This window comes from Acipenser ruthenus, chromosome 19 (assembly GCF_902713425.1).
Source record: "Acipenser ruthenus chromosome 19, fAciRut3.2 maternal haplotype, whole genome shotgun sequence".
NCBI classification, from domain to species: domain Eukaryota; kingdom Metazoa; phylum Chordata; class Actinopteri; order Acipenseriformes; family Acipenseridae; genus Acipenser; species Acipenser ruthenus.
This window is the reverse complement of record NC_081207.1, coordinates 19,314,249-19,444,097: the sequence shown is the minus strand read 5'-3', so window position 1 is coordinate 19,444,097 and position 129,849 is coordinate 19,314,249. Positions and strand designations below refer to the sequence as shown.

The following is a 129,849-nucleotide window of genomic DNA, read 5'->3' as shown; positions in this document are numbered from 1 at the left end:
ATTTAAATAGATACTGTACTGTTACATATGTATTTATCAATGATCATGCATACAGGGTATATGTTTATGTACATAAATGATATTGCACCATTTCATAATTCTAACTTTAATGTAGCAATCATAAACAGGCTTTCTATATATATATGGAGAGAGTTCAAAAACAGCAGACAGCTCAGTATTCAAGGAAATCAGGATCCAACAGGATACTGATCAAACGCTAGAAACTCTTAATGAAGAAGAGATGTAATTGATAAACTGATAGCTCACTATTTTAATAATTTGCTTCAAAAGCCAAAACATTGTAGTTAATTATAAAACTAGTGAGTTATCAGTTTATCAAATATTTTTTTCTTATATATATATATATATATATATATATATATATATATATATATATATATATATATATATATATATATATATATATATATATATACACACATGAAGAATGTGGCTGTGACTTTGATTGCTTAGCTGGAACTGAACTGATTTTTTTTTTCTCTCCATTTCTGGTCTGCAGCTTGACATCTTCTGCTGATGACAAATGAATCTGTCAAAAAAGAGACAAGTTTATAGACTGTTTGAGGTTTGAGGATAAACAGGATTTCTGTCTTGACCTGGGTAACGCACATGGAGGCGTGAGTCTGCATGCATGCGTGCTGTATATCTGTGTGTGTGTGACGCTGTCCTGCACTTCACTAATACAGGGAAGGACTGGAATGTCATCAATAACTGCAAACACTCAAAAATTAAAGGAAACCAATTCTAGCAGGCCAGTGTATCAGTTTAATGCCTTCCTCGGTGTGCATATTACGCTCTTCCAGAATAGGAAGGTAAGATATAGACTGGAATGCCAGTTTGTTAATTATCCTGACTGAACAGCGATAATTCAAATGAATATTGTTTAGTAATTTTAAATCTGTAGTTGTTATATGGTTCACACAACCCCAAAACTGATGTAATTTGAAAGAAAACCACTGTAGTAATGTATGTTTGTTTTTTTTTTGGGGGGGGGGGGGGGGTTACCACAAAATTGACTATTTTTCATGTACTTGCTTCATGTTTTGTACAATGAGGTAAAAAGTCATCAAAATGGGCATTTGCCCTCCTTCAGACACGTTCTCAGCATGTGGGGCTGCATGAGTTACTCAGCTTATCCTCTGCATGCGCACAACACATTCCCTGGCACCACTTTCTCAATCACATGTGGTTTTTGTACTGAAGTGTCAATCACAAAAGGAGGACCTACCTCCTCAGAAACTGGTCCCCTAGAGCTAGAATGACCTGTCTTCATATCCTTTTGTACGCACCAAAATGTTTTGGTCCAAAGGATTACATTATTGCATCATAAATTAATGTAAAAACAAAAAGCAAATATTGTATTATGGGACCACGTAGAAAGAGAATGGATTTTAAAGACTTGGTATTCATTCTTTTCAATGGATTTTCCATGTGTTCTGTTTCCCGGATGAGCTTTGCCAGGTATTCTGAGGCGGTTCAGACAGTTCCCTTTTCCCGTATCAGCAGCTGCCAGAGACCCTAGAACATCTTTCTATGGAGTCCTGAAAACCAAACCCCACTGCTCCCCTCACACACTGCGACTGGTCCCTTAGGAAAGTTTACCATAGTAAAAGCATAGCAAAGTGTACTAAAACATAGAGAAGTAAAGCACAGGTAATAGTAAAGAATGTAAGAAGGCATAGAAAATCGTCATAAACTATGGTACATGCGTAGTATAACCAAGGGAAATCTACAACATTTGCTAAATTATCATGGTAAATGTTTATAAGGGATAAGTGGATTATGCTTAATGGTTCCTAATTCTTTCTAAGATGGGTCCACCTCAGTGTACAAAGACGTTCTTGCATACACTGCAGTAATGTTAAGACTATTAAACAGATACAAAGATACAGCAGGATTTTCTGTTTTGCTAAATTACTTTAGGATTTGTGGGTCCTGCTCTCAAGTGAAAACCAGAATTGCACAAGTCCAATTTCAGTTTGTCTGCCGCTTCTCCGTCAGGCTTTTTATGACTTTTAATATTGTCTGTCTTTTTGGATTTTGTATTTGAAATATTAATTTTATTTATTTTTGTTTTATTATTGTATTCAATTTTACCTGCCCTGTTGCTGCATTGTTTATTGCTGCTACCTGCCTTTGCTGCTGCTTGTCCGCTGCTGCTCACCACTGTTACCTGCCCTGGCTGCTGGTCACACTGTTACCTGCTCTGGCTGCTGCTCACCACTGTTACCTGCCCTGGCTGCTGCTCACCACTGTTACCTGCCCTGGCTGCTGCTCACCACTGTTACCTGCCCTGGCTGCTGCTCACCACTGTTACCTGCCCTGGCTGCTGCTCACCACTGTTACCTGCCCTGGTTGCTGCTCGTCCGTGGCCGCCTGCTTTGCTGCTTCGCTCACAGCTACTACCTGCTTCGGACCCTGCTACCTGCTTCGGACCCTGCTACCTGCCTTGTTGTGGCTGGTTCGGATACTCACTGTTCTCCAACCATGGATTGTTTCTCCTTCACTACTACTGCATTATAAACAAAACTTGTTTCTCGCTAAATGTGTCTACTATATCTGTCATGAGGTTGGGATTTTGTGCAGACCCAGATATACACACCACAGCCATGGACGCCGTCTCATTTCTACTTCACTGAGTTCAGTTTATCTGCCCTGTTTTTAGGGCGGACTGCCTCGACTCGGACTGGAATTCATTTTAAACACTTACGTTGCCTCTCAAGTCTTGAACATTCTTTGCTTTGGTTAATACTCGTTCTATGAATAATAAGGCTTTACTCTTAAATTACTTTATCATAAACAAGGATCTGGACTTTTTGTGCTTGACCGAAACCTGGCACAAACAACATGACATTTTTTTGTTTAATCAAATTGTACCTTCTGGCTTTGGGTTGTTTGAAAAATGCCGCTCTGTCAGCCGTAGCGGTGGGCTTATTTTAGTGTATAAGCTAGAATTTAGCCTGAACCCTATTCCTATCCCTAAATACACCTCATTTGAATGTCTGGTTTTAAAAGTCTCTACTCCTCAGCCTTTGGTTGTTATCAGCCTTTGGTTGTTGTCTGTAGACCCCCTAAACACAATGCTGCCTTTTTAGGTGAATTATCTGATCTGTTACCTCTGTTGTGTTTTAAGTTTGACAAGATCTTAATCTTAGTTGACTTTAATATTCACATTGATTCCGATCTTTGCAATCTAGCAGGGGATTTTCTAGCTCTCTTTGGCCTCCTGCAGACTGTCCATGATCCGACTCACGACAAAGGTCACTTATTGGATTTAGTGATTACTAACTGTCCTTGTGTTTCTCATCTGACTAATATAGATTTAGGTATATCGGACCATATGGCCATTGGAAATTTCTGTCTCTTATTCCACCCCTAAGCATACAATTAATTTTCGTAACTGGCTCTCTGTCGATCATATGAAGTTCTCTGATTCTATTCTTCTTTAGTCTCAGTTTTTTCTACTTCTAATACACTGGAGGAGAAGATGCAGCTTTTCAATAGCTCTTTAGTTAATACCCTCAACACCCTGGCCCCAGTCAAGTCTAGGTCTGTCTCCTATACTCTCCGTGCTCCATGGAACACTGTCCAACTGAGCTCTCTTAAAGCTTGTTGCTGTAAAATTGAGCATAGATGGCGGGACTCTGGTCGTACTGTCCATCTTCATGCCTGGAAGGAGTAACTGGTTGAATATAGGGCTGCTATGGCAACTGCCAGATTGAGCGATTATTCAAATATTGTGAATAATCAAGACAATGCTAGACACCTGTTCTCCACTATTGATTGGTTGTTAAAGCCTAACTGCCCCTCAACACTACCGGCTTCATGTCAGCTATGCAACAGTTTTTTAGAATTTTTTAAGTCTAAGATTGACAGCATCCGAATTTACATCAGCATTTCTTCCTATGCTGCTCTCGCACAGTATCTCAGTTTGCCTGGCTTTGTTGGGTCCTCTCTCTCTTGCTTTACTTGCTCTTGCAGATCTTGTCCTTCAAATGAAATCCACCTCCTGTTTTTTGGATCCTATTCCCTCTTCTCTTTTTCAGTCCTGTTTTGTGATGCTTTGCCCCTTGGTGTTAAATATCATACATGATTCCCTGAGTTCTGGTGTGGTACCAGTAGCTTTGCAGCAGTCATGCCCGTGACTAAAAAACCACATATAGCCTTGGATCATTTTAATAATTTTTGGCTTATTTCAAATCTGCCCTTTCTTGCTAAACTACTAAAACGAGCTGTCACTCTGCAAATAAATTGTCACCTCACTGCTAACAAACTTTATTAACCTTTTCAATCTGGTTTTCGACATCTTCACAGCACTGAGACTGCCCTTGTCAAAGTTACTAATGCTCTATTAATGGTAGCAGACTCAGGTGCTTTATCAGTATTAATTCTTTTGGATCTTAGTGCTGCATTTGACACTGTAAATCATGAGATTCTTCTTGACAGATTAGAGTGTTTATTTGGTATCTCTGGCACGGCTCTTAAATGGTTTAACTCTTATCTAACAGGACGACAACAATTCATCTCCCTGGGCGGGTTTAGTTCTGAGGTTGGGTCAGTAACATCTGGTGTCCCACAAGGCTCTATCCTGGTACCCCTCTTATTCAGTATTTATATGTTTCCCCTCGGCCGCATATTAAGATCACATGGCCTGAATTATCATTTTTACGCAGATGACACTTAAACCTATATTCATTCTAAACCTGATATTGATGCTGCTGCCTCTGTTCTTACTGCCTGTATCTCAGATATAAAAAGTTGGATGTCGCAAAATCTAAATTGTAGTAAGACTGAGGTTATGCTGTTAGGTACTTTCCATTAGTTACGTAAAACCAATGCTATGCCTGTTAGGTTTCGAGTGGATTTTAAAATCCTTCTCCTGATCTACAAGGCTCTCCATGGGCTGGATCCGCTTTCTTTGTCAGATCTTTTAACCTTTTACACACCCACTCGCAACCTCGGCTCTGCTGATCTCAGACTGTTGTGTGTCCCTTCTGCTCGCCTGCGCTCTATGGGCAACAGAGCCTTCTGTTGCTATGCCCCAAAACTGTGGACCTCTATTCCGTTAGAGATCAGGGATTTGTTTTTAAATCTTACTTTTTTAGAAAGGCATTTTTATGATTCCATTATTATTATTATTATACAGTCTACTGTACTACACTTGTAAAATACACTGTAGCAGTTACAGCACACATCGCAGTGTTCTGAAAGCTCTTTGCTACACTATTTTTGAACATTGGGATACTAACTTGCAGGTAAACCACCTTATCTTATGCTTGAATTTCCCAAAGTGCTATTAAGCAGTGTGGAAATCAGTTGTATGACTAATAAATGTGAGTGATATTAACCAAAGTGATCTTATCTGGAGCTTGTCCCCCTTGACTGTCATTATAATAAACAGGTTTGAATGTGCTGTTTTAATTTTGTATACATTGCACCATTAACCAGTTTTTTTATTTTTTTTATTTTGTTCTTAATTGGCAAACCATTTCTTTATAACACAGTTTTCAAAAATATTGCTTTTAATTTGATCATTTAGTTGAAATAAAAAACATTTATTTAATTGGCTACATTTTGTTGATGAAATAAATGCTCAAAGCTTTTTCATTCTGCCTTCCCTAGGATAGCTAAAATGATTTCAGTGCCTAAAAATTGGCATGCAGTTTTAAGTGGATATTACTGAAAGTCAGCAGTGTTGAGTGGAGTTCTCCTTCCTGTACTACTAGAACAGTCTGCAGTGTTGAGTGGAGTTATCTTTCCTATACTGCTAGAGCAGTCTGCAGTGTTGAGTGGAGTTATCATTCCTATACTTCTAGAGCAGTCTGCAGTTTTGAGTGGAGTTATCTTTCCTAAACCTGTACAGGTCTGCAGTGTTTAAAGAGTTAAGTACCGGTAGTTCTGTTTTAAACAAAATTTACAACAACAACAAAAAAAAAGATTGTGACCTGCTATTCAGGTAACCAAAATGTTGGTCTACTTGACATGGTTTCTAATAGTTTTATCACAGTCTTTTAAGCTGAGCAGTAGCTCCATCCATAAAGTAGGAAGATGGATTTTCTTATATTTTCATGTACAGTAATTAGTATGTTTGTAAAACCCCAGTTTTACAAACGCGACTTTGTGCATCAGTCTTGTGATAAAGGCTAGGCTATCTTAATCTGGGAAAGAATGCACAGGCCCCCTGGCCAGGTTTTTATCAGTGCTGAAAAAATGCTCCGATCTGGGAGAGTGGCGCAGAGATGAGTTTTATCAGCACATTTTTTTAGACAGGATACTGTACATTCTCACAGAGCTCTGGGCTGGAATGTTTGTGTTTCACTTCCTGACCGGATTCCGAATGAGCCACCCCTCACCTCAGCTTGACCTTTCAGCAGAGGTCAAAATAGTTTCTGTGGTCTGTTTCATAGCTGAGCAGCTCACTTACTGCAGCCAGCGTAACCTCTTAAAAGGGAGAATTCATACCAGCTACATGTTCAGAATATTTAATTCCTTACCTGTTTCATTTCCATGTGTTACTGCACTTTATTAATTGTGCACAAAGCCTTCGAGTTTTTCTTTAACTAATTAGTTAGAGAGCAACTTGGTATGGGTATGACATTTTACAGTCACGGATATGACAAGTGATTCAAAACAACAACAATACATTGGTTAAGGTAACGGTGAAATTTGTGATTGCAGAACATTAGCTGAGCTTTTTTTTATTAGTTTTTAAAGTGGTAACTAACCATTCAGAAATAAAAAAAACATTTAACAGGTTAGTAAACTAGATGTTAGCTGGCAATAAACACATAAAGAAAAGAGCATCTGGTAGATTGCCTGTTAAAGCTAACACAAAGAAAAAGAAGGCTCTGGAACCTTTACCTATAGCTTTTTTTTTTATCAAAAGACGTGCTTGTCTCAAAGTTTCGCATGTGGAAATGTACTGTAATTACTGGGTCCTCCATGGCACTGATGAAACATTAGTTAGCTAGGAGAAATACTTTAAGTGCTCCACCTAATACACAGAGCAGCAGCCAGGGTAGAAGAGTATCATTAATACAATTTTTAACACTACAGATAGTTCCATTTAAAAACAAGCCTCTGTGTAGCTCATTATTAGGATCATCAACTCAGCAGACAGTTAATCAGATTTTATTTCATAACCCTATGAAGTAGTTAATCTGATGCAATTTCTATAAGAAGAAAAGTCAATACAGCCTAAAGTCTTTTTCCGTAGAAAGCAATGGACCTACCTTGAAGGCTACTTGTATTTGGTCTAAACTGTCCCAAATTTGTATTTTTTTTTTAAAAAACATTGTTGGCAGCAAGATCCCAACATATCTCCTGGGATCTGGTAGAATTGACCAGAAAAGCTTCAGCAACACTGCAAGCTTTACTAATTTTATAATTATGCAGGGGTGCAAATCGATTAGAAAATTGGTGCTAAACTGTTTTTAAAGTTTAGCACCAGAGAGCCTACTGGTGCTAAATGATCAAACCCCGCCCTAATCAGCGACCCCCGCCCCCCCCAAACCAACTTCCCACATGACACAAATCTTTTCTCCTGTGTATGGGTGGGTCATGTGGTAATGCAGAACCTAATTCTAGCAAAGTCTAGAAAATGCTGGATTGTAGGTGAATCTTCTTAGAGAGTATAAAAGGGCTAGGTATAGGATGATTGCTGTCATTACTAATAAGTCAATATGGGAAAAAGTAAAGAGCTATCTGAATATCTTAGGCAGAAAATTATTTATTATCATAAAGTTGGAGTAGGATACAAGAAGATTTCCAAGCATTTGAGTATCCCAATTTCAACTAGTGTTTCAATTAACAAGAAGTACAAGACTCATGACACTGTCACAACGCTCCCTCGGTTTGGAAGAAAGACGGTTCTTTGACCAAGAACAAGTAGAAGAATTGTGAGGAAGGCTAATAACAATCCGATATTGGCTGCCAAAGATATTCAAAGTGAATTGGCTGCAAGTGGGACTGGGGTTTCCATTTCAGCCAAAGGTCGAGTATTGCATGGTAAAGGTCTCAATGGTCACAGGCCAAGGAAAAAGCCACTCTCAGGAAAACAAGTCGGACAAAAAAGACAATTGCTTAAAGTTTGCAAAACGGCATTTGAATGATGGATATGAGTTCTGGTCAAAGGTTTTGTGGAGTGATGAAACAAAAATGGAGCTATTTGGTCACGCTGATAGTTGTTACGTTTGGAGAAAGTCTGGTGAGGCGTACAAAGAAAAGAACACCATACCTACTGTCAAGCATGGATGTGGTAATATCCTTCTATGGGGATGTTTTTCCTCTAATGGCACAGAAAATGTAGTTCCAATACATGGTAAAATGGATTCCATAGCATACCAATAGATATTGGCCAATCATCTGAAACCCTCCACTACAAAACTTGGTTTAAAAGCACAACTGGACGTTCCAACACAACAACGATCCAAAGCACACACCAAAATCTACTTTAGAATGGTTAAAGAATAAAATCAAGGTTCTGGAATGGCCTAGTCAAACACCCGATCTAAATCAGATTGAGGATCTTTGGTATGAGTTGAAGAAGGCTGCGCACAAGAGAAGTCCTCAGAATTTGAATGAACTGGAACAACTTTGCATTGAAGAATGGTAAAAAAAATCACTAAAGAATCATGCCAAAAGCTCATTGACAAATATCCTAATCGTTTAAAAGAGATTATTATTATTGCTAAAGGTGCCTCAACTAGCTATTAATTTAATTGTCCTTGTCAGGGTATGAATACTTTTGAATTGGCATTTTTAGAGTTTTGTTCCTAAAATTCTTTGTTTTTGAGAAATTTCTAGAAATTATAAATTTCATTTGGGGTATGTAAACTTTTGACTACAACTGTGTGTGTCTATATTATATATATATATATATATATATATATATATATATATATATATATATATATATATATATATACACACTGTATATATTATTATTATTATTATTATTATTATTATTATTATTATTAACACTAGCATTTACCCTGGTATTTACCTCATAGACCTACTGTGTAATAGGTTTGGGTTAGATAATCCCTCCTCTCTTCAGTGGTATGAAACTCTGCAATTGTGCAACAAGATCCACGATTCTCAACTCCACGTGTGTGCACTCTTTAAAAATAGAACTTAATATCATATACAACGTCAGACTGCTAGACTGTCACAAGGAGACAGGTGGATCAGTGGGCTAGTTCACAAGCATGCTGTGTTGGTCTTTCTTGTAGGACTCGGTTTGAATCCAGAAGCGTTCCTTCCTTTATTTTCAAATACTTTGTTAATTTATCTTACAGTCAATGAAAAAGCAAGTTCTTCCATGGAAGTAAGATGGCACAGTGGACTAATTCACTAAAATGCCATGCTGTTCTCCATGGGGGCAACAGGTTAAAATCCAGCTGATTCTCCCCTTTGTTCTCAAAGAATTTGATCATTTCCTACATAGGCTTTTTCACAAAAGTGAGATGACTCAGTTAGCTAATTCCTTAGCATGCTGTTCATCCTGGGAGAACTGGGTTTGAATCCAGTTCCTTTATTTGAAGATTTGATTAATTTCAGACAATAAAGACAATGATAAAGCAAGTTTTTCCATGCAAAGGAGATGGCACAGTGGGCTAATTCCCCAATATGAGTACTGGGTCCAAATCCTGCTGATTCCGTCCTTTATTTTCAAAGAAGTGGATCATTTCCTGTGTAGACAATGAAAAAAGAGTTTTACTATGGAAGTGTGATGGCACAGTGTGCTGTGCTGTTCTCCTTGGAGGACTGAGTTCAAATCCACCTGATTCCTCCCTTTATTTTCAAAGAATGTGTTAATTTACCTTATATTCAATGAAAAAGTAAAACTCCATGGAAGTGAGATGATACAGTTCCTGTGGGAGCTGGTGGTGCAGTGGTCAAATCTCATAGCTTTTGCTCCCTGAAAACAGCAGTTTAAAGGAGGTCATGGCATTTATTTTGGCATCATGGGCAGGGTCCTGTGGGAGGTGCATCCTTTTTTGGACAAGAATGTTTTTCTCCCATCAAAAAATGGTGTCCTTCCAATGCAATGATTTTTAGAAGGGGCCCCTGTCTGTGAGTGGCACCCCTATAGAGGAGCGGGTAATGAATACAGTGGAAGATACAAGTCATCAGAATGCATCAAGAAAAACAATTACAAGTTACAAAAAAATCAAGACAGCAAATTACAATAAAATTAGTTAGAACATTAGTAAGTTAGAAACTTAGAAAGAAATTAAGTAACTTTGACAGTTAGTTAAAGTTCATTCTTCACAATTCATAAATAAAGAAGAAGATATTTCCTAAAGCACTAACGGCAGTTTTACAAGAGATGTTATTGTAGTTTTTAATAAAGAAGAGGATATTAGATAATTTAAAGAATGTAAATACCTGCAAAAGAAAATGTAACATATGTACACATATTTAAGTTATATGTAAAAATACAGAAAGAAATACTTAAAGTGTCATGCAAGAGTAGAGTTTTGACCAAAATGTAATGAAATAAAACATAGGAGAGACCGGTACAACATTTTATAAAATAATACAAAATTACCTATTGAATATAAGAGATATTAAAATAAAAAATACATACCATGAATTACTTGTAGTTTTAGAACAGATCAAATTAAAAAATACATTTAAAAAAGAACAAATGTGTACACAGGACAAGGAAAGTGAGAAAAAGCACCGTCCCTGCTCCTTCTACATTCCTGTAAATGCATAGCAATAAAAATAATAACAGAAATAGTGTAATTTATGTGCAATGGCAGTGATTGATACATGTGTTTGTTAGTAAATACATATCATATTTGGAATGATGAAAATTGATTAAAAATCATTATTTTACTTTTAATAAATGTATCAAGCAAAGCACCAGTTAATAATAAACTGAACTGACTCAGTAAACAACATTGTCAGAGCAAACCTAAATTCACAAATGCTTTACATTAAAAGAGCAAAAATAAAGATCGTAATTTGTAACAGATTGAGATGAATGTAGACAGGACGCATGGGGATCAGAAACTGCTTTTAAAAATCACAGAAAAAAAAACCAAACAAAACCGAAAGAGTTAAAAAAAATATTACTCACTGAAAAAATTACAATTTGTTCTTTTTATATTCCAGCAACTGCTTCTTATCAAAAACAGGCACATTTAAAAGGACATCAATATTTTTTATTCAATCAACTATATGACATTTTTAAATGATATGAATATATTGTCTTCTAGACATCTGAAATATAATCAAATGTTTCATACACTTTGCTTCATGAAGCCATATATTACAAATATACTGTATATAAATATATTTCTTTCTCCGATTGTGTCAATGCATTCATTTCAATATATATTTCTGTATGTTTAACTTGGCATATGTGAAGAGAAAAATGTCTTCCTTATATGAATAAGCTATATGTGTGCTTACAAGTACGGTGCCTAAAAAACCTATGCAGTGTTTTTACATTTTTTGATATGTTGTGGGTTCTTAGTCTTTCCATTTTACTTTTTAGAAATAGTTTATGCATAATTATATACTTAAACATAAGTAGCATTTTAAAGTATTATAAAACTATTAAAACTCTGAAGAATCATCAATTAACAAAATATATTTTAATTATTAAGTAACTATTTCAGAGATATATTTTATATCCTTGCCTATGTTAGTTGTTTTTACTTATATAGCCTCTCTGTTCATTTTTGAAGTGGACACCTTTTGATATTTGAACCAATAGATTAATGTACAGGTATATAAACTGTATTTCTAAGTAAAAGGAGTCCAGTATGTATATAAAACTAGTGTATTTGGGGGTGGTGGCAATTGCTCAGAGGGCAATCGCTCAGCGGGCAATCAGTCAGACGGCAATCACTCAGCGGGCAATCAGTCCGGATACCTAATGGTTGTGCTTGGTGCTCACTTTGTTTAAGTTGTTGGTTTGGTCTTGCTGGTCATTACTAGGTAATACATAGACCCTGGGGTAAAGTTGTTTTATTTACAGTAAATGCCCAATCTTCACACAGGGTTGGGTAGCAATATTAAGTCTCAGAGGGACAACAATTAAGGAAAGTCTACATGCGTGCCTGCATCTTGTTACAGTAAATAATAATACCAGCATTGATGTGGGCCTGATTGCATTCTTGAGAAAGTTTACTGATCTGTTGATGAGACCATGAAAGGAATGGGGGAAAATACCTACTAGTTAAAGAAGATTTTTAGAGTATCTTTTTCTGTTCAGCTATCACAGGGATTTCAATAATAAGTTTATAAAACATTGTAAAGCACACAGTATACACATATGTATAGGGAAAAACTGTCCGACAGTGGATTAGGGCAAATGGTGAGGGTAATATTGACCTCTGATTTTCCACTGTCCGAAATGAATCCTTCAAAAGACAGCTTTATCCCATTCAGTTTCCAGAAAGCAGTGTGGAACTCTTGCACAAGGCATTTCAGGTCTTGAGGCTTGTATTTCTCCACAGGCTATATTTTATAGTCACTATATCCTATAAGTCTATATTTTTGGAATGGAGATATTTCTGAAAGATGTTGCTGTCTATTACAGCTTTTGTCTCTCTTTCGTTCCAAATATTTTTACATACCGTTGCTATATTGTTTCTATGAATATGCACTGCTGTCAAGGACTTCTGAGGTCCACAAATCCTTCATAATCTGTCACATCACGGTGTTTCATCTAATTACAAAACAGATTTTAAAACCAAGGTTTAATAAAGGGCTATAATGCCACCATTGGCAGATAGGATGGCACTATTACAATGTGCCAACCAAGCACATATTATCAGTTCTCTATCAAAATCAACCAAGATGTTGATTTGATCAACCTATACCCCATTGGGAGTAGCAACAGATTTCATAAGCCACCTATTTTAAAACACGAAGTACACCTTTTAAGTTAACTACAAAACCTGTTTATTGAAAAAAGCAGATTATATCATCTAAGGTTAAATGACACTTCTTCTGACTTTTAACACATTAAATAACTTTACATTTTTCATCTTTAGATAAATAAATCTACATTTCCCCCCCCCCCTCCCCCATCATCATGAACAATCTAGGAATGAAGCACTGAAAACACATAACCATCGTCACACATGCTGTTCTCAAACTACACACAGGGCACAAAGCACAGATACAATTATTATTATTATTATTATTATTATTATTATTATTATTATTATTATTATTATTATTTAAACAATTCAGACAATAGTTACAAAACTAACATATTTTTGTACAGGAAAAATAGTTACATGATATAAAAATGGGCATACAAAAAAAAATTATATATATATAGTACTCTATCTTGGAATGCATATGGAATTTGTACTTAATGGACAACTCTTGAATGCTTTTTTTTCAGTCCTTCCTTTTGACTGTACACAGGAATTGTGTGTATTTAATTCAGTGTAAATATTGGCCTTTCATGATGAAACCCCATTCCTCCTGAAAACATTAAAAACTATATATATATATAAAAAAAAAAAAAAAACTCCTGTTAACAGAACAACAATTGAAGCCTTTTTAAAATAATTTTCACAATACAGTAAAACCTCTGAACTAATGGAGACCAGGGTGGGTTTGTAAAATCATGTATAGAGAATACAATTACTTTACAATTGTTAATGTGATATTCCCAATCAATGGCAAATAATTACAAGGCCCCTGTGCATTGAAATACACTGGGTATCCTACAGATCAGGCATCATAAGAACAGTCGCTAATATTGTTCTCTTACTATTTCTCTCAGGTGTGAAATGTCTATTTGAAACTATTTTGATGTGTGGTGCATATCTTATGGGAAAACCTGTACAACCTACAGTAATGTTCTGAGACACTAGGCTGGTTAGCGTATTTTCTCTTGGTAACTGGACAGTGAAACATTGGACAATATGTCTGGATAATCGGGGTTTTACTTTACGGTAAAAAGGGACGATCCATGATTTGAAGCTCTTTTAAAATGTCTCTTACACGCTGCGAATCTCTTTGTGTCTCCTAAATCTTGGAGCCATCCTTGTGAAAAGATGAAATCTCAGGCACCCATCAAACCCAAAGTTCAGGGACTGTGTGTACGCAAATATCTCTGTGCAAAGGCAGAAATATTTGTTAAGAATGCACAACCTGTACTGCACTAGTTTTGGTAAACTGTTTATTAATAGAAAAGTACAGACTAGCAAAACTTTTTTGTGTAAAAGCTTAGAATAATGGTTTTCAAACTTTACGTTATTGGCATCAAAGATTCACCATAGCCATTTTGCAAACTGCTGCCTACAGTCCATATAGTGCCAGTTGTACTAACAAGATCAAAAAACAGGATCGGATCCGGGCTCACTGGAGCCGGATCTTGAGAAGGCGTTGTACTAAATGGATCATGAGCAGGCTCCACTGATCTGATTCTGACGCTACGCATGCCGTAACTCAGGAAACTGACCAATGAGAAGCGAATTTTCGTGGCGCAGCGTTTAAAGATTCTGAATGTCAGAATATCAAAGTACTTCTAATTTAAAACATAAATCCCTATCCATACTTTTTTTTTTTTTTAATCCTGTCCATACTGGAACCTATTAGAAGCAGCTATTACATTTATAATTAAGAAATCCAATGCTTCTATAAACAGATTGAGTACATAAATATCTGGTGTTATTTTTTTTTTTTAAACTTCTAAAAAGTTTATAATAAATGTTACCGTTCACGGTCGTGTCTATTTTATGATGGATTCACTCACAATGCTGTATTCTTTACAGTAGTAAGTTAGCCACCAAACACGCAAACAGCTAGCTGCAGCATTGGTTCAGGGCAAATTATCAACACATTCTGAGCAAATTGAATCAAGGGCTGATGATAGTTGCCACTAGAAAAATGTTGTGGACAGGGGGAGATCCAGGCTGTCAGGAGAAGGTAAGCTCATTAAGAAAAAAAGGGAATTGACCAAAACATTTAAAAAAACAGTGTTCAATCTGATTAAACCAATTATTTAATTGTAATCGATAGAATAACGGCAGTATGTAATTGTAATCGATAGAATGATAACTTTGACAACACACAAAACGTGTGTAATAATATTTAGTTATGAGACTTCGTCACTCAGTCAGGTCTACTGTATTAGGCCATGATATATTATAGACCTGACAGTGTTTTCTACAGCGATATTTTCTTAATATAGTATTTATGGTTATTTTTAAATGCACCGTTACTTAGATAACATTAATGTTTTCTAAAACATTAAAGTATTTCTGTTTTCATATAATAATCAGAGAGAAATTTTTGTGAAATCCCGCAAATATTTGAAAAGTTTATAAAGTTACCATTATGTCGATCAATTATCTACCACAGCGTGCTTATTTAAAGATTACTTTAGCAATTGTAAAAAGAGTTTCCTTTACGTATTATGATGGTGTATGTCAAACACCTTCATTGTTTAATATATATTACAGTTTCATTTGTTTAATTCGCAACCATCAACCGTAGAGCAGCATCAGATTGGGATCAGATCAGAGTGTTTTTTTTTTTGTTTGTTTTTTAATCTTTAGTCGTTGCCAATTTTTTTATTATTTTCTCCCAATTTGATATGTCCAATTATTTTTTTTTTTTAGGCTCAGCGCACCGCTATCACCCCTGCGCTGACTCGGGAGGGCGAAAACGAACACATGCTGGTCCTCCGAAGCGTGTGCCGTCAGCCGACTGCTTTTTCTCACACTGCAGACTCACCATGCAGCCACCCAAGAGCTACAGCGTCAGAGGCAAGAGAGTTTTAAATGGAGGAATAACATTACTTTGTTTATTCCTTTGTTCAAAACTAAAAACATTTAATTTCTCCATTTATAAAACGTTCAATGAAGCTCTGAAAAAAAGTGGTCGGCTGACAGCACACGCTTCGGGGCACAGTGTGTGTTTGTCTTCGCCCTCCCGAGTCAGCGCAGGGGTGGTTGCGGTGAGCTGAGCTTAAAAAATAAATTGGCCATTTCAAATTGGGGAGAAAATAATAAAAAATAATTGGCAACGACTAAATTAAAAAAAAAAAAATACACTTCAGTGCTACACTTTGACCACCTTGCGGTATTCTACTTCAAGAGATCACTTGAAGGATCACAGAAATCGTGAGGTTCTGTCAAAACTCCAAGAAGCAACAGGGAAGTAACCAATCACTGTTTTTCAATGATTTCAACGCTTCTACGTTCCTTTGTGTGACTTGTAGAATGCGGGGACACAGCTGTGCAGCACTCCAATATCTAGAAGGAGTAATCAGTAATGTGTGCAGTTTTTATACAAGAAAACTATAGTAATATTGGGAGAGATTTACTGGAGTTACTTTGTTAGCTCTATGTACAAGGCTTGAATGAACCCTTAAGACTTGAAGACACACTGGGCTGGCCTCTTACCGAAGGTAACATGAAGATCAGAACCCAGATCAGAGGGTATCGATGAAAGCAGACACATTTGTTTAGCTGTTAACTGGCTGTCACTAGAAGATGCCGATAAAGAGGAAGGGGGTAACAATGTGCCTTTGAAACAGCAGTGCATTTGATTTCACTGAACGATTACGGAGTTGGTACAGCATACACTCTCAGAACACACAATAACTCTTTGAAAACAGCAGAGAGAGTCTAAAGACCAAACACGTTTAACCCTGTAATGCCCCCCAATGAGACAGTGATGGGATCTGGTGAGCACAAATTGCAAGTTCTGTTACAAGTTGCAGCACAAAGGACTACATCTCTATATCCCCTACACCCTCATCATGCAGTAGTTTTAAGATAACGAATAGCAACAACATAAAATAACTATGTTTCTAGCTATGTAAGATCTATATATTCCTCCCCCCTCTGCCCAAAAAAATTATAAAATTAAGGTCTCCGGTGAAAGTTCTGCCCAATATAAAAACAACTGTACGTACACGCTATGTATATCTAATACTTGTTATATCATGAAGACATTGCCAGTAAATCTTGTAGGTCACAAATGCTATTGTTTGCTGAAGACATGGCAAATGCAATTAATACAAAAGAGTGTTCTAACAATGTATAGGCAACTGCAAATCACAGAAAAAATCATGGCCCCTTTTCACACGTAATGGATTAAAAACAAAAAAAAACACATTGGGTTAACAGTGAAATAATGCAAAATTGCATACAAGAGTTTCCTTGCATAGCCAATATGATGTTGCAGTCTTACAGTGTTTTTGCAGAGGCCGGGAATGATGAGCAGTTTTTATAAGTGCAGTGATTCTGGAACAGCGGCTACTTTGAATTGTCAGCGGTCGCTCCAGCAGCTCTCTGTGTGGCTTTCCGAAGTTGTGCATCCGTTTTTGGTTGCACACAAGTGCAGCCTTGCCTCTTGGCTCTCAGGCCTTCGGTGATAAGAAGTAAAGTCCCTTTCTTCCCGTGGAAGTGTGTCCCTTCGAGGCAGGCCTTGCTGCTCATGTGTGTCGACGGCTGTAACCTCACACAGTTCAGTCATTTGTGTACTGCAACTACGAAAAGAAAAGGTTTCTGAAGAATGAGACCTTCCCCCAAATGCTGTTCATAAATGAGTGACTGCCGAACAGACAGCTGCCGAGTAGTAGCCTAACCAGGGCCACTATACTCAACATGTGGCTCCTCACACTATTACAAAGTACTCCAGCCTACAGCAGATACAGAAACAGAATCACAGGTTCACCGCTTGCATTCATTCCTCTACAAGAATCCTGCCAGGAGGATGTTCTACATTACACTCCTCTCTCTCCATCGCCCTTCTGCCATCTCCTCTGGGTCTCTGTGGTCTCACAGTTCGGTGACGTGCATGGGGTAGCCGGGGGGAGGGTGGGGCGGCACCTGGATCTTGAGGCGGCGGATGTGACAGCCATGGCAGAGGAGGTGCCCGTCCAGGGGGTAGCAGCGGTGACCCTCCTCATCGTTCAGCTGGAGCCCACAGTCCTGGAGAGCAAAGGAGGAAGAACAAGAGCAGAGGGGGGTTTCAACTGCTGTTATTGGGTACCGATTCACAGTTAAACTAAAGTTTCAAATATTTCATAAAGGAAATCCTTTTTTCCTTCTTTCATTGAAATACATTGCTCTGCGTTTCTGATTCTAGTCCCAAACAAACTCATTCTCAGCCTGCCCTAGAGACACTATTTCCTAACTATTAACCAACCAGCTTCAATGATCATGTCATGCTGTACCTCAAGATCGATGATATGATGCAGCTAAATAGATGAAAGGTTTCTTACAAGGTTTACATCATGTGTTTTGAAGTTCTAGATGGATGATGCAATTGACCTCAGGTACAATAGGTTGTGCTCTGTACACTGCTTTTCCTGGGATATTATTAAAAAGATGTTCCACCTATATGAAATCAATATCTCATTAAAAGAAAAAAGATTGAAGGGTAACGTTAAGATTTTTTTCCTGGGGGAGAATCCATAACATTGAAAAAATAAAGTAGGCATCAAATGGTACATGAGATATTAGAGGCTGGAGTAGCTGAAATATAAAAACACATCAGCTATGTTTACCTCAGTCTAGAGGTCACTGCACACTGACTGACAGGGATTTGTTTAAAGACAATGACCCCCCCCCCCCCCCATTATAAATAGCTCCAATGTACCTCCTTCTGCTTGTAGAAGTAAACAAGGAGCCCAGTGTGCTCTGAGCTTCAATCCTAATTAGCAGAGTGATGGGAGGCCGCATTGGAGGCACTGAACAGTGAGCAACATGGCCAGCAGGACAGAGGGGTCAGAGACTGAAATTAGCCTTGAACTAGACACAAGTGTTAGTCAGGGCCAGTTAATTACAGACTGAGGCAAACAGGCTACAGCTAGCTCTTTCTACTGAAGCTCTTTTTCTTAGAAATTGCTGCACCTTTATTTTCTAGAAACCTGAGCCGATAATCTTTTCTTTTTTTTTATTCTTTACCTGTTGCGTTTGTGTTTTGACTGAGAGCTCTGCTTTATGCCAGCACAAGCCTGTCAGATGCATTCGGACATGCTCTGGCATCATCAGTCTCATTCAAGAACTGCGCCGGGTCTGGTGACGACATTGGTTTAAACCTCTTCCTCTTGGCTTGCGTGCGTGTGATTGTAATTAATTGTCTTAACCTGCCTTGGTACAGCTCTGCAGTGTATTTTCTATTGCTGGCATGCATTGTTTGCAGATGAATCTCTTAAGAGAACACCACAAATCAACAGCCAAAGGCCTAACACACAGAGCTCAAACGACGGCAGACACTCATTGACACATTCCAGTGTTCAAGGGTAATAACCAAGGCTTTAAAAAATGTGTGTTCGTAAATCTGTACTTCCCTTTGTTTAGTTTAAAAGCTAAATCCATAAACCATAATCTTGCATTGAACAGCTGATGCATCTTATCATTTATCTCCTGTTTGTTTTTGTACAGCATTGGAATCGCATACAGACTTTTTTTTTTTTTTTTGAATTTGGAAAAATCGGCAATTTGTCTTATTTTCCCCCCCAATTTGAAATTATTTTTATTTCAACTTGGCTCACCGCTGCCACCCCCGCGCTGAAGACGAAAGAGAATTGGCAGATACAGTAAAATCATGTCCCCTATTAGAATGATTCCATTAGGCTGCAAGAACCCTGAGGTCAAACATGTGTTGTCTTTTCGTAGACAAGTGTTTGTATTGCCGCATAACCCGGGGCAGGATCTGAATGTAGCCTGGAGGTTTATTGTCGAAGGGAAAGAGTGTGTTATTTTTGCAACCTTGGACACATTGAACTGCTTTCACTGTGGCGAGGAGGGGCACATGAAGCAAGCCTGCCCTAAAACTCAGATCTGCGGCTGCGGCGGAGGGCAGCGCCAAAAGGCAGAGGGCTGGTCAGGCTGAGGGTGTTCGGGGAGCACAGGTGGAGAAGAAGTCCGAGTTAAGAAGAGGATTGCTGCCAATCCGGAGGGGAGCTTTACTGCTGTCATAAAAAAAAAGAAAATGCAGAAATCAGTTGAAGCAGTGGTCGTGGGGGAGTCTATCTGGGGCTGTGGCAGCTCACAAAGGTAGCGGGGGGTCTCAATTCGCTGCTCCGGGGGAGCCGAGCAGCGGCTCGCTGGTTAGTGGTGATGCGGGCTCTCAGCCCAGCGCTGCCGCCGTTGGAGAGTCGGGGCCAGGGGAGAGAGCTGGCCAAGGCGGTGATCATGCCGTGGCTGAGGAGCTTGATGAGTCGGGAGCCAGAGAGGAGTATTTGGAGGGAGAGCTCCGACACGTCTATGCTCTCCGACATCCAGGTCAGTCAGCTACCCCCCCCCCCCCAAAAAAAACACAACTGTATTCGCTGAACAGTTTATTAATTTTATGGATAGCACAATTTTATGGATAGTCTCTGCTAATGTACTGTTAAGAAAAGCAAGTTTAGAGGAGTTTGACAGGAAAAAGAGGTTTAGTTTGACAAAGTTTGTAAGCAATCAAAGGGTTTTTAATGGATCAATTCAATTTTAAAGCTTTTACCCTTGTTTTTGTATTTATTTATTGCCGTGATGATTTTAGAGAGCCCAATTATTTAATTTTATTGAGTTTAAAAATGTTATTCTATTGCAGGAAACCCACTCTGACAGCAGCAATGAAGCGCACTGGCTGTCAGAGTGGAAGGGGAAGGCGATTTTAAGTCACGGCTCTAATGTTAGTGCGGGGCTGGCAGTTTTATTCTCTCCGGGGCTGGAAGTAGACATGGTGTCTGTAGAGGAGGTTGTACAAGGGAGGCTTTTAAAAATTGAATTAAAATTAAATGGTGTTTTTATTGATCTTTTTAATATCTATGCTCCTAATTTGTGCAAAGAAAGGATTTTATTTAAAAAAAACTCAACCAGGTTTTAGAGTGTGATCCAGAGCATTTTATTTTGGTGGGAGGGGATTTTAACTGTACGCTGGATTTTAATTATTACAGAAATCATGATGAACCCAATCCCCAGTCTGCGAGAGAGCTGACTGGTGTATTGACAAAATTTGATTTAGTGGACGTCTGGAGAAACTTACACAATCAATCTAAACAATATACTTGGATCAAAATAAATAATGGTCAATTGTCTGGAGCACAGTTAGATAGATTTTATACCCAAAAGCACCATCTTAATAGAATTATTAGTAGCAGTATTCATCCCACATCTCTATCTGATCATCACCTCATCACAGCTGTTTTGTGTTTCCCCACTACACCAAAATCCTATTGGCACTTTAACATTAAATTATTACAAGACACACCGTTTACAGTTTACGTGGCCAGGACACGGTCATCACACTGGAGGAGCTCACAACCGCCATCACACAGCTCTCCAATGGAACAGCACCTGGGCTGGATGGGCTGGCAGCTGAATTCTATAAACATTTCTGGAGTTGCATTGGAAATATTCAAAACTATTCTGGAATAAAACTGGAGAAAAGAAAAGAGATGTTTTTCTAATTTGAGACAGTGGTGGGATGTGGGGAAAATCCAAATTAAAAATGTTCTGCCAGCAATTCACCCAGAACGTCACTAGTGAGTTGAATGCAGTGGCCAGCCAGCTAGAGAATGAGATTTTACAGATTGAGAAAGAGCTGGGCGGTCAGAGCACAGAGGGGGCTTATTGCAGCTTGAAGGAGAGGAAACAGTGCCTGGGCAGCCTGCTGGAGGGGAAGGTCAAGGGGTCCCTGGTAAGAGCAAGATTTGTGGAATTAAGAGACATGGACGCCCCCACGACCTTCTTCTTCAGCTTGGAGAAGAAAGAAGCTGAAAGAAAACAAATGCTTACACTGAGGCTGCCTGGGGGGAGAGAGGTCTCCAGCCCTGTGGAGCTTCATCAGACCACGGTGAAATTTTATTCAGATCTGTACCAGGCTAAGGGCTGCGACCAGCAGGGGACGGAGCGGCTGTTGGAAGGTCTCCCTCGCCTGGGTGAGGAGGAAAGCCACGACCTGGACACGGTCCTCACACTGGAGGAGCTCACAACCGCCGTCACACAGCTCTCCAATGGAACAGCACCTGGGCTGGATGGGCTGCCTTCTGAATTCTATAAACATTTCTGAAGTTGCATTGGAAATTATCTGTACCAGGTGCTGAATGAATGAATGTGTGGCTGAAGGAGAGCTGCCTCTGAGCTGCCGCAGGGCAGCACTGACTTTACTACCCAAAAAAGGAGACCTCTGCACATCCTGTGTCGTTGCTGTGCTGCGATTATAAGGTCTTCTTCAAAGCTCTGGCCGGCCGTCTTAGGGAGTGTATGGGTACTGTGGTGCACAGTGACCAGACATACTGGGTACCAAAACGCTCCATTGTTGATAATTTGTTTTTAATCAGAGATCTTTTTAATGTATCTAAACTTTTTAACTTAGATTTCGGGCTGGTGTCGCTTGACCAGGTGAAGGCTTTTGACAGGGTAGACCATGGCTTTTTATTGAAGTATTAAGTATTCTTTTAAATATCGTCATCGGTGTGCCTTGATTACTTTTCTCCTGGGTCAAGCAAAGCTCGCGATTTTTAAAATCCCATAACAGACTATCTAGCACTGGTATAGCTGATGCCCTGTGTGTTTTTAGCGTTCTGGTTGTAACCAGGGTAAAAGTTGATTTTTCTTATTACAGCATGATGAATGACATGGATAATTTTATGATGAGATGGTGTATTGAGGATGGCCTGTGTGCAGTGGGTGAAGATGGCAAGCTAATATTACATTTTTAAAAATGTTTGTGTGTTTTTAGGTTTACTATTTTTAGAATGTTTTGGTTTCGGTTATTTATCTGTGTTTTCTTCTTGTTAATTATGACCAGTGCTGGAATTTACTAGTTTTATTTAAGTTACTTTAATGTCTTCTTGTTCTTTGTGTTGTTCAAAAAAGAGATTTTAAAATTCAAAATTCTCTCTCTCCCTCAAAACACTGCTAAAGAGAGGTAAGAAAGTGTTATTCAAAGCCTTGGCATTGCCTCTTTTAAGTGATTACAGTAACAGTTGAGTTGAAAAGAGGTACTGGTGCATATTCTTTGCCCTTCACCTTGGCAACCGGCAGAGGTTACCTAGCACCACGACAACAACAACAAACCCTCAACCTCGATACTAAAATGAGAATCAACAGGGTGCTGGTTACCTCACAGTGATAGCATTCCACGTGGTAGTCTCTGTCCATTGACACCACCCGGATCGTTTCCTCAGAACCCTGCAGTAAAAAATTATAAAGCATTAGAGCCCTCAGAACCTTCATGCACCAATTAGGAAGCCCCAGTGCAGGGCACTACCACACAGTCCTCAACTAGTGAAGGACCTGGGATAGAATTAAGACTTTGCTATATGAAGTCTATTGAAACCTGCTGAATAATGTTACGTTAACATATTTAATTACATACCGCTTTGTAGTTTTCCATATACTGAATGAAAAACTGACAAAAAAAATCTTAGATGAAATACTGTACTACTATTACTGTTATCAGATCTAAATTATGTTCATAGTTATTGTTTTTATTTTTTTTAATTAATGTTTCAATCCTAAAATCCTAGGTGATGCAAAACTTTTGGCCATAGCTGTACAAGTCAAACTTGTGTATTTTCAAACTGTGACATAACAAGGAACACTATATGTTAGTGTATGTTCTTGTTGACGTGCATGAACTCGCTACATGTTAATACGTTGTGTGTTAATACACCACCTATTGTAAAAAAGTTTAACCTTGTGCAGTTTGGGCAGTATATAACCGCACAATAACAGACAACCGATAACCAGGGGTATGTTTAAGAACCAGTAAGACTGCTATGGGCAGAGAATGTACATATGATGTAACCAGTAGATAAGTAAACCCCCTACATATGTTTTCCATATTAAAAGGACGTGTATCAATACGTTTGGGTTTTTTTTTGGTCCATGGCTGGCACGAAACTTTAAAACGTATGTGTCAATAATTTGGTTCATGTCTACAGCTCTTTTCTGTATCATTGTACTTGAAACTTTGCAAGAGAACCTGACTAACATTACATCTACTGGGAAAATTGCAAAAACTTTGTTTTCTCCATGGATAAACAAGATGATTTTTTTTTCCCCAATCAGTTTGTCCTGCTCAAATATAAACTCATACACAGAAATCAGTGTTAATGACGCATCTTAATCTCAGCTCACTGTTGTGCTGTTTTTTCCCCATTACATGTTACACCCAGGTTGCCTAGCAAAGTTTAATGCTATGTTTATATCAATCATGTCCCTGCTGCCAAAAATAATAAACACCTTCCATTATTTTTATTAAAAAACATTTTCTTATGGTTTAAGTCAACTTAAAAAAAATATTAATTAGAAATAATCAATTACTGGTAAATAAAGCAATTACTGGTAAATCAATAATTGCGACCACTGATGCAACCCCAAGTACGCAGGCATAAACAGTGTGTTGCCTAATATAGCCTGTCTGACAATCCATGGCGATTTGCCTCAGCTTGGTTTACTCTCTGGGGTTGCCAGGGGGCCATGGTTTACTGACAGCCTCTTATCAGGGAATCAGATTCCTCCCGTCCTTCATTAGAGCCATTGATCCAGGGCAGCGCAGGCTAGAGAAGCCAAAGGAGAGAGCCCCCTCATGTTAACAACATTCCCTGCATTTCCAATGGCACTTACAATATGGAGATAAGGATTGGCTGCCAGACCCTGCTAGAACTCAAACACCTCAAGACAGAAGCAGCTCCAACATGTAGCACACACTTTAAACAAGCCGTCCCTCCTGTAACCGTTTAATAGCATCCTGACATTCTGTAATGTATAAAAAGCGCATCCATAACTTCAGAGCGCTCAATCAGAACAGGCGAGTTGAGAAGGCAAATGTTTGGGGGTAGGGCCTTACAGACTTCCACCTCTAACTAAAAGGAGTTCAATAATCATTGAGGAACAGTCGCACCTCTCTGCAGGACAATTTAAGAGACTCTGCAGATTGGAGTCACTAAAAAAAAAAAAAAAAGACAAAAACAACAGGAAGACAGTGGGTACAGTACCTGTGCAGGCAGGATGGGCTGGTTACAAGATGCGCACTTGGGTGCGAAAACTCTGGAAAGACAAATAACAGAGAATCACAACCATGCTTTAATGTGTAGCTTACAAAATTATTCCATAAATCTGACCTGTCTTGCACTTCTGTTCGCTATGTAGGTTCTGAATGTGCCTTTGGTAGAAACACGATACAGCAAACATTTTATGCATTAAATATTGAAAATAGATTAACAAACTGTAATTCCCATTGCTTTATATGGGGGGGTGGCATCCTCATGAGGTCATCATGCATTTGCATCTTCCATTTGTCCCCATATTAAGACTAGAATTTTTTTTTGTATCCGTCCCCACATGAGGTTGCCATCATGAAAGGTTTAAATCTATTAGGAACTAAATGGCAATAAACCTTTTCAGCTTTCCACTATGTCTTATTACCAGATCCATCTCAGTCACTGGCAAATTGCATCACAAACTGCATAACCCCAGCTTGAGAAGGGTGTATAATACAAACTCCCATGAGAAAAAAAAAACCTGTGCTGCCTTACGTGTGATAGTCCTTGACGCAGTAGATGTTATTCTCCATGTCGACCGTGAAAGGGACCCCGTCTAAGCCCTCGTTACAGACCACACAGCGGAAACAGCCAGGGTGGTAGGCCTTCCCTAGGGCCTGCAGAATCTGAAGAGAGCGCGCGCACCTCATTAGCACAGCAACACTCACACACTTTCATATCCAGCCGCCACACTTAACAACACAAGAACGAGAGGAGTTCCTTCGACCCATCTCGAAACTTTGGCGTGTTGGTTTCTAAAGGATCCCTTAACTTAGTCACATCCTTTCAAGATTTTAAAGACTTCAAATCAAGTCCTCCTCTAAATCTTGTAAGCTAAATAAATTCAGTTTCCTCAACGATCTTTATAGCTCATTTCTTTAAGCCCTGGGATTAGTCCGGTTGCTTTTCGTTGGGCTCTCTCCAAGGTCCTTTTGTTAATGTAGTGACCAGAATGGTCTCACCAGTGCATTATACAACCTTAACATAACCTCTCTTGATTATAACTAAACACTGTTAGCCTTTTTAATTAGATCCAATTAAAAAAGGATTACAACACCAAGGTCTGTCTCTGGGCCAGTTCAAGTTCTACACCCCCCATTTGGTATTTGAATCGTACATTTTGTAACACTTGCATGAGAGGCTGCCAATTCAGGAGGGTTGTGTTTGCAAATATGGGGATTTGACTCAGTACCAAGGGCTAGCAAACATCTGTGCGAGACAAACATGAAATTTGTCCACATGCCAGGATTATCCTTGAACTATTTATTGCTTTAAAACATGCTTTAACCCATTGAGTGCCATTCTCCTAATTTGAGGACAGGTTATTTTTTAATTGCTGGAGCACTTTTACCTGACAAAAGAAGTCTAAATGTAATGTATCAAATTACATAAATACAACTTGTGTTGTGGGTTAATGCCTTATTTAATAAAAAAAAAATAATAATTAAAAGTACTTACTAATTTGCGACAAGAATTAGGCCACCCCCCTAATAGCAAAGTCTATTGAAATGTTCTGTATTATTGCAAGTCATTCTGGGGGGTAATAAACACAGATGGTCTCATTTTGCATTTGCCTTTAGACACTCACTAACTTCAGACTCATTGTGTATAGAACTTTGCTAGGTTTGACCATTTTTTTATTTTGTAAAATGAAAACCAAACTACTGTTTATTACAAAACTAGCAAGAAACAACGATGGTGCAAGTGGAAGCACCGAAATGAACCTATGTTTAAAAATTGAAGTTATTAAACATCACGGTTTTCTTTCCGCGCTGTGGTAGTTGCTTTATGAACATGGCTCTATGCATGTGAATTCCAGTGAACCTGCTAAATAGTAGGCTGCCCTCCTATCTGTCCTGCTACAGTGTGGAATGGGTGATATTTATCAAATTCTTTAAGAGAATCGCTCCCTTACCGTCTCCATTATGAGGTGGCCACACACAAAGCACTTGTCTGCAGTTTGCTGGAACCCAGAATACTGGAGGGGAACAAACAGAAAAAAAACACAATTAATGGACTGTGGAAGAAGTCAGAGCCACCGTCACTAGCTTTTATTACTAGGTATTTATTAACACATGATGGTTCCCTTATAAAAGTTTAGCTTAGTATGTTTGCAGTTTTCCCATGCATTTACCATAGTTTACACTGGATTTGCTGTTTATTAATAGGGTTTACCATACCTCACTATTCTTTACAATGCTTCCCGTGCTTTGACAGTGGTTTATTACACTTTGCTATGCTTTTATATTGGAGTATGTGAATTTAGTGCTCATGAAAGGTTAGGGGCAATAGCGATAAATAGAGTAGACCTCAATCCTGGGCCTCTCTCAAGCATGTCATGTGCTTTGCTCAAAGATAGCCTGAAAGCCTGCTTTTTATTTTGAACCAGGTTCTGCATTTGTGGGGTTTGGAGTTTATTACCATGTTTCAATACACCCTCTCTTACTATAGAGAGATTTCAAAGATTGCTTCTATGCCTTGCCTACACAATTCTAAACACACGTTGGCATTGGAGCAGTTTTTTGGAAGTATTTTTTCAAATAAATACACTCCATACAAAGGTCCATACAATTGATCTAAACCGATGGTGGACCTGAATACTGACATTGTTTAAAACATTAGATAAATGGGGGACTTTGAGAAAACCACCATCTCTAACACCGAATCTGAGTATTTTTGTCTTTAAAAAGCAGGTAAAAGGGCAGGATTGGTGAAATTTAAATGGTGAGGTTTGTTTCATGCACACTATAACAAATACATTTTACACTGTTCAGTAACCTTAAATAAAAAAAGCATTTAAGAATGACACTTGGGCTACTGTAGTAGCCTACCATTTGCCGATCCCTTCCACTGTTATTCTATGTCTAACGATGGTTATATTTTGTTTTTAATATTATAATATTTCTGATCGAACTGGCTAGGACACACAGGCAGACATATATATGTATTTTGTTAAAAGCAAAAATCAAATATATTCCGAATTCACCATTCAAGAACCATTTTTTCACCTCCTAAACATCTAAAAAAACAAAAAAAACCTAAGGAATTTGTGCAACACAAGCCGCAGTCCCTGAGTGGGTCGCGCTGCATGAACCATCTGGACAGTCCATTTCCTGAGGTCGTGCCCTTCGATGTATCAAGAAGCAGGTGGATGTCCTGTTTGAGTGGGCAACAGCGGCAGATTAAACAATAGCTCCCAGACAGCTAATTCTGCAATCCTGTTACAAAAGGCACTGCAGACATACCATCTGGCTGCCATTTGATAAGTGGTGGAGCCCCAGCACTCACTTAGTTACTGATTAGAATGAGGGGAGGGGGGGTGGATAGCTGCTTATGGCACAACAGCCTCTGCACAAGATAACAGTGTTTATTTTAGGCCTAATTGATTGCAGGAAATACTCCCACTCTGCCCATTATAAAATTTGACCATGCTAAATTTGCAATTGGCAGTTTTCGCTGTGTTTTTTTAAAAAGTTACTAGGATGTGAGGATATATTTATTAATTTATAAATGTAAATCAGCCATCAGCAAGTTTGAGTTCAGTGCTCTATTGTGGGATCAAACAGTGCTATGGCTTTATTGTAGAAACATTTTTAGATCCATTCTATCTGATAAAGATGCTGAGATGCTGGTTCATACTTTTGTTATTTCTCGGTTAGATTATTGGAATGCTTTGTTTGCTACCTTCCTGATTCTAAACTGGTTCAAAAGGCTGTAGCCAGAGTGCTGACTAACACATGTTGTTCACAACACATCACTTCAATGGCTTCCTGTTAAATTCAGGTTTGATTTTAAAATGCTGCTTACTACTTATAAGGCCATCCATGGCTTTGGGCCTTTATATTTACAGGAACTGTTGGCACCTTATGCTCTTAGTCGTACCTTGAGATCAGTGAATGCTGAACTTTTGGTAGTTCTTAAAAGCCATCTAAAATCAGGAAGGTCAAGGGCCTTTAGTTGTTATGCTCCTTGCCTTTGGAACCTCCCAAGTCATATCAGGAATGCTGGCACAGTTTAATCTTTTAAATCAAATTGAAAAACATATTTGTTTGAGTTATCTCATTTTTGAGCTGGATTGATTTGCCATTTGTCTTTTTTTTAGTTTATACAGCGCATGAAGAGCGATACATAAATGCTAACTGTAAACTGATTTAAGCTAAACGTGGTTAGGTTATGTTGAAAATGTAATTATTGTCCATACCTATTATGGGCTACAGGTTATTTCTCAATTTAGGAACATAAATTGCATTTTAAAATGACTCAACCCTGTCTAAATGCCTGCAATAGTCCTTGATTTACGGTTTTGTGAGAAAAATAAACTGCTTAAAAAAAAAAAAAAAAGTGTCCAGAAGCAAATCTCAAAAGAGAAGCCAGTATTTAAATCTAAATGACTTTTTAAATGCTAAATTGTGTGGACGTCTCTCCTGGTATAAATAGACAGCCTGGGAAATATACAGTACTGTCAAATTCAAAAGGAAGATGAAGATGGTGCCAAAATAAGTATGTCAGTAACAGCCATCCCCCGCCATGGCTGCAAACTCAAAATAAGCGCTGTTAGTATGAAAAAAAGGTTGGTGACCAGGAAATATATCAACTGTATGTACAGAATAGTATACAATAAGAAATATCAAACACAAAATGTGTCAATTGGATAACGGTTCTCCAAATACATGCAACACATGTGAAGTGTGACATACATACGTATGACAGCCTCCTCTATATTCCCTGCGCAGGGGATTTCATCATCAGTGGGGGACAATTAGAACCATCAGCACCACAGAGAAGTTGATGACCGGGCCATGCGGAAAAGCGTTTGACATACACTGCCTGGCCACTTTATTAGGACCTGTCTACCCAATTTGAATTGGCATCGCACGGACGTGACAAATGTTTTAATGGAATACCTTGGGTCCCTTGATTACTCTGGAAAGCCGAACAAATGCTTAAGTCTAACAACTCAGCCCTGCTGCACTTATACCTTGGAGGAGATGACTTTTTTCAAGACAATAATGCACCCAAAGTCGCTAGGCAGTGTATGTACAAACTGACAGGGGCCTCCAGTTATCCACCGATTCTAATGTTCAACAACTTGTGTCTCTGTAGTGTCTATGAGCTGAACTATTAAAAGTGAACCTTGTGGAGCGATGGAGATCCAATATTAAAGTTTAACAAGCGATAATAACAAAAAAAGTAACATTCACTGTTCATAAAACTGTGTCTTGCCTTGGAAAAACAGATACACAAGATTAACAGGCTTTCATCTGTTCGGATGGCTCTGGTCACACTTTGGTCTAAAATGACAAGTTGGACGAGTCCGGGACAAACAGAAGATGCACTCAATTCCGACAGCAGCCACTAAAACTCTGTGCCCTATTCACAAAGCGCTGGCCCTCACACTGCTGGTCTATTAGCACACAGGTCTACGAGTGGTCAGCCTGGACTGGGAACTGCACAGAGTGGAAATGCTGCTTCAAAGCACAATGTTCCACAGACAGAGGGGCTCAACTGCAGATTGGGATTGACAGAGAACAAAAGAAACATACCTACCGTACCACTGACAAATATCTACGTGTGTTCATAAAACTTTCCAGGGGAAAACTGTGAAAGAGTAGGATTCTTATAAAGGACAGTACAATGTATGACAATTTACTGCCCCTACTGGGAATTTAATGAATTTGTAAAAAGATTGAGCACTGCTGTTTTGAGCATTTCTTTGGTTTGGGTTGCTATGCACTTTTCTATAACCTGCTCATGAAACTCACATAGGAATACAGCTCTCAGTAACTTGTACCTTGGAAATTGCTTTCTTTAAAAAGTAGGTGAATAATATCGTGGCAATTGTGTTGTAGCAGATAGGTCCTAAGATTTGATGGATTTAAAATTGTGGATATTCATAAAACTGTTCTGAACTTCTACTGGATCTTTAAAAACAAAAAAATGTTTTAATTCTTTAAATAGCTCATGAATATAGTCTGGTTGTTCAAAAGGTATTTTATTTCAATGGATGTCTTTCAAGAGAAGGATTACTGTATTTATATGGCGTTGACAAGGGAGGGGGTGGCTATGGTTAATTCCAATAATAAAACTACTTCTGTAAAGATTCCATTGTTCCTTTTCATGAGCACTAACTTCACAAAAAAAAATACTCCATGAATCCTACTATTACTACGAATAATAATATAACTTACCAAGAAATCTTCTTCACAGTAAACTTTACCATTGACGTTGTAGAATGCCTTTCCTCTTAACCTTCGCCCTGTAAAGAGAATTGAAAGGCTGAGTTAAAACAAAAAAACCAAAGACACTTTTTTGATTGAAGAGACAGATGGTACGGTTGGCATCATGGGGGGGCTAGTGAGTGTTATATTCACTATGAACACTTGTACAGTACAGCTTGTTTCACAGACCTGATTAGCACTCATGTCTGATCACAGTATCTAAAGCAACATTGGATAGTCCAAGATTAGTGCTAATAGGGTCTGTGAAACCAGCTGGTAGACATGCAATGTCTTTCAATCGTGTTATAATATTCTTACAAAATTCAAAACAACAATTAAGAAATTAACCTGGTATTCCCATCATATTAGAACAAGGGAAACCCTTGTTTAGCTACTGTAGGCATTAATAAGATAGACCCATTGGCCTCTGAATATATTGATGTGTCCAAACACATCAAAATACTCCTTTTTAACCCAATTTTGTATCAAATGTGATCATGTAATATAGAAAGAAAGCCCATTTCAGGTGTTAAAGGGTTAAGTCTGTACACCAATGCCAGCAGTGGAATCCATTTCAGCAAAGCAAGATCCAGATAGTGCCTACCCACCGCCTTTTAACAACTTCAACACCATGACGTACGCATGTACGTCAAATGAAAACCCACTTACAGTACCATGCCGTACCTGCGTACGTCAAGTTTCCCATTCTATTCTATGAGCGGTTTCTCAGTCTAGCGTTTCAGGTTTCATTCTCTAAGGCAGTGCTAGTACTGTGGAATGTGCAATGAAAGATGGAGGAGGGTCAGGTGACATTTGTATCCAATTGCATGTCATGTAGCGATTCCAATCTACCTGTGGGCATTTAGAAGACCGAGATATATTGCGAGAAGCCATTCAACTTTTACAAGTATATATATATATATATATAGTGTTTTAAATTATTATTTTTTGTTTTATTATTAGTTTTACTTGTTTAGTTGTAGTTTATATAGTTTTTAGCGAAAGCTAAACGTAGCAACGTACATGGAGAGCGACCATGGGAGTGATGAAGATTTCGAAGTTGGTTCGGAGGATACCAGCGACAGTGATGCTGACTTATCACTCAGCAATGATGATGAAGAGGATGTGGAGCCAAGAACAGCATGGGACTGGGTGTTTATTACTGATCCCTACCATGATGCCAGTCCTCCATCATTTGATTTTGCACCTGTTTACACAGATGTGCGCCCCATCGTGGAACTTGAGAGTTTGTGTTCTCCAAGCTAATCACTTACCTTTGTGACTGTACAAACAAGAGAGCCTGCAGCTACCTTACAGGTAAGCCAGCTGCAAACGGGAAGGTGTTTGGTTTGAAATGGCAGTGCTGTGACGAAATACTATCAAAACACAGTACTGGGTACAAGGCAGTGAAGCAGGCATCTGTGGCAGCCAGATCCATCACAATGCCTGCGCAAAGTAGCCCTGTACACGCATTTGTGACTATCCCTCCAACACAAGGGAAGCAAAGACTGCTATGAAAGCAAAGACTGCTATGAAAATGAAAACAAAAGAAAGGACACAAGAAAAATGTGCAGTGGTTGTGAAGGCAACCCTGGGTCCTGTTGTATTGAACATTTCAATAAATGGCACAGAGCAAGTCAATAATGGCACAAGTTTTGATACAACATCTTTGCATTTAGCATTTAGGATTATCCAGACAAGCTCAAAAGGTAAACAGATTAAATAGAAAACTGGTACTAGATCAATATCGGAGGAAAAGAACCAAGAACCACTTTGAACGATGGCAAACACCATAAAGTAGATTTATGGTGCAATTAAAATGACATTTGAAACTAATTTGGGGCCCTACTACGACACAGGAAGTGTTTACAGTTTACAGTGTTGGCATTTATTAATTTACCGCGTAAATGCAGACGTATTTCCTTATGACTCAGTTAAACTTGTTTCACTGGTGACTAAGACAGAAGTATAAATCACAACACAATCTGGTACGATTTAGGACAACTTGTTTGGTCCTTCACATCAGGATTATAATGCATCAGTAGAGAACTTGCACCTTAGTTAAAACTAACTGTATTTAGCCAGTGCTTTTAGTCCTTTACTGTGGACTAAATTTGTAAAAAAAAAAATAAAAAAATAAAAAAGAAAGTAAAAAAAAACACCACTACAAAAAACACAGCATATTTCTACTTCTATAAACTATTAATTGAAATGAAACTTCATTAAGCTTCATCTGTCAAGGTCTGAGGCCCTCCAGGAACACTGCACAGGTCTGAGTTTTGATCCAGAGAACCGGCCCCCCGTGGCAGGCAGGTACAATAGCAGCATTGTTTCCCACAGGACTGTTCTTCCCTTGTCAGCCAAGCAGAGGCAAGGCCTTCGCCAGCTCTCCTGCGCGATTAGCCAGGGATGAATGTGTGTGGCTTAACTCAAGATTCAGCTGTGTAAGAAAGCACACACCACTAACGTGTAAAGGTAAAAAAAATAAAAAAGGTATAGTTTATTGTAGTAATAGAGCACAAACAGAGCATCTAACTCCGGTCTCAGTAGGCTGTACCTGAGCCCCAGACGCTGGGTTGCGTTCAGCATTTATACCTGAGAGTTTCATGCGCTCAAACACAACACATGTGCAGCATTTGACGTACAAACAATTTCCATATGGCTATTAAGTACAGTAGTTTAATTTCTACATACATGGCTCATTAGATGTTATTATCAAACAGATAATATACAGACAATATACAATGAGAATGGAAGACAGGACGACATGGCTCCAGTTGTTTTAGTCCCTGCACGATACGTTTTCGTTGGTGTTATGTCGGATTCTGTGAAATTCTGCAGCTCAACTAAACGAAATCGATTTGTCCACTAAATCCACTTCCTTCTTTCTCATCCCATTTAGAGTGCCAGATTATCTTATCCCTGACTTTGTTTATTGGTTTTTACAATTTTCTTCTCCATGATTTTCACCCAAATTTAGAATGTCCATTTTATATTCCCATCACCGCAGCAATTCCCCACACAGCTCAAGGGAACTGAAGGTTCCGTTGGCCTCCGATCCCACGACCGAGCCAGCTTCCTCTTCTATACCCAGGAACTAAAGAGCAGAAGTCAGCGAGCCACCAGCCTCTGGAGGATAAAGACCAGCTCTGCTGGTGTCCGCCTGAGTTCACTGGGTGTCTGGACAGTAGGGTCTGTTGTGGCACAATGAGGAGAAACAATCCTTGCCGGTTCTGCCTCCTTGACCCGCGGGAGCGCCAAAGCCAATGTGATGTTCCCTCCTGAATCCCCAGCGAAGACTGGTAACTTCACACAGCCAAGATGTGAACCTGCGCTCACCTGACAGTATGACTCACCCTGCACACCACGCAGCTGTGCTTTTACTGGAGTGATATAGAAAGTCAGCCACAATATTGCTGCTTTAATTTTGATATGATCTACACCATTGCTGTTCAGGATAAGAGAACTTATTGATGATTTTGAAAGTTCTACAAGTTTGTTCTTTGTGTAGTAAAGCCCCATATTAAAATCAGTATCTCATAAGGGGGGCTGTGTGGCTTAGCTTGCCAGCACTGGAGCCACTTCCCCCTCACCTTTCATAGGGACTAAAGTCACAAGGAACAAATTGTAGTAAAGGAATGACAACAGCTCCTATCTTATGTCATAAATCTAGCCTTCAGTGTGACCTCAGTGGAACAGAGGAACAAGAATCTGCAATGCTGTGTCTCAGGTCAACCAGGGAGATAGCTGTCTGGCTGTGACCTACCACCCCACCTCTTCTTTTCAAGTGCATTCAAGCAACATACTGTGCAGAGTCATGGGAGGGGAACTCTGCAACACCGCAATAACTTAAAAACTCAGCAGAAGTAGCAGAAAGTTTGCATTTGATTGATCCAACTGGTGAACTTTTTTCAAATAGATACCACCTGAAGCGTCATCACCTTACATCTTTGAAATGATAAACCAAACTAATGGTAAACACAATAAATAAAATAAATAAAAAGTTCAACCCAGTAGCTGCATTTGTTAAAAATGATTACTTTTGCACTGCAATATTGCAGTTTTCCTGTTATTTTTTCCCACCAAGGTTTTACTATAAAATGGCCATAGTTTGCCATGTTTATCAATATGCTTTACCATCTTTTACATCTCTGGTTTTTACAATTCTTACCAATGTTTTACAATACTTTATTATGCACTTACTATGGGGAACTTTCATAAGGGGTTCCTACTAAGAGGACTCTTTGCTACTGTGGCAGGTGCCTTCGGGATGAAAAAAATAAATAACTAGATTCAAGCCCTGGTCTATTATATGTATATATATATATATATATATATATATTTTTTTTTTTTTTACTTATTTTCGGTAGCACAGTAAGATTTAAAAAAAAAAAAAAAAAAAAATCCCAATCCCAGAATGTGCAATTAAAACATTTGGCCACGGCACTGGTGGCAGTGTGCGCTATGCTGAAATCCCATAAGATGTAAAATAGGGAAATAAAAATAAGCTAGTGTTTCTAATTGTAAAGAAGTGCCTGCCTTTACTGGGGAAGGGCCAGTAAATACTACTTGGCCAGGCTTTCACAGACAGACCCCTGTATCCTTTAACTGAACCCCTTGCCAGGACCCAGCCAGCGCCAAGAGGACACAGAGAAGTCTCCCTTGTCAGACACTCCCCATCTCTGAACTAACAAAGCCTGTTTATTACCTGCAGACGCCTCGGATGGAAACAATGCCCTGAACCCCTGTTATTAAGAGATGCCAAGGAGAATGTATTCATTAAGCTGTGGATTTCTAACAAGAGTGGGGAGGGTTCAATATCACCGGCTCACTGTAAAGCAAGTGCAGGCACTGCTTTTTTCAAAACCACTGTTACAGATTTATTTTCTTTCCCCTTTTCAAATTATACTCACAAACATCTAATCTGTGTATTTAACTAGATAAGGGAAGGTAGGCCAACAGGATCCATTTACAATCCTAAGGTCACTCGTGGTAAGCACAGGCAGGAATGTTATCCCTTTTAGAAACTAAACAGGAGAGATAACCAAGGATTTCTCATATCAACGCTAGTAGCATTTTCACTGCTTATTGCTTCCTGGTACCCAACTACTATTTATGCTGTAGGTCAGACACTCAGATTGTTTAACTGCAATCTGACCTACAGCACAGGAAGTGATGAGGTGATTAGCCTAATGTATGATCTACAGCGGGGGTGCCCAATAACAGTCCTGGAGGGCCATTCCACTCCAGGTTTAACTGGTAAAATGATATAATTACCTACTTCAGGGTCTGGATGGAGGTTTAATTGGTTCAATTAAACAATTTAGAACAGTGTTGGGACAAGGAGTAGAAAGGCCAAATTTGGCCACCCTTGATCTATAGCAGGCAAAGAACCAAAAGATATTCTGCACAGCAGAACTGAAGCAATGAGAATGATTGGTCATTGCAGCTCAAGCAGGCTCAATTCTGGGGAGATGTTTCCTCCATTTGTGATTGATGATAGAAACTGGTGCCAGGGTAGGGGTTGCGTGCATGCAAAAGAACAGCTGTGTAACTCAAGCAGCCTCACATGGCAAGGCTGCATGTGAAGGTGGTGTAAGTGCTCATTTCTATAACCTTGATGATCTAGACAAATAACATTAGAATCATTATGTTTTCAAAAACAAATAATTGACTTAAAAAGGCAGAGTAATCCATGTTGGCACACTTCAGCTGGAATGACCCGGATGCCAGTTATAGGTAAGAAAATTGACTTTTTAACCTTGGTTACCACTATTTAAAACCTTTATATATATATATATATATATATTATATATTTAAAAAAATGTTATTGGGGCCCCCACTTGACGCCACATAGACTCTCCAGAGAACAGAAAATGAGTAAAGTGTTCAGGTGGGGTTCTGCTGCATAGGAAGACGAATTAAAAGTTAAAGAAAGTTCAAATTAAAATAATAAAAAAAATAAAAAAAACCTTTTGATTAAAAAATAAACTTCACAATGAGGAAGTGCTAATGTGAGATTGTATAGACATCTAAGGGTTTTACAGTACCAATTTTCCAATACTGTCAAATATGAAAACTCTTGAAAAGAAACAGCCCCAAGTATATGAGCAACAAAACAGCTACCTCCCAGGTATTTTTCTATTGCTCCACACAAGACCCATTCAGTGTTTCTAAGTAAACCCAGCGTGCCTATGCCATGTGAAACACCAGAGGTCAATATCTTTAACGACAGCTCATGTGGGCTGTGCTAATTGGCTGGTCCTCTCAAGCCCATTTTTCATTTTAATTGTAAAGGAATGCCCTCCTGTTTACCTAGGACTCAGGCCAAGCATGCCTCTGTGATAAGCAACCCTGGTACAATCAGTCGCTCCCGTCTGATTTAAGGCCCTTGTGAGTGCTGGGGGACAGCATTCCTTGCATATGTACCACAAACACAAACATGACCTTCAACTCGGAGGCTGTAGCGCAGGGAAACTCCAGCAGGGGGCTGGGGTGGGGAATGGTAACGATAAGACATTGTAGAGCACTTGAAGACATGCAGGTTTCACAAAGAGTGTGTTTAGTCACGCATGAGTCTATGGTGTAACAACGCCAGTTATTTTGAAAGTGCTAGCTGGGGAATTACTACCAAAGTCATTTACTCTTCGAAACATTGTATGTACACTGCTACACTTTTAACTTGGATGTACAGAAGATAGTTTCCTTTTAGATTTTATACTTTTAAACTGCAGCAGCCTCCTTTTAGTGATTCATTCAGGTGTCCTGGCAATCCCACTGGAAAACCACACGGCCAGGAGTACATTTCAATAAGAATAAAAAGCCATGGATATTAACTTCAATAAGTCTGAAAACAGGTCTATCTAGAAAATTCATTTTCAGTAGTTTTTCAAAAGCAGGAAATGTACTTCTCTAATTACATTAGACTATCTTAAACTCCAGAATGGGCACCCGGTTTCTGATTTACTACCAGTATTGACATTTGAACCAAAGTTGCCCAGGTCATGGGACCTTGCCGCCAGACCAGCCATTTTCCTGACAAAGTTTTGGAGATAGTTACTGTCCGCAGCCCTCCAGCAACACTCAGACACGTTCCCTTGCAGTGAGCAGCCAGCAGTTGATTAGGCTGAAACCACAGCAGACACCAGCTGGCTGCAGCTGGGGGGGGGGAAGGGAGGGGGGTTTCAAATCTTTCACAAAGAATAAACTATCTAGTGTCTATCAAGGAATTGCTGTAAAAAAGTCTATTGTGTGCTCATTAAAGACCAACTTGGCTATAGATAGTAAACAGAGTTATTTTACTTAATTTCTTGTTCTTTAGATTGTTTAGATACACCTTGCATATCTCTGTTTCAGTCAACACATGCTGGGGAATTTTTAGAAGTATAAAGGCACCTCAGTGGCCACATCACAGCTTAACCCTTTGACACATTAAATATTACAAATAGTTGAAGAAAAACATTTAAAAGTAGTTTTGGACACACAAATATATTTCATTGATTTAAAAAAACAAACAAAAAAAACACACTACTACAACACACCATCTCCTAGCCTCATATGAGGCTATCGTGCATTTGCGTCTTCCATATGTCCCCCATATAAAAGAGTAGAAGAGTTTTGTTTTTTTTTTTTTTTTTTTTTTTTTTTTTTTTTTTTTAAAACGTCCCCCATATGAGGTCGCCATGCATGAAAGGGTCATGTACATCTGGTACACCAGAGTCGAACCATTAACCTGCCCCCCTGCTAACGCTCTGCCAGCAATGGATTTAAGGAATACCACATCCGAGGAATTTCTCAATAGGACTGATAATCATTTCATGCAGCTATAGTCATGTCAGATTATCAGGGACTGAATTTCCATATGGTCCAACCCTAGTTCATCCTGGGGGCTCTTTATTGAGGAACGGCCCGGTAGTCAATCAGTCAATGTGCAGTAGCAGCGGATGTACTCACCACAGGAGCAGCAGGTGAAGCAGTTGGTGTGATAGAGGTTTCCCATTGCCTGGCATGCCTGACTTGCTCCATACACTCCCTTCCCACACTTTATACAGATTCCTGTCAGGTAAAGAACAAGCAGCTTTTTAGTCTATTTCAACAGGAAAAACAACAATAAACAACCACCATACACTTGTTTCCACAGATAACCCCGCCGAAAAATATTAGTGCTGGTCCCTGCAGAATAGTATAACATTTTAATAAATAAAGTGTACACTTAATAATAATGTATGAACAGTTCCCAATCAGCTAGCAACTCACAACCCCCCACAAACATGCATTATATGTGTAAAAATACAATATGCATGGGAGCTGTAACAGTACAAATGCATATGTACTGTAGTGCAATATGATCATTTAATACTCACGTGTGACTTTCCTTTTTATTTAGTGTATTTGTACTAGTCTATAGTTTTACAGGCTAATGGTTACACCAACTGTACTTTACAGAAGACATGTTTCAGAGTAGGGTTAGCCATGCTCCGGCTCAGGAGCTCGGAGCCAGCTTCAAGACCTGGAGCCGGAGCGGAGCTGGACAGTTTTTTTTTTTTTTAGCTGTACTCTGGAACCGGAGCGGAGCTGAAGCTGGAGTGCTGCAGCCGGAGTGGAGCTGGATTCAGGCTCAGAGTGCTCCGGAGCCTGGAGCCAGAGCCGAGGTCCTGGAGCTGCGCCACTCTCTCCTACCTCACATTAAACACGCCAATATATTAAGTCCAGTTTGCTTGAATTAACAGAATATGTAACTTCATAGGTATTGCTATGTGTTGGGGATGATGAAATAAAAGCAGTTCTCACACTAGCTATTAGTAAGGAACACATTATTTTTATTTTAATCATATGACACCTTCCCTTTCTTAGTTCCAGAACTGATTCTATCATCTCAGGTGATTCAAGCGACCTGCTTGGTATGTGGATTCTGATGCGGTTTGCAGTTAGACGGGACGAAACTAAACAGTGATTGGTAAGTACATTTAAATGCTAGTTTGCTGATGTAACTATATCAGCTGGTTGAAGTAATTTGTTTTCTGAAGTGTTTAGAGCTGTGGTAGAATAAGATTGATTGATTGTTCTCAATGCAATCTTTTGTAAAACACTTGCAAAAAGGCGACAAGTATTTTCACGTATTTTGAACCAAACCCTTGCTCTGCCTAGATTCACCTAATGATGTCCTGACTTTTTATTTATTATTTATTTCTTAGCAGACGCCGTTATTCAGGGCGACTTACAATTGTTACAAGATATCACATTCTTTTTACATACAATTACCCATTTATACAGTTGGGTTTTTACTAGAGCAATCTAGGTAATGTACCTTGCTCAAGGGTACAGCAGCAGTGTCCCCTACCAAGGATTGAACCCATACCTCTCCGGTCAAGAGTCCAGAGCCCTAACCACTACTCCACACTGCTTCCAAAAGTTGGTTGCCGGTGAGTTAAGGTCACATGCTGGAGTCACGGCCCCCCTGCACCTGAACTGCCACAGAAATAAAGATAAGGCCTCTTTCTGACCAACCCAAAAATCACCTGACTCCACACACAACTTCACTACTTGTTTATTTAAGATGATAAACCTGTTTTTCATACATTAGTGTATTAATTGTGAAAGTCTCCAAAGCTTATTTATTTAATAAATAAAATTGAGATGAAAAGAAAGTTGCATTTATTACATTAAAAGGTATGATACCAACCACCCTCAAGAAAAACAGTTTCCGGAACACTGTTGAGCAATGCATACTTGGGCATTGTGGGTACTTTAAAACAAGAACGAATGTCTACATCACATGCTGCCATTATTTTTGATCTGTGGAACTGTACCAAAAATCCGAAGCAGTTTCTTGCAATGACATGCCACTTTGTTGACTAGAAGTGGAATTTAACTGTAAAATGCATAGGCTGCATTCCTGCTGATGAGCCTCATACTGGGGAGAACATTGCCTTCTCTGTGCAAAACGTGCTGGACTCCTTTAACTTAAAGTAAGTGGTATGTGCTGTCACTGACAGTGGAGCCAGTGTTGTACGTGCTGCAGTCTCATGAAGTTGAAACGCTGCTCTTGTTTGGCACACAGCTCACACCTCTGCCTACAGCAAATTATTTTTCCTAGGGAAGGAAAGCAAGTTTCAGTAAAATAAATCTCTTCAGTGATTGGAAGATGTCGGTCCATAGCTCCCCTTTTTAAGAAGTCATTGAGTGCTTGGCATTCTTATGCTAAGGTGTATCTGACTGAAACTGACCGACTGACTGGATCTGAACCACAGAAAATTCCAAGGGACTGTGTTACAAGATGGAACTCAAGCTTGCCAATGATTGAAAAAGTGGTCTAGCAAGCAGAACAATTAGAGATTGCAGCTGTGAAACTGAAGAGACCAGCACTAAACACTACTGCTGAACAGAAGATGCTCCTAGAAGAAGTGTGAGAGATGCTCAAGCCATTCCAGGAAGCCACCACAACTCTCTCTGGAGCATTATTCAGCTGCATCTCTCATAGTCCCGACAGTGGTTGGAATTCACAGAGCCCTTGGAAAGCTTGAAACTATATCTGAATCTGGCTTGAAGGTGAAAGACTATCTTTTGAGACAAAACTCAACAAGGTTATCAAGCTTAGAGAATTGCCTTGATTGTAGATATCAACCTTCCTCGTTAAAAACCTGTATCTTCAACAATGAGCAAAAAGAAGCTGTGATCAAAGGCTCGTCTGTTTTATGTGGACTTGCTCAAAGTGATCCAGTTCCACCCAAGAGAGCACATACATCTGAAAGCATCTATGAGCTTTCTGACAGCAGCCCTGAAGACAAAGATAACATGGAAGGATCTGCTTTGCACAATGAGCTGAAGATGTACAGTGCCTATAGAAAGCCTACACCCCCTTGAACTTTTTTCACATTTTGTTGCATCAGTGCCTCAGAGTTTCATGCATTTAAAATGAGGATTTTTTCCACTTATCTACACACCATACTCCACACTGTTAAGGGGAAAAAAGTTTTTATTGAGAAAAATTATATATTAAATACAAAACTGAAAGATCATAACTGAATAAGTCTCCACCCCCGAGTTAATACTTGGTGGAAGCACCTTTGGCAGCAATTACAGCTGTGAGTCTTTTGGGATAGGTCTCTACCTTGGTGCTCATGGGTGAGTCTTTGCTTTGAAATGCACTACCCAGCAGAAGGAACCTACAGGAACTGCTGAATTTATCCTGAAATCATGTGAATCACTACAATTTAACACAGGTGGAGGCCACTTAACTTGGTGTGTGATTTTGAAGGCGGATTGGTTACACCTGAGCTAATTTAGGATTGCTATTACAAGGGGGGTGGACACTTATCCAACCAAGCTATTTCAGTTTTTATTTTTAGTTAATTTTCTACAAATTTCTAGAATATTTTTTTCACTTGGAAGTTGTGTGGTAGGATGTGTAGATAAAATTAAAAAATATATATATATATTTATATATGCATTTTAATTCCGGGCTATAAGGCAACAAAAGGTGAACATTTTGAAAGTGGGTGTAGACTTTCTATAGGTACTGTATGGAGCAAAGAGGGAGCCTTTGGACTCCTGCCCTTTGGCTTATTGGAAGAATTGCAAAGATTCATTGCCTTTGTTGGCACAGCTGGCACATCGTTTCTTTTTATGTGCCTGCAACATCAGTGGAAAGTGAAAGACTGTTCTCCAAAGCAGGGGACCTAATCACAGATCGGAGAACAAGACTGAATTCTGCAGATGTTGAAAAAAAATTATTCTGATAAACCATAAGGACTGAGAAAGGGGAAACTGGAAAAATCCACTGTGTCAGACAAAGTGAGTAACTGCTAGAAGGCACCATAACTGAACATGAGTGTACAAAAATAGGTCAAACTAAATGGACATTTTGTATGCTTAATATGTTGTTAGTATTTCCAATTATTAATCTCATATAAATATGTTCCTTTCTCTAGTATTTAATATTTTACTTACCCCTAACTTAACAGGAAAAATATTTCACAGTTTTTTGTTTCTCTATTTATTATACAGTGCACTCCATTTATAAAAGAATTACTGATATAAGAATCAACCGCATATAGTGATCAAAACCACTGGAACAAAATCATTCCTATACTAACCAAGTTAAACTACTCCATTTGTAAGAATCAAGCAATCCGCTTATAAAGAATCATTTCAGGGCAAGCTGACTGCATGCGATACAATACTGTATCAAGTGCAATGACGTGTACAGCCAATAAAGCAGTTTTTTAATTAGAATTTGATCACATCTTGTGTGATTAGGCACGTACACAGCGTGTGCAGTATAATCCCTAGTCCGCAGCAACCCCCAGTAGAAAAAAAGCAAGTCATGCAGTTTGTGTGTGTCGACATGGCAGGAAAAAAAGACGCGTGACTGCATTGTTCAGGTATTTTTTGTGTTCTGTTAGTGAAAATGTGTTTAAATAAAGTGAATACACATTCATTGAATACATACCGAGTACAGCAATGTTATTGTGTGCTATGTATTTGGAGGAAGGGGGGTTGCATAGTGGCGCGGTGAGGGGGGGGGGGGGGTTGCGGAGCTTTGCATCTCCGCTTAGTGAAAAACAAGTGAAAAAAAAGCAAGCCACAGATGCTTAAATGCAGTGTTAGTCCGGAAAGTAAAATACTGTACTGTAATGTCATTTTAAATTCAAAAGGCCATTACACGTAACACCGCACGGCAGTTAAACTAGGCACCCTCACAAGACGATCGCTTCTCAAGTATACTGTAGTAAAATAGGATTCTGCAGCCCTGAGTAAACATAATTGTGATCACATAACAAGTTGCTTACCCACGAGGACTTACTTTGATTGTTTTGATGTATTGTCCTCAGTGATTTGAGCACCATTGACCTTTGTATACTGTATTTAAACTGCTGATGCACGGAGGCACGCTTTTGCCAATTGTCATCATATTGGTCTGCTTTTAAGAATCAACCACTTATAAGAATCAAATCATCCAGGACGGATGTGATTCTTATAAACGGAGTGCACTGTACTATTTTCTAGTTTGTTATGTTTGAACAGTTAAACATATATTTCTATGGTGTAAATATGTTGATTTTGTCAAACAGGTACCTAAAAAAGTTGCACAAGAAAATAAAAGTGAAGCTTTAAAACCAGATTTCTATATTCTTATCTCTTTTACTCAAAAACAAATCTAAAATGATCTTGGAATATTTATAGCCAAGCAACATCAATTAAAAAAAAAAAAAACTTTAAAAATAATAATACCATCCTAGTTTGCACTATTTTCTGCGGCTCTGGAGCCAGCCTGGAGCTGGAGCTGACTACCGGAGCCACTCAGAGCACTGCCAACCCTATACGAGAGCTCTATAGAGGCCACTGGGATGCTTTTAACTTGAGTTTTTAAAAGACCCAAGAATGTGATGAGAGAAACAGATAATGATATACAAAGTCATTTTAAAACAAGAATTCATAAGAGAACTCTGATTTGTCATACATACAAAGTTTCTCTTTAGAGTGGCAATATATTATTATTATTGGATTATAGGCAAATAATTGTGAACTGGCAGGTTTTTAGCCAGAGAATAAAATGTTTCTACAGTAGTACAGAGAACCTGTGGTCCTTGTAACAGTAAATGCCACTTAAAGAAATCCCCCAGATTAGGCTACTGCAACTAACCATTCCCACACCCCCATACCATAATACAGGACAACCCAGCTCTGTGCCTGCAAGCTGTAACTGCTATTTTAACCATCCATTCCAAAGATAAGTATTCTCATGCTAGAAATCAATGCTAAACTACAACCACATGCTGCCATTTCAAATTTACTCTGGCTGCCAAACCATTTGGCCCTGGAGGGTGGTTCACTGCCAATATATTATATATGTTTTTTTAAGCTTTAAATAGTTGATTAATTATTTACATGTTTAGGCAGTTCAAGTCCAGCATTGCTATTCAGCACATTGCCTCAAATCCAGTAAAGTAACTGCCCTGGGATTGAGTCCTATACTATATTGAGAATAGGCTGGGGAGTTGAGCTACAGTATACTCACAAGCACATTACTGACTTGATTATAGTGATCATATCATTTGTAACTTATATGCACTAATTTAAAATAACCTTTTTGATGTGTAAATGTTAGGTTGTCAGTGTCCTGTATTTTTGGACTGTCGATGGTGTCTGTTTTATCAATTTCTGTTGCTTGCTTGTCTTGAGGGATCCTCTTAAATCAAGTCCAATTATCTTTAGTTTGAGTAAAGTTATCATGCAGCACAGAATTTGGTCAGCAGTGATAACAGAACAGAACCCCAATGTGAACAGGATTCAAACTCAGCTTCCATGACTCCCCTGCACTTCAAGCTCAGGGTCTTAATAGCTAAGCCATTGAGGACTCCTGACTGGAATTATCAATTACGTATTATTTATTTTGTGTGTTATTTACTGTGTGTAGTATTCTGAGCAGAACGGAATCTGTTTTTGTCAGTCTACAGTATATCTCATGCATCTCTGGGCTGCCTTGCTCAGTTTGTGAAGTTTTCCTCTGGCAAAAAATGAAACCATTAAGCTTTGGGGATTGAAACAGCACTGAGGAAATCATGAGTATAAACCACGCCAGAGGGTTTTTCTTTCTTGTCCCGAGTGATGAATCCAGTGAAAAATCTACTGCCAAATAGGCTACTTCGTTATCCCCCACCACCTGAGAGTCAAGTAAAGAATATTTTTAAAAAGGGCAACGTGCATGTTTATAAACACTCACTGAAGTACAGTTAAAAGGATCTCCAAGCCTGCATCTGTGGCAGGGAGCAAAGAGCATTCACTGTTACTAGGCAACACAGGTTACCAGATGTAAACAAAAACAAAAAAATAATAATTAATAGATGACATAGAAACTTCCAGCCAAAGACACAGGCTTTATAACGCAGACAAATGAATTTTTGCAGTTGTTAATATTCTGTAAAACAAAGAAATTCTTATAGCAATGTTTCAACAAGAAACGAAAGACAACTATCCGATACAACTCAAAGCAGGAGACCAGAGACGGGATTCAGGTGCTAACAAAACTACTTTATTAATTAAAACAGGGTCCATGTTTGGGTCAGGACCACATCACAGAACAATAAATCCTTCCTCCTGTCTATCCTAAAAACTTGCTCACTTTCTTGCTTGCTCTTTTCCACACAAACACACAAGCTCCAGCTCTATCAGTCCCCTCACGCACAGAGAAGAGAGTGGACCACTACTCTCATGGGGGGGGGGGGGGGGCCTGAAACAATACAGATAACGTGAATGCACAGGACCAGATGAAACAAAAGTCTGCTAACCTGAACCGACCGGGTCTCTACAATATATTGAACTTACATTGATGAAGAGATATTCTTTACATTTTCATTTAGTGCTCGAGTAACTATAATTATTTCGAGTACTTTAACCCACCCCTACTGGAAACACACACGTCTATTACACCGTAATATACACAGTGCAGTGTTCTGTATGCTATTCTGTGCTACTCTATATTCTGAACATTTTAAAACGAGCCCATTGGCTTTATGCCACGAATGTTTACATTTGCTATAAGATATCAAAACCAGATACCCGAACACATTAAGGTACTGTACAGTAATCTACTACTTCTTACAAGGCAGTACGGAGCTTGCTGTACTGTAGAGAACTGCATTCTTCAGACTTTTTTATTTTTTATTTAATCCTTTATTAAAATATCATCATCCAAGTCAACATTTTTATTTCTTTAAATATGTGGCATCAAGGTTTTCTAAAGTTCAAATGATATGCAAGAGGCATAGAAATAGAAAGTATTTTGGTGGTCACAACGACAAAAGAAAGGAAAAAAGATCTGATCATTAACTTTTATATCATAACTTGTGTGAAATTAGCAACAGGTATAAACATGTTATTGAAATACCTTGCCTGAAAGGGAAGACACTTCAGGAAGCTGTTCTAATTTGGATGTGGGGTTGAAGGGCAGGGTCCACTGCCCTAGACTGGCACAGCCGTCTGAATGTCCACATGCTCTGTCCAGTCCAATGATAGGACAGCGCTCGTTTTGGTTAAAGCAAACACTCGTTCCAGTCCAAGGTCGTATTCCCCCAAGTCACCAGGGTGTGTGACCTGGCACACGTATAATCATATATTCGCAACTCAAATCAAAGCCAGCCTTTCTTTCCATGTCCTGATAACAGGTATAATAATGCAATCTGTTGACTGAGGTTTCATCAACGTTCCTTCTGTGATTAGAATAAGGTCAGCCGATAGCGCGATCACACAGAAGCCAATAAAAATGGAGCTCAGATTAGAAGCACATCTTTGGAGGAACAGGCAGCAATTTACTTTTTGTATTGATTAGGAAGGCCTGTAGTCACCTTTGTATAGTGTGAGCTAATGGCCTGCAGAATTCTAAAATTCAATGAGTCATTATGACAGGCTGACGTTTCTAGGTTGCTCATTGCAAACACGTTATTGAAGGAGTGATGGTCAAGGCAATCTAATTTTTATATCTAATTTTGATACATTTTTGCCCTTGGTTTTCTGCTGCCTCAATCCACTTACCGATCAGGAGGACTGAAGGGAAGACCTTTTCACTTGCTGAAACCTAAGCAACAAATGTGCCAACTACTAAACACTGGAGGTGAGGGACCAGCCTGTTGTCTCCCCCTGGTCTTGTGGGGTGCAAAAGCTAATGCAGTTCTCCCTGTACTAACGTTCTCCCCAAGCAGGATCAGCAACTCGGTGCCAAGGGGATTCGAACCGCGTTCTCAAGATTTACCTGGAGCGCGACACAGCAGTGCTTTAACTTATAGCCTTTTCACACTTCCACACCGGAGCCGAGCTGAGCCGGAACCAAGCCGAGCCCACCCAGCGCGGGTCGGGTATGTTCGCACTACTGTTCAAAGTAGATGCTGCACTGTGGAACGTGAAGTCAAATTCAGTGGACAGGCGCACAGAGGAGTGTACCTAAGAACCGTACATTCAAAATCAGAACACGTTTATTTGAAAGAGTACTGTATGTACAGTGTTAGATGTTTACATTCACGTATTCTACATCATATACAAAGTAGTAGTACATGCAGAAAAAATAAAGGCAACGGCAGGACAAATACATTTTAAAAAAGCCTTTATACATGTTTTGTTATAGTTTTGCATTTAAATGGTTTAAAAAAAAAATAAATTAAAAAGGCATTCAGAGGACGTCCAGAAGGACGCCATTGATTACAAAAAAAATAAATACGCACCCCAACACGAACATATATTTCATGAGGTTTTTCAAATCAAGTAACCTTATTTGTATATAAAAAACGACAATAGAGTCAGCCAGTGTCATCTTACTTAAAGGCACTCGAGCTGAAATCGTAAAGTAATTTAAAAGTAGGCTACAAACGTAGCAGTGGACTGTCTCTCTTAACTAGAGCTACCGGGAATTTACGCTGCATGAGGTTCCGGGGCTGTGCTCCGGCACAAATTAAACACTGCGCAGAGCGAAAGAGTGTTGTGAAAACATAAAAAAAAAAAAACTGTTTGTATTTGTTTTTCACATGTTTCTGAATGCAAATACAAACTGAATAATTTAATTTCATATTTTTTGAACAATGTCAGTAAACACTTCAGAAAAATAAATTTAAAAAGTAGGCCCATTAAAAACAAAATCTAAAACGTAACATATTTGAAAGATAGTTTTCTTTACAACTTGTTTTTATACATGCAATTTTAATATACAGTATTTTCTTTCAAATGACTATCGGTCGTGGCAGGTCTGTGACCAAGAACTGCGTCCATTAAATAATATTTACTTTTTTTTGCGATCTGACCCGCTTTGTTGTTGTTATCTTTAGTTTTTTTGTAATCCTGTTTTGTTTTTATTTTTTCACAACACTGTTTTGCGCTGTGGTTTAGTCCCGTATTTCTCAATTCCTGTGAAATCTTTCGGTAGACTTTATTGTTTCAGACAGTACAAGTTAACCCCGCCCCAGCCTCCCCAGCACCGAGCAAGTACCAGATATCTTGCGAGGCCAGAGTTTCACGGTTCTGGCTTGGCTCGACAAAATGACAAGTGCGAAACTAGCTGTACTGTGAGGGCTCGGTTGGGCTGGGCTCGGTGTGCAAGTGTGAAAATGCTATTAGTGAGCCACTGCAGACCCCTCATTTACCACCAACATTTATTTCACAAGTTCAAGCAACATTATAACCTGTATTGATTTCTTAAATTATTTTAAAATCAGATTAAAAGTTGTTACATTACTTCCAGGTCGATTGATGCAGGCTAGTTTCAGAAACAGAATAAAGGGTGACAGTAGTTCAGATTTTAAATGTTGTTATGCAATTCCTAATTAACTGCAATTACAATGTAATTGTAACTGTAGTTCAATCTTGGCACACCCGCGTAACAGTAATTATACCGTATACTGTCATTGATCGATTACAGTTTAATTGCAAATGTATTTGTCATTTGATCATTATTCTTGTATTTAGGGAGATTAGGGAGGTAAAAATATCGACTCAGAGTGGTTCGCCTCACCACCCAACAGTGACCCCTACTGGACAGGTGACAGATGAAGCCAGGTGGACCCAACCCAGGCTGGGCCATTGCCTTAAAGATTTAGTAATAAGAGGGAATATTGGCTTTTTTTTAGTTGCTGGTTCTAAGGGGAAATAGCTGAATAACACATTATACAATTTCAATGAAAAACTGTATTATTACTATGTAACAGGGCAAGATCTGTGCTGGCTGTCTGATGCATGCATGATCCTGCAGGAGGAGCTCGGGAGCCCTGAAGGGTCTGCCTGTCAATCATGGCAGTCACATGGAGAGATTGGGTAAGGGCTCTCTCTCTCTGAGTGGTCGGGAGGCGGGCCTTGAGGGGTGCTCTACCTATAAAAATAATGCTCCGCTATTCCTCAGCCCTGCCCATATAGGAAGAAGGACAGCGGGAGCTCTGGTGAATAACTCCAACAACAAACCGCCAGCGTCTAGAGATAAGGGAACAGACAGGCAAGCCAAGCTGAGGAAGACAGCCTGAACAGACTTTATTATTTGAATTATTATCATCTACGGCCCCAAGGGGGACGTGAGTAGTTTGCGTGGAAACCTTGGGCAACCCTGGCACAAGTACTGTATCGCAGAGCATAGGCTGAAGACCCGAGCCGTACGATTAGCAACGGTGGGGGATGCTGCAATAGCAGCACCTTTTATTTGTAGTTTTGTTATTGCGTTTTATTTTTCTTTTCTGCTTTCGCCTTTTGTTTGTGATATTTTAATGCACTTGTGTGTATGTGTGTGTGCACCCAGTAAACTCCTTTACCATTGTTGGTATTGGAGTGAGCCAGCAGCCCAGTGCCACCTTGTGGCGAAACTAATAAAGTACACCCCTGCGGGGTGTTTAAACATTTAACCTACTGTGTTGTGTCCAGTGAATTCCCCACCCTCCCACATACTATTATTAAAATTTAAAGGTGCCCAAAATGCATACTGTGCACTCTTTTGATTGGATTTTTTTGCCTCTTTGTTCAAAAAGGAAGTATAACAGACAGTAAGGTTAAAACTTTGTCAGGGAATTAAACAGATGCAGACTCTGTCCCCAGGATTTGTTCCAGAGGACCACACCCTCAATATTTCTTTTAATCCCTTGGATAATTAGCAGGCTCTTTTTTTCTTCTCTCTTCTGTAATTAAAATAGTACTGTAAGCCTCTAGGGAGCGATACATCTGACTCACTGATATTACTAAGCTATCTGTAATGCAGGCTACAATTACCCACAGAAGCAGCAGTTCTCAGTGTTAAAATGTTTGTATCCTAGATTCTCTTATGCATGACTACGTATACTGTTTCTACATCATTGACATAGCATTTTCAAATCTATTAAAATCAATAAAATCACCGCTAATGGAATCACAATACAGCTCTGTAGGAAACATTAAGACAACAACTTATTGTTGTCTTAAGCCTCAAGTATGCAGCTACTGTAAAACTTCAAAAGTCACAATATGGCAGCTATATTAAATCGGTGGTCAATTTTATGGTCACCAGAACATTTAGCATATTTAAAAGTCATACCTCAAAACAGAGTCCTGTACGGGTCCAATTCTTACAACCCGCTTCCGATCCGGACATGCTACTACAGGACACGACCCGAACCTGCAACCCGACCCGAACCCGCAAGTGTTTGTCCTGTAGCTATTGCTGCATCAACTTCACATCACACTCACACAGTGTCTCCCATTCTCCACAGATTGAGTTTATACAATAGGCTATACAGCGTGGTATCTTTCTCTAGTGGTATGGATATATTTTAACATTAACTATCTCTACTTGCTTTACTATAAATACCTGTCTATTCATTTCGTGCCATCAGTTGAAAGGGAGCCACACCTGTGCTTTCACAGAGATGTACCAGTTTTGTGGCTGTCGTACAGAAAACATAAATGACAGGTTTTACAAGCAACGAATCCAGTCACATGTTAATTATTTTCATTCACTAGAATTCCAAAAGAATTTCACACTTCTGATTTACCTCTTGAACTATTATCCACTATCGTTATCGTTCACAAACATTTTTAATATCACCAAGCAGACGTGATAAAAGGATCTTGCGACGTATCAAACAAGTGAGAACACTGCTTAGTCAGCCGACTCCTCCCTAATCACCTCCTGCTTTAGTGCAGGAAATACCAGTACATTTACCTTCCAATACGTTATTTGGGAAAGTGTTACAGACGAGTACACTGAAAAGGCAGAAAACCTTTTTTGGGGATTCAGACCCAAAAATTACATTTATTTGACCCGCATCCGAACCGCAAACCACGAAAAAGTTCACATTCCAACCCAAACCTGACCCAATTTTGCGAGTCACTCTCGGGTACCCCACCCAATGCAGGACTCTACCTCAAAAGGTTTGAGCATTTGATGTTGTGTTGCCGTAAAAAAAAAAAAAAAAAAACAACCCCACACACAACTGGCATGGAAAGGGTTACTTTTTCTTGTGCAATACCCATGGTCGAACTTGACCAAAGGAATCAAAGAACACAAAGTCAGTTACCCGACGCGTTAGGTCTTTATCATCCGTAAACCACATGACCCCAATATGGCAGCCATCTTAGGTCAAAGTGAAGAGTGCCATTTTATATATATATATATATATATTATATATATATATATATATAATTACACAGACGTGCTCAAATTTGTTGGTACCCCTCCACAAAAAACAAAGAATGCACAATTTTCTCTGAAATAACTTGAAACTGACAAAAGTAATTGGCATCCACCATTGTTTATTCCATATTTAATAGAAATCAGACTTTGCTTTTAATTTTTTATTCAACATAATATTGTAAATAATAAAACAAATGAAAATGGCATGGACAAAAATGATGGGACCGCTAACCTAATATTTTGTTGCACAACCTTTAGAGGCAATCACTGCAATCAAACGTTTTCTGTAGCTCTCAATGAGACTTCTGCACCCGTTAACAGGTAGTTTGGCCCACTCTTCCTGAGCAAACTGCTCCAGCTGTCTCAGGTTTGATGGGTGCCTTCTCCAGACTGCAAGTTTCAGCTCTTTCCATAGATGTTCGATAGGATTCAGATCAGGACTCATAGAAGGCCACTTCAGAATAGTCCAATGTTGTGTTCTTATCCATTCTTGGGTGCTTTTAGCTGTGTGTTTTGGGTCATTATCCTGTTGGAGGACCCATGACCTACGACTGAGACAGAGCTTTCTGACACTGGGCAGTATGTTTCGCTCCAGAATGCCTTGATAGTTTTGAGATTTCATTGTGCCCTGCACAGATTCAAGGCACCCTGTGCCAGGCGCAGCAAAGCAGCCCCAAAACATAACCGAGCCTCCTCCATGTTTCACTGTAGGTATGGTGTTCTTTTCTTTGAAAGCTTCATTTTTTCATCTGTGAACATAGAGCTGATGTGACTTGCCAAAAAGCTCCAGTTTTGACTCATCTGTCCAAAGGACATTTTCCCAGAAGGATTGTGGCTTGTCAATATGCATTTTAGCAATTCCAGTCTGGCTTTTTTATGTTTTTCTTTCAAAAGTGGAGTCCTCCTGGGTCTTCTTCCATGGAGCCCACTTTCGCTCAAAAAGCGACAGATGGTACGATCAGAAAATAACGTACCTTCACCTTGGAGTTCAGCTTGTATCTCTTTGGCAGTTATCCTTGGTTCTTTTTCTACCATTCGCACTATCCTTCTGTTCAATCTGGGGTCGATTTTCCTCTTGCGGCCACGCCCAGGGAGGTTGGCTACAGTTCCATGGACCTTAAACTTCTTAATAATATTTGCAACTGTTGTCACAGGAACATCAAGCTGCTTGGAGATGGTCTTGTAGCCTTTACCTTTACCATGCTTGTCTATTATTTTCTTTCTGATCTCCTCAGACAACTCTCTCCTTTGCTTTCTCTGGTCCATGTTTAGTGTGGTGCACACAATGATACCAAACAGCACAGTGACTACTTTTCTCCATTTAAATAGGCTGAATGACTGATTACAAGATTGGAGACATGAGTGATACTAATTAAAGAAACTAATTAGTTTGAAATATCACTATAATCCAATTATTTATTATCTTTTCTAAGGGGTACCAACAAATGTGTCCAGGCCATTTTAGAATATCTTTGTAGAATAAGCAATAATTCATCTCTTTTCACAGCTTCTTTGCTTTATTCTATGACATACCAAAGGCATGCAAGTATATATGATAAAATAGCTTTTAATTTCATCACTTTTCAGGAGGAATGAAGCATTATTTCAATGAGCTGTACGGGTACCAACAAATATGAGCACGTCTGTATGTATATATATATATATATATATATATATATATATATTCTTTAAATTTAGGGTGCCCGATTATTTACCCCCTGGAATGTCCAATTATGTTCCCTTACTGCAACAATTCCCCACAACTCAGGAAAACTGAAGGGTCAGTGGGCGTCCTCCGCTCCCATGACCAAGCCAATTTTCTCTCTTACACCCAGGAACTTGCGTGCAGATATCAGGGAGCTACTGGGCTCTGGAGAACAAATACCAGTCCTGCAGGTGTCCATCAGAGCTCACCAGGAGAAACAGTCCCTGCTGGTTTTGCCTCCCTGCCCCGTGGAAGTTCCAGAGCCAATGCAACACTCCCTCCAAGAATCCCTAGCAAAAAGCAGCAACTTGGCCCAGACAGGACACAAACCTGCACTCCCCTGACTGCCTGACTCACCCTGCACACCGTGCATCATGCTTTTACCAAGTGAGCCACTCGGGGCACACTTATACCGAATAAAATAAAGTTCTAGAGATATTAGCACTAGTAGGTGTAATCACAGATTTACAAATCTTCACAGAGTTGCTTATATAAACACTGTACTGTAAAACAATATATGAACTTATTTAGATGTTGTTGTACTGTATAAAAACAATAAAACTATTGGAGGACTGGGAACCGTGGTATCCTGATTATACAGCAGCACAAGAGTTCTGTTTTATTATGGAGCCAGACGGTAGCAGAAATATTTTCAAAACCGCACAAGCTTAGTCAGGAAAGCAATTTCCACATGAATCAACAGTTAGCCTAATTAATCTGTTTACTGGCGTGTTCCTGGCCAATTCAAAACAGGGAGCTATCAGAAGTGGGCTCTGAAAATGAATGGTCTGCTTCCAAGCTATTAGGAAAGCAACACAATGTTTAACCTAGGCTTTAAAATACAGCGAAAAGACTGGGAAGGGGCTCAGTGAGCTTCCCCAGGCCACTTAAGAGTTATGCTTCAGCGTCACCTGAGTTTATTTCCTGATCAAAGCAGATGGGCTTGGACGGTTGTTGTGGTTTTACTGCATGGCATCATCTTTGTAATGAACTGTCTCAGATACAGTCCCACCTTTTTAACTTCAAAAAGCACAAATGAAGACAATAAGCAGAGTTGAGTTTATCAGACGTTCATCAATACCTAGCAATATTAAGCATTAAAAGAAGTGTTGATACAAACAAAACTGTCTGTTTCGCTGTGGAAACTATATAGTATAGTACAGCTATCCTGGCTTGCACATGATAAAATTGTGAAATATTGATAAACAGGCTATTACGAAAGCAATACAATGCATTGAAAACAAGTGAATTAATTAGTGACAGCCTCTTATACAGTACAATAGAACACGGTCTAACAGAGAGTTAACCAAATTACACTTCGTGTTATTGGTACAGTACATTATTGCTCACTAAATGTCTTGATGCTATTTGAATACTGCACATGAAAATCAATGTAAAATGTATACAAAGGTTCACTATAATTGATGACTATATACTACATCAGTCTACCTTTTTGTTGCAAATATGTATGATAGCTTAAACAGTAGACAACTTAAAAAGGGTTAAATGATTAATCTAACAAACACAGCCTGAATGCAGTGATATCAAGATATAGAGCAAAAAGACTGAATGGGGTCAAATTCCACATATATTCTCCATTTATCCATCTGTCGTGACACTTGATGGACAATAATAGTACACAGTATTAAAAACCAACAATTTTTTTTGTTTGTTTTAAAAGGGTTTTTACCCCAGGTCATAACTGTCTGGCCACTGAGCTACTCGACCCTGCCAAGACTCTCAAAAGGCTCGCTATCCCACTAGCTGGTTAATGAAAAGGCACAGGAGGGGGCCACTTAGCAGGGCTGCAGCTCCATCCACACCAGCTGTTTAGTAGCAACGTATTTGCAAAACACACAATGTTCCCAATGCACAACAAGTGTGAGAACAGCATCCTTTCCTTTCCTATAAAACTACTGTACAGCTACCCATGGAAGAGTAAGCAGATATCGCAGATTACCTATGCTTTTACCATAGTTTGCATATTTATTTTATTTAAATATACTTTACTACAACTCTCTTGGCTTCACAGTGCTTACCTATGCTTTATTACACTTTGCTATGCTTTACTGTGCTCGACTTTTATAAGGGTTAGTCTGATGTTTCTTTTTTTTCCAAGCCAGTTCCAGGTGGCCCTAAAAAAATAGTCCAGTAGGGATTCAATAATGACTTGATTAATCCACTATTGGTCGCCATGGCTTTTATTTTGAGAAACTCAATTAAAACATACATTGATCCCTGGTACCCTACTTGGATCCTCACATGCTTTCCTTGCATGTTGCAGAACTACAGCTCCTCCCTTTGTTTTTCCTTTGTAGTAAGAAATGGCAAAAACAATTGAAACACTATGATGTACTCTTGTTCTTTAACAAAGAAGCAGTCTCAATCCATATATGATATGACTACGCACTGTACAATAATGCACGTGCATGTATTGAGTTTGTGAAGGGTCTGCACATTTGTCTTGTTTTGGTTTTGAATACTAAAGTGCTAAATTCATCAATTACTGTCCATTATTACCAGTCCAATATTCCATTAGGAAAGCGGCTGCTGACTGCACCTCTTTAGTCCAGGCTTTGTTTTAACCTGGACCTAATTTTAATATATTATCTACTTTTATTTCTTGCCCTGAAAAAAGACAAAACTCGCAGCATCTTGGGCAAAGCGGTCAAGCTATCCTGCTTAAACAGGGGTAAACACAATGTTCCTTAAAGAAAATTATCTGGGGTTGAACAAAGCAATTTTCAGTTCTTTTCCACATAAATCAAAGCTTTTTTTTTTTCTTTTACTACAGCATGTGCATGGAAAATATATTGTACTTGAAAAGACTTCAAAGCATTAACAAAATGAAATGCCCACACTGTCTTCAATCCAATCAAATCCTTTAGGCATCCAGAACAGTGGGGCCTGGGAACAGCAGACTTCTATTTGAGAATTAGAGACTAAGGGTCATGGTAGAATTTAGTTTATCAAGGCAGTTTATTTGATGTCCTTGGTGTGAGACATTAGTTTAATATCTGAAGGACAATACCTCCTTCAGCACAGCACACCACATACTATTTGAAACCTAGCGCCATACTGATGACCATGGAGATAATAGAGACAATACCTCATAACTGAGCGATAACCACACAGTACGTGAAACTCTAAAATATTAGTATTGAAAATGTATAGATTATCGAATTATAATGCAATCATAAATGTCTATAGGAGGCTAGGAGTGTATGATAAACATTTGGTGACCATCAAGGCAGGATCAGCGAACATGGGTCCTGATTTTTTGAATGAGAGCCCTAAAAATATCGCTACTGAAAAAAAAAAAAAAAAAAAACTTTAGTAAAAAGCTGATTAAAACAGCAGCAAAGAAGTTATGATAAAAAACAGGCATCTTTTAACCAGACAGCTTCAGTAGTTTTCTGCTCATTAAACTTGTTGTATGTTAAAACCACAACATTAACTTTGCTGCATTTTGACTGTACTGTACATGCTTCTATCGAAGACTGCAGATCGTCCTTGCAGTCTTTTCAAATGTATTAATTTTCATGTTTGGATATTCACTCAATTTAAATATTTGTTCTTTCTCAAAGTAATAAAAGCCATTATATTGCTCAGAACGCGGGCATAGTCAGCATAGCAGAAGGGGCAGGGGGGCGTGGCCTGTGTGTGTGTGTGCCTTTTTTACAGCAAGACGTTACAATATGTAACACTCTGAAGTAGAAAAATATCCCAGGAGTAAACAATACGTTGTGTAGGCCTTGCTTTACCTAGGGTTACCATATGACTCCATGTACACTAGGACAGATTGGAACAGTTCAGGCTTTTCAAATCACATCACAATGCATTCGGATATGTTTTACCTGTCTCAGGTATGCTTCGCAACAGGACTACTTACCAGAATGCATTGGGGTGTGAGCTGAAAAGCCTGAACTGTCCCAAACTGTCTTAGTGTACATGGAGTCAAATGGTAACCCTACTTTACCCCAGTGAATTAACTACAAAAGGATGCCAAATAGCAGTTCAAGTTAAATGTTGTTTTGCTTATTCCCTAAATAAATAGTACATAAAGTTGACACCACATTTTATTTTGCCGTTTCTTCACAGTAAGCAGTGGCCATAGACACGTTTTCATAAAGTAATAACATGAGGTTTACTTGTACCTTTTTGTAGACGAACAAGTAAACAAAATAAACACTTTAAACACTTCAAAATAAAACAAAACGTGGAAATGGTGTTGTAAAACAAAGTGGGAAAAACTCACCGTTTTGGTTCTTGTTTATTACATTCCACATAACATAAAGTCACAATACATACAATCTATATAAAAAACCACTACACAGCATTTCCAGTAAGTTAGGCATTGTTTAAGCGAGGCATGTCAGAATGACGTGCTTACCTTTTTTCTGTCCCACAAGATTCTGACTTGCTCTAAAGCAGCACAATGCTTTTTTGACCCAGGTGTCTTTCCATAGAGATCACTATGCGTGCGCACACACAATCTGGTTTGTTTACTTTTTGCTGTCTAAAGGTACATTCACACCGGACGGGGCGCGCATGACGCCTGCTTGTGAGCCGAACAAACGGTAAATGCCAGCGGGAAAATAAAGCTCTTTTGACAGAACTGAAGACACTGACAAAAGACAAAACTGAGGAGTGAAACAAATATTTTTTAATAAAACTTAATTGTAACCCCCACACCACCACAATCCCCCCTCCTTTTGTATTAATTTTGTTAAAATATAATAAATGTACACCAAATAAAACGTTTCGCTTTATCTTTTAAAAGTCAGTCTGCAGTTTATCCAAAAAAAAATGCTTACGTTATGTATCACCACAATCACCCGAAAGACCTCCCCCCCTCAAGCTGCTCCAGGTGAAGTGGCATGGCAGCCCAGCATTGTTTAAATAAATAAATAAATACAGCAGGTCTTCTTAAGTTTACTATCCCATCTTTTACATTTTAACTTATGGGTCATTCCGTGTCAATACATCATTGACACCCATAGGTCTCAGGTTTGGATAAAACGTTTTGCTTTATCTTTTAAAAGTTTGTCTGCAGTTAATCAATTAAAAAAAAATGCTTACGTTACAGTAGCAGGAGCATAATTATTTTCAATGTGGAGTTTAGCACAAAAAATATACATTACCTCATTTACGTAATTATGTATATTTAATATTCACTCGGTAATCCCATTTGTACACCCACAGACCACCATTCTACATCTTTTTTTTATTAATATCTCAGCAACTATTAACTGTTGTATTATACAACGGGAAATCTGAAATTCAGCGAACAGCTTTGCCTCCATTTTATTTTTTTATTTCTTCCTCGCAAAGGAACCTCCTACTTTTCCCTGATTGGCTGTTGGTAGGTTACGTCACGAAGCGGAGCGGCAAAAGTTGAAAATATTTTCTCTCTTGTGCGTCCCTCTGCCACTGCGCATAACCGCCTTCATTGAAAACCATTCCTTGTGCCGCGCCGCGTCCGGTGTGAACGCCCCTTAACACTTTTAAAGAGGCTCGAGCTGTTGTGTTGATCCTGTGTTTTTTTTTTGTTTTTTTTATATATTATATATACAATCACCTCCAAAATTATTGGCACCCTTGATAAAGATGAGCTGTATAAAATACAAATGTAATTAGCTATATTTTACGCACAAGTATATGTAGGGTTACCATGTGGCTCCAGATTAACCGGACGCTGTGAGACAGAACGGGATTTCAAACTTGCCCCTAAATTGAAATAAATGAAGATGTAAATGAACCATCCTTAGCTACAATTAAGAATGGTGCTTAAATACCCACAGGCGCGTCAAATAATTGTATTAAACTAAGAATGAATTGCAGCCAGTCGCTATTTTTTTCTGTTTGTTAAAATTCAATCGGCCATATTATTCTGCAAATACAATCGCATCATCATCTCGTTGCTCCATCGATAAATTAACTATTCGTTCATTAAGATCTGATCAGAAGCAGCTGATCAGTGTGAATTGTTTGCTGCGCCCAACCAATTCCACCACAGCAGGATTAATCTCAGCAAAGGTGGAGCTCATTTATACGTGAATCACTTTCAATTTAGGGGGAATTTTGAAATCCCGGTCTGTCTCAAAGCGTCCGGTTAATCTGGAGCCGTATGGTAATCCTAGATGGGAAAACCATATTATTTTATTCTAATACAATTGCTTAGGGTTACCATATGGCTCCAGATTAACCGGACGCTTTGAGACAGACCGGGATTTCAAAAAAGACTCAGTGCCATTATCCTTGCAAGGGGAGGGTGCACAAAGTACTGAAAACAAGGGTGCCAATAATTGTGACACTTCATTTTTTTTGGAAATAAATTTAGAATTTGAGAAATGTGTAATTTTGGCTGATTCCATTGAATCATTAATAAAGTCAAATATATTCCACATGTTGGAAAATTACAATATAGCTCAGTACTAGTATTTATTTTATACAGTTTTTTGCTCATCTTTATCAAGGGTGCCAATAATTTTGGAGGTGACTGTATATATATATATATATATATATATATATATATATATATATATATATATATATATATATATACACACATTATACATATATATATATATATATATATATATTATATATACACACACATACATATATATATATATATATAATCACATGGCGCTCTTTTTCATTTGCCATTTTTTAAACTGGTCGTCCAACTTCTGGTGAGGTGGTAAATAAGTGCAAGGTATTTTGTCATTTCTAGCGAATACGAACATCTGATCTTTGTATCCGAATACATGTGAAAAAAAAAAATTCATTCCAACAGCATACCCACCTCATTTGCCTTAGGGATCCTCATCCAAGTTCTGACCAGGCCCCAGCTTGCCTAGCCTTTAAGAACCATCAACTTCAGGCATCTTACCTAGCCTTTAAGAACCATCAGCTTCAGGCTCCAAGGTGGTGCAGTCAGAAGTGCGAAAATAAAATTAAAAAATGCTCGGCTGCATCTTCTTTACACCTTGCTGACATGGAAGGCGAGACTTGTGCTGCATGTCAATGAATTGAAACACTACAACAAAGCGCTCACCTGCACTGACCTTGACACAAGCTGTCGGATACCAGCACGTAACGTTTGGGATGAATAAATTAAAGCGTCACAAATCACTTGCTGTCAAAGTTTTTTTTGCCCTTTCAAAAAGCAGCAAACTTCTCCGTACTTTGATTGTCTGATCAGCAGACTTACACCAGTCCCAGCTGAAGGCTTTACAGAGTAGGATGTGTCTCATGAGACTTTCCCTTTATCTTGACTGCTATTTCTCTGCCCATTAGTTTTTCAAACCAGGAGCTGCAATAGCAGAGCAAGGGGATGTGCTGCTGATTTACTATTGAGCAACATCATCGGTAGGGTTACGTGTGAAATATCTGTATAATTCACAATTAAAGGTAAAATAATACTTCCTACCCATATCTGTTTATTATCCCTTGCTATGTTTTCTTAGTTTTCCCATGTATTACTGTTTCTGCACTGCTAGATATTTGTGGTTATTAATAATGTCACCAGCAAGTCTCTGAGCAAGGTGAAGTTCTTTAGTGGAGGCCAGTAGAAAAGTGACCACTAGGGGTGCACTAGGCTGTGAATTATGAGAGGTGAAAATAACAAAAAAAAATAATCTATTAACAAAACAGCATACCTTAAATTGAAATTCAATTTACACTAGTGTGCGCGTGATCTTTATCTGAGCTGTGTGCTTTTGCTCCACCTTTTATTTAAATACTTTTTATTTGAAGTGTCAATCTTTCCCCTCAGCCTCGCCCACTTCCATCAAGGCTTGCTCTTGCTGTCTGCCGACACGTTCAGCCAATATAACTTCAGTTGGAACCCAAAACTGACACTTAACAGACGAGTTCTGGATGGGAGCTCCGAGCTTTACAGAAGGACTGGGCTGAAGTTAGTTATTTATTCCCGATTCCAGGGCTGAAGTTAGTTACTTATTCCCGATTCGAGGCTGAAGTTAGTTACTTATTCGCACAGTTACGTATTGAATATTAGCTCACATTCTAAGGGGAAAATCACATAGTCTGGATGTGCCACCTCAATCAGGGTATCACTTTAAAGCTTGAGCATTTCTCTTAAACATAAAGTAGATTGCAGTGTGGCACAAGTAGGCATTCACAGGCTATGCCGTGAAATACACACACACCTTTCTTTTCCTGCATATTAGCGCACATTGTGAGGGCTTTGCCAGTTCAAGCTGGGTGATGCTGAAGGTTAAGCAATTGTCTTGCGAATAGAATATGGTGCATAGTGGCATGTACAGTATTATTAAGTGCTATTTAGTATGGAAATCAGAGCACTTATATGAATTGTAAGAAAAAAAATGCTTTGTTTGATAACAGATATTTGATTAAAAAGTCACATGTTGTTTTGAACCAAGCAACAAATACAGTACGTGAAATATACTCATTTATAATAAACATTTAAAAGGTACAAAATCATTTAACTTCAGCCCTCGAAATCGGGAATAAGTAACTAACTTCAGCCCGGTCCTTCTATAAAGCTCGGAGATCCCATCCAGAACTTGTCTGTTAAGTGTCAGTTTTGGGTTCCAACTAGTTATCCGTGATTGGCTGAACATGTCAGCAGACAGCAACAGCCAGCCCCGATTTCCTCTATGCAAGTGGGCGAGGCTGAGGGGAATGATTGACACTTTGTGCTTGCACGGGTCAAATAAAAATTAATTTAAATAAACGGTGGAGCAAGTCCTTGAGTAAATTGAATTTCAATTTAGGGTATGCTGTTTTGTTGTTAATAGATAATTTTTTTGTTAACAGTTGAGTTTGCATTATATTACTTTTTGTTACTTTCACCTCTCATAGTGAATTGGTCAGTTCTTGCTGCCTGAAACAGCGAGTTTGATACTTTCAATGGAAAGCATCTCTGTTGGAAGGCAGAGTGTATCAGCAATGGAAAAACAATGGAAAAGTGGTCGCCAAGAAAGGCAGCTGTGGCTGCAAACAATTAATGATAGACAGAGACTGTTAGAGAGGCTTAATATTAATGACTGAATAGATTAACACCCTTCCAACCCCTTGTGGAGTCTATGCCACGTCCTGTTAAGGCTGTCCTCAGGACAAAACTGTGACCTATTAGCTACAGGTCCAAATAAAGTTGGCAGAAATAGTATGGAAGTACGGAAAACAAAACATTAAGCAGTAGTGAATCACTGTGCAGATATACAATACATATATAATATGTATTGAGGCAGTAAGAGGATATATTTCAAAGCCTAGGCTTCATCTTCCACCCCAAGTTTAACATGTTTAGTTGTTATTGGGTTGAGTGCCAATGCCAGTGGCTGTGACAGCAGCAGTACCAGCCTGTGATGGTGACTGAGAAGCCACAGGGCTCCTGTGCCCTGGTACACTGTCTCCCCACTCTGAAGAGCCATGGCTGGAACAAAGGCACGCTGCTCTGCTTCTGTGCTGTCTGTGTTAATGCTCCATTTAGCTGGCACAGTTATCAGAAAATTAGGCACTGTCTCACTGCATATCAAAACAATGACCAAGAACAAGGACAACACACCCCCACCCCAAAACACAAATGGGTTGTTGTGCCAAGTTGCTTTTTACCTGCACACCTGACTCATAGATTAAAAAAAAAAAAAAAAAAATGCTTTCCTCTATATTTGTTTCCTTTCTGACGTTAGTAGAAATTAAAGTGGACATGATGAAAGGGGTTTTCCGTAGAAATAAACCAGTTTTATCAGAGAAAAAAGAAAATCAAAAAGGAAAAAATACAGAACCTCCATAGTCTGAAACATTTGAAAAAAATAGAACTTCTGAAGATGTCCTCCATGAATAAATAGAAATACTGCTGTGACGACGCGGCTGCATTTTTCATATTTTAATAGCCTTTCCAAGTTTAAATGATTGAGAATATTCTTTCATTTTGAATTAGCTGGAACACAAATGTAACAAAACCATATCACAGTAAACCTGGTACCTATCATATCTATGAGTGGGAGAACACTCTTGTACAATAGAATGTGTGTGTAATTTATGGTATCCTTAGCATGGTATTATTTTGATAGTCATTTATGAATTATATTAGATGAACGAATACGAACATGTCATTTTTACCACAAAAACATTTTTTGTTTGAGAATATTTGTCCCAGAACTAAAAAACATTTTTTTTTTGGTTTAGTAATAAGAGAAAAAGCTGGGCTTTCAGGTGGCGCATCCGGTAAAGGCACTCAGCCCGGAGTGTAGGATGCGCCCTATACCTATAGAAAATTAATAAAAAATAAATTGTTCAAACAAAAAAAAAAAAGAGAAAAAGCTTAGTTTCTTTTACATTTTACCTTTAAAAAATGGAAAAGCTACTCTCTCACAAACAGAAAATCAGCACATTTGAACAAATCGGGCTGTTCCACCATCTGCTTGTCAAAGAGAAGCTATTTGTTACACTGGTGTAGGCTATATGTACTTAACATTCTCTCATGCACTTCCCTCAAACAATTTTTTTCCCCAGCTTAGAAGTTCATTAAAATGTGCCTCTGATCACATTCAACACACGAGCAGAGAGATTTATATTCAACCACTCCCCAGGTCCCTTGGACTCATCTAACAGAAAACACATTTCCACAAACCCAGCGGCTGATGGCGTGAGGGAGCTGACAGACCCACCAGGGGGGCAGGCCATGCGCAGTTAGCAGGGCTGCAGAGGTATTTCATATACTGTCAAATGACCTGAAATGATCTCAGCAAAATCATTCTGTGTACTAACAACAACAACAACAACAACAACATATCAGTATGACCCACCCCCTCCGCAGCGGTACATTCTGAATTCGAGCCATCAGTATGGTGAAGTTGAGGATCGTGATGTATATCAAGAGCCCAGAATAGCATAGAGTACAAATCAGAAATTAAATATTGAATCACATTTTGAGAAGTGATTATTATTATTTGTTTATTTAGCCGACGCCTTTATCCAAGGCAACTTACAGAGACTCGGGTGTATGAACTATGCATCAGCTGCAGAGTCACTTACAATTACGTCTCACCCGAAAGACGGAGCACAAGGAGGTTAAGTGACTTGCTCAGGGTCACACAATGAGTCAGTGGTTGAGGTGGGATTTGAACCGGGGACCTCCTGGTTACAAGCCCTTTTCTTTAACCACTGGACCACACAGCCTCCAGATATATGCAACAATGGAAGTGTAGCATACAGGTGGACGGATAAGCGGACAGACAGTCACTCCCAGAATCGAATATTCTCAATAACTTATGCCAAATACTTTTAATTAAAAGTTTCAGGACAATTGGATAATCGGTTCTCAATATATACGCAAAACTAACATACATATGGACGGCTTTTCAGAGGGACAGACGCCCTCTTACATCCCCGGAATCTGACTTTCAATAACTTCTGCTAAATAATATTAATACCAAATTTCATGACAATTGTATAAGCAGGTCCCCAGATGTATGCACAAATGTAGGAAGTATGAGTATGTATTGTGCCCCTTTCACAGGGGACCTCACGAGCAAGAGATAAGGAAATATTGGTTCAGGCTACAGCCCTGTACTACACTACAGACATGTCAGTCTGAACTGATACCAGCGTGTTCATCGTTCTAGCTAGGTAATAATCATGTTGCAAGAATGATCCCTACTCTGTTATCATGGGTCTTGTCACTTCCAACCTCCAGTTATACCATGGATTGATTCACTCCATCTTTCAACACTGTAAAGCCACTTACATGTAAACATTCGAATTGTAGGCTTTTGTTTCCCAAAGTGATATTAAGTGGGGTGTGAATCAGTTTTGAACTGGAGTGTGATTTTTCATTATGGACAGCTGGATAATGTGGATGACAGGCTGCATAAATCCCATAAGCTGTTCCATACTAACACAATTTGACGTTTGTGTTACACATACACATAGCGCGGTGCACTTGGTGAATTATATGGTTAGTGTATGACTACAACTACAGAAGCAAACACTATGAATGAATAACCAAACCATCAGAACCTTGCAATGTGAACCTTGAGTTCTGATGCATAAGTCTTATCAGCCTGTTGCAGCTCTACAATGTTTTACATGTGATTAATATTGAACTAAAAAGGTCTCGAAGGGTTAATGTAAGAGAAATGGAATCTTTGATAGAATGGTTTGAAAACATGAAGTAAAATGGACCTGCGGAAAAGATCTGTATCATGGTTCACTTTTATTGGACAACAAAGACATTTAAGTAAGAAAATCATTGAAGACGACAGCTCTGTATCAAATACAAAGACAGTAATTCAAATTTTGCTGTCTATAATGCAGAAACCCAGACCTCAATATGGCAGCCAAGTACTGTTATCTAATAACTCTTTAACCAGTAATCAAAAACATTTGATTTTTATAATATCACATTAAACAAGTATCCATACAACCAAGATGTTACTGTACCTATTAAAGATGAATTTTAAAAAATATGGGGGTTGAAGTTTCAAAACTAAGTACCATACTGCAGTTTTTGAAGTTAAAAATGCAAGACCAGTGAAAATGTTGAGAAATTATATATGTATCAGTGCCTTGCAAAAGTATTCAGACCCCTGACCAATTATCTCATATTACTGAATTACAAATGGTACATTGAAATGTCATTCTGTTTAATAATTTAATTTAAAACACTGAAACTCAAAATCAATTATTGTAAGGTGACATTGTTTTTATGTTGGGAAATATTTAAGAAAAATAAAAAATTGAAATATCTTGCTTGCATAAGTATTCAACCCCCACACATTAATATTTGGTAGAGCCACCTTTCGCTGCAATAACAGCTTTAAGTCTTTTAGGGTAAGTATGAACCAGCTTTGCACACAGTGTCGGAGTGATTTTGGCCCATTCTTCTTGGCAGATTTGCTCCAGATTGTTCAGGTTGGTTGGACGACGCTTGTGGACCGCAATTTTCAAATAGTGCCACAGATTCTCAATAGGACTGAGACCAGGACTTTGACTGGGCCACTGTAGGACATTCACCTTTTTGTTCTTGAGCCACTACAATGTTGCTTTGGCCTTATGTTTGGGATCATTGTCCTGCTGAAAGGTGAATTTCCTCCCAAGCTTCAGTTTTTAAGCGGACTGAAGCAGGTTCTCTTGCAGTATTTCCCTGTATTTTGCTCCATCTATTCTTCCTTCAGTTTTAACAAGATCTCTGCTGATGAGAAGCATCCCCACAGCATGATGCTGCCACCATCATACTTCACTGTAGGGATGGAGTGTCTTGAGGCATGGGCAGTGTTAGGTTTGCGCCACACATAGTGCTTTGAGTTTTGGCCGAAAAGCTCTATCTTGGTCTCATCTGACCATAAAACCTTTTCCCACATCGCAGCTGGGTCACTTTCATGCTTTCTGGCAAACTCCAGACGTGCTTTCAGATGGTACTTTTTGAGTAACGGCTTCTTTCTTGCCACCCTCCCATACAGGGCAGTGTTATGCAGAGCTCTTGATATGGTTGACTGGTGCACCATTACTCCACTCCCAGCCACTGAACTCTGTAGCTCCTTCAAAGTGATTGTTGGCCTCTTTGTGGCTTCTCTCACAAGTCTCCTTCTTGTTTGAGCGCCGAGTTTTGAGCGACGGCCTTTTCTTGGCAGTGCCTGGGTGGTGTGATGCAGCTTCCACTTCCTGATTATTGATCCAACTGTGCTCACTGGGATATCCAAACACTTGGATGTTATTTTGTACCCTTTCCCTAATCTATGCATTTGTATAACTTTCTCTCTAACTTCTGTAGAATGCTCTTTGGTCTTCATTTTCCTTCAGATTCACAGCCTGACCAATGATCCTTCAACAGTGGGGTTTTTATCCAGAAAATGTGACAGCAACTTTAATGGTTCACAGGTGGAGGCCAATGGTAAGGTAATTGTGTCCTTGTTAGGGCAATTTCTTTCATCGGTGTAAACTGGGAGCTTCCACAGCACATGGGGTTGAATACTTATGCAAGCAAGATATTTCAGTTTTTTATTTTTCTTAAAAATATTTCCCAACATAAAACCAATGTTACCTTACAATAATTGATTTTGAGTTTCAGTGTTTTAAAATACAATATCAAACAGAACGAAATTTCAATGTACCATTTGTAATTCAGTAATATGAGAGAATTGGTCAGGGGTCTGAATACTTTTGCAAGGCACTCTGTGTGTGTGTGTGTGTGTGTGTGTGTGTATATATATATATATATATATATATATATATATTATAAATTGTGGAAACAAGTTATCTGTAAAAACCACTGCCCACTGGGACATTAACCACTCTGTCTTGGTAGCAGAGTGCAGAGAGGAGCCGGCAGCAGTTTTAAACCTCCAGAATGAAGACATTCAGAATACTGCTGTGGGAATCTGCTGTGGGAAAGTCATGTGGGAAAAGACCAGCAGGAAAGACTTGGCAGGGCTGTATAACCTGGGATATTGCAAAGTGCAAAAAATAATGCAAGACAAACCTTATGCAATCCTGCATAGCACAGCAATCATTGTGTGTGCTTGCAGCTTTCACTATTATTCTCTTATGTTTGGGAGAACCATTTTTTAAAATAATTAAGGCCCGTCTCTCAGCAAAAGATCATGCTTCTGTGCATTAGAAAGAAGAAGTGCTGTTTTACAAAACACAAGTTTCCAATTCCTGGAGCCCCGTGAGCAACCTGTGTGGATCCCAATTTGAGAACCCCCTATTGGGTTATTTTATGCAAAAGCAATGTATTATTAAAGTCGTATCGCACAGAATAAGTAAGTATTTTTCGACTTAAGTTTTGCGGGAGTGTATGTATTTCTATTTGCCTGTTTCAAACTGTAAATGCTAAACTGATTACTTTAACTGCTTAAATGTAATGCGATATTCTGTAATGTGATACTTTGTATTGTGATATTTTGTAATAACGGTAAAATAAGTAAAAATAATAAATAAAATAATAATAATAATAATAATAATAATAATAATAATAATAATAATAATAAAGCTACTACTGCACCAAGGAGAGTACCGGTTAAGTAACACAGTTGAATATCTATGTGCAGGATTTGATCACACAGCGTATAATTCAAATCACAAAGAAACGTATAAAATGCTGTCTCGCGTTAAAATGGTACATCTGATAAATGGTGCGTGTCCACTACTCTAGCAGTCCTTGGAATCTTAAATGTAAACTGGTACATTGTCAGACACCTGTGATCCTCTCGTGAAAAAATAGGCCTTTCCTAATAGGAAAACTGATTTCAGTCTAAAACGCTTGTAGCAATGACCGTTCACCATCCCTCAAATACACTCCCTTATTTATATCATATTTTATAACAGTTTGCTAAATTACTCAAGCAGTGTCGTGTACCAGGGCAACGCAACAAATGCATCTGTAAGCATACGGAGAGTTATTGTAATTACTTACCAAAATATTCCTTTTTCATGTGCATCTCCAACTCCTTCTCCAGTTCCAATGTCAGGGCTTCTAGTCTTCTTTCTGCCTGGCTTGGGCCACTTTCCCGGGATGGGATAACTTGGTAAGGCAGCTTAAACTTCTGCGCCGGGGCCGAGGCTTTCGCGGGGCAGCAGTAGTTAAAAGGTGCCGGAACACCCGCGGCGGCGTCTGTGTTTAATCCGACCTGAGACGGCTGCTGCTCGTGCCTTGCTGGGGACGACTGGAGATAGATCCTGCTATCTCCGAAATCGTTCACCACCGATTCCTCCTGCAAACCCGGACCCAGGATGGACGACCTCGGCGAGGGCAGCTGAAGGTCTGGGTAGGCGCTCATGGAGCCCCTCGAACTCCGGGAGCTTCTAGAGCTGTGGCTAGAAATGCTGGATCGTGGGCTAACCACACACGGGTTGCAGCTGCTGGCTACCCCTGGTCTGCTGTTGCCTTCCTGGCTGCAGATGCTCGCACGGGGGCTGACCACTGGGACGCCATGCACGATTGTGCCCTCCTGCTCGGGGTTCCCAGATGACACATAGCGCGAATCCGAGTAACTGGACCTCGGACTCGGGGTGCAAGAGTACTGACTTGCAGTGCTTGATCTTGGGCTGATGTGCCGTTGGTCATAACCCATACTGATGCCACTAGTGCGGTTACTGCTGGGCTTGCTCCCGCAATCGTAGCTATTCAAGCTGGCCCGGGGACTGGAGTGCTTGCTGGTATCACTGGCAGTGCTTGCATAACTAGACCGGGGGCTCAGCACACTGCTCCCGTCGTATTGCACTAAGCTGGATCGGGGGCTGGTGTATTTGTCCTGCCCGGGTACCACCAAGCTCGACCTGGGGCTACTGATGCTCGATCTGGGGCTCGTGTGCTTGGTTTGCTCCTGGGAAGACATGGAAGAAGCCAGGCTAGACCTGGGGCTGGTGGCATTGTACCTGCCGTCTTGACTGGTGCTGACGCACACATTGTTGCTCCTGGTGCCCGAGCTAGGGTAGGCAGAGAAGGATCCTTGCTTGTTCACGACCGCTCCGTCATATGCACTCCCCGTGCTGTACCTATGACTCTGCGCCTCTAAAGAATACCTCCGGTTCCTCTCGGAAATCCCGCTGTAGCACGGCAAGGCAACTTCAGATTTGCTGCAATGGCCATCTTCACAATAAACTGTCTCTCTTTGTGGGTTGCAAATATCCGAAGCAGCACCCTTGTTGCCATTGACTGGGCGCAAAGGGGCCGCGTTGTAAACTTTATTCCCAGCCTGGTAATTTTCGCCAGTGTACTGCTGCTGGTGGTACTGCTGTTGTGCGTTGCCATTCACTGTTTTACTTTTATGGTTCGTAATCATCTGTCCCGAAAAATCCAAATCGTGGTTAACCATCACGTCCCTTCTCCCGCTGTAAAGTCCGTCTTTGCAAGCTTCGTACATAGAAAGGTTCTCTATGAACTTACTCGCTTTCAATGCGATATCCGCCTCATACTTCTCCATGGTTTTGTTCCCGGAGAACAAGTTAGAAAACTACCGAGTTTAAGATCACAAATCCAGTTTACAATACAGAGATCTGTGTAGAGAGCCGTCTTTTTTATCAGTGGTAGTCCTTGTTTCAACGGGGTAACTTCGCCACCCCCACATCTAAACTCGTTGCGCAGCCAGCCTTTGCAGATTAGAGGCACAAATCACTTTTTGCAAAGGATTTGATGAAACGAAAATGTTCGTCAATTGCAGTCTTTAATAAGTTGAAAGGTCTATGCAGTCAATGGCGCGCTGTGCGGAGGAATTTTCTCTTGTAGGTTTTGAGCTTTCTAACCTGCAACGGCGTATCGCTTCCAAAAACACTGTAAAAAACGATTGACGGATAGCTGGAACGTCTCATGCCACTTACCCTAACCGTGCCTCAATATCTTTTACGAGCTGAGAAAAAGAAGAAAGGGACTTCTTTCTGAGGAAGGAATGTGAGGAAGGAGACGGGGTGTGCTGAGTCTCTGTGGAATGCAGTTAACGCTGAAGAGAAACAATGATAGCAACGAGCTCGGGGGGAGGTGATAAGGAGCGAAAGCACAGCACAGAAACTCTACACGTTTCATTAAACATCTTCTGATGTCTTTAATTCTTTTACATAGCATTTGAACACGCATGTTTTGCATATGCGCTCATTAAAGTTTAGCACACATGTAGTATTTAAGCACACTTAAAATTATTAACCACAAAAAAGCTCAATGTAATAATAAAACGTTTAGGTACTGAGTATATTTTTGCTGCCAGGTCTTCTTTCTAAAAATAAAACAGCAAATTATACAGCGTTCCCATGTCACCTAAAATGTGTTTAAAGCGGTTATCTGGCGGATGCAAATTAAATAGCACCAATAAAATCAGGATAATCAGGAACACTTAAGATTTTTCTGTAACAATGGGATGCAGTCTGCTGCCTTGTTTCAATGTTTCTAGAGTGGGCAGTTAGTGGTTATAAACTACAGTACAATATAATTGTTACACAGCTGTAGTTTCAAAGTTATTCGAATGTGGAAAAAAAACCTTAAAAACAATTGCTAACAGACTAATGGACAGCAGGTTAGTTCATATTAAGCAAATAACTATCCTATATTGAATATATTATATTATTATATTGAATATATTATACACTGTGTCAACATTTACACATATACCAATGCCTGCTTTGCATATTATGGATACGTGTAATGATGATGTAACATGCTTCAAAGCAGGAGCAAAAATAACAGTGCAATCTAACTATATTTGAAATATAATCAAAACCCCCAACTATTGCGGTGAAACACTGGAAAACAGCAATATATTTGGAATGAACTGCAGTAATAATTCAGTACGTAAATTGCACACATTAGTGTAGGAAAATGCAGTTACAATCTGTAGTGATTTGGGGTGTAGTTTAATCAATTTGTACCACGCCTGGATAAGATACACCTCATTTTATTGTAAACATTTTACAGCACCAAGGAATGCTCTTGGGTCGCACCTACCATTTAATTTAGAGGCACTCCCGGGATAAGCAGGAGATCGGTGTTCGGTGGCGTGTTGTTATAGGCTGATCAGTTTAACCCCTTAATATTACCGGTTGATTTAACTCGGCTTCTGCATTGTACATTTACTAATTCAACGGTGGTGCACTCGTTTTAATAAAATTAGAGCCACCTATACACGTGAAATCCTACATTAAATGGACTGATAAACACTTAATTTAAACTCAGCTGAAAATAGATACAGTAGTTTGGCAAAGACCAGAAGGTCGTCTAACATGTTTTACATTAGATTTGATGAATCCGCGAGACAGGGCAGGGAAACAACACCGGCGATATGTGAGAATCTATCAGCTGTTATTCAGGTGCAGTGCAATTGCTTTGCCAAACAACACCTGCTACGTTTAGGTGACAGTTTTGTCTCCATGACAACTAATAATTTTCATTTAATTGCACCTGGCTCACCTACGTGTTCATTATAGCTTAGTTTTAAAAAAAAACCAACTAATTATCAGCTATTTTGTCCATTAAATACCATTACCATTATACGCTAATTGTCATTAATGCGCCTGTAAAACAGCTGATAGCTTTATGGGATTGTCATTTTTAAGCCGGTTTATAAACAATAGCAAAACAAAGTCACATGTTTTGATTGTATTCGACACAATACTAACTGCAATTTATCCCCGTGTAAACATTTAAAGGTTTTGTAAAGATCTGGAAATACAGTCTGTTATTACTATCAAATGCAGGACACCTAAAGAACATTTTTTGAATTTGTATGATGTAAAAATATACCACTCTCAGTTCAAGGTTCAAATTTCATACCCCTTGTTAACACTAGAAATATTACCCCTCTCTTCTGTTTGAGAATGTTTGTTTGTATGCTTTACTTCAGTTTGGACTATGCATATACACTGACCTACAGCACATGGAGTGATTTTATACCAATACTTTAAATTGTACTTGTCCCTAATTTATATATAAGAAACACGTTAGTAACCACCAGATCTCCAACACAAGCAACTGGGAACCAGTGCTAATACTCGATGTATATATTAAGTATATACACGTACAGGGCATTGGGATTCAATACTAGAGGTAGCACTGTTCAAGGGTCAGGCTGGTGACTGCCAGCAGATGGAGTATGTGCTATGTAGGTGGCGCCCCCTATGGTAATTTGCATCCTCTACAGCTGTTCTGTTCTTGCCTTCATGGTAAAATGCACATTCAAAAGATAAATACATTTGCCGATATCATGCCATGCTGAAGTGGCTTACTTAGCCTTTTCTATATGGTACTCAGTATGATAATACATATGCATACTGCTGATCGAGAGCAAGCACAGTCTAAGTACAAGTTTTGTGATGTATTTTAAGTATTAAAAAAAAACATGAATCAGCTATCAGATTGTTTAAAACACACTCTCACACACACACACACACACACACACACACACACACACATATATATATATATATATATATATATATATATATATATATATATATATATACAGTACTGTGCAAAAGTTTTAGGCAGGTGAGAAAAAATGCTGTAAAGTAAGAATGCTTTAAAAAAAGACATGTTAATAGATTATATTTATCAATTAACTAAATGCAAAGTGAGTGAACAGAAGAAAAATCTAAATCAAATCCATATTTGGTGTGACCACCCTTTGCCTTCAAAACAGCATCAATTCTTCTAGGTACACTTGCACAAAGTCAGGGATTTTGTAGGCATATAGTCAGGTGTATGATTAAACAATTATACCAAACAGGTGCTAATGATCATCAATTCAATATGTAGGTTGAAACACAATAATTAACTGAAACAGAATCAGCTGTGTAGGAGGAATAAAACTGGGTGAGGAACATCCAAACTCAGCTAACAAGGTGAGGTTGCTGAAGACAGTTTACTGTCAAAAGTCATACACCATGGCAAGACTGAGCACAGCAACAAGACACAAGGTAGTTATACTGCATCAGCAAGGTCTCTCTCAGGCAGAAATTTCAAGGCAGACCGGGGTTTCCAGTTGTGCTGTCCAAGCTCTTTTGAAGAAGCACAAAGAAACGGGCAACGTTGAGGACCGTAGACGCAGTGGTCGGCCAAGGAAACTTACTGCAGCAGATGAAAGACACATCATGCTTACTTTCCTTCGCAATCGGAAGATGTCCAGCAGTGCCATCAGCTCAGAATTGGCAGAAAACAGTGGGACCCTGGTACACCCATCTACTGTCCGGAGAAGTCTGGTCAGAAGTGGCCTTCATGGAAGACTTGCGGCCAAAAAGCCATACCTCCGACGTGGAAACAAGGCCAAGCGACTCAACTATGCACGAAAACACAGGAACTGGGGTGCAGAAAAATGGCAGCAGGTGCTCTGGACTGATGAGTCAAAATTTGAAATATTTGGCTGTAGCAGAAGGCAGTTTGTTCGCCGAAGGGCTGGAGAGCGGTACTCGAATGAGTGTCTGCAGGCAACAGTGAAGCATGGTGGAGGTTCCTTGCAAGTTTAGGGCTGCATTTCTGCAAATGGAGTTGGGGATTTGGTCAGAATTAATGGTCTCCTCAATGCTTAGAAGTACAGGCAGATACTTATCCATCATGCAATACCATCAGGGAGGCATCTGATTGGCCCCAAATTTATTCTGCAGCATGACAACGATCCCAAACATACAGCGAAAGTCATTAAGAACTATCTTCAGCGTAAAGAACAAGGAGTCCTGGAAGTGATGGTATGGCCCCCACAGAGCCCTGATCTCAACATCATCGAGTCTGTCTGGGATTACATGAAGAGAGAGAAGCAACTGAGGCTGCCTAAATCCACAGAAGAATTGTGGTTAGTTCTCCAAGATGTTTGGGCCAACCTATCTGCCGAGTACCTTCAAAAACTGTGTGCAAGTGTACCTAGAAGAATTGATGCTGTTTTGAAGGCAAAGGGTGGTCACACCAAATATTGGTTTGATGTAGATTTTTCTTCTGTTCACTCACTTTGCATTTTGTTAATTGATAAATATAAACTATTAACATGTCTATTTTTGAAAGCATTCTTACTTTACAGCATTTTTTCACACCGGCCTAAAACTTTTGCACAGTACTGTATATATATATATATTTTTAAAGAAACTTGTGTATATGGCATTAAAAATCGTTGCTATGTTTTGAGGTGGTTATATACTACAAAAAGTTATTTTTTAAATTTTATTGTAAACGTACCAATAAAGTTGTTTACATTTGTTGTGTTTGACAAGAGCCAGTGCATTGTTTGTTTCTACCAAACAGACATCTAAAACCAATTCAATAAAAAACAGCAAATGAGCACCCAGAGTAAAATATGGTCAATTTCTTACTTCAATCCTGTCGCCTCTTAAAAGACAATGCTCCAATCATTAAAGCTGCAGGTATAACCAATTTTTAGTCATTCTTTATTTGGTCCATAAGAGGTACAGTATAGTCTTGTGTTTTACAAAAATGTCAAATATAAATAATGCACTGTAACAACACACACACAAAAAAACAACCACGGCCTGCATCATTATAACCCAGTCGTATACCTGTATACTGAAAAATACACTTGCTTTAAAAAAAAAAAAAAAAAAAAAAAATTTACAGAAATGTATACGGTGCTGTTGACTGATTCAAAATGACAGAGCACGTGTTTCAACCACAGATTTTAAACGAAATTCCCTCTTTACACTGAATAGAAGGTATAAAAATGTTCAGCCATGGTGCACAAGTACAGCTGTCAGCCCTTCACATCACTAAAGTAAATATATTTTTTACTCAAATTATTTCATATTTTTAATTAAAATACGAAATAACCAAGGCTGTAAAATCCCAAACTTTACCATCCTTTTTATTGTGATGAAAATATTTGGGTTATTTGCTTTTTTTATGTATTTATTTTTAAATCCAGCAGTTAAAATAGCTGCTTCCTGGTACCTAATCACTTCCTGTGACATGGGTCAGTCTGCCCACTGGAGTGGAATTTACCTACATCACAGGAAGTGATTAGGTAACAGTAAGCCACAGCAGATTTATTTATAAAAAGTTGCCTTTGAATTACCTGCATATCCTGAATTACAAAACAAGAAAAGGAAGCCCTGTGCTCATGGTTTTAGTGCCAAGAAGGCCAAATATGTGTGTGTTTTATTTATTTATTTTTTAACAGCCATGGTTATCAGTTCTTTAGGACAGGGCTTTTTCAATGAAGTACTCGAGTTACATTGGCACAAAGAAACTTTCCTCTCAATATACCATATTCCTTCAAATTTCTTCTCAAATATTCTGCGTCTTAAATTTGAGTACAGTATAGTAACACGTGTATTAAAATAGCCAACAAAAGACATGACTACCAGAGTACACAAACACCAATGTGACTGACTGCCGAGAAAAGGAGAAAAACAGGTGTGGTTAATCACGACTGGAAATGAGAAGCAGCACATAAATGTAATGCTCTGTGTGACGGCAGACGGCTGCAAACTGCCTCCATATGGGTAATTGACTTTGTAAATGTATATTTATTTGAGGTTTTATTTTTTCATCAAATTGAAGGTCTTCAAATCGAGGGCGTCAAATTCAAAGGAATATGGTGGTACATAGTCATTCAAAGGTGATTTTCCAATTAACAACAGACTTCATATTTCTTCTAAAAACAGAATTGTGCACCAAATACTTGCCAGCTGTAAAAGCACACATTTTGAAGAGTAAACCGTTCCATTCACTCACCCCATGACTTAAAGACCTGCAAATAGCTTTTCTTTGACAAAAATATAAACATGGCTAAACACCCTTTGGCTTTTGTAACACGTCCATTACTTGGTTGCTGCCTTGCACTGCTGCCAATTTATTTTCAAAACATGAGTGCACATTTTCTGATATTTTTTAAACCACCTGCTATAGGTTATTAATAAACTGGGGCATTTTTCTGTGATAAAAAACATTTAATAAATGTAAACGGAGGGAAAGGGCAACATGTTTGTTAAAATATAACTGCCAACTATATGTACATGTTGTATAATTATACAAACAGACATTCCAAATGATATTTTCTGTGAATATGCGAGTTACTGCTTTGGTTTCATATTTTGGCCAATGTGCCGGTGTTCTAGTATCAAGCTGAAATTCACAGAAGCTCACATATGTCTGACTACAAATGCTCGACATGGGGGCAAAGATGTTTTGACATTAACTATACTACTGGATGGCAGGTTGTTCAAATAAATGTGATAAAAAAAGAAAGACCACACAAAGCCTTCTACTTGAGTTTCTAATAGTCTCTAACCTCTTCCACTACCAGTCCTGCATATCAGCAAATACATACGCACATGTACCAATTTGCACATTTACGGTACACAACAGTAGCAAGGCTGTTAGAAAAGTGAAGGGGTGTTTGTTAACATTAACAGCTTTCTTCTGACATTTGTACACACGGCCCAATTATAGACATAACGCAATTCGCGAGGCAGTTTAGTCCAGCGCGATGATGTCATCATCTTCTTCCTGCGCAGCCGGCGGGTCTGTGCGCATCCTTTTGGTTGGGACGCTCTCATCCCCCTCCTCCAGCTTCCTCTTGGGGTTGGGGCCCTTCATGTTGACGTCGGTGCTGCTGGAGGACGGTTCTTCATCAGAGTCCACAATCAACACGTCATCCTGATCTTGAGCTGGAAACAGAGACCCCAGAGTAACAGATGAGCAATGCGTAACAGTTGAAGCCACAGCCCTTGTCTTTTACACTGCCTCCCAATGTACAAATGAAGGTTGACTAAGGTTTAAAACAAAGCTAAAAGTGTGACAGTCAACAATCGTACATACAGACTCCTACACTTTATCCCTATTCCATAACTTCACAACACAAACTTGGTCAAGCAGACAAACGTTTCAGTGAATGCCTTTAAATCAGTGATTTTGTATTTCTCTCAGCGTGTTTTAAACAGTCAAAACACAGTAAGTAGTATAACCCAGGATCTAGTCATCAGTGAGATGAAACAGCCTGCAGTCACCTTTCGAAGTGGATGGCTGTGCACCATCATCGCTGCCATTGGTGATGCTCTTAGCAGGCTCCTCTGTAGTCTTCTCTATGGGCTTATCAGGGGTGTCCCCAACCACCTCAAACTCAACATCCTTCCCCAGGTCCTCGCTGGAGAAACAAAGAGGGAAGAAACAGTCAACACCATTTTCACTGAGAATATAGCAAATGAACACAGTAACATGGCTGAAAACACGCACTAGTCTTGCACTTGGGCCTGCATTTCAGAACTAGTCTAGATACTGTATTTATTATTATTGAAATGACTATCTTCCAGCAATCAGGCAACATCTACTCTGGACTGATTGAACTTCCATGTCTCACCCGAGTTTGTAGATTTACCATAAGGAGTTCATGCAGCTACTGTATCAGGGAGGAACAGATTATTTAACATGTGTCTGAATGCACAACCCATTTCAATAAAAAAAAACTCAGGGTAGCTAGGATTTGGGTGACGACTATCTTAATGAGAACAACTACAGGACATTGACTCAGTGGCGATACTATACTATACATTTTACAGTGGCGATCCATACTATACATAGAATGTACAACGGGGAAAATACAAGCTCAAAAATAGCAGGGATTTCAATCTATTAACTTGCGTGATTAATTCATATAAAATCAATAACTGACAAAGCTTTTAAACCAGAACATCCACTGTTCAAGACAGCATTTATTAACAACACAATTTTGACAGCGCTACAGCGAGTGAAAGAACAAAGGTCCCAATAATGCTCTTACCAGTGAAGGACGTTTACCAAGAGAGTATAATCTTGCAAGAAATCGTCAGCCTGCAGCCGACTTCCATGTCGGATTCCAAATTCAGAAAGACACTTGGAATTGTTTCCTGGGAAAAGACAAACAAAACCGTGAAGCTTGTTGTAACGTAAATGTATTCACATAAGAGTGCCATAAATACATAATGAAAGTTACATGGGGCAGGATCTCATTCACATTAAATGGAGACAAAATATTTGAAATGCATTAATATTCAAGCGATTAGATAAACCTACAACCTAATCCAGTGGATCTAAACACTGTTTAGATTGTTGAAATATGCTTGTTTAGTAAAAGGTAATGAAAAATCAGGGGCTAAAGCAAGATTTTACCGTACTTCTGCTGTATACATTGTATTAATTAGTCACCTGGTGCGGACAGATAGCCACTCTAGAATTTGGAATTTTTTTTTTTTTACTGTAATATAACTCCTTTAGAAACTTGCTATATAAAACTGGTTTTAAATTAGGGTTCTGGAACTTCGTTGTCGCCGACTTCCTACCAAGTTTCAGGTTTTGTGAAAAGGTATTAAGGTGAACGACAGACATACAAAGACAGAGGTGAATAATGGACAATTCTTGATTCATAAAAACTACACATCACACATGAAGGGTTAATCAAGTGAAATGTAATCCTCATTTTAACCTTTTCATTTGGGTGGTATAAATCTGGCTAAAAACTCAATATCAATGTATTTCCTGACTTGAATAAAACAAATTCTACAGCCGTAAGGAAAATATCGCTTTACCTTCTGTTTCTCCTTCTTCTGAAGAAATCAGAATAGTCCCTTTACCATCCTCGATCTGAACGTCTGGAGCCACCATGCCAAATTTCTCTTTCAAAATCTGAAATTCATTTTTGGTACACAAAAGATAAATGCATTTTAATTCGGTATAGAAATGCTGGTTTCATTATTAGAATTATGATAGAAAAAGCACTAGCACTAGCACTGGCAGGCGTGCTTTGGCAAAGCACTGCTTGAAATGTAACATTCTGTAAATGGCCAAGCACAGATTAACGACATACATCACATTTTTAAAAGCTTGTTTTTGTTCTCTGCACTGAAGCTAGTATGTGGCAACATAAATCACCCATCACTGTTGTAATTACACAATTAAAACCACTGCAAATAAGTACAAAAATCACCAAGACCTATATCCTACACTCAATAACTTGAGGGCAAGAAAGTCCTTTGCAAATTTAATCCTATTTGGATAAGGGATTTGTTTTTATTTTTTTATTTAAAAGAGAATTGTAAAATGACTCCTGCTTCCACCAATTTATCCCTGTAGCCAGGTACATTAAAATGGCAGTCAAATGGATTTTAAAACATTATCTACATCTATCCTTCTAGTAGCACCAATAGCTCTAGTAAGGTTAGTAGTTCATAGAGTTTACAATCCTAACTGCTCAAGGGTAAAAGCCCGCTCACCTTGTCCTGCAAGCTCAGCACTAGTGTTTGGTGCACATTCAGCTTGACCGTCACCTCCGGTCGGCTGGCACATACGTAACAGTTGGCATTGGGAGGGTCCAGCGCACACGGCACCAAGAGCTTCTTCCTTGGGTTTGGCTGCTTGTTCAAAAAGATCTAGGCAAATAAAAACAAATGTTAAGGCTAAATGTTAAACATATCCAAGTATCTATTTTATCTGAATAATGTATCCGTTTTATGCATTAAAACACATTTCTTAATGTAGGGATACATTGTTATATTTTCATACGTGTACACTGAAATTGCTAAACTGTTATAACTTTTGAGTAGTTGGAGATACTTACTGTTTTACACTGTTCAATATTCCCTGATAAAATCTTCAGACCCTCCAGTACAATCAATCCTGCGATTACTGCATTAGTGGTAGCAATTGCTGGTATAATATTCCCTGCCATGGCTAGAGAAAAACAGAGATGAATCCATTAGTACTAAAAACACTGCCAAATGTCAAAGAAGAATGAACTGCAATTACAGCTTTTAATGCTGTACTATATGGGGGGGGGGAAATGGTCCTGCAACAGATAATTTATCACAGACACATGCAAATGTTGACTTTTGAGGCTGGCTTGTAAACACAGTACTGCAATGCTAACACTATCAATAATTCCTCAGATCTTGCCTGTTCAAAACTGCACATTAGATCTGTATAGTTATTGGAAGTGTGTGACAGGTAAGATTTACGCTAGTATTTTGCGAGCTACAAGCACTTTCACCCTTTCAGTCCTGGCAGGACCTCAAGGATCCACCTGATCTTAGCGCTGTATGCAGGGTTCATACAGGACATGGTAAATAAAATTCAAGGACTTTTTCAAGGACCAAAATTTAGTTTTCAAGGACATCATTGGTTGATTTTAATTAAACAAATATTCCATCCATGTACCAAATGCATTGAAAACGAAGTATTATGTAATATGTAAAATGTAATAGCTTTTAATTACCTAATTAATTTTCTTTGATCATTTCTTTTGTAATGCCTTATACATTACGTAAGAAAGGATCAAAGATCATACTGTGTGAAATGCTTTAAAAAAAAAAAAGTTTAATCCTTCAGTTTCGGCGAATTCAACACTCAGGGGGTGTAGAATTTGCCTTAAAAAAAAGAGTAGGGATGAGCCGTTTACTCAGACGGGTGAGATTACTGTAGTATTTTTTAAAAGTAGGTAGTTAGATTATGTTTAAAATTCAATGGTAGTCAAACACTAAGAAATCAAAAGCAGTTAATAAATGCTTGGTAAAATACAACTTACCACATTAATTGATTTAAAAATGTCAAAAGGGTGAAATGCAGTTCAAAGTAGCTGTCTATTGTATTGTCATTTCAAACACTTTCACAAAATAAACATTTAACTTTAAAGATGTAGCATCCAGTGCCAAACATCTGACATCGGAACAAAAGCGTTTTTTTTAATGGTTGTAAACCAAGCACTCGGTCTATGATTTATTTTTTTTTGTTGTATTTTGCTCATCACGTCTCCTAACTCCGCTTTCTTTCAGAGATTTTCTGAAACTTAATTTGAGGATCCATTCTCGTGGTTTTGATGATTTTTCTGCATCTTCTGTTTCCTCCTGCAGATGCTCAATGTCTTTATACAGCCTCCTCTTCATTCAGCTCCATAATTTCTTGCTCATGTGGCCTTTTCTTTGCTTGTTTTTTGCTCTCTTGTTGGGCTAAGTACTGCTTGTATTCCTGCCTAGCAGATTTGCAATAAGAAATCATGTTTGGGGTAATCTTAATCTTTTCTACCCCTCAAACTTTTGTGACTGCATCCTGGATTAGCCTCAGAGATATAAGTGACCTCCTTTTTGTTAATGACAGTAAGATTTGAATTAACTGAAAAACCTCTTTCGACTCTGGCCTGCCCATGGGAAAGTACAAGCACCAGTTTGATAATGTACCAGTTGATATTTTATATATCTATCTATCTATATAGACACACACACTCTCTCTCTTTTCCTTCAAGATATTCAGCAAAAAGGTATCGAATGCCACTTTCCCACCAGGATGATCGTCATAGTCAAGGAGTGGATATGCTGGTTGGTGACTTCGTCTTGCACGCTTTAACCCAACAAAGTATGACAACATCCCTTTTAGTCTCTTGTACTGAAATCTATGTCATTTAGCTAGGTCTTATGTAAAAAGAAGTAAAAAATAAAATAATTTTGCAAATATCACAGTAGATACCAGTTTCACATTTAGTTCTTCAGGAGGTTGAGAGAACAACTTTGATTAATTAGAAATACGTGGTCATTTTAATTGGTTTTAAATTTGTGCTTTTCTTTGTTATAGTTATGCTTAGAACTTGATTTATTGTGCTTTTAAAAACATTTACAGAATGTTTACTTTGAACTATACAAGTAATTAAATAAATAAACTTAATCATATGGACAACCCAGTCAGAAAATTAAAACGGCGACAGCCAGATGAATATGTTTAAAAAAAAAAACAAAAAAAACACACACATCACACCACACGCCTTTTAACCCTTTGCAGACGGCCCATTATAACATCAGTTGAATTTCAGAATTTAAAAAGACAGGGACTGTCCAAATTCAATAAAGTTGGCATAATTCAATAAGGATTTTGTCTGTGAACTATCTTGAATAGGCTTAATATATCAGTCTGTACGACAGACATAAATAAATCGCATCGTTATAATAACGCTTAATAGTACTATGAAATAATTAATATAATAAAATACAGTTATCAGAATGCAATAAAGAGTTTGTCTGTGTGAACTTAAGTAGTGAAAAGCTTGAGTTTAGGTGTGTTGCTGATTGCCAATCGTTTTAACTGTGTGTGTGTTTATGTTGACAGATACTTTATTAAAGCTACAGACGGTTTAGTGAAAAAAATGTTTTAAATCACACATTTAATATGACCATGAAATTAATTAATAATGACAAAAATACATTTGTTATTATCTAGCATTACCATTAGCATTATTATAAAACATAGTATAAATTACTACTGTTTACAAAGACGTGGTGAACTCACACCCCGAGTTTAAAAAAAATACAAGTTTAAGCACACAAAACTTATCGTTAAACATTGTAGAATACATTTTAAAACACAGAAAATACATGTCAATTTTTTTATATATTATTTCTAAACGCTGGTGCTTCAAGTAACGGTCCAGGCTGGATCCAACCAGCACCGTAATATTTATTTTAATATCACTGATTTATATTGCATTAAAAAAAATTCAAGGGTCATAACAAAATATTAAGATAAAATGAATAAATTAATAATTTATGATTTATTTTTTCCTACCACTTACGAAAAAGTCCTGCTGGATTCCTACAGGAAATCCTGTTAAATTTGCAGGAATTGTACCATATTTTAGATCATACAGACAGACATATATAATACGTGTGTCTGTCTAATACAACTGAAGGTTCTCAAACTCGGTTACACTAACAGGGCCTAAGAGAGTGCACTCGTCAGAGTTTAGTGATGTATGTTGGCGTTCGCCTCAATTAATCAAATCAGCAACTTAAGCACTGGCTTTTTTGTCAACGCACGTGCTATAGTGAAAAAAGGTAATGGGGGAGAAAAAAAATCAGGTTACAGTATTTCACCTTCCTCTCCCTACCCGTAGTTTTAATATGAGAAGTCTAGCAAGAAAAGTTTCATATCCACCCCAGTGTCTTCCCCTGTCCGAGGGTCAGTTAAAAAAAAAAAAAGGAAATGAAAAACTTACCATTTCAGCCTCAGGCCCATGTGAGTTGCTGTTACTTGCTGAGTCTTTGGAAGTCGTTGAAAATTATTCCAATATCAAACTTTTTGCATCGTTGATCATTAGAGCTTGACGTTTCGCAGACTTCATGTGGCTCTTGAGTGCTGACTCCCATATTTCTAATACCAAAATCTTTCATGCATTTTTTGCAGCGCGCACGGTTAATATTCTTTGAGTCTGGCAACAGCCAGTCGGCATACAAATTTATGTCCTGCCACGCAGGATTGTAGTCACATTTTCCTGGCTTACTTTGTGTTTTCACAGTAAAAACAATGCAGAAAAAAAGACAATGGTCATCGGGTAAAAACAAAACACCTATCACGGTCCATAAACAAGTTGGTGTAATATGTACAAACATTTTAGCACTCTTTTACAGACGGGTCTATTATATGGAAAAGGGGGGTGTTTATAACCAAGTCTTTAATAATCACATTGAATGTCTACTCATGCAGCCATTTCATTATATTTTACATGAATACACTGCACGTGTAGATTACTGGAGAAATCTGCAATTATAGTGATCAAAATTACCAGCTGCTGGGAAAATACGTTCTCCGCAGTGAACACCCCCACTGCAGGAAATGCAACAACGTAGTCTGCTGTTATCGACATCAATAGCGATTCTATATAGGACGTGCGAATAATAACTGAAGTCAAATTTATAATTTATATACATTTAGAATGGAAGTAGCCAGTAATAATTTGGGGAATGATCACCGCGCCACCCCCCCCGGATTTCTCAGCAAATCGTTGATTTCCAGTACTTGAATTTCATTAAGTGAAATTCAAACATTTTCCAGGACTTTAAGGACCTGTGCGAAACTTGTGTGTTAACATACGCCGTCGGAAATCACGCTGGAACCTCGCGGGACTGCCAGGTCCCAGTCTGAGGCAATGTATAAATATATGCAATTAAGCATACATGTTCTCATTCCTTCTTCAGCGCGACAAATTCAGGGACTGAAAGGGTTAAACTCGCAATTAGGAAAGTCATTTGAAGTAAACCTTACCGAAAATACTTCCAAAAAGCTTGGAAACCAGTTACAAATGCATAAAATAGTCTAGCACTTTAAAGTATCAACGTCTAAAACACCAAGACATTCTATTAGATGGGGCAAGTGATGTGCAGAATGCACTGCTTCCCAACATCGCTTCCTCGCTTCTGTACAGCAGAGCACTCACACTTCACATCAAAGCGACTCTTCATGTTCATGCTGAAGATGTGCATGCGCAGGTTGGATGCTGACGTCACAAAGTCCATCGCAGGAGGGTCATCCTGTGAGCAGCAATCAGAGAGACACACTTTACTGTTCTGAAAAAACTTGGGAAAGTAAACTGGCAAACAAACAAAAAAACCTAAACTGTTAATTCTAAGGGAACTATAGTTTCAATCCAACCGCCAAGAACGTGTGACGTAACTTCGGCTTACTATCAGAAAATAAACTGAATTTTACATAAAATGCTTTTGTAAAATACATTTAAAAATCTCAGAATGCTAAATGTTTACAATTGTCAAATATAGGTGTTATCTGTGTTTACATAATGGTAACGTACAGTGTGTAATCAATATATCTTCAATGTACAATTAAATGTTGTACACATACAGACACACAAATACATGTTGCATGATTTAAAAAAAAATTTAATGGAAGGTTTTGCATTATAGCTCTCCTGATTGATAAACATTCCCATTACAAAGTAAAAATGTTTAGTAAATGAATTGGAAACCAACAACCCTACTCAACACTCACCTTGTCCCACACAAGCTCTGCTCCGTCTCCCTTCTCACACAGCTGGGCTCTCAGAGTCTCCACACTCCTGGCAAACAGCTGGGAGCAGCTCTTAATATCCAGCACCTGCTGGTCCTTCAGCCCTGCTGTGGAGGACTCCACCTGGAGATCACTGCTCTCCTCTGAGACAAAGAAAAGACATCAACCATACAACCAATCTCTCATTCACAAACTGTATTCTATAGATTTAATTAGAATAGAAGACATGTCAGAAACATAGATCCCTGCCATGGCTGTAAATCTCAAAATATAGACAACCAGATTCAGATAATCTCAATAAAATGATAATTAATATCCTTATCTAATGATCACATTAATGTCACTATAAAGTGAAATACATCTGTACAACTTATTTATGCACATCCGAGTCCCTGATAAAGAGCGTGGAAGTCAGCACTGGGTTTAAATTCACCAGCTGTCAACAAGGGAGGTTTCTTCCTTAAGTTGCAGTTTTGCTAGTAATCAAATACACAAGCATGGACGTCCGCAGGGGAAGGTTTAACTGGACAGTCAAAATCGCTCTTACTTATAAGTTACTGTATGCCTTATTTTGCTGTTACTTGAATTGATTTTATTGTATTTTCATATCTGCTCATCTGTATTATGATATTCTGTAACGTGATATTTTATAATGCAATTCTGTGTACTGCGATAACTTGTAACAATTTTAAGTCGCCCTGGACAAGGGCATCTGTTAATAAATAAATAAATAAATAAATAAATAATAATAAATCATGCTGTTTAAGTTTGTGTTTAAAACAGTTAGATTGGAGCAGTGTGTTTAACATGCACTGGTTACTGCACTGTCAGTAGTTTGTATTATAGTTTACACTTCCTGCTGTACTTGGTTGTGTTGGGGTTTTTTTTGCAAAGTATATTTATAATTGTTGAAGTACGTTCATAAAACACACTAGGACTGCTTTTTTCAGCTTTTCACGTTCCTGTGTTGTGAAAATAATTCTATAGAAGTGGAGACAGTAGCTAACGTGCATTCTTAAATTCCCCTTAAGCTGCATCCACACTGGAAGCAAGCGAATAACTTGCTTCAAGCGAAGTCACTGCAGTCAAATGGGAGTATCCACACCAGCAGCAAGATTTTTTTTTTTTTCATCGCGCGACTGGAATTAAACTGACCAATGAGAAGCAAGGTTAACACCCTTGACACACGTCAAACACACGCCTGAAAACAAGTTAATCATTTTATGTAGTACAAGTAGTCGTGGCTTGCATGTGGTGCATTTAGCATCACCGAAACATTTTCTTTCTGATAATGCAAGCTGCATAAAAATAGGTTTACTAATAAAGCAAAAATAAACCAGACCATACATGCAGTCTATATATCCAGCATTTAAATGAAAAAAAATTGCAGTTTTGCTGGCTTTTAAAAATGACACAAAAAACACTAAACCATGATCGGATGTGTCAGAGTCTTCAATAACGTTTACGATAAAGTAGAAAAAGAGACTGCAGAACGGCATCAGTAGTAATACAAGGTAAGTGATGGGCTCCCGAGTGGCGCATCTGGTAGAGGCACTCTGAGTGGAGTGCAGGATGCGCCCTATAGCCTGGAGGTTGCCGGTTCGAGTCCAGTCTATTCTATTGCCGACCGTAGACAGGGGCTCCCAGGGGGTGGTGCACAATTGGCGTCTGGTGTGGATTGACATTCGGCAACTTCGCTCGCATCCAGTGTAGATGCAGCTTTACTGTGCAGCACAGTCTGTGCTCTTGAATTAAATAAAGATAGACAAGTGTAAACGCTACCTGAAAATGATAAGGATCTCTGCTGCCATCCGGACCTACGCCGGCTTAAGACTGAGTTGTTAATGTAAATGATGTGTAATAATTATTATGTGATACAAAGCCACGTTACCCCAACTAGTTTTAAACACCTTGCCCCCACTAGAATTAATTCTGTGTACACACACGTACACAAGCTTACCTAGTTTTTGAACTTCATTCCAGTCCAAGGGGACAGGAGCTTTCCTTTTCTTCCAAAGCTTGTCCATAGTTAGCAAGTACTTGATGTCATCGTTAAAAAGCTATTTAAAAAAAAAAGGTTAAAGATGAAATAACAGCAGGAAAAAGGGCAAACAGTTCCATTAGAATATAATAATGTCTTGAAAGCTTTATTCTTCAGTTTGACTACATACATAGGATGTACTGTATAGTAATTAGTATGTATGTAATCTTACCACCATATATGCCGATATTAAAAATATAAGTTCTATCAGGCGTTTTCCTCTATACTGTTAGGGGCAGAAAAATGTACTGGTCAACAAAATGCTAAGCTATTCAATGACAGACACCAAGGAATTCCATTATAAAAGTGAGCAGGATAGAATGGATTGCTGGTACAGTACCTTGTTGAACAGCTTGACTGGGTCATAGCCAGTGGATTTAGCCCAGGTTTTTGTGGAGACTCGCTTGATGTCCCCATCTTCATTAGAAGCTCCTGCTCTGGCTGCCGTCTCTGCTGGCTCCCCTGTGAAACACACACAACTATTGGGTACTGTCACGGATTTGCCTTGTAACATGTCTTATAAAATGTGCCTACAGAAGATCGGTCTCATAAGACATTCCCCAATACATACAGTGCCTTGCAAAAGTATTCAGACCCCTGACCAATTCTCTCATATTACTGAATTACAAATGGTACATTGAAATTTCGTTCTGTTTGATATTTTATTTTAAAACACTGAAACTCAAAATCAATTATTGTAAGGTGACATTGGTTTTATGTTGGGAAATATTTTTAAGAAAAATAAAAAACTGAAATATCTTGCTTGCATAAGTATTCAACCCCTGTGCTGTGGAAGCTCCCAGTTTACACCGATGAAAGAAATTGCCCTAACAAGAACACAATTACCTTACCATTGGCCTCCACCTGTGAACCATTAAAGTTGCTGTCACATTTTATGGATAAAAACCCCACTGTTGAAGGATCATTGGTCAGGCTGTGAATCTGAAGGAAAATGAAGACCAAAGAGCTTTCTACAGTTAGAGATAAAGTAATACAAATGCATAGATTAGGGAAAGGGTACAAAATAACATCCAAGTGTTTGGATATCCCAGTGAGCACAGTTGGATCAATAATCAGGAAGTGGAAGCTGCATCACACCACCCAGGCACTGCCAAGAAAAGGCCGTCCCTCAAAACTCAGCGCTCAAACAAGGAGACGACTTGTGAGAGAAGCCACAGAGAGGTCAACAATCACTTTGAAGGAGCTACAGAGTTCAGTGGCTTGGAGTGGAGTAATGGTGCACCAGTCAACCATATCAAGAGCTCTGCATAACACTGGCCGGTATGGGAGGGTGGAAAGAAAGAAACCGTTCCTCAAAAAGTACCATCTGAAAGCACGTCTGGAGTTTGCCAGAAAGCATGAGTGTGACCCAGCTGGGTGACTGGGTCCGACATCATTATAGCAACGCAATAAACGGGTGTCTAGTCGTTTTTTCGCCAGAAAAAGCCGAGAAAACCATTCAATTGCCGAGTGGGAGCGACAGGAGCTGAGACAAGTCGAAAAAAAAAAAAAGGCGTATCTCATGAATAGTCATACATGGTATCAGGTATCAGATAACGGGGGCGGTCGTAAGTAAACAAGTTGGCTGACTGAATCAGCGCACAGAAAACATGGACATTTGCAGAGCTTTTTTGAGATGTTATAGTAATAAAATAATGACTTGGATCGCATTATTGAGGAGTTTGGTGATAAAACGAGTGATCCGGAGATGATCGATCGGTATGTACGACTATTGTTATTATTATTTACTTCTTACATAGGTGAACGCTATAGCAAACGAAAGGGTGGGGCGGGGCTGGAGATGCCTAGTGAGTGCTTTGTTGATATGCAGGGCCATTTAAACCCGTTTGACTGTGAAAAAAAATACTTTTAAACAGCGCGTCTAAAATTAACTGCGCGTGTGAAAATTAATTAGACCTGACGTGCCTGACGCGCAATTAATAAATGGACCGCAAAGGGTTAAAATTGAAGGAAGAATGGATGGAGCAAAATACAGGGAAATACTGCAAGAGAACCTGCTTCAGTCTGCTAAAAAACTGAAGCTTGAGAGGAAATTCACCTTTCAGCAGGACAATGATCCCAAGCACAAGGCCAAAGCAATATTGGAGTGGCTCAAGAACAAAAAGGTGAATGTCCTACAGTGGCCCAGTCAAAGTCCTGATCTCAATCCCATTGAGAATCTGTGGCACTATTTGAAAATTGTGGTCCACAAGCATCGTCCAACCAACCTGAACAACCTGGAACAAACCTGCTAAGAAGAATGGGCCAAAATCACTCCGACACTATGTGAAAAGCTGGTACATACTTACCCTAAAAGACTTAAAGCTGTTATTGCAGTGAAAGGTGGCTCTACCAAATATTAATGTGGGGGGGTTGAGTACTTATGCAAGCAAGATATTTCAGTTTTTTATTTTTTTCTTAAATATTCCCCAACATAAAACCAATGTCACCTTACAATAATTGATTTTGAGTTTCAGTGTTTTAAAATAAAATATCAAACAGAACGAAATTTCAATGTACCATTTGTGATTCAGTAATATCAGAGAATTGGTCAGGGGCCTGAATACTTTTGCAAGGCACTGTATCTTCAATTACTGGACCTTTCCTTGTGAAACTCTCATTGCCCTGTCTTGGCCTTTTCAACACAAGTATATGCCGTATGTTGCATTTTTAGCAATTTTTGTCAGATTTGTATTGTAAACATGTGATGTAGAGGTCAATATATACCGTTACGTTTTTTTTTATTATTATTTTAAATGAAACTTACAGGCAGCTTCAGGGTCTGCTGTGTCAGGGGAGACTTCCTGATCAGCATCCTCCTCTCCAAAGAGTTGGCTGGAAGAATAAAGAACATAAAAAAAATGTAAAAAAAGTAACAAACCTGACAATATTTTACATGGATTTTCTCCCCAATTTAGAATGTCTAAATACATTCCCTCACAGCAGCAATTCCCCACACAGCTCAGGACAACTGAAGGTTCAAAGGGAGTCCTCCAATCCAACGAACAACTACCTCTTTTTCACCCAGGAACTGAAGAGTGAGCAACCGGCTTCTGAAGGACAAAGGCCAGCCCTGCAGGTGTCTGCCCGAGCTCACTAGGCACCTGGCAAGAAGGGTCCACTGCAGGCCAATGAAGAGATACAGGGTCTATTGGTTATACCGCCATAACCTATGGGAGAACCAGAGCCAATACAACACTCCCTCGAATCCCTACCGAAGACTGGCGACTTCGCATAGCCAGGACGCTCCCCTGACTGTATGACTCACCCTGCTGTGCTTTTACCAGGTGAGGACCCCTGAAATTAGCTCTTTTGTTTATATACCAAACAGTTCTACTAAATGTGGATTCTATAAACCTTTCTATGTATGTGTAGTTATAGATATAGATAGACAGATAGATAGATAGATAGATAGATAGATAGATAGATAGAGAGAATCATAGCACAATTGTAGTACAGTATTTCATGTGAGATTTCGGTTTGTCACAAAAAATGTCAGTTTTTCATTAAGAACATGGAAAACTAAAATGTGTTAATGCAACATGATTCAACAGGTTTCATTCAACTTTATGATGCAAAAGGTTGAAAGAAATGCAATAGTTAAAAGATGCCATTTGGAAAGATCTCCTAGCGTTTTAGAACTACACTAAGTGTTTCTATTTTGAACCAATGATAATTGGATCATATGCTACAGTAGGCTTTTCACTCCAGCCCCCACACTGACTTTCAAACACACTGCTTTAAGAAAAGGACTAGCTGTAATCGTTTCTTGAAGCAATTATCATTCTTGTGTTATTATTAGAAATAGTACACTGTGTTTTAGAACAGAAAGTCAAAGCACCAAAAACACAGTATTGTGCAACAAGACACTGTGTTTACATATAACCCTGCAGGAGCACAAAGACCAAACGATCGCTGTGGGTCACCAGACAAGATAGGCAATATGGCACTTCCAGGATTTAAACCAGCAAGATCCTGATCATAACTCATTTTTGCATAGTAGTGCTTTCAATGGATAAGCCACTGCTGACCCATACCAAATTATGTTTTTCAGCTTGTATTTACAAGCACCAAATAAGATAGTTAAGAACCCATGTACTTCTCATACACAAGTGAGATTTTGGTCAGAAGTTTAATAGAACATTTTGGGATATAACTTAATTCTGCTATTGATTCCCTCCAGATTGCCTGTGGAGCTCCTTACTTGTACAGATACTTGGCCCACACAATGCAGTGGATGGGCTCCGACGGGGTGTTGCGGATGGTACAGCCTGGGAAAGTTTTCTGTGTTGGTTTTGGTTGGCACTCGTAACACTCTGTTACTCCCTGTGTGGCAAGAGAGAGAACTGTGAACTTGTTTCAGGGCAGGTTGCTTCTCATACAGTCAAACCAGAACTACCCTCTCTCCAGGGGGACTACATCTTTGCTGCTGCTTATTGAAGATCCCTTTGCCATTCATCAAGTGGTCCAATACTTACCAACCAGGAATAATGTTTTGCCTCCCAATTACAAGCAAATGACAGAGGCACCTAAAATAAGCAGCCACAAATGTTCAGTGTCTTTAGTGATCGTTGGTTTTTTGGGTTTCATTGTATTTATTTACTTTAAGTTTTTTTAAAAGTTACAAATAAAAACTGCCCTTGTTTTGTATTCTCAATTCATTCAGTAAACATTTTACACAGGAGGGTCATTCCAGCTGAAGTGGACCAATGGGGGTTATGCAAATAACTTATGTACATTTTTTATTTTTGTATGAAAGCTCTTTAAAATTATACTCATGTCATTTGTCTGTCATTCCCCACATGAAGAAAAATGTGATCAAATGGGCACTTCCTCACCCATCTCCATTTTATGTATTATTATTTGTTTATTTAGCAGACGTCTTTATCCAAGGCGACTTACAGAGACTAGGGTGTGTGAACTATGCATCAGCTACAGAGTCACTTACAACTACGTCTCACCCGAAAGACAGAGCACAAGGAGATTAAGTGACTTGCTCTGGGTCACACAATGAGTCAGTGGCTGAGGTGGGATTTGAACCGGGAACCTCCTGGTTACAAGCCTGTTTCTTTAACCACTGGACCACAGAGCCTCCTATCATCAATAACAAATCGAGGAAATAAGTTCTCATATTTTGGCCCACTAGTGCCGAAATGAGCCAACACGTCCGATTCCTACCCTCCCCCACCAATCCTTACTAACAATTATTTCCAGAGGTTTAAAAAATGGTTGCATGCAGATTGTGCTTTTACAATAAAAACTTCTCAACTTTCAAGCATGGCTGAAGGCAAGTGCAGTGAATGAGGGTAAAAATGATCCTCCCGGGTTTACCTTCTTGATGACAGCGACTTGCCCCAGGTAGCCAGCCGTCCCGCTCTCTATCAGGGGGATGTCAGCAGCCAGACACATCCTGTTCACATGGTTACGGGCAGCTGGAAGAGAAGCAACCGTTAATAAAGTACATAGAAAACGGGAACAACTCAAGGAGGCCGTATTTTGAAAACAAATTTAATGTAAATTTATGATGGAATAAAATAGGTCAGAGTTGACAAAAACTGCATTCCACTCTGAATCTTTTTGCACTTGCTTTAAAATGCGGTATAAAGTGTGGAGTCAGCCAGATACTCCACTTTTATGTTTTCTGTAAGAACCAAGTCAAGCTGACTAATGTTTCAGCCAGTGCTGCTTTCTGGATTTGTTGGATTGGTTTTAAAACCTGCATATACCTTCATAATGGTGGGGTATTGAAACATGCACAATTGCAGAAATAACTACCCCTCCCCCCCCCAAAAAAAAAACCACACACCCACTGGCTAATAAATGATATACGCATAATTAAAGTGCAAATTGATGTGATCTGTTGTGTTCAGCAATCACCCCTCTAGTTGAGACATTGGTTCAATGCTTTGAATTGTTTATCCTAAACCATTTGTAATTTACCAGAAACTTTTTCCAAATACTTGTTTTCCCTTATAACAAGGATGACATAACTTGGGGTACAAAAGGTTATATACAGTAGGGACCTGGCTAAAATGCACAATATGCTCTTATCTAGTGAAATCACTGAATTTGATCCAGCAGATATTTCAGTTTTGTAAACCGACTATACCTCGGTTATCCAAAGCATTCATGACGAGCATGAAGTTCCTGAAAAACTCCACGTTGTAATCTGGGCTGTAGAAAAAAAAAAGAAAAAAGTATAGACTACTACAAATGTACATTTCACAAGGCTACAGACAGACCAATACATCTCTGCATTTTTACTGTACAGCACAACAAATATTCTTCTGTACACAAACAAATTGTGCCTATAATTCACCTTGATGATATGAGGGTCGACAAAAAATAAATAAGTAGCACAGGAAACCATTTGCAGAACAATTATATTCAATAGCAGTTCAACAGCTTCATAACAAGTTGGCTCTCTCAAATTCCCTCTGGAAATGCATTCTGTCCCAGCCTGAGGGTTTGGTTTGATTCTTAAGGCTTTGTTGATGCAAACCGCTGAAAACTATCCTCAGAGTGAGCATAATGTTCTAAAACAGCTGTGCTTGAGATAACGTCAGGGTCGTGAAACACTCCAAATATTTAGAAATGTTCAGAAAAATCCCAGGGGAAGCCCATATCCCATACAATCTCACAATCTCAGCCAAGTAACACACATAGCTGGAAGACCATCCTTTTAACTCTGGAGACCTGGAATGAGCAACTACTGGTGCATCTGGCTTGGTTCAACTGCAGCTCAATAATTTGAAATAGAGAAGCACACATTAGAGTTTATCATAACTTAAATCAACCAACCAATAAAACCCAGGGAATGCATTGTCTAGTTGTCAAAACGCAATCGACACAAGAGCTTATCAGCAATGTCAGGGTGCAGCGGTCAAAATAGTCCCTTTTCTTTAATTTGTTTAACCCCCCCCAATTCAACAGGTTAAAAATGAAAGGGGCCCTTTTAGACTGCTGCACCCTGACACTACTAGCAAGCTGTTATGCACAGTAAACAGGGAAAACAGTTGCTTTATTGATTACTTATTAAATATACAGTAAATGGTTTTGAACCCTGGTTCTCAAGTAACCTCAATAGTTCAGGATTTTGTTTAAGCCAGAAAATGTGTTTTAACCATGCATTATTTACCACTGCACACAAAAACAGTTGCAATCTTTAAACAGTGTGCAGCTTCAGTGATTGCTCAAGAGTCTATGTCCAGCTCTAGACTGCAAGCCGAACCCGTTGAAACAATGGTTGGGGGTTCTTGTAGAACATGAAAATGAAAAATACTTAATGCTTCAGCATGAAACAAAACACCGATACTTACTTCATAACGCTATCATGGTAGGCTGTAATGTTGGCTTTGGGACAAAACTGTAAAACACTTTCCTTAGCAACCTGAAAAAAACAAAAACATACAATCAACTTGATTATCAATGTGCTATTGGCCATATTCACATATGTAGAATATGATTTAAATATTTACAAGGCTTTGCAATTGACATTCTGAGTGTGAGGTTTACATTCTCAGCGAAATTTTAAGTGTTCAATTACACCAATGTTGATGATGCATCAAATTAATAACTTAAGGGGTTCATTTAAAAGCTCTGCATGCTCTAGCAAGGTCAAACATAAACAATTAGTTTTTCCTTTTACAAAAATATAAATAAAAAAGGTTTGGTTAAATACTGTCCTCAATATCTATTTTCTGGTCAAGCAATTAAAAACACACAAACATGTGCTAATAATAGTTCTCTCTCTCACCTGTGCTTTTGACTTCCCAACATGTTTCTTCTGGAACAGAAACTGACGATTAAGGTTACTGACATCAATGATGTCAAGATCAATCTGGAAAGAATACAGAAAATTAAAAATGATTACCATAACTTCCATGACTGTTGTCCAATTACATTTGCCAAGGGCCAGATTATCACATGCTAATGTATGTTCTTAAGTGGCTACATATTATAACAAGTCATTAAAACTGTATATATAAAAAAAAAGGTACTTAATCTGTTTTAATAGACCCTGTTGTGGTTTAAATGTGTAGAATGCTTTGTCATTGACAGTGAGTGTGAGACCTACACACAAAACCTTATAGTTAACACTGGACATAAAATGCATTTTCATTGTTTTTATAGACATATAAAAATCACAGTTACAGCCTCCTAAATCTGCAATTGCCAAAGACTACATTAAACCCACTCATTAGTTATCAAACCAGTTTGTGTGTTAGTGCAAAAATACCCTAGGGGTAAGGGGTTTATATGTCTGGTAATTATCACCCAATTGTTAAAACATGATATCCACTCCATCAATCCAAGACTAATTGGTTGAATTATGTTATATACATTTTCTTAGTAGAATGTTATTCTGCATTCCGTGACTGTAGGTTATGGTCCATCCAAATACGTGCATTAAATGTGTAGTGTGTGCCCCACATTTTCTCTCAAAGTTTTGCATCACCCTATAAAATTAATTCATTTTGCTTAATTAAGTCGAATGAAACCTGCTGAAGAATGTTACATTAACATATTGAATTACATACTGCTTTGTAGTTTTCCATATACAGTACTTAACAAAAAACTGACATAACTAAAATATTGTACTACTTTGGCTTCCGGTAAACTTTTGCGATATGGTTTTGATTACATGATGTTAAATAAAATATCAAAATTATTATTATATATGTATTTTATGTCTCAATCCTAAAATGCTAGGTGATGCAAAACTTTTGGCCATAGCTGTACAGAGCTGGAGTCCTAAGGAATGTATAACTAGTGTTTAGTGAATGTAAACAAAGCAGACTGTCTTCGAGACTTCCTTTACTTGTCAGCGACATATTACATTTCCAAACTACACACATCTTTTTCTGAATTTTGTTGCATGCCATCGATTGAGCATTTTATATAAGTTTTTATTTCAAAACAAATAACGTAAGTGAGGACCTTTATTATCGAGTGTTTGTACCAGCAATGCGATAGACGGCGGGTAAATCTGACTTTAAATTCAAACAGTCTAGTGTAGAAAAGGGAGAAGACTGTGTTTTCAATCACAACCTGAATGGCCGTACTACTGAATTACTGCTTTGATTTTAAAATATATATTTTAAAAAATGTAATCCTATTTGTGTGTGTTTTTTTTACTATTCACATAATTAAAACATTTTGAAAGTACGAGTTACGATTCATCCTCGCGTATATTATTAATCATATAAATAAGCGGCAATCACAAAATAGCAAGTAGAATATGCGTTTACTAACTGCCTTAACGAAAGTTTTCATTCACTTAAATCACTTTCCTTCTCGCTGTGTTGGCCTGGCTGAATTCCTTTTCCCTCTTTTTTTGTTTCATAGTCAGTGAGAGACACAGAGGCCCGACGTGCAATGCGGTCAGTAGCGGGTACAGCAGGTATCCCCACTCACCACTTCGATGTTGGAGAATCCGGTAAGGACGAGATTTTTGAGAAGCTCACAACCGATTCCTCCGGCTCCTACCACCAAGACCCGACAGACGGAGATTGTCTCGGCTAGCTCTTTATGGAGGGATCCCACCAGCGCCATCATGGAGCGGCAACGGCAACAACAGTTTACTTGTTTCCTTTCACACAGAAACCGGACGGACTGACAAGGGCCATCAAAAATAATGAGATAAACCAACAGCGCCGAACGGGAGCTGCCTGGTAGTCCTATATCTCCATCTGTGGGCCTGGAGGACTGCAGCCATCTTTTATAAATGACGTAGCAGCTGCAGCATAACGATTGTTATGCAAACTTCCATCGTCATCGTTTGGAATGGCATTGTCGTGTTTTAATTATGTGTTCTGTTTTACGTACACCAAGAACTAACCCGTCACAGGTGCCAATTTTTTTTTTAAAAAGCCTAACATTTCCTTTGGATGTTTTTATTCAACCAGTGTGTTTGCTTGGATCTGCGTTTTAAATGCCCCATGTATCTCGCTTCTATCCCTTCTCAAGGTTCCCAATGCCACGTAAACTTTTTTGTCCCTCAAAATAAAATAAAAAGTTTACAGTCAGTGCAATAAATAGCCTCAAGATACAGATGCAAACAATACATCTCCTGGAAATCTGCTCCTCTGGTGCCGATGGTCCTTCCAGCAACTGGCTTCTTATTGGTAATCTGTGAGTGGATTCACAATGCTGTACCATCTGTATCTTTGAGGCTAGTTTCAACTATCCAAGGGGAATGTGACTTTTACTTCAAAATGGCTAAATGTATTTCCTTGAAATTATTATCCATTGTGTGAAACTGTTTAAAAACAACACCTTCACACAAAACCATTGGAAAATATGCAGACACTTCAAAAGGATTAAAGGCATTTTTTATTGGAAGATAAATATTTATAAGGGTGGTTACCTTTAACTAGTAACAGTAAACTCACACAGCTTAACGACTGGATCTCCAATGGGCACCTTCAGTTACACTCAGATTCAACTAATGTACAGTAAATGCAGTTTCAAGACTTGGGTTTGGAGGAGGGAAAACCTCAAAACATCCAAATCTCAGTCAACCCGTTGCCCTTGGGGAGGGGGGGAGTTGGGCATTTTTACAGCTACTCCATCAGTAAAAGTCTAAGAGAGACGGTTTCAATGCCATACGCTCATTCTCCTTCATCAAACCTGCAGCCTTACACAATGAATGGTTTAATAAAGAAATAGCACAATGCACAGTCAGCATTCTTTTATTTAAAGAGCTTTTGATCAGGGTCTGTCTGTACAAACAGGAACTCCTCCAAAGGTGTCTGATTGCTGGGTGGCCAGCAGCTTTTCTCGCATGTGTAAATTAAAACAGTACCGAATTCCACCGTCAATCCTGAAAAACAAAGACAAGAATCAGCATCTTAAAGAGGCTGCAGCGCAGGATACAATACACATACTACAGATGGAGGAGTGTTTTGTGTACATTTTTCAGATTTTGATAGTCCATGCAGATTATACACCCGCATAGTGTGAAATTGCTCCAGAGTTTTAATATAAAGCAGTGATAAAACCAATCAGACAAATCAAAGGACAGATACATACAGATTTCTCCCACATTTGCTAAAAAAAAGTGCACATCAACAAAAAAGTACAGGGTTTCTGTGATACATTGCATTGTGATGTCAGAGGCCTTCCTTGAACACTTTCATGTGACAGGTTCACGCTCCCCATCTGTAGACCGAGGGGCACTCATTGACATACTGTCGTTTGAAACTTCTACACAAGATTTCAGCATGGCGACTGTCTGATATTATACTGTTGACTTGATAAGCACATTTTTGAAAAACACCAACCTTCTGTGTTGATACTTTTGAGCATGCTGACCAAAGCAGGCATAATCTGAAACTCAAATCTTCTCGGGCTGCCACAGCTCCGACAACAGGGGACCATCTGCTTCATATTGGAGAGAGGAGCAGTGATAAACAAGGGCTGGCCATCCCGAGAATATCTGGGAAGGGAAAAGGTTTGCACTGATCACATTTTCAAATTCACTTGGGTAGTTTCCTTTGATAAAAATCGACTCACCTTTCCAAATATCTGCAGGTCTCTTTGCAAAGGACAGTACTGGTGTGCGAACCAACCAGTGCTCATGTAGGTTAATTAATTTAAAAACATTGGGTGAAACTAGAAAAGCTCAGCCTTTCAGGGCACTTGGTACTGTCTTGAAATTTTGATTGATATCTCTCAGCCAGCACTGATAAGCAGGGAGACTGTCAACCCCTGGAAAATGAGGTCAAACAATCAATTAATAAAAGTTTGTTTGAGACTACATGTAGTGCAGTATGCATCCCTGAAACCTAAAACACGGTATAGAAAAGTGTGCAGTAAATTGCCATGCTTGCCTGTGCTTTCATTTAGATTTTACTGTGCTTCACCACACACTGCCACCTGTATGTCTTCACCCTGGTATACCGAAGTAAGCTTTTTTTTATAAGGAACATTTTTTATAAGGACGTTTTCACTATTATTCTTCATTTGAAGAGTGATTTAAATTAGACAAGAGTGAATCTGAAGATGATTGTGGGACGCTGCAATTAAAGAATTACCTCAACACCTGTTCTTGACATACTGATATTTTTTTCATGAACTTGAGGAAGATTTCGTCTCCATGTCTGGCTTTTGTTTTCTCATATATTTCGCTCTCTCCTTCACAGCTGAAAGCACAAAGCAATGCAAAACAGAACATAACAATCAAAAACTGACTCGACTAAAACACTTAGATATGCAGCTAATCCTGCCCTATATCCGCTGTTATCTATCCTGGCAAATTATCACAATTATGTTTAAAAAAATTGTAGGCATACGTACAGCACGATACAGTACATTTTGGATAACAAATGTCATAAAAGAATATCACATTTACAAGGCAACACAGCAGTGATACAGCACAAGAAGTGCAGAAACCAATCACTTATTTACCTTATTAACTGTTGCACATCAACCCCCTCTCTTCTCTGATACTCTTTCAGTAATCTCTGTGCGTGGTCCATGTCTGCATCGACACAGAACTCCCCCTCGTCCACCACACTGATGTAGTAGGGCTGGAAGGTGGGCACAGGGCCTGGGAGGAGCAGCCCCTCTCCTGCAGGCACGGAGCTCTGTAAGTGCTCTCTCAGGCTGAGGCCTTGCAGCTGGCTCGTGAAGTCCGTATCCATGGAGCTATTGGCAGGAGGAGCTGAAGATTCTGTCTCCTCGTCCATGCCCCAGTCGTCTGCTCCCTCACACCAGTCTCTGGTTGCCATGGTAGCCTCCTGGATTAAAAGAGGTGGTAAAAAGTGTGTTTCTTTACTTGTCAATGATAATTTGTAACCCAGTAAGGCTTCCGATAAGGCCACTCCTGGTGTATTGGGACCTGTATTATTTTTGAGTAATTTATTTAATGTTTGGTCAATTTAGTGCTCAGGTGAGGGGAAATGGCAGACAGGCACCATGAGAGGCTTACCCTCACAGTTCTGACCTCATCCTCATCTGAACACCCCCTGCCTGTGTCCCAGTCAGATGAATGACAGGTGAATTAGGCTGCAGCGCCACCTAGCCCCCTAATATAATTATTAACCGTTCCCATACATTCTTATGCTGTTTTTGTAGATGTTTTTCTATGTTTTACTCCTTTGCTCCAATACTGAGTTTTAATTCCGTCTAACTAGCAATTACATAAATTCATCGCTGAGCAAAAAAAAAAAAAAAAGCTAAACTGGCCAGGCACAGCATTAAATGACCTCATTCCAAAAGAAACATGTGTGACTATAACCATTCACCTCACCATCTGCAGTGCATCCAAACAGTAGGAAGAAGTTTCAACATGCTTCACAAAATTACAGTATTGTTATAGCAGTACTTATAAAAAGAAACATTGTTATACTGCTGTATATCTGATAATGAGTGTCATGGAGGATTTACTTGATTAATTTCAATGATGGAAATAAGACTCCTGTTGCATAGCACTTTCACCCAGTCCAGGCTTTACTAAGAGCTTGATTAGCCACAGTGTATAGGTAACAAGCTCAGGCGTGTCTCATTAAATTCATAGTAAAATCAGGAATGGATCAGACTGCTATGTAATGTGAGTCTTATTTCCATCCTTGCATTTGATACTGACGATACAGCTTTTTAGATTTTAACTCTACCTGGTTGGCTTTAGGTTCTTGTGCCTGTTTAGCTTCTGTTTCCAAACACTGGGAACGCAATACTGTCCAGCTACAGAAAATCAGAGGCATACCATTTCAGAAGTGGCAATGATAACTTCACAACTGGTTTCAGAGAGCCGGGCTAGTACTATCCTTGGAATATCAAATGTTACCTTAGATAGTCAAGGATGGAAATAATACTCCTACTGTATAGCAGATTCCACAGTTTAATACAAGCTTGATTAGCCACAGTATATAGGTAACAAGCTCAGTTGTGTCTTCTTAAACTCATAGTAAAACCAGGAATGGAGCAAATTGCTGTGCAATGGGAGTCTTATTTCTATCCTTGCTACAGTAGTACAAGTTCTGGTTGGGGTTTGTGAAACCAACTATACATTTTTCACAAATACAAACTGCTGCAATGCTATCTAGAGGCTTTTTTCCCATCAAAAGTTAAACATGAATAAACTGTTAAAACTGGTGTTTAAAAATAATGCGGTCTCCTACTTCCATGGCAGTATTACATCATGTACTGTAGTGCCCATTTAATTTTTGGGGCGCATTTTGATTGACGTTATAATTACTCACCTTTCTGATTTTCCAAAACATGCTCTGCTTGGGCATGCAAACACGTTTACGGTGCGATGATACGGGGACCCCTCCAGGGGGCAGTATACTTGCACAACATGAACAAGGATGCCATTACAAATCGAGCAAGAAGGATAGCGCAGTGTCAAAGATGGAAAGCAGTTCTGAAAATAATATAGAAACAAGCCAAACATCATTTGAATATTAAATTTAACACCATTTATAAAATAAATGCTAATTATTATTTAATTTAAAAAAATTGAAATAAAAGGACGAGCCAGCCAGGAGTCGAACCTAGAATCTTCTGATCCGTAGTCAGACGCGTTATCCATTGCGCCACTGGCCCGCACATTTTCTACACTGTAACCTTACCATAGTAGTAACTAACTATACCATATATATATTAAAAACCGACAGTGTTACCAGTTAATATTTTTCAATTGAGATTCCTCTTAAATACCAGTTATGTTTTACCATACCGAGATTAAACAACAGTCGCCTACTAGAAAGCGAAACGTATGCCGCTTTTGAAACCACGTCAAAACAAGCTCGTACAGTAGTAATATGTATCTCGGAAAAGGCCGGTCTTTAGTTCCTTCTTTTAATATTACAGAAATGTCATGTGTTTAGCTATTTGTGGGGTTGAAAATATATACAACAAACACACGTGTTGTTTTCAATTCACTTTACGGGTTCAAGTCATTCGTTTTTTGTGTTATCATTATCAATAGTAGTTGCTTGAAACCGGGGACTTGATTTTGGAATCGCCCGGCTTTAAACTCAGTAACGCGGTTAGTATTGCCCTTAAATGTGAACAAAAGTTCGCCCTCACCTAAATTACAGGACAAACGGAGGCATCATTTATTCAGGCTCCATCCTAATACTACTGGGGAAATACACAATTCTTAATTTTAAATACAGCAACTTAACAAAAGTACCCAGGTTATTATGTATTGTTCTTCTTCTAGCAGTTTCATAGTAGCGTGATTATTATTATTTTAAAAAACATTGCCTCTTACCGGCAGTTCTCCAATTTTGCTGGTAAAACATGAAGATAAGCTTCTTTTTGCATCTATTTCAGCGTCTCGTATTCCCAAAAGGACACATTCTAATTGCCTCTGTTCTGCGGCCATTATAATCATGTCACATGCCTGTCCGGTAAAAACACGGGATCTTGTCCCCTTTTCAACAACCGTCGCTACTGTTTAATTAAGCGAGTGTTTCTTAAAATGTATGCATTTTCCTTGTCGTACCAATCTGCATACGGGTGCAGTACACATATTTAATTGGCTACTCGTCCAAGTATTGCTCTTTCAATGAACTCGAGTCTAAGACTTTGTGCCAACCATAGCCTTCATTTTTCATTCGAGTAGTCCTGATCTTTTTTTTAAACAAGGAATTTATTGTTTAATTGAAACAATGCTTAATTAAATTATTAAGGACATTGATGGAACATGGTCCTGGATTAGGAGTGACGTGAAGAGCCGCAAGTACCACACATAATTAATCGTTTAAAGTACTATTACTTACTGGATGTGCGGTTCGGCTTTACCCCTACCTACACAATAGCTATACAGGGTTATATTAATTGGAGTTGGAGGTCTAAACAAATAACGATGTCAGCTTCAGCAGTGTTGGGGATATATTCTCCCTATGGACTGAGCAAGTGGAGTTATCGCTGTATTTCTGGTACAGTAGGCCAACATTATGCAGGCAATATTACAAAAATATTTTTAAAAATACCACACAAGCCATTTAAAGTTATCATCATTATGCTGTGCACTTACCACACTTTACCATCCCATACATTTTCGTTTTTCAATACTTTCCTATGCTTTTACCATGTACAGTAAATTATATGCAGCAATGGCGGACTCCTTCCACTTGGAACATGGATTAAATGTTTTCACAGCAGTTTAATAGTAAAATGTACAGCAGCTGAATCATTGTTATTTCCATGAAACAATTGTGCTGTGGGATGTTGTAATCATATCTGTGCTGTGCTGGTTGCACAATTTGGAGAAAAAAAAAATTACAAAATAAATATTGCTGCTGTTCCTTATAATTATACTACTTTTAATAAGATCAAGTGCAAAAACATGTGCAAACAGGTTGTGTTCCTACAATGTAAAATCTACACAAAAGCTACTGAATTTTAGGTGTTCAAATAAAGAGAAAACAGTTAGTGTTCTGTGTCTAGCAGAGTGGCACAGCGAAAATGTGATGGATCGCAAACCATCACTATAAAATTCCCACATTCAAATTCCAAGTTTAAAAAGAAAGTTCAATGACATGTAGGAATAAACTACTGCAGTAATTGAACAATAGATAGATGGCTATAATGCAACTTAAGCATTTGGAGCCTGGCATTATTCAGTTGCAATAAACATTGTATAGCTATACTGCCCCCTGTTGGCACCAATAAGCAGCATGTATTTGGACAGCAGTGTGGAGTAGTGGTTAGGGCTTTGGACTCTTGACTGGAGGGTTGTGGGTTCAATCCCAGGTGAGGGACACTGCTGCTGTACCCTTGAGCAAGGTACTTTACCTAGATTGCTCCAGTAAAACCCCAACTGTATAAATGGGTAACTGTATGTAAAAATAATGTGGTATCTTGTGACAATTGTAAGTCGCCCTGGATAAGGGTGTCTGCTAAGAAATAAATAATAATGTATTAGAAGTGGTCTTTACTGTTTCACCCTAAGACAGCAGTCACTACATTAGCACTAACATCACAAAGAAAGAAAACAACCGTGCTTCCATTCATTTATTGCTCAACACAAATTTATTCTGTATATGTTTAAACTGATTCTGTTTTTAAAAGCCTTGCATGAGCTCAGCTGCTAACAGACTCATCTACAAGTCACTGTGCTCTCCTCTTTCTTCACAAGGTTTTTTAATTTTGTTCAGAAAGGAGGTTTGTTAAAAACTTCATGATGTCTCCCTTGAGCTTCTTCCCACTCTTCTGCTCCAAACCGAGGGCCATGTATTCTTCATTCTTGTCATAGACTGGCCAGTGCACCAACCCATCACCATTGGGGGTCCTGAAGATCAAACATGCATAAAGCGTAATGTCACTGAGCAGGTCGTGTAGCAGTGCTTGGCAACCCTGCTTCAGGTTTGGTTTCCACCAGGTACATTTGCATTGCATAAAGCATTGATGAGCATAGCGTAAAGCAATTACTGTAACAAACTGAGAGGCTGTCTGTAAGTGCCGGCTTACATGAAAACCACTGATGTAGGGTATAAGGTGACCAAATAGTTTGTCCTTATTATAAAACAAATGCAGTTTCCCCACAATTACAATCAGTTCATACTAGAACCCGATTCCTTAGTCTGTTTCAGTACATTCATACAGTATTGCTCCAGAAGCAAAACATAAAAATATTCTATTTTTATAGAGAGATACAATCAGTGACAAATTTACTAGTTGAATATCAGACATATCAGAATGTCTGACAATGTAAACGTTCTTATCCGTTTCTAGCAAAATTAGCCCAGTATGCCATCATTACTCTGCACAGCTTCATTTCCTCCTCAGTTATTATTATTTATTTCTTAGCAGACGCCCTTATCCAGGGCGACTTACAATTGTTACAAGATATCACATTATACATTATTTTACATTATACAGATATCACATTATTTAATTATTTTTACATACAATTACCCATTTATACTGTTGGGTTTTTACTGGAGCAATGTAGGTAAAGTACCTTGCTCAAGGGTACAACAGCAGTGTCCCCCACTAGGGATTGAACCCACAACCCTCTGGTCAAGAGTCCAGAGCCCTAACCAATACTCCACACTGCTGCCAGTTAGGACAACTGTTGGAAAAAATATGTGTTTTTAGCACTGATTCTTACTGAGTGAAGTCTGTTGTTTTCTGTGGGCAGCAGTGCGGAGTAGTGGTTAGGGCTCTGGACTCTTGACCGGAGGGTTGTGGGTTCAACCCCAGGTAGGGGACACTGCTGCTGTACCCTTGAGCAAGGTACTTTACCTAGATTGCTCCAGTAAAAACCCAACTGTATAAATGGGTAATTGTATGTAAAAATAATGCGATATCTTGCAACAATTGTAAGTCGCCCTGGATAAGGTTGTTGGCTAAGAAATAAATAATAATAATAATAATGTGCAGGGGTCTAATCTATTGATCTAAACAATGGAGGATCTGAGTACCTCTGATTAAAACAGGGTGTATCAAGGTTGTCAAATAACTAACAGTGCAGGTATTTAAAAACCCTGGGGTGCTCCTGCTTGAATTATTTAATGGGTGGCTGTGGCAAAGTGCAGGCTCTTTTATTATTTGTGTTATATTATTATCATCATGCTGCTGTGAATAGTGCAGCTGGCAACAAGGGAAAGCCTGGAGAGACAGCTGACAGGAGGAAAGAAACCCCATTGGGGCTGGCAAGGGTTAGCTACCCTTGTTGGCAGTATCCAGCTCTGTGTTTACAGGATGCTGGAGACACCCGCCCAAGGCTTCTAAGAAAGTAAAGAGAAAAATACCGCTAGAGTCTGCGAGAGTGGGGGTGGAAAATGACTCGGCGTTGGACAACATGGTTAATGACTTAGGAACGGAAACGGATATGAGTATGGAGAGTACTTCACAAAAGACTAGTTCAAGATCTGCAATTAGCAGACATGGAACTCCAGGTTTGTTTCTGCGGCTGGGCGACAACGGTCAGGGGTTTGAAGATTCATCAAGGGAGAATGAAATGCTTGAGGGAGAAGGGACAAGGGCCTTGCATTGATCAGTACTTCTTACAAAGTCAGTCAAGTCAGTCGAATGAAATCCAGCGACAGGAAGCAAACCACAGTTCGCAGGATATCAGCACCCCTGTCATAGATGTGAGGAGGACTTGCATGGACACAGTTAGTGATGAACCTAATGATCCTTGTGAACCCGGTCAGACAAACCAGCATAAGAGAGAAAAGAACCTCAATGGGCACAAACCTGGAGTTAAATGGCCAAGAGCTTGTGAGAAAACTGCGTGGGACACAGTAAACACAGATCTCTGCTTTGCGTTGGAAAGGTTAAGTGGAACAGTTGAAAAGAAGCTGGATAAATTTGGGGACATCATCTACGCATATGGAAGCGAGAGGTTTGGAGTTGAAAAAAGGAAGGAAAAAGTACAAACTATTCCTGGAAAGTCTAGATGGCAGCAGGAGATTGAATGCTTAGTTAGAGAAAGGAGACAGCTGAGGAAGCAATGGAGAATAGCAGAACAAAGTCAGAAGGAGGGACTCAATCTCTTACAAAGGGTCATACAAGATAAGCTTGCAACATTGCGCAGAGCTGAGCGCTTACGGAAACGCTACAAAAAGAAGGAGCGTGCAAGAACTAACTTTTATAAAGACCCATTCAAATTTGTAAAGAAGTTATTCACCAGTGAGAAGAATGGCACACTAAAAGCATCTAAGTTTGAGCTGGAGAGATATTTGGAGGAAACACATACAGATTCAAAAAGGCAGGAGCCTATGTCAATTCCTTCTGACATACCACCTATCAATCCACCAGAATACCAAATGGAGGACTGTGCACCTAAGTGGAAAGAAGTAGAGCGAGCTGTGAAAAAACCAAGGGTTTCACCATCTCCAGGGCCTAATGGAGTTCCGTACAGAGTGTACAAGAGTGCTTCAGGAGTTCTACGAATCCTGTGGAAATTGATGAAAGTGGCATGGGAAAAACAGGTTGTACCAAGAGCATGGTGCCGAGTAGGTGGAGTCTTTATACCTAAAGAAAAAGATTCTACAAGCATCAGTCAGTTTCGCCCTATTTCCCTATTAAACGTAGAAGGCAAGAATTTCTTCAGCATTGTTGCTCAGAGATTGTCAACTTACCTATTAAAGAACTGCTTCATTGACACTTCAATATAAAAAGCAGGCATTCCAGGTTTCCCAGGATGCTTAGAACACATCAATGTGATCTGGCAACAAATTCAATCAGCTAAAAAGGAGAGGAAGGAGCTCCATGTGACATGTCTGGATTTGTCTAATGCATATGGTTCAGTGCCACATGAACTTCTTTGGGAAGCATTTGATTTTTTCAGTGTACCGATGACAATAACAAATTTAGTGAAAGTCTACTTTGGAGATTTGCAATTTAGTTTTTCAACTTCAGAATTCAGCACTACATGGCAATGCCTAGAGGTTGGAATAATGGCAGGATGCACCATTTCTCCACTGGCTTTTACCATGGCAATGGAAGTAATCATTAGGGCATCAACATGGGTAGTGGGAGGAGAGCGCTTGGCTTCTGGAATGCGACTACCACCAATTCGAGCATACATGGATGACATGACAACCATGACTACAACAGTAGCCTGCACTAATCGGTTATTGGGTAAATTAACCAATAACATTGAATGGGCACGAATGCAATTCAAGCCCACTAAATCAAGGAGCATCTCTATAATTAAAGGTAAAGTAGTAGATAAAACGTTCTTCATTAATGGTGAGGTAATACCAACAGTGTCTGAGAAGCCAGTTTAGAGACTTGGGAGATGGTACGACGGGGATCTAAAGGACACAGTTCGTGTGGGAGAAGTTAGTCAACAAGCAGTGGAAGGGTTGAAGAGCATAGACAGCAGTGCTTTACCAGGCAAACTAAAACTCTGGTGCTTTCAGTTTGATCTACTGCCGAGGTTGCTGTGGCCACTGACTGTACAAGGTTTCTTTGACAACAGTAGAGAAGCTGGAAGCTTTAATCAGTTCATACATCAGGAAATGGTTGGGAGTTCCACGCTGCCTCAGCAGAGGGGGACTTTATGGCAAAGGAATACTGCAGCTACCAGTCTCTGCTCTAACCGAGGAGTTTAAGTGCGCCAAGGTCCGACTGGAAATTACATTAGTAGAGTCACGCGACAAATGCGTAAGGGAGGCAGCACCTGTGTTGAAAACTGGAAGAAAGTGGGCGGCAAAGAAAGCTGTGGAGGATGCAAAGGCTGCCCTTCGAATTGGTGATATCATGGGGCAAGTTCAGCATGGAAGAGGGGGTCTTGGTCTCAGTTCAGCTCCTCCTACATGGCACAAGGCATCCCCAGCTCAATGGAGGAAGCTGGTAGTTAACGAGGTGCAAAAGCAGGAGGAGAGGATGAGGTGTATAAAGGCCATTTCCCAGGCCAAGCAGGGAGAATGGATGAGATGGGAGAGTGTGGAACAACGCAAGATTGGCTGGCAAGACCTATGGTCAATGGAACAGAGCAGGATCAGTTTCCTCATCAGGTCAACATATGATGTTCTCCCATCACCACAGAACCTAAACCTCTGGGTAGGAGAGGATCCCTCATGTCCTTTGTGTTCATCACCTGCAACATAAAGGCACATTTTGACAGGATGTAAGGTGGCTCTTAGCCAAGGACGGTTTACTTGGCGCCATGACCAGGTGCTGCGATGTTTGGCCTTAGCATTGGAAGACAAGCGTAACATGACCAATAAGTTGCCACCTGTTCCATCAAAACATTACACACAAAAGACAACATTCCTCTGCCCAGGAGAGCAACCACCAAGAAAAGGTGTTAAAACCAATCCTCGCCCAGGACAAATGGAAGCTGCTAGAGACTGGAAAATGCTGGCAGATGTTGGTCAACGGCTTATTTTTCCACCTGAGATTGCCACCACTAACCTTCGACCAGATATTGTCTTGTGGTATGGATCAGCACGCCTTGTTCACCTGGTAGAGTTAACAGTGCCATGGGAGGATGCTGTAGATGAGGCGTATGAGAGGAAGAAACTGCGGTATGCTCAACTAGCCACTGAAGCGGAACAGCGAGGATGGCGAGTCCGGGTTTACCCAGTGGAGGTGGGTTGTCGAGGATTTGTGGCACACTCTACAACCCGGTTTCTTAGAGACGTCGGATTCAGTGGCCAAGAGTTGCGTCGCACAGTGAAGAACTTATCTGAAGCAGCATAGAGGAGCAGCAACTGGCTGTGGTTGAGACGGAAAGATTCTGGCTGGGGATCTCAAGCACAATAGAAAGAAAGAAACGCTGATGTACGGGTAAGTAAGCTGGACTGAGTTGAGTGGGGGACGGAGGGGGGTGATGCTGGGACGCCAGAATCACCGTCGAGCACTCTTGAGGTGTCGTGGGTTAGTTGACGAAACACAGAGGATGGAAGGTGCCCACTTGAAGACCCCAGAGATGTACCCTACTTAGCTCAATCCAGACGGTTGTCATGCTGATGCGCTGGGGAGACCGCACTGTGGTTGATCCACGGAGCCAGCATTGCAGCCGTTGTGTGTGCTGATGTGCTAGGGAGGCAATAAGCTGATCCCTGGAGCCAGCATTACACTTCAGCCATCAACACCAGACAGAAGGATATCTACATCATCATATGGAAGGAAGCGCAAATGGATGGAGACACATATGGATCACATTAGTTTACTGTAAAGCTACGCCTTAGTTGGTGCTTATCTTGGCGAGAGCAGAGTTCAAATCAGCATGAAGTTTTAACATCTACTCTTGTGTAATGGAAATCATCATTATTATTCTTCTTATTATTAATTGTATTTGTGTGCGGACGGACAAAAGCCGCCCGACGTTATTGTTTATTATTTGTGGCCGGCGAAAAGCCAGCATTATTGTTATTATTTGGCAAGGATGGGGTTACTTCCCCATCCTTAAATAAACCTGTGAGAATGTGGCTGGAGCTTTAATAAGGTAATTGATCAATGGGTAGTTAAGGCTCCAGCCACAGGATATAAAAGAGACTGCCTTGGATCATTGCTGGGAGAGTTATGAGGAGAAGTAAGGAAATTAAGAACGAATGCTACCAGCCAGTGAACAAGGTACTCGTGTGCTTAAAGTAATTGTAATTGTTAGTGTTTATTTTGGTTTGGACAGAGAGCCCTTTTCTTTGTGTGGTTTTGTTTAAATCTTTATTTTTGTATTTATTAAATACGAGCACAGCAGCGCCGTTTTGTCCCGTACAACCTGTGTTTATATTTAATTTCCTGGTCTGACGTTACCACCCACACAAAGCCATCTGTGACAGTGGCGTTATTTAGATCTACAGTAATACAAGAAGAAACCTTTCTATGACAAGAATTTCTACTAGACTTTGTCTAAGTCTTCAAAATGTCAAACACATTTTTATTTACTAGAGAAGTACAACACTAAGAAAGTGTTATTTATTATAAAAAGACACATTAATATAGCACTGGTAAAATATGTCATATTATTACAAATATCTTCCAGTGCGCAGTCTCTGGCATTACCTGGGATCTTAATTTGTCCATTCCAGAAACACCCTCTGAAGACAAAGTTAATCTCATCTCCGTGATGTGGTTTCACAAAGCTGGGTCTTTTGTCTTTGTAAATACTGGGGCGATGCTGGAACTCGTACAGGTACACTGGCACACCAGCCTCTGGAAGAGGAAGAAGTAAAGATTTTTGCAACTGATTTTTTTTTTTTTTGTGGTGGTAACAGTGTAGGGCCTTTTGTATAACCAAAAGCAATTAATCATTGAGTGGACATAAAATTTCAAACACGTATAAGCTAATTATTGGATAATTGGATCATTCAACATATTGGTTATATGAGACTGCTATCATGTTGTGTATACTGCAGTCAGATTTAAGGGCCCTGTTACAGTGACACTTAAAAATGTTTGCTTTTGCACTGGGCCTTAAGTTTTCCTGTCACTTATAAAAGTTTACCATGGTGTTTTACGCACAGTAATTTTGCTGTTTTCCCATGGTTATACAATACACTTTCCAAAGTTTGCCATGCTTTTTAACCTACTTTACCATAGGGGTGTGCAGAAACCTGTACCCTGAATTGCCTTTAAAGGGTACATCAGCACTACATGAAAGATAAAACATAAACTATCCCACCTTGCTGTTCCGAATGTATTTAGTCATTGTATAATAATCCGAATGCGCCCAAACATCTGCATAATGCCACACTGCTATGTCCAAAATCACTGTTCTCGAGCATCTCTTCTCAGCCAAAAAGCATGACTTCCGCATGTACCCTCACATGTGCTCTGAAACGTACCGGCGCATGACCAAGCTATATTACCTCCATGTTGAAACACACTAGTCTGTGTGACAAACATGGTCCGTCTAATCTTCCATAAGGAAGGAACTTGTACCTGCTTTCGTTTTGTGTAGTAGACATCTTTCACACTGTACATGTTTCCTTCGCATGTTGTATTTTGATGTATTATTTTAATTAATGTTGCATTCAATAAAAAAAAAAAAAAAACAACACATCTGTGCTGTGCAAGTGGTTGTGGGGAAAAGAAAACCCAAGACAGAGTTGTTCTCATTTCCAACTAATGAAGGGACCTACCCAAAATTATAGCAGCACTGTGTTATTTCAATATACGTCCCCAAAGTCTTAGATATAGCTCCAGCTGATTCGGAATGTTTGCAGAATGGACATCTATCAAATAAACTAGCAAATGAGATTCGGAAACAGTGTATTTCCTTTCGGAATGAGGTCTTTGAGGATGATCCGACCTAAAAAAATAAATATTGCATTTTTTCATCTGTCGTATTTGGTTTTCATTTGCATTTCCTGACACAACACATGCACAATCATCTACACACCGTTGAGTGGGAAAGTCGAATTCGGCCACAAATTCCATCTCCCTATCAGTTTCTGAACAATCTGATGTTGAAATATTGTCTGGCATTATTTTGAACGTTCCCTGTGTACAGTCACACTGTGTTGCTGAGGAAAATTTGAATTTAAACTGTGGGATAGTTTATGTTTTATCTTTCATGTAGTGCTGATGTACTCTTTAAGAAGTATTTATCAGCATGTGGTTGATTACAAATCAAGAAAAGCTGTCCTTCCCTCATGTTTACAAATGAATACCAATTAATGGCAATTATCTTCCACATTGAGTGTTTTAAAAGCCGATTGGAAGAATATTTTTACTGCAATACCAAAGCCGTAAACTGACAATGAAAAGTCAATTTACGCCAGTAATAATGTGGCTGTGCTTGATTACACTTTGCTATGGGAAAGTTTACCCCAGAGTCCTATATCCAACAGAGAATGAGGGTTAAGCAGTAAGATGGAGCCTTAACTCCTGTTACACAGGAAGTGGATTTATAATGTTGAGGATGGATACATTTGTAACATGAGATAAAAGAAAATTATCATTAATCCTTTAAAATCAATATATGCTCACTTTTGTGATACTTGGCAGCATCAATAGTCGGCAGAACCATAAACATATCCCCAAGGGTCGTTGGGTCTTCTGTGTCTCTAAAGTATTCAGCTACAATAAGATCATTCACTGCCAGCTGTAATAGAAGTGTCTCATTTAATACAGCCATTTTAGGTAGGGCTGGCTAGGGTTGGAAGAGTAATAGATTACTGTAATCCAATTACATTCTTCTACATGTTTCAGTACCTTGTAACCGCATGGTTCCTTTTTCAGACAGCTAACAAAATGTGGTAATGATTTACATTATGGTAAAAAATTGAAAAAAAAACGGAATTTCTTTTAGTTACATTAAAAAAAAGAACTACGGCTAATGCATAACATGGATTCTTTTTAAAAGTAGTAAGTAACATGTAACTAACAGATTACTTTTTAAAAGTAACTCCCCCAATACATTGTCACATGATTTGAATGAGAGAGGTTTTTCAGTCCCAACACTAAGGATAGATATATACTGAGCATCAAAAGAAACTTATCACTTATATTTGAGCATCAAAAGAAACGTATCACTTATATTTGATCATCAAAAGAAACGTATCACTTATATTTGGATAAAATTCACTAGATGTGATCGAAAAATGACAAACTCTGTTTCAGAGCAGGTGCAGTGACTTTTTATTGTGCTGATTAACATCTGACATCACGAAGATGCTGCAAAATGATCTGTCGATCTTGGGCAGTTGTTGTGACTCTTGGTCTCCCAGTTTGTGGCCTGTGTAACGTGGTGAGTCTGTGGTGTAGTATGTTGGTGCAGTATGTTGGTGCAGTAAACACAGACTGGAAACTTCAGATGTGGTGTAACGACACTCGCGATGCCCTTTATTTTGAAGGCAGGTTGCAAAATAAAGAAAACACAAACAGAAGAAAACAAACAAAAAGCCTATCTTCATAAGAAGATACTAACTATACTTTATAGGCCAGAGGCCCTACCTACCACCTGGGACAGCTAAGCTGTTTACCCAGAGCAGTTAAACAACCAACAAAAAAACCACCCAACTTCACAGAGTTCCCTTCTCTTTTGATTTCAAACAATCTCACTCCTCACAGTACCACAGCACCAGTCTTCCTCTCCCAGCTGGGTAAAACCTGTCCCATTTATAGGGCTCACAATTATCAAACTACCAGCAGGTGTCAACAATAATTCAATCCAATAAGCATTACCTCATCCTATAATGTTGAGAGCATCCTCTAGTCAAGTGGCTCTGATAATGCTACACAGGGAAAAGATACTTTGACAGGCGCTCGCTCACATAATGACCCTGTATGACCTTATTACACCTGTCATTGACAGAACATGTCTGGTTATACCATCTAGCCAGGTTTGAAATTGTTGGCTGTGAGCACCCAAGACGACGAGCCATGGTACGCTGCCCTAGTCCAGCCTCCAACATGCCTATTGCACGAAGACACTGCTCTCTTGACAGACGTGGCATATTGTTTTTTTTTCTGTGATTTTCTTTATTGCTTTTATTCAAGCTTGCAATTCAACACCCAAATCACTCCATATCCAGTGTCCAATCAACTGTCTTACTAATTAGGTGATTAAGTGCATATGTTTCAGTCATAGTCACTCAAGCGTGTCATGGTCAAGGATGAATGATCGAGTGATTAAAAAGAAACCAAAAACATTTAGTCAATGTCCATCATTTATATACCTTATTTTTTTTCGAAAAATAAAAGTGTTAGAATAGTGATAAGTTTCTTTTGATGCTCTGTATATTTTAATTGTTTGACTGACCTAAGGAAAAGCGAATTCAAGCAAGACAGCATAAAAGAAAGCTGTACTGTACTGTGGAATTGAATCTAAACCCACAGCAAACACAGAGGCTTGTGGTACAGAGTGAATGTTGCTCTAGTAATTTGACTTTTTATTTTTAACACACTGTGGTGTATTTAGTGGACATTCGTCTACAACAATTACTGTGTTCGCAGTAGACTACAAGTTTATAATGTCTCACCCGAGTTGTAAACATCTTATTCATGACAGCCATTACTTGATCTTTCTCTACTCCTGCTTCCCAACCTGGAGGAAAAAATGCCTGAAATAAAAATGAGATACACAGTAATAAAATAGCATTTTAAAAAAAAATACAGTTTACTATGTAAGCTACCATTTTAAAAAAGCAAACATAACAGAATCAGTATACTGAACAATAATTATCAATATTTAGTACATAAGCAGAAAGTAGTATGCAGTATCAATAAAGATTTATTTTTTACAAAACAACAAATAATAATAATAATAATAATAATAATAATAATAATAATAATAATAATAATAATAATAATACAAAAATCAAAATAAAACAAGAAATGATTAAGAATGATAGATAACACAAAATTACAAAATTCTTTCTGTACCAGGTAAAGACCATGGCCCGTCTTTCTGTACCAGGTAAAGACCATGGCCTGTCTTTCTGTACCAGGTAAAGACCATGGCCTGTCTTTCTGTACCAGGTAAAGACCATGGCTCGTCTTTCTGTACCAGGTAAAGACCATGGCCCGTCTTTCTGTACCAGGTAAAGACCATGGCCCATCTTTCTGTACCAGGTAAAGACCATGGCCCATCTTTCTGTACCAGGTAAAGACCATGGCCAATCTTTCTGTACCAGGTAAAGACCATGGCCAATCTTTCTGTACCAGGTAAAGACCATGGCCAATCTTTCTGTACCAGGTAAAGACCATGGCCTGTCTTTCTGTACCAGGTAAAGACCATGGCCTGTCTTTCTGTACCAGGTAAAGACCATGGCCTGTCTTTCTGTACCAGGTAAAGACCATGGCCTGTCTTTCTGTACCAGGTAAAGACCATGGCCTGTCTTTCTGTACCAGGTAAAGACCATGGCTCGTCTTTCCGTACCAGGTAAAGACCATGGCTCGTCTTTCTGTACCAGGTAAAGACCATGGTCCGTCTTTCTGTACCAGGTAAAGACCATGGCCCGTCTTTCTGCACCTATGCCCACATTGTAATAAAAAGCACAAGAAAGCTGCACAGACACACATCGCAGTGCTCTATGGTGCTAGTGTACTTTATATTCAAAATCAATACTGTAATTACGTGTAAAGTGATTATGTGGGGTGTTAAATTTGATTGACATTAACCAGTGGTTAAAGAAAGGGGCTTGTTACAGGAAGTTCCAGGTTCAATCCCAGCCACTGACTCACTGTGTGTGAACCTGAGCGAGTCACTTAACCTCCTTGTCCTTCACATGATACGCAAAAAACGAGATCCTATTGCAAGTGACTCTGCAGCAGCAGTTGTTGATGCATAGTTCACCCCCTAGTCTCTGTAAATCGCTTTGGATCAAGGTGTCTGCAAAATGACAAGCAGAGGGTGACATTAATAGGAGGGTGTGGCAATGTGCCCCGCCCCTGTGTGCAATTGTGTGTTATGTGTTGTATGTTGCGTGTGTAAATGTTGGTGTATAGTCATTGGTACACGGGATATAAACGGGTCTGTGTTTCACGTGTATTTAAAAAGTGTATATTTGTATTTAGGCACGAGGAGAGCACAAATCACTTCACGTGCTGGTTAAATGTAATATGTGAGCACGGGGTTGCACAGAATTAATTCACGTGCTGGGATTCAAGTGAATAATTAATTAGTAATTGAATCCCAGCACAATAGTATATATAGACGCACATTTCTTGCACTCAGGGTTAGGTGTTCAGTGAGTGGAGAACGGGATTGGAGACGGAGGTAATAAGAAGAAGAAGAAGAAGAATAGTTAAGTGTTTTCACTCACCGTGTTTGTTTGTCTCCGTGCACCGTTTGTCTGTGTAGTCCGTTTTGTTTGTCTATTTATTTTGGCGTGTAGTGCCGTGTCCTGTTTTGTTTTGTTCCAACCTTTTATTTTCTGTTCTGTTTATTAAATGCTGAACGCGATCACGCGTTCAGCCTCACCAAAACCCCATCTCTCTGTCGTTCCTCCCCCTCCCGTCTGCTGTCCAGCTGCTCCAGCAGCGCCGACAGTGTTGCGTAGTCCATCTCCTACTTCTGACGACCACGTGTCACAAAGACGGCCGGAGTGGGTGGCGACAGACCAGAAACAGGAACACAAACGACAGAGAGATGGGGTTTTGGTGAGGCTGAACGCGTGATCGCGTTCAGCATTTAATAAACAGAACAGAAAATAAAAGGTTGGAACAAAACAAAACAGGACACGGCACTACACGCCAAAATAAATAGACAAACAAAACGGACTACACAGACAAACAAACACGGTGAGTGAAAACACTTAACTTTATTATTATTATTATTTATTTCTTAGCAGACACCCTTATCCAGGGCGACTTACAATCGCAAACAAATACATTCAAGTGTTACAATATAAGTCATACAATAAGAACAAGAAATACAATAATTCTCAAGTGTGACAAACCACAATTCAATAATACAGCAGATAATAGTGAAAGTTACATCAGGATATGATTAAATAGTGATAGTTACATCAGGATATGATTAAGTACAAAATACTACAGATTAAACACTTGGCAGATTACAATATTCTGAGGTACAGGATTAAATGCGGTAAAATAGGGGGCAGATAAGAGCAAAATAAAGCATATTTAAATGAAGGGTGATAGTGTCCCAGGATACAACAGAGGAGTTCTACAGGTGCTGTTTGAAGAGGTGAGTCTTAAGGAGGCGCCGGAATGTGGTCAGGGACTGGAACTATTCTTCTTCTTCTTCTTATTACCTCCGTCTCCAATCCCGTTCTCCACTCACTGAACACCTAACCCTGAGTGCAAGAAATGTGCGTCTATATATACTATTGTGCTGGGATTCAATTACTAATTAATTATTCACTTGAATCCCAGCACGTGAATTAATTCTGTGCAACCCCGTGCTCACATATTACATTTAACCAGCACGTGAAGTGATTTGTGCTCTCCTCGTGCCTAAATACAAATATACACTTTTTAAATACACGTGAAACACAGACCCGTTTATATCCCGTGTACCAATGACTATACACCAACATTTACACACGCAACATACAACACAACACACAATTGCACACAGGGGCGGGGCACATTGCCACAGAGGGATATTAAGAAGGTTTGGCTGTAGTTCTATTAAGGCAAGTTGGATTGTACCTTTGGCAGGAACCAGTCTGTTTCGAGGTTGTTCACCCCTAACAGATTGGGGACCTTGCTGAATTTCTGTCTTTTCAGGATCTCTTCAAGAGGGCTGGGTAGAAACACTCCATTGATTGTTCCTGCAATTATTATGAACTCCATCTACGAGAGGGAGAACAGCAGGCACACACATACAATCAATTAATCCTCATGAAAAAGTAAAGAGACTAAATAACCTGATGATGGAGTCAATGTAGTTTAATCTTGAGAACATAAACGCCCATACTGTTCAGGAGCAAAGCTGAGCAAAAAAGCTGACCCAAAGCCCATTTGTATATTTAAAAAATATGTTATTTTTTTAACAAATGTATACCCCAAAGTAGATGTTTTGTTTCACAGTTGCCAATTGGTGTATTTGTTTGTTAGGAGATTTAATAGAACAATGTAAACATGCTTGTAAAAAGGCAGTTGAAATGTTATTTTGTTTTATTTCGTTGGATGGAATTATACAGCATTATAAAATGCAGCCTGTCATCCATTATTCTCTGCCCCTCTCTCTAGCATCTATCGCTCTATATACTCAATTCTAACCGTTTTAGCTGCGCTCAGAAGGTCCTCTTCATTCTTCCCTCTTAAACACTTGACAAGAGTTGCTGAGTCCTTGTCATCGCAGCCAGTCACATTAGCAATCCTCTAGACACACAAACAGCAGAGCTTTAATAGAAAAAGCCATCGGTGCACATGGTATAGCCAGCATGTTTGTTTTCATGTGTATAATACCTTGGTTATAGGCTGTGAATTAGAGGTGATGAGGCCTGGTAAAGTTGCAACTCCACAAAACCTGAAAAAACAAGAGTCAGTAACATACACCCTCCTGCCACTGCTATAAATACAAAACTGGAGCGATCTGTATCCTAAAAAAGCAGACCACCACGACCTACGTACACAGTATTGGATTCCGCGTGGAAGACTGTGACAAGATGGCAGAGGATACTGGCGTTCTCAAGACTCAGAGGCAGAGTATTTTAGAAATGGGGGGTTATTTTTAAGAATCCAAAACATAAATAAAACAAAGAAATGCCACACGGCAAAATAAAGGGCACAATGGCCAAAACAAAGATTTAAACAAAACAGAAATATCTTAAACTAAATATACAAAACTCACAGTCATGAAAACCAGCAAACACACAGGCCCCAGCACTTCAGTGTTTCTCTTTTGTTCTCCTCCCCTTCTCGCGTGCTGCAGCATGGCCAGCTTTATATTGGCCAGCTGGGCCAATTAAACAATTAATAATATAATCCCTCAATTTGGTGATTGGGATCATGTGTTTAATTGGCAGCCATTCCAGCTCTGGTCTGTAGCTCCACTCCAGAGCCAGAATGGTCGTCCATCACGTGACCCCTTCCATTAAAGGGGCAGGACAACTTTGTCCTGCCACAAAGACCCAGCGAAGACCAACAACTTTGCATAATCAGGACGCAAACTGCAGGTCCTTAACTGTATGATTAACCTTGCACACCACGCAGTCGTGCCTCTACCAGGTAAGCAATTTAGGGACTTGAGTGCTGTAGGTTTATAGGGGTTATGGTGACCATTTGTAAGGTCTGTCTGCTGCATGGTAAACAAAAAAAATGCCCCCGAACTTTAATCATACAAACCTTTCGGACTTCATTTGGGTATTATCAGATAATATGCTTTAAAATAAATTTCACAATGTATGTACATGCAATATGTGATTATGAGAATCCTTTGAATGTGCATGCACTGGTTCATATAAACATGATTTATTCAAATGGCTGGTTCCTGTAGGTCTGCTTTATAGTCTAGTTTATAGTCACACTTGTCTATTTGGCAGAGCCTCTATCCTAACAATAATCTTTTTTTTTTTTTTTTAAATTTAGTCGGTGCCAATTTTTTTTTTATTATTATTATTTTCTCCCAATTTGGAATGGCCAATTCTTTTTAGGCTCAGCTCACCGCTACCACCCCTGCGCTGACTCGGGAGGGCGAAGAAGAACACACGCTGTCCTCCGAAGCGTGTGCCGTCAGCCGACCGCTTTTTTTCACACTGCAGACTCACCATGCAGCCACCCAAGACCTACAGCGTCGGAGGATAACGCAGCTCTCGGGCAGCTTACAGGCAAGGCCGCAGGCGCCCGGCCAGACTACAGGGGTTGCTGGTGCGTGGTGAGCTGAGTACACCCTGGCCAACCTAAACCCTCCCCCCCCCCCCGGGCGACGCTTGGCCATTTGTGCGCCGCCCCCTGGGAGCTCCCATCCACGGTGGGCTGTGGAATAGCATGGACTCGAACCGGCGACGTCCAGGCTATAGAGCGCATCCTGCACTGCACGCGGCACGCCTTTACCGGATGCGCCACTCGGGAGCCCCCCATCCTAGCAATAATCTGATGAACAGGTCTTTTACCCATGGAGAAAAACACAGACTACTAGTTACATACATGCGCGGACACGCTGCACCCTCCAGCCAATTCTCCAAAAATGGTCACGGAATTGGGATCCCCTCCAAAACTCTTGAAATTCTCCTGAACCCACTGCAGGGCTGCCACCTGGTCCAGGAAACCCCAGTTCCCACAGGCATGATCATCACTGGTGCTACAAAAAAACCCAAATGCAAACACTATTACTTTATATTAGTGCTGGGACGAACACATGTTCGGATATTCGCTCATAATTTAAATATTCATTGAGATATTCTTTCGTTTTCAAAAAGTAATAAAAGCCATTATATTGCTCAGAACACAGGCAGAGACAGCATAGCAGCAGGGGCAGTGGGGCGTGGGGCATGGCCCCTGTGTGTGTGTGCCTTTATTTTACAGCAAGACGTTACAATATGTAACACGTTAAAGCAGAAAAACATCCCAGGAGTAAAGAATACATTGTGTAGACCTTACTTTAACCCAGTGAATTAACTATAAAACAAAGGATGCCAAATAATTGTAATTGTATTATTACTAAATAATTATATTATTACTTGTACTGTGATACTTGAAATGTATTTGCTTACGACTGTAAGTCTCCCTGGATAAGGGCGTCTGCTAAGAAATAAATAATAATAATAATAATAATAATAATAATAATAATAATAATAATAATAGCAGTTCAAGTTAAACGTTGTTTTGTTTATTCCCAAAATAAATAGTACATAAAGTTGACACCGCAAGCAACGAAAACTGAAGTTTAACTTTAAACACTTCAAATAAAACAAACGTGGAAGTGGCTTTGTAAAATGATGGGGACAACAACTCACTGTTTTGGTTCTCGTTTATTACATTCCACGTAACAGAAAGTCGCAACAAAAAAATATAAAATATATAAAATCTACGTAAAAATCACTACACAACATTTCCCGCAAGTTGGGCACTGTTTAAGCGAGGCACTTCAGAATGATGCGTTCCCTTTCAAGTCGAAGATGACCACCAACATTAAGTATGGGATATTCCCTGCCCTTGAGGTAGGTAATACTGAGCTCTCTATATCAGAGCTGCCGAAGGCCCCTTCCTGTGATGACGCACTCGGTCCCGCCTACCGAGGGTACAAAACCGTCACTCACTGGATGATCTCCCTCTTTTTCCTTCTCAAGACGGTAAGGTAGGACCTCTGTGTCTAGACTGAGCGTGTTGATAAGCTTGGTGAAAGATGGCTTGCTGCTTTCCTGGAATCAACGACTCTTGAAAAAAGTTATTTTATCTTTCTGTCTTTCACTCTTTTTTAATGTCTGTCGTATGTGAGCGGCTGTCTGTGCAGTCACCCGCGAGTGAGTTGTCTTTTCCTGAGAGTTACACAAGTATCCTCCTCAGGGCCAGGCCTGGCCGTATCCCCGCTGTCGAGTGACCCAGCCGCGCTCCCTTCCTCGGGGCTAGGTACTGCCATATCCCCGTCTGAGCGGAGCCGCCGGCTGAACCTGACCGCTGCGGTGAGTCGGTTCGTGTGCGTTCGGTGTACTCTCTCTCACATTCCATCCTTCTTATAAAAAGTGTTACATTTTTGCAGAAAAACTTCACCCACCGCGGCTTCAGCCTCTGTCCCCCCCCGGTATACACTCCATGCTGACCAGGTGTGTGTGTTGACCACGCGGTCTGGGTACGCACTTTGCGTAGCGTCCTCTCCGGTGCTGCGGTACCGCGGCGCACGCATAGCCTGATTCTCTTTTGGATGCAGATTGCTTATTATCCAACGCCAGCGTAGGAGTATAGCGTAACACGGTACTTGGTGTTTCCCCAGTACGCAGAGCGATATTCACAGCGCACATAGTGCGCAGGTGCTCATTATTCCTAGTCAAGTTATGCACAGGGCGCAGGGTACGCAGTCTATGCTCCCACTGCGCAAGGCGTCTGGAACATTCGACGAGGCAAGCAGTGCTGTGCATGTTGCTCTCGTTGCGTAGGCACTGCGCCACTAGCGCATACCTTGTGGTGCCGCACGTTAAACAGTGCAGGCATAGTCTGTTGCGCACTAGTCCCCATAAATTAAAAAAAAAAAAAAAGGGGACTATGCACATGAACAGACCCATGCAGGGTTCCATGCCTGTACGGCCTGTAACGCCAGCATCCCACAAGAGGATAATCATACCCTCTGCGTGCGGTGCTTAGGTGTCCCGCATGCCACCATGGCCCTCGAGAGGGACGTGGCTTGTAGCATCTGCAAGGCCTTGCAGCCTAGGCTGAAAGAGGCTCGTCTGGAGAAAGCCAGAAAGGAGAGCTCCGCGTCCTACGCGGCGGGTCGTCAGCGGCCTTAGGTTCCCCTGACGCCCTGTCCCTGGACTCCCCGCTTAGCATTCCGAATGCGCAGCGTAACCGCTCCCCGTCTCCGGCCGCGAAGCAGGTGAAGCGTTCGAAGCAGGCGAGGGACATTATGGACCTGAAGGCCCAGATGGCCCAGGTCCTGGAGCTATTATCAAAACAGGCCACAGCAGTGGCCCCTGTCCAGGCCCCACTGCAGCCTCAGGCACCATATCCCCCCTCCCTGCAGAGAGTGGAAGGGGGTGGGAAGGCTCGCCTCAGCTGGCACAGGAGGACGTGCTGTCCATAGCTGCCTGCCTTCGTTCTCCTCCGACATGCAGATGGGGGACACCCTTACAGAGGAGGAACCCGGCTCTGAGTGTGTGTCAGAAGCCAATTCCACCCCGTTGCCAAGCTCGGTCTCGGCTCTCATGGAACGTGTTGCAGCGTTCCTGCAGGTTCCCTGGACACCGGCGGCACAGCCGCGCCGTTCGGTGTTCCGGACGCAGGTGCTGGCTCCCCGCCCGCAGTGTTTCCCAGCATTCCCAGACTTTGTGGAGGAAGTACGCTCCTCCTGGGATAGACCATCTTTGGCTCCCAGCGTCTCCAAGCAGGCTACAACGCTCTCCTCCTTGGAGGGCGCAGATAAGCTCGGCCTGGCAGGGTTTCCCCCGGTAGACTCCACCATCGCGGCCCTGGTGAGGGCCCCGCCGGTGGGGGGGCTCACTAGAGACCCGATGTGTCCTAACCCTCAGTGCAGGGTGACAGAGACGCATTTAAAGCGAGCATACACAGCAGAGGCTCAGGCAACCCGCTTGGCTAACACAGCGATTGTGCTGACCGTGTATTTGGATGGAGTGTTGCGTGAGGCCCCGCTCCCGGAGCCGGTGGCCTCAGAGCTACGTCTCCTGTCCGATACACTGCTGCAGATCTCCGGTCTGCAGGGTCAAGCCCTGGGCCGAAGCCTGGCGGGCTTAATTGTGGCACGTATACAGCTGTGGCTGTCACAAGCCAGGGTCCCTGACGCAGATAATGCTGCGCTGCTGGATGCGCCCATATCCCCAGGACATATGTTTGGGCCAGCTGTTGAAGAGATTCTGCAGAAATCTCTTTGGGAACGGGAGGCTTCCCGTCAGGTGGCTGCCCTGCTCCCTCCCCGTGCTCCGGCGTGGAGTAGGTCGGTCCGTTGGCGGGCTCCCCAGACTCGAACTGTCACCAGAACAGTTCCAGTCCCCACAGCCCCGCGGGGTGACGTAAGGCATCGCCTTCAAGGTAACAGAGCCCAACCAACAGGTAGAGGAAACGCAGGTCGTGGTCGATCCACATACCAGCATCTCAGGGGTCGTTTTCAGGGCCAGCACGCTACGCACTCACCCCAAACTGCTCAGCCCCATCCACAGCAGCCCCAGCAGGGCCCCTTTTTGGCACAACAGCTGCAGTACTGGCGCACTTGCACCACAGATACCTGGGTGCTCACTACCGTCCAAACCAGCTATGCGCTTCAGTTTCGCTCGGGACATCCTCCCTTTCGAGGTGTCATAAGCACCTTCGTGACAGACCCCTTGCAGGCCTTGGTACTTCAGGAAGAAGTCGAGTAGACCCCCTTCTCCCAGGAGGAGGGGTACTACTCAGGATACTTTCTGGTACCCAAAAGAGATGGAGGGGTTCGCCCCATCTTAGATCTGAGGCTCCTGAACGGGTTTCTGAAAGAAAGGAGGTTCCGAATGTTGACACACCGTCACATCCTCCAGTCTGTCCGGGCGACTGGTTCACAAGTGTGGACTTACGGGACGCATACTTTCATATTCCCATTCGTCCAGAGCACAGGAAGTATCTGCGCTTTTCCTTTCAAGGAAGCATGTATGAGTTTGCTGTGCTGCCGTTCAGTCTCTCCCTAGCTCCGCGTACGTTTTCAAAGTGCGTAGACGCTATACTAGCTCCCCTGCGGCTGCAGGGGATCAGAGTTTTAAACTGGTTGATCTGTTCCCAGTCTCGAGAGGGAGCTCTAGCCCACACGGCAATTGTGACGGAGCATCTGGTCAGGCTGGGCTTAGCCTTGAACGATGCAAAGAGTCGGCTCGCACCAGTGCAACGCACCACGTATTTGGGGCTCCGGCTGGACTCCAATGCAATGTGCGTATACCTGTCGGACGACAGCGTAGCAGCTATTCAGGATTGCCTCTCCCTGTTCGGCAGGGATCGCAGGTAACCCTGAGGGTGTGCCAGGAACTACTGGGTCCGATGGCCGCAGCCACAGTAGCGATCCAACTGGGTCTGCTTCGCATGCGCCCGCTACAAGCGTGGCTCAATGCGTTTCATCTCAACGCAAAATGCGACAGACACCGCAGGTTGACTGTGTCTCACACATGCTCAGCAGCCCTATGATGGTGGAGGGTTCCCTCTCACCTGCACAGAGGGGTGCAAATGGGAGTAGTATTAAATCGCCAAGTGGTGACAACAGATGCCTCCAACCAGGGTTGGGGAGCAGTCTGGGAGGGTAGGGGAGTCCGCGGGTCCTGGTAGGACCGCTGGGCACCCCTGCACGTAAACATGCTGGAATTGCAGGCGGTGTTCCTTGCTCTCCAGCACTTTCTTCCAGTGCTGAGCGGCACACATTGATCCGGATGGACAGCACAACAGTAGTAGCGTATATCAACCACCAGGGAGGCCTTCGGTCTCCGGGGTTGCATCGCATAGCTTTCAGGCTATTAGTATGGGCCCAGGCCAACCTGCTGTCCCTGCGGGTGATGCACATTCCGGGAGTGGCGAACTTGGCAACGGATCTCCTCTCCAGGAGAGGTCCGCATCCGTCAGACTGGCATCTCCACCCTCAGATGATGGAGCGCATTTGGGAACGGTTCGGGAAGGCGCAGGTCGATCTGTTCGCTTCGGCGGAGACGACACATTGCCCCCTATGGTACTCCCTCCATCGCTTAGGCGGTCCACTCGGCATAGACGCACTTCCTCCTATACCGTTGCTCCCGGCTTTTCTGGAGAAAGTCCGGTCAGAGAAAGCATCAGTTCTCCTAGTGGCCCCCAGGTGGCCCAGGAGAATATGGTTTGTGACCCTGTGCCAGCTGCTGTACGGCCAGCCTTGGGAGATCCCGCTTCGTCTGGATCTCCTCACTCAGGCTCCCTTTGGCACCCGGATCCAAGCAGGTTCCAGTTGTGGGCCTGGCCCCTGAAAGGGACCGCTGGTTAGCCGTAGGGCTGTCGGACGCGGTTGTGAGCACCATGTAGAATGCTAGGGCACTCCACTAGGTCGGTGTATACCTAAGTGGAAGTGTTTTCAAGCCTGCTGCCTGACTAGGAGCCATGACCCCTTTACTTGCCCGATGCCAGTTATATTGCAGTTCCTGCAGGAATTGCTTGACGCTGGAAGGTCCCCTTCCACGTTAAAAGTGTATCTGGCAGCTATATCTGCTTGTCATGCCCCCGTGGATTCTATGTCCCCGGGTGCGCATTTTTTGGCTACGCGCTTTCTTAAAGGCGCACGGAGATTACATCCTCCTAGGAGGACTGTTCTTCCCAAGTGGAGCCTTAACATTGTACTGGAGGCTCTTACAAAAGCCCTGTTTGAGCCCTTAGACTCCACAGAGCTGAAGTACCTGTCTATGAAGACAGCCTTCCTTTTAGCTATCACCTCTGCTAAGCGGATCAGTGAGCTGCAGGCGCTGTCCGTGCACAACTCCTGCATGCGTGTGTGGGAGGATGGAAGCGACAGCTCTGGTATAAATTATCCCATACTTAATGTTGGTGGTCGTCTTCGACTTGAAAGGGAACGTTAGGTTACTTACCGTAACCCTGGTTCCCTGAAAGAGAAGACGACCACCAACCATTAGGTCGCTTTGGTCGCCCTCACGGGTTCGGCGGAAAAAGAGGGAGATCTTCCGGTGAGTGACGGTTTTGTACCCTCGGTAGGCAGGACCGAGTGCGTCATCACAAGAAGGGGCCTTCGGCAGCTCTGATATAGAGAGCTCAGTATTACCTACCTCTAGGGCACGGAATATCCCATACTTAATGTTGGTGGTCGTCTTCTCTTTCAGGGAACCAGGGTTACAGTAGGTAACCTAACGTTTTTAACCCAGGTGGCCTTCCATAGAGATCATTATGCGTGCGCACGCATAATCTGGTTTGTTTACTTTTTGCTGTCTAAAACTTTTAAATAGATGCTCAGAGCTGCTGTGTTGATCCTGTGTTTATTTTTTTGGTAATATATTAAACTTACATATCACACGGAGCTCTTTTTCATTTGCCACTTTTTTAAACTGTCATGCAACTTCTGGTGAGGTGGTAAATAAGTGCAAGGTATTTTTGTAATTTCTAGCGAATACGAACATCTCGTTTTTGTACCTGAATACATGTTAAAAAATAATCTTTCGAATATTCCGATATTTGTACCAGCACTACTTTGAGAAAATTGAGAAATCTGTACCTCTCTTACCTTAAAAATCCCAGTATTCCCAGTCTATACTGAATCACAACAACCACCACATTCTCATAGGCAGCGAGCGCTGACCCGTCGTACTAGGAGGCTCCACCCATTGTGAAGCCCACGCCGTGAATCCAAACCATAACCTGGAATAAAGCACATCATGTCAAGATGCTAGCAGCACAAAATACAACAGCATGTTAATGCAGCCAGCGCTGAAGTTCTCAGATTTTGCATACAAAATGAGCAAGGAAACCTTTCCCTTACTGGGGCTTGTGTTTGACAAGTGAAATAGGTTTGGTAGTGTCATTCAAGCCACTGCCGGAAATTACAAAACCACCACACAAACTGTCAGGTCTCTGCTTGAGAGAGGCCCTGGACTGAATTTAAGGGAGAGGATGTTCAAGACAGGACAGAGGTGAGCCCCCACCCTACAGTTTATAAGCCAGCCCTTTGCTTTTACGAAAGGGGTCAATAAATCATCTCTGGGGGGAGAACCTTGCAGGATTCATACAAAGGTAAAGGCTGTTTAGTATTATAAGGGAGGCTGTCATTATCATAAAGCATAAGCAAATGGCTTTTTTCATTCAATTGTTTTCTATTCTATTCATTCACAGAACATGCAAAAGGAGCCAATGTGCTGCCCTCTGTTGCCAAGCAGTAACCATGCATGTTGCTTACAGGCAGTCTGGCCTCCTTTGCCACTGCCTCTCTGGGGGTGTATATATTCAGATATAAACAGTTCTCTGAGGTGGCTGGCACTGGAAACTCCAACATGATATCCTCCATTAACGTGCTGTCCTGCATGTCCTGTAGACACCTGCAACCATAAAACAAAGGGCATTACCAGAGTCTCTAACTTGTCATCACTGCAACTGCTGGAGGTGAATAATTATTAATATTCTGAGTGGCAATTTATTGGAGGCCAACAAATTGCACCATAGTTTCTTTTTTTTCTTGGCTTTACTCTTTAGCTTGTCATCACTGAAACAGTGTTGGAGACTAGTTTTAGGAAATATTCTGGATGGTATATTTTGCAATTTATTTCACCATAGACATTATGCAAGCTATATAAATTACAAAAGAGTAGTGAAAAGGTAAATATGAAGGAGTCACCTCCTACTATGCGCTGGACTTTTCTGACCTAAGCACCATGTTACTGTATCCTCAGCTAATGCACTATCCTTGCACTATTGCACTACTAATATGTCATTGTAGATACCACTTGTTGCATCCTAGTCCAAATTGTATTTTAGTAGAATTATTTGCACTTACTGTAAACTATACACTGTACTGCAACACCTGTGCCTTGCATAAATGCGTCAGCCAAATAAATAAATAATAACACAGTAATATTAATAATGTAAGCACAACAGGACCAAAAATACATTTTTGACTTACATAGACGGTTGGTTTGTGGCATCTCTGATTCCGCCCCATGGTTCAGATGGCTGGGGAGCCGAGAACCTCAGTGATCCCAATGGGGGTTTGGCAAAAGGAATTCCTAAGTACTCTGAACAAATCAGTCTGTACCGAATTGTTCACGAGTACTTAGTGTCCCTTTCAAACTGCCGTATCCCGTGGAAACGACTGAATCTGCAACTGCACCTACTAAAAGAAATAATTTGAGAATATGTTGCCGCAGTAATAAGCTTTCTTCATGTTCTATGTAAAACAAGCAGAAAACGCATTACCTGCCGAAAAAACACACAAAACAGCATATAATAAACATGAAGATAGTTTATTCATCCCTGCAGAGTGCATTTTGTTTAAGATGTCTGTTGGTAAACTAAGGTAATAAAAACATTGAAAGGTATGAGATTTTTGAAGTTCAGCGTTCTCTGGGCTTTGACTTCATAAAGAGAAGACACACCCT

The 129,849-nt window shown here is 39.9% G+C and overlaps 3 protein-coding genes, 1 non-coding gene and 1 pseudogene across 5 annotated transcripts; all 5 read right to left on the bottom strand.

Moving 5' to 3' along the window:
* Positions 1–12,924: 12,924 nt before the first annotated feature.
* LOC117424795 (Wilms tumor protein 1-interacting protein homolog) lies at positions 12,925–71,480 on the bottom strand. 2 transcript variants are annotated; one of them, XM_034041498.3, is made up of 8 exons: positions 69,469–71,480; positions 39,175–39,276; positions 31,192–31,259; positions 26,919–26,981; positions 25,499–25,629; positions 24,959–25,010; positions 23,079–23,147; positions 12,925–17,951 (listed from the first exon to the last, which is right to left on the bottom strand). In XM_034041498.3, exons 1-8 carry the CDS (start codon positions 70,976–70,978, stop codon positions 17,799–17,801), a joined length of 2,148 nt encoding a protein of 715 aa, XP_033897389.3. In that variant the 5' UTR covers positions 70,979–71,480; the 3' UTR covers positions 12,925–17,798. The 2 variants fall into 2 exon arrangements, with proteins under 2 accessions (XP_033897389.3, XP_058848551.1); XM_058992568.1 differs by lacking the exon at positions 12,925–17,951 and adding an exon at positions 17,958–19,939.
* A 4,411-nt stretch (positions 71,481–75,891) lies between these two features.
* On the bottom strand, positions 75,892–98,028 carry LOC117424754 (SUMO-activating enzyme subunit 2-like). The gene is made up of 17 exons (XM_034041438.2): positions 97,748–98,028; positions 96,087–96,170; positions 95,650–95,720; positions 94,440–94,504; positions 93,662–93,762; positions 92,535–92,656; positions 91,098–91,165; positions 88,671–88,792; positions 88,250–88,349; positions 86,272–86,432; positions 85,703–85,796; positions 81,068–81,180; positions 80,724–80,879; positions 80,040–80,136; positions 79,256–79,361; positions 78,486–78,622; positions 75,892–78,146 (listed from the first exon to the last, which is right to left on the bottom strand). Exons 1-17 carry the CDS (start codon positions 97,886–97,888, stop codon positions 77,953–77,955), a joined length of 1,932 nt encoding a protein of 643 aa, XP_033897329.1. The 5' UTR covers positions 97,889–98,028; the 3' UTR covers positions 75,892–77,952.
* Positions 98,029–99,008: 980 nt separating this feature from the next.
* Positions 99,009–103,902, bottom strand: LOC117424453 (programmed cell death protein 2-like). The gene is made up of 7 exons (XM_034040799.3): positions 103,557–103,902; positions 102,538–102,701; positions 101,950–102,019; positions 100,742–101,073; positions 100,369–100,476; positions 99,616–99,770; positions 99,009–99,155 (listed from the first exon to the last, which is right to left on the bottom strand). The coding sequence occupies exons 1-7, from the start codon at positions 103,677–103,679 to the stop codon at positions 99,025–99,027; spliced, it is 1,083 nt and encodes a 360-aa protein (XP_033896690.3). The 5' UTR covers positions 103,680–103,902; the 3' UTR covers positions 99,009–99,024.
* On the bottom strand, positions 102,811–102,883 carry trnar-acg (transfer RNA arginine (anticodon ACG)). The gene has a single exon. It is a non-coding gene; the product is annotated as a tRNA-Arg (tRNA).
* Positions 103,903–105,244: 1,342 nt separating the features above from the next.
* On the bottom strand, positions 105,245–129,514 carry LOC117424832 (cocaine esterase-like; annotated as a pseudogene).
* Positions 129,515–129,849: the final 335 nt, after the last annotated feature.

Bases quoted from the DNA above. Each gene is read 5' to 3' on its own strand.
- LOC117424795 (XM_034041498.3), bottom strand. From the start codon at position 70,978: ATGGAGAAGTATGAGGCGGATATCGCATTGAAAGCGAGTAAGTTCATA. The intron at 39,277-69,468 runs GTAAGTAATTAC...TTTACCTGACAG, and splicing joins CATGAAAAAGGAATATTTTG to GAATCTGTATAAAGTGTGGG. The intron at 26,982-31,191 runs GTAAGTTATATT...GTTCCCCTCCAG, and splicing joins ACTGTGAAGAAGATTTCTTG to TATTCTGGGTTCCAGCAAAC.
- LOC117424453 (XM_034040799.3), bottom strand. From the start codon at position 103,679: ATGATTATAATGGCCGCAGAACAGAGGCAATTAGAATGTGTCCTTTTG. The intron at 101,074-101,949 runs GTAGAGTTAAAA...CTTTTAATCCAG, and splicing joins AAGAACCTAAAGCCAACCAG to GAGGCTACCATGGCAACCAG. The intron at 99,771-100,368 runs GTAATTCTTTAA...TTCCCTTCCCAG, and splicing joins TGTCAAGAACAGGTGTTGAG to ATATTCTCGGGATGGCCAGC.
- LOC117424754 (XM_034041438.2), bottom strand. From the start codon at position 97,888: ATGATGGCGCTGGTGGGATCCCTCCATAAAGAGCTAGCCGAGACAATC. The intron at 88,793-91,097 runs GTAAGTTTCATT...TGTGTTTCACAG, and splicing joins AGCAGACCCTGAAGCTGCCT to GGGAGCCAGCAGAGACGGCA. The intron at 85,797-86,271 runs GTGAGTGTTGAG...TGCTGCTCACAG, and splicing joins CAGAGCTTGTGTGGGACAAG to GATGACCCTCCTGCGATGGA.